Genomic DNA, 144,179 nt, shown 5'->3' with positions numbered 1-144,179 from the left:
GAGCTGCTGCTGCTGCTGCTAAGTTGCTTCAGTTGTGTCTGACTCTGTGTGATCCCAGAGACGGCAGCCCACCAGGCTCCCCCGTCCCTGGGATTCTCCAGGCAAGAACACTGGAGTGGGTTGCCATTTCCTTCTCCAATGTATGAAAGTGAAAAGTGAAAGTGAAGTCGCTCAGTGGTGTCCAACTCTTCGCGACCCCATGGACTGCAGCCTACCAGGCTCCTCCGTCCATGGGATTTGCCAGGCAAGAGTATTGGAGGCAACCCAAGCTGAAGATTCCTGCAGAGCTACAGGGAAAAGGTGATGATAGTGACTTTGACTAGGATACTTTCAGTGGAGGTGAAGAGAATAGTCTTCACCTTTAAACTAGTCTTAGTTGTACTAGTTTCTTGCATCCAAAAGCATTCCATTATAGCATCTTGCATCTTGCTCAGATGCATCATTACCGGCTTTGACTTCCCTTTAATAGCAAATGGAAAAGGAACCTTTAATCATAACTGCTGCCAGGTCTGTGTTTTACTAACTTACTCAGTTTTCTGTCATTCCTGAGGAGGGCAGGGATGTCTGTCTTATTCATTGTAACTTACATTCCCAGTGCTTAGCATTCTAGGTAGCTGAATAGTAGGTTCTCAGTAAATATTTGTTGAATGAAGATTTTAAGATATCTGGTCTTTTCCTTCTTGGAGTCAACAGAGGCTTATGATCAAAAGCCTATAATTTTTATCCAAAAGAATTGAAAGCAGGTGTTCAAACAAAACCTTCTACCTGAATGTTCATATTAGAGCTTCACAAGAGACAAAAAGTGGAAACAACCAAATGTGCACCCACTGATTCATAGATAAACTAAATGTGCTGCAATGGTTAACATTTGGTCAAAAAAGGAAATGAAGTACTGATACCTGCTACAACATGAATGAATCATGAAAACATTATGAAAAGTGGAAGAAAACAGACACAAAAGATCCCCTATTATATAATTCCATTTATGAAATGTCCAGAATAGGCAAATCCTTAAGAGACAGAAAACAGATAAGGGGTTGGGTGGGAGCAATGAGGAGTGACTGCTTGATGGGCATGAGGTTGCATTTTAGAGTGGCAAACATTTTCTAGGACTAAATAGTGATGGTTGCAAAAAATGTGAATGTATTAAATACCACTGAATTGTAAAATGGCTAAAATAATAAGTTTTATGTTTAGTTTGCCAAAATTTTTAAAGCTTATATTTTGGAGTTAAATCATGGTTTGAATCCTAGCAATGCCACTAATTGACTTTGTAACCCTGGCTATATTCCTTATTATTGTGCCTCAGTTTTCTCATCTGTAAAAAGGAGGCAATAATGGTACCTACTTCAGAGGTTTATTGAGAGAACTGGGTCCAATAATGCATATAAAGTGTTCATCATCATACTTGCCACAGATTACATCCTCAATAAAAGTCATTTGATAGTAATTATGATAACAAAAGAAAAAACCAAAAATGCATGAAATCATATAACTTAGAAAATAAAACATACAAAAAAAGCAGTGAGGTGTGAAGGCTGGTACTACCAGCCTTCTCATAGCAGTTATTTATTGGTACCAGTGGAAATGCAGTGAAGTTTAACTACACACAAAATGTAAACTGCTGTTTTTCAGTAGTTGAGTTATGTCTGACTCTTTGAAACCCCATGGACTGGAGCAAACCAGGCTTCCCTGTCCTTCACTCTCCCAGAGTTTGCTTAAACTCATGTCCATTGAGTCAGTGGTGCTATCCAACCATCTCATCCTCTGCTGTCCCCTTCTCCTGCCTTCAATCTGTCCCACATCAGAGTCTTTTCCAATGAGTCAGTCAGCTCTTCGCATCGGGTGGCCAAAGTATTAGAGCTTCAGCATCAGTCCTTCCAGTGAATATTCAGAGTTCATTTCCTTTAAGATTGACTGGTTTGATCACCTTGCTATCCAAGGAACTCTCAAGAGTCTTCTCCAGCACCACAGTTTGAAAGCTTCAATTCTTTGCTGCTCAGCCTTCTTTATGGACCAACTCTCACATCTGTATCTGACTACTGGAAAAACCATAGCTTGGACTAGATGGACCATTGTTGGCAAAGTGATGTCTCTGTATTTTAACATGCTGTCTAGGTTTGTCATAGCTTTTCTTCCAAGGAGCAAGCATCTTTTAATTTCATGGCTGCAGTCACCATCCTCAGTGACTCTGGAGCCCAAGAAAACACTGTCACTGTTTCCATTTTTTCCCCCCATCTATTTGCCATAAAGTGATGGACCAGATGCCATGATCTTAGTTTTTTGAATGTTGAGTTTTAAGCTATCTTTTTCACTCTCCTATTTCACCTTCATTAAGAGGCTCTTTTGTTCCTCTTCACTTTGTTCCAGTAGGGTGGTGTCATCTGCTTATCTGAGGTTACTGATATTTCTCCCAGCAATCTTGATTCCAGCTCGAGCTTCATCCAGCCTGGGCATTTTGTATCATGTATTCTGTATATAAATTAAATAAGGGTGACAGTATACAGCCTTGATGTATGTACTCCTTTCCCAATTTGAAACCAGTCTGTTGTTCCATGTCTGGTTCTAACTGTTGCTTCTTGACCTGCACACAGGTTTCTCAGGAGGCAGGTAAGGTGGTCTGGTATTCCCAATTTTAAAGAATTTTCCACAGTTTATTGTGATCCACACATGCAAAAGCTATAGCATAGTCAATGAAACAGATGTCTTTCTGGAATTCTCTTGCTTTTTCTATGATCCAGTGGATATTGGCAATTTGATTTCTGGTTCCCCCTTTGGTTCCTTTTCTAAATCCAGCTTTACATCTGGAAGTTCTCAGTTCACATACTGTTGAAGCCTAGCTTGAAGGATTTTGAGCATTACCTTGCTAGCATGTGAAATGAGCACAATTATGCAGTAGTTTGAACATTCTTTGGCATTGCCTTTCTTTGGGATTGGAATGAAGACTGACCTTTTCCAGTCCTGTGGCCACTACTGAGTTTTCCAAATTAGCTGGCATATTAAGTGCAGCAACACTTCAATAGCATCATCTTTTAGGATTTGAAATAGCTCAGCCAGAATTCCATCACCTCCACTAACTTTGTTCATAGTAATGCTTCCTACTGCTGCTACTACTGCTAAGTCGCTTCAGTTGTGTCCGACTCTGTGCGACCCCATAGACGGCAGCCCACCAGGCTCCCCCGTCCCTGGGATTCTCCAGGCAAGAACACTGGAGTGGGTTGCCATTTCCTTCTCCAATGCATGAGAGTGAAAAGTGAAAGTGAAGTCGCTCAGTCATGTCCGACTCTTCGAGACCCCATGGACTGCAGCCTACCAGGCTCCTCCGTCCATGGGATTTTCTACTTCACATTCCAGGATGTCTAGCTCTAGGTGAGTAATCATATCATTGTGGCTATCCAGGTCATTAAGACCTTTTCTGTACAGTTCTTGTGTGTATTCTTGCCACCTCTTCTTAATCTCTTCTGCTTGTTAAGTCCTTACTGTTTCTATCCTTTATCATGTCCATTTGCATGAAATGTTCCCTTGTTATCCCCAATTTTTTTGAAGAGATCTTTAGTCTTTCCCATTCTATTGTTTTCCTCTATTTCTTTGCATTGTTTGTTCACTTAAGAAGGCCTTCTTTTCTTTCCTTGCTATTTTCTAGAACTCTGCATTCAGTTGGGTGTTATCTTTCCCCTTCTCTCTTGTTTTTTGCTTCTCTTCTTTCTCCAGGTATCTGTGAAGCCTCCTCAGACAACCACTTTTCCTTCTTGCATTTCTTTTTCTTTGGGATGGTTTTGGTCAGGGCCTCCTGTACAATGTTACGAACCTCTGTCCATAGTTCTTCAGGCACTCTGTCTATCAGATCTAATCCCTTGAATTTATTTGTCACTTCCATTGTATAATCATAAGGGATTTGATTTAGATCATACCTGAATGACCTAATGGTTTTCTCTACTTTCTTCAATTTAAGTCTGAATTTTGCAATAAGGAATTCATGATCTGAGCCACAGTCAGCTCCAGGTCTTGTTTTTGCTGACTGTATAGAGCTTCTCCATCTTTGGCTGCAAAACATATAATCAGTCTGATTTTGGCATTGACCATCTGGTGATGTCCATGTGTAGAATCATCTCTAGTGTTCTTGGAAGAGGGTGTTTGCTATGACCAAATAAAACACACTAAAATCTTCCAGATTGACTTAAGATTCACAGAAAGATCAGAGAATTTAAAAGCATGTATCTTTATTACCTTTGACTATATGGGTGAGAGGTCTGCCTGCAATACGGGAGACCTGGGTCCTATCCCTAGATCAGGAAGATCCCCTGGAGAAAGAAATGGCATCCCACTCCAGTATTCTTACCTGGAGAATCCCATGGAGGGAGGAGCCTGGTAAGCTACTGTCCACGGGGTAGCAAAGAGTCAGACACGACTAAGCGACTTCACTTTCTTTTCACTTTTCACATGCAGAGAGAAACACTTGGGTGTGGGCCAAGAAGGAGGCACCAGTGAGGCTGTAAAGGGTGTGAGTTTTTGTGAATCATTGAAGAGTTACACTCCACACACTCTGTTTTGCCACTGGATTGTTGCTCCCTCTTTGCTTACTTTTCTCCTCTGTAAAAGTAGGATAATTAAATTGATCCTGTGTTCCTCATATGGGAGGATAAAACCAAAGAAGTAAATTTTAAAAGGTTGAAAAATTATATTATTTTATAATGGTTTCTACTTGAATAATATATGCAAGAACAAAAATATGTTTCCTGACTCTAGGAGTATCTCATCTGTCTTTTGTGTCAGTTGAGTTGATTGTGGTAATATCAGTGAAATCATAGTTTCTGCCTTAGTTGTTACCAAATATAAGTGGGTTCAAATTCAGTTTGCCACAGCAAATGAATAAAGCAAGTACACAGTTTCAAAGTTAGGGGTTGAAAGTGAAAAGTGAAAGTGAAAGTCACTCAGTCATGTCCAGCTCTTTGCGACCCCACAGACTGTACAGTCCATGGAATTCCCAGGCCAGAATACTGGAGTGGGTAACCTTTCCCTTCTTCAGGGGATCTTCCCAGCCCAGGAATCAAACCAGGGTCTCCTCCATTGCAGGCTTTTACCAACTGAGCTATTAGGGAAGCCCAAGTTAGGGGTTATAGAATCATAAATCATTAAGAATCAGGATGCTGAGGTTAGCATGTTGAAGTTCGACAGAAAACACCAAAATTCTGTAAAGCAATTATCCTTCAATTAAAAAATAAAAAGAATCAGGATGCTGCAGGAGAACGCCGAGCTAACCAAAATCTATTAATGATGACCAGAAACAGAATACCAACAAATATTTGTATTCTTAGTGTCACTGAGGTTCTTTCCAGTTTTCTTATGACAATATGTTACTGGCTACCACAGTGCTTTATATTCTCAGGCACTCATGTCAAAAGACATGTTTTTTATTCTCTGTCCTACTATTAAAACGTTGGTCTTGGTTGTAATTTTAATCAGGTCTGAATTTGGACAGGTCCAAAATAATTTGGAATTTAGAACTTCTAGGTTCCACATTTATTCAGGATCCTTACAGTTGTGAGCAACAGAAATCCTATAATTAAAACAAAGGAATTTGTTGGCTCAAGAAAAAAGTCCAAGAGTCTATCAGGCATAGCTGTGGCACTGACAAACCATACTAGGACTTGACCTCTCGTTCCGCCACTTGCCATCTCTTTGCTATATTTTCTTCTATATTTACCTCCCTTTGATCTGTTTCATTCTGTAGATAGTCCCATTAGTGGCATTTTAAAATCCTTATAGTTATAAGCCAAGCTAGAAAGGAAAGCGGAGAAGGCAATGGCACCCCATTCCAGCACTCTTGCCTGGAAAATCCCATGAATGGAGAAGCCTGGTGGGCTGCAGTCCATGGGGTCTCGAAGAGTCAGACACGACTGAACGACTTCCCTTTCACTTTTCACTTTCCTGCATTCGAGAAGGAAATGGCAACCCACTCCAGTGTTCTTGCTTGGAGAATCCCAGGGACGGGGGAGCCTGGTGGGCTGCCGTCTATGGGGTCGCACAGAGTTGGACACGACTGAAGCGACTTAGCAGCAGCAGCAGCAGCAGAAAGGAAAGGGCCTAGTTCACCAGGTCAAGCTGGAGTTAGCCCCCTCAACTGAAGCTGAGTGAACGAAGTGGATCCCCAAGGAAAATGTTTCCAATACCAGCAGATAGGAATGGATGGCTGGGCAGACAACAAACAGAATTACCCACAAGTGACGATTAGCATGAACATGTTACTGGCACCCCTCTTGCGGTATTGGATTGTTTTACTTTGTATTATAATTCTTATTCTTATTTGTCCTCCCTAAGGCAAGGAATCGTATATAATTCATTTTTCTGTCCTCTCCTTCCCTTCTTTATGGCCTCATCCTCAGTGCTTGCGAAAGTGCTTTTTATCCATGAAATATTTGTTGTGTGAGTTTGTTCTTTGCATGTATGTGCTCCTGAAAATTTTGCATGTGTTAAAAGTGAAGTAAAAATGCAACAAACTAATTAATGTGTGCAAGTTAATTAATACATTCACATGATTAAATGGATGTGACAATGTTTCTTTTATCTGTAAGATTCATTATTCCACACATTTGCTAATAATCATAGTTGAATTTTATATAGGGCTTCAGTCAGTCAGTTCAGTTGCTCAGTCATGTCCGACTCTTTGCGACCCCATGAACCGCAGCACGCCAGGCCTCCCTGTCCATCACCAACTCCCAGAGTTTCCTCAAACTCATGTCTATCAGGTTAGTGATGCCATCCAGCCATTTCATCCTCTGTCGTCCCCTTCTCCTGACCCCAATCCCTCCCAGCATCAGGGTCTTTTCCAATGAGTCAACTCTTTGCATGAGGTAGCCAAAGTATTGGAGTTTCAGCTTTAGCATCAGTCCTTCCAATGAACACCCAGGACTGATCTCCCTTAGAACAGACTGGTTGGATCTCCTTGCAGTCCAAGGGACTCTCAAGAGTCTTCTCCAACACCACAGTTCAAAAGCATCAATTCTTCGGCACTCAGCTTTCTTCACAGTTCAATTCTCACATCCATACACGACCACAGGAAAAACCATAGCCTTGCCTAGACAGACCTTTGTTGGCAAAGTAATGTCTCTGCTTTTGAATATGCTATCTAGGTTGGTCATAACTTTCCTTCCAAGGAGTAAGCGTCTTTTAATTTCATGGCTGCAGTCACCATCTGCAATGATTTTGGAGCCCAGAAAAATAAAGTCTGACACTGTTTCCACTGTTTCCCTATCTATTTGCCATGAAGTGATGGGACCAGATGCCTTGATCTTAATTTTCTGAATCTTGAGCTTTAGGCCAACCTTTTCACTCTCCTCATTCACTTTCATCAAGAGGCTTACTAAATCTTTCTAAATATTTTCTGTTTAATCCTTACAACAACCGGAAGAGGTGAACACTTCTTCTGTCTCCAGGTTACAATGCCATGTATGTATGGCATGTACATTAATTAATGCATGTATTAATTACTATTATTTATTAATGTGTTAATTAATTTCATGAGATTAATGCTTCAGTAAGTGGTAGTTCTGGGATCAGGAATGTGAGTCTATACTCCTAACCATAATGCTTTTTGCTAAACACTGAGCTAACAGCTTAGTTGTGAGTAGGACACGGTTTCACTCCTTCAAGAGCTATGCAAGCTGGGAACAGACATTGTGCATTTAAGGCACAGTTCTCAGAAGAGCCCTAAGAGGAAGCTAAGTGGGGGTCTGTAATTATATCACCAGTAGAATTTTGTGAGGGAGTGCTCACTGAAACATGAGTAGGGAAATGGTATACTTCAGTTCAACTTAGACCCCTAAAAAACATAATTTTGTGAACTGAAAGTTATACTGTGTCCAAGCTGTTTGCATTAACTAAGATGTTGAAATAAGATGCTGCTCTTCTGCTTAGATTATATTTTAGAAATATATTAAAAATAAGCTCTCATCTCACTCTCTAAGGACGATCTGTGAACCAGCAGCTGCAAGTCACTGAGGAGCTTTTTAGAAAGGCACGATCTGAGGCCCACCACAGAGCCACTGAATCTGAATCTGCACTTTACAAGGTCCCGAAGAAATGTCTGTACACAGTAGAATCTGGGAAGTGCTGAGCTAAAGTGAAAATACTTTTGTTCCCCAAACACCCCTGACTTCTTCATGCATCGGTGACCTCACATGCGCTGTTTTGTCTATCTAATCTGCCCAGGGAGACTATTCATCATTCAAGATTTAGCTTTAAATTCTCCTTTCTTTCAAGGTTATTATTTTCCCTACCAGAAAGTTTTGGCCATTCCATTTTCTGTGATTGCATAACACTTTGTACTGGTATGTCTTATAAGTTTTCTATCAGATGATCTAACAAAAGTAAACACACAGAATGATAATGCAGGATGAGAAGGTGTTATAACTGATCTCCAAAGATGGCTCTCAATGAATGACACTTTCCAGTATCATGTATTGTGCAGTTGCCTCCCTCACTGAATCTGGATTGGCTGTGACTAGTAAGAAACAGAGTAAAGTAGAAATGATACTGTGCCAATTCTGGGCTTAGCCTTTAAGAAAAGCTTTGATTTCCTTCTTGAACCTAACTTCCATGGTTTGAGGAAGCCCTAGCAGCCATGTGGAAAAGCCACATGAAGAGGAGAAGCCCTAAAATCACATGGGTATGCTAAGTAGCTTCAGTCATGTCTGACTCTTTGCGACCCTATGAACTGTAACCCAACCAGTCCATGGGATTCTCCAGGCAGGAATACTGGAGTGGGTGGCCATTTCCTCCTTCAGGGGATCTTCCTGACCTAAGGACTGGACCCATGTCTCTTCAGATCAGATCAGTAGCTCAGTAGTGTCCGACTCTTTGCGACCCCATGAATCGCAGCACACCAGGCCTCCCTGTCCCTCACCAACTCTTGGAGTTCACTCAGACTCATGTCCATCGAGGCAGTGATGCCATCCAGCCATCTCATCCTCTGTCGTCCCCTTCTCCTCTTGCCCCCAATCCCTCCCAGCACCAGAGTCTTTTCCAATGAGTCAACTCTTTGCATGAGGTGGCCAAAGCACTGGAGTTTCAGCTTTAGCATCATTCCCTCCAAAGAAATCCCAGGGCTGATCTCCTTCAGAATGGACTGGTTGGATCTCCTTGCAGTCCAAGGGACTCTCAAGAGTCTTCTCCAACACTACAGTTCAAAAGCATCAATTCTTCAGTGCTCAGCCTTCTTCACAGTCCAACTCTCACATCCATACATGACCACAGGAAAAACCATAGCCTTGACTAGATGGACCTTTGTTGGCAAAGTAATGTCTCTTCTTTTGAATATGCTATCTAGGTTGGTCATAACTTTCCTTCCAAGGAGTAAGCGTCTTTTAATTTCATGGCTTTGGATTTTTGGATTTTGGAGCCCAGAAAAATAAAGTCTGACACTGTTTCCACTGTTTCCCCATCTATTTCCCATGAAGTGATGGGACCGGATGCCATGATCTTCGTTTTCTGAATGTTAAGCTTTAAGCCAACTTTTTCACTCTCCACTTTCACTTTCATCAAGAGGCTTTTGAGTTCCTCTTCACTTTCTGCCATAAGGGTGGTGTCATCTGCATATCTGAGGTGATTGATATTTCTCCCAGCAATCTTGATTCCAGCTTGTGTTTCTCCCAGTCCAGCGTTTCTCATGATGTACTCTGCATATAAGTTAAATAAACAGGGTGACAATATACATCTCCTGTATTAGCAGGTGGGTTCTTTACCACTAGTGCCACCAGGGAAGCCCCACAAAACCACATGGGAAAGGAAGGAAACTTAGCCGTTTCTGCATACCAAAAGCTTCCAGATGACTTTAACCCCACCAGCTGCCTGAGATACATCAAGAAAGACCAGCAAGAACTGCCCAATTGAGTTCAGTCAATCCACAGAATCATAAGATAATAACATGGTGGTTGTTTTAGGTCACTGGGTTTTGAGTTTGAAGATCATCAGATTGGGGGTTCAATAACACAAAGATACTAAATTTCCTAGATGTTTCCTTAGCATAGAGAAACTATAAGAGAAAGTATAATAGAGCAAGCAGTGTGCAGCTCTTAGCACACAGTCATTGTTTGCCATTACCCCCCACTCCATTACCAGGTAACAGTTACCTCGAAACCACTAACAGTCTCTCAGCCATTGGCCAGCACCACAGCGGGTCCCTTCTCCAAGCAAGCAACTGTTGGTGGGCCCTTCACCCAACAGCTGGTAGAGTGGTGGTTGTCAGGCAGAGTGAGGTAAGAGGCGAATCCTGCCCTTCTCCCCTGGGGCCTCCAGCTCGCCCAGTCTTGGGCCACCAGGTGAGCTGGGGCCCCAGCAAACAGTCTGGGGACTGTGTTTTGCTGGGCTCTAGAGCCCTGGCCAAGGCTGCCCGCTGGCCAGGCCCAGGCCTTGACGCAGCAGTGAACCTCCCCCCATCTCTGCCTCTGCAACCTAATAGCAGTGTAAGTCTGCCTGGGTCAGTCTGAAGGACATAGCTCCCATGGTTTGAGTGGCCTGAGGAGCCTGAGGGTCAGTTGAGTTGGGCACCTGGCTCCTTCAGTGATGACAGCTGGGCAGAGTCTGGGGACCTGTCCCTGAGGTAGCCGCCAACTGAGATCTGCTTCCTCTTAGCCAGGACCTGGACCTTGGAGGATGAAACCTGAGCCTTGGGACCTTGATTTTTCTTGTCAGAACACAGAATAACATTTGTTTGGTAGAGAGTTACAAGAAGATCGTTACCTGACCGTGACCTGACTTCTAGAAGAAAGGCTCTGACACCAAGAAGTTTGCAACAACTAACCATGCTCCACCACTACCTTTCCTGGAAAAGGGCTTTGTTGAAAGTTTTCAGGGAGTTTGGGGTTTTTAAGGCATGAGTCACCCGTCTCCTTGCAAGGCCCTGCAATAAACCTTTCTCTGTTCCAAACTCCAACATTTCAGTATTGTTTCACTTCACTGTGCATTGGGCACATGGACTTGCGTTTCAGTAACAAAAGTACATAAGCATCCTGAGCAAGAAGTAACACAAAGGGCAGTTCAGCACAACAAACGTCTACATAAAAAGGCATCTCTTCTGATTGTTTCACTGGTCAACTAAATTTCAAGAGCTTCATGATGTGTAGCTTACATAAGCTCTTCAGGTAAAATGCAATATTTTAAAAAACAAGGACTAAAGATAGTGTCTATGTGGTGATCAGATCAGATCAGTCGCTCAGTCGTGTCCGCCTCTTTTCGACCCCATGAATCAGAGCATGCCAGGCCTCCCTGTCCATCACCAACTCCTGGAGTTCACTCAGACTCACGTCCATAGAGTCGGTGATGCCATCCAGCCATCTCATCCTCTGTCGTCCCCTTCTCCTCCTGCCCCCAATCCCGCCCAGCATCAGAGTCTTTTCCAATGAGTCAACTCTTCGCATGAGGTGGCCAAAGTACTGGAGTTTCAGCTTTAGCATCATTCCTTCCAAAGAAATCCCAGGGCTGATCTCCTTCAGAATAGACTGGTTGGATCTCCTTGCAGTCCAAGGGACTCTCAAGAGTCTTCTCCAACACCACAGTTCAAAAGCATCAATTCTATGTGGTGAAGACTTAAAGATAAAAATAGATTAATAAAAAAATTTACTTTTTTCTTTTTTAAAATAATTGACATTGTTTAAGCAACAGAAGCATAGTAGGTTCTACTATTTATTAAAATTTTATTTTAAATATTAATATAAGGCACTTCTCACTGAGTCTCTAATCATGGAGAAAATGTTGAGTTCTGGAGGCCCTTTTTGGATCATTTGGGTATGAGAGATTTAGTGCTCTCTTCTACACATTTAAGAATGTCAGAGAACCTCACACCTGTCAGAATGGCTATCATCAAAAAGAGCACAAACAAATACTGGTGAAGATGTGGAGAAAAGGGAGCCCTTGTACACTGTTGGTGGGAATGTAAATTGGTGTAGCTACTGTGGAAAACAGTATGGAAGTTTCTAAAAAAACTGAAAATAGAATTGCATGATCCATCAAATTCCACTCCTGGGTGTATATATATATATGTATATATATATAAAGAAAACACACTAATTCAAAAAGATACATATATCCTAATATTCATAACAGCATTGTTTATGATTGACAAAATATGAAAGCAGCCTAAGTGTCCATCAACAGAAGAATGAATAAGGAAGATATAGTATATACATATACACAATGGAATAATCAGTTCAGTTCAGTTGTTCAGTCATGTCTGACTCTTTGTGACCCCATGGACTGCAGCACGCCTGGCTTCCCTGTCTATCACCAGCTCCTGGACCTTATTCAAACTCATGTCCATCAAGTCGGGGATGCCATCCAACCATCTCATCTCCTGTTGTCCCCTTCTCCTCGCACCTTCAATCTTTCCCAACATCAAGGTCTTTTCCAATGAGTTAGTTCTTTGCATCAGGTGGCCAAAGTATTGGAGTTTCAGCTTCAGCATCGGTCCTTCCAATGAATATTCAGGACTGATTTCCTTTAGGATGGACAGGTTGGATCTCCTTGCTGTTCAAGGGACTCTCAAGAGTCTTTTCCACCATCACAGTTCAAAAGCATCAATTCTTTGGTGCTCAGCTTTGTTTATAGTCCAACTTTACATCCATACATGACTACTGGAAAGACCATCGCTTTGACTATCCGGACCTTTGTTGGCAAAGTAATGTCTCTGTTTTTAAATATGCTGACTAGTTTGGTCATGGCTTTTCTTCCAAGGAGCAAGTGTCTTTTAATTTCATGGCTGCAGTCACCATCTGCAGTGATTTGGAGCCCCAAAATATAAAGTTTGTCACTGTTTCCATTGTTTCCCCATCTATTTGCCATGAAGTAATGGGACCAGATGCCATGATCTTAGTTTTCTGAATGCTGAGTTTTAAGCCAACTTTTTCACTCTCCTCTTTCACTTTCATCAAGAGGCTCTTTAGTTCTTCTTCACTTTCTGCCATAAGGATGGTCTCATGTGCATATCTGAGGTTATTGATATTTCTCCCGACAATCTTGATTCCAGCTTGTCCTTCATCCAGCCCGGCATTTCACATGATGTGCTTTGCATATAAGTTAAATAAGTAGGGTGACAATATACAGCCTTGACGTACTCCTTTCCCATTGGAACCAGTCTGTTGTTCAATGTCCAATTCTAATTAATGGAATAATATTCAGCCATAAAATTTTGCTGTTTGCAACAACATGGATGGGCTTGGAGGGTATATTCTGCTAAGTGAAATGTTAGAGAAATATAACTACTGTATGGTATCACTTACATGTGGAATCTAAAAAATAAACTAGGAAATGTAACAATAAGGCAATAAACTCATAAACATAGAGAACAAACTAGTGGTTACTAGTGGAGAGAGGAAAGAGGTGAGGGGCAAGATATGGGTAGGGGATCAAGAGATACAATTGTGTATAAAATAAATAAACTACAAGGATGTATTGTACAACACAGAGAATATAGCCAGTATTTTATAGCAACTATAAATAAAATAGAATCTCTAAAAATTGGCTTAAAACTCAACATTCAGAAAACTAAGATCATGGCATCCGGACCCATCACTTCATGGCAAATAGATGGGGAAACAATGGGAACAGTGACAGACTTTATATTTTGGGGCTCCAAAATCACTGCAGGTGGTGACTACAGCCATGAAATTAAAAGACACTTGCTCCTTGGAAGAAAAGTTATGACCAACCTAAACAGCATATTAAAAAGCTGTCCATCTAGACAAAGCTATGGTTTTTCCAGTAGTCATGTACGGATGTGAAAGTTGGACTATAAACAAAGCTGAGCACCAAAGAATTGATGCTTTTGAACTGTGGTGTTGGAGAAGACTCTTGAGAGTCCCTTGGACAGCAAGGAGATCCAACCTGTCCATCCTAAAGGAAATCAGTCCTGAATATTCATTGGAAGGACCGATGCTGAAGCTGAAACTCCAATACTTTGGCCACCTGATGCAAAGAACTGACTCATTGGAAAAGACCTTGATGCTGGGAAAGATTGAAGGTGGGAGGAGAAGGGGATAACAGAGGTTGAGATGGTTGGATGGCATCACTGACTTGATGGACATGAGTTTGAATAAGGTCCAGGAGCTGGTGATGGACAGGGAAGCCAGGCGTGCTGCAGTCCATGGGGTCACAAAGAGTCAGACATGACTGAGCGACTGAACTGAACTGATGTTGCACACCTGTAAGTTATGAAATAGTGTATCTTAACTATATCTCAATTAAAAATTTAAAAAGAAAATAATGGCAGAATTCTCTCTTGCTTTAGGGTCTTGCTGTTTGGAGCTGTTTCTTCAATAAGACTCATTCTCTAAATTCTTTTCCATCTGTGCTCAGATGTCTGCTTATCAGAGATACCTTCCCCGGACAGTCCATTTTAAACCCCATTTCCCAATTTATCTTCCTCCACAGCATTTTTCGTGATGTATATTCATTTATTTGTTGTCTGTCTCCTTCCACTAGAATGTGAGCTCTGAGAACAGAGACATTGCTTTGTCCACTGCTGTATCCTCATTGCTGAGAACAGGGATTGGCACATAAGTGGCACTCAGTAAATATTTGTTGAATGAATGGTGGTAGAATATCTAAAAATGTACTTTCAGCTAAACAAAAATGCTAAGCAATACAATGTACTTTATTCCTTTGCTTAGCATCAAAGATGGTTTTGGCCATTGTAGAAAGTCTTTTTTAAATGGCTGGGTTTCCTAAGTCATTATATAATTATCCTCTTAAGTCTGAGTGAGCACTTAAAAGCACAGTTTCTAAATTGTTTTGCTTATATAACACTGCTGTTACTGACATTATCAATTTAGCAAGCATTGTGATGGGGGATACTATTAAAACACAGCCTAGGAGAAGTCAGCTTGTGATAGCACTGCAGCATAAAGAAGAGTAGACTTGGTGCCAGTACTCCCCTTGCCCTGTGTCAGCCAAATGGCCTTAGCAAAGCCACATAATCTCTTTGGGATTTTTTTCTTTGACTGTAAAATGAAGATAACCTGCCAAGTCTACCTAACAGAGATATTGTGAGTCAAATAAGAAAATCTGTATAAGTGCTCTGAATGCCTGAAAAGCATCATGAGAATGGAAGGTATCATCATTATGTCAAAGTAGTGATCAGTCATCAATTTTGGGGCACCTGATATAACCAAAGGACTCTGCCTCTACTATGGGAGAAATCTGTATCTATGCTCATAGAGAGGCTTTCTGTTGAGATGGAGAAATGGGGGCAGTATGTACATTGAAAATGTGCTCTAACTAATAAGGCAGTCATTTTCAAAATGTGCCTTAGATACAAACATAATTTTTAAAAGAATTGGCTGACTCAAATGGACCTTGGCACATTAACTTTTATCAAGGAGGGTGATTGAGCCATACATAGGTCTCATATAGTAGACACTTACCAGTTAGATACCACCCCTCTGTGTGCATGCATGTGTCTATATCCTTTTTGGGCTTCATTCTTTTGTTCATATTGCTTTTTAAAAAATTATATAAGGAATTTTTTTTCCTTATATAAAAATTATATAAGGAATGGGGGGCTTCCCTGGTAGCTCAGAGGGTAAAGCATCTGCCTGCAATGCCAGAGACCTGGGTTCAATCCCTGGGTGGGGAAGATCCCCTGGAGAAGGAAATGGCAACCCACTCCAGTACTCTTGCCTGGAAAACCTATGGACAGAGAAGCTTGGTAGGCTACAGTCCATGGGGTCGCAAAGAGTCAGACACGACTGAGAGACTTCACTTTCACTTTCATATAAGGAATACATGAACATTTCCACTGAAAAAGAAAAGGAATATAAAAACATACCAAGAATAACAAGAAAGTCTCCTTTCATTCCATCACCCATCATATTAGATATCTCTTAAGTCACACTTTAAATTAATATCAACAAGGGAGAATAACCAGAGACAAGAAACCTTTAAAAACCATATAGGACTACTTTGCAGTAGTAATGTTGGCCACCCAGCCATGTCCGACTCTTTGTGACCCCATGAACTTGTAGCTCACCAGGCTCCTCCATCCATGGAATTCTCTAGGCAAGAATACTGGAGTGGGTTGCTATTCCCTTCTCCAGGGGATCTTCCCCTCCCAGTGATTGAACCTGGGTCTCCTGCACTGCAGGCAGATTCTTTACTGTCTAAGCTACCAGGGAAGCCCACTTTGCAGACGTCCATGCAAATAAATTTGAGCACCTATAGCAAATGGATAATTTCCTAGGGAAACTCAGATTGGCAAAATTAAACCCATTAGAATTAGAAAGCTTAAAGAAAACAGTTTCCATAGAAGAAACAAAAAAAAAAATATCAAATAACTACCCTAAGAAAAAGCACAAGGCCTGGATAATTTCCTAGGGGAATACTACCAAACCGTCATATCAGATCAGATCAGTCGCTCAGTCGTGTCCGACTCTTTGCGACCCCATGAATCGCAGCACGCCAGGCCTCCCTGTCCATCACCAACTCCTGGAGTTCACTCAGACTCACGTCCATAGAGTCAGTGATGCCATCCAGCCATCTCATCCTCTGTCGTCCCCTTCTCCTCTTGCCCCCAGTCCCTCCCAGCATCAGGGTCTTTTCCAATGAGTCAGCTCTTCGCATGAGGTGGCCAAAGTACTGGAGTTTCAGCTTTAGCATCATTCCTTCCAAAGAAATCCCAGGGCTGATCTCCTTCAGAATGGACTGGCTGGATCTCCTTGCAGTCCAAGGGACGCTCAAGAGTCTTCTCCAACACCACAGTTCAAAAGCATCAATTCTTTGGCGCTCAGCCTTCTTTACAGCCCAACTCTCACATCCATACATGACCACAGGAAAAACCATAGCATCATATCAAAAGCATTAAAAAAGAAGGAAATCTTACTTGTTTCTTTCCATGAAGCAAGTATAACACTGCTATCTAAACTAAATAGGGTACAAAAAAAGAAGACTATTGGCCAACATCTTTCTTGAATATTGACACAAATTTCTAATCAAAATATTAGAAAAAATAATTAGCAAAAATAATTAAATGCCATGTTAAGAAAATAATGCAGGATGACCAAGTGGGTTATGTACCAGAAATGAAAATTTGGCATAATATTTAGAAATTAATTAGTGTCATACATATTAATAAAGCCAAGAAAAGGAATCAAAGAAGCTGAGCAAGTTTTTGAATAAATCAATACCTATTCATTATAAAAACACACAGGAATTAAAGAATTCTTTCTTAACATGATTATATATCCATATATGTGAAAGTGAAAGTTGCTCAGTTGTGTTTGACTCTTTGTGACCCCGTGGATTATACAGCTCCTCTGTCCATAGAATTCTCTAGGCCAGAATATTGGAGTGGGTAGCCTTTTCCTTCTCCAGGGGATCTTTCCAACCCAGCGATCAAACCCAGGTTTCCTGCATTGCACATCGTTTATTTACCAGCTGAGCCACAAGAGAAGCATATAATATATACCTTACTCTTAAAACTAGTTTCTTATTTAATCAGAAAACATTACAGGCAATTAATTCTTCTAAGACTGGAAATAAGAAAACTATGTGGATTATCCATTACTATTCAACATTGTACTAGAGGTATTCAGTTCAGTTCAGTTCAGTCCAGTCGCTTAGTCGTGTCCGACTCTTTGCGACCCCATGAATCGCAGCACGCCAGGCCTCCCTGTCCATCACCAACTCCCGGAGTTCACCCAGACTCATGTCCATCGAGTCGGTGATGCAATCCAGCCATCTCATCCTCTGTCGTTCCCTTCTCCTCCTGCCCCCAATCCCTTCAGCATCAGGGTCTTTTCCAATGAGTCAACTCTTTGCATCAGGTGGCCAAAGTATTGGAGCTTAAGCATTAGTCCTTCCAGTGAATACCCAGGACTGATCTCCTTTAGGATGGACTGGATGGATCTCCTTGCAGTCCAAGGGACTCTCAAGAGTCTTCTCCAACACCACAGTTCAAAAGCATCAATTCTTCAGCGCTCAGCTTTCTTCACAGTCCAATTCTCACATCCATACATGACCACAGGAAAAACCATTGCCTTGACTAGATGGACCTTTGTTGGCAAAGTAATGTCTCTGCTTTTGAATATGCTATCTAGGTTGGTCATAAATTTCCTTCCAAGGAGTAAGCGTCTTTTAATTTCATGGCTGCAGTCACCATCTGCAGTGATTTTGGAGCCCCCCAAAATAAAGTCTGACAGTGTTTCCACTGTTTCCCCATCTATTTCCCATGAAGTGATGCGACCAGATGCCACGATCATAGGTTTCTGAATGTTGAGCTTTAGGCCAACTTTTTCACTCTACTCTTTCACTTTCATCAAGAGGCTTTTGAGTTCCCCTTCACTTTCTGCCATAAGGGTGGTGTCATCTGCATATCTGAAGTTATTGATATTTCTCCCAGCAATCTTGATTCCAGCTTGTGCTTCTTCCAGCCCAGCATTTCTCATGATGTACTCTGCATATAAGTTAAATAAGCAGGGTGACAATATACAGCCTTGACTCCTTTTCCTATTTGGAACCAGTCTGTTGTTCCATGTCCAGTTCTAACTGTTGCTTCCTGACCTGCATATAGGTTTCTCAAGAGGCAGGTCAGGTGGTCTGGTATTCCCATCTCCTTCAGAATTTTCCACAGTTTATTGTGATCCACACAGCCAAAGGCTTTGGCATAGTCAATAAAACAGAAATAGATGTCTTTCTAGAACTCTCTTGCTTTTTTGGTGATCCAGCAGTATTAACCAATACAATTAGACAAGATAAATCAATTAGAGGCATCAGAATGGGTAAAGAAGAAGTAAAAATAATTTTATTTGTAGATGATATGATAGTATACCTGAAAGCCTCTCAAAAATCAATGATAAAGTTAATTTAAATATTAGAAGAATTCAATGAAGTAGCAGAATGTAAAATTAAAATTTTAAAAATCATTAACTTTTACAATAGAAGCAAAAGCAAAAATGAACAAATGGAATCTAATTAAACTTATAAGCTTTTGCAAGGAGAGGAAAACATAAACAAAATGAAAAGACATTGTATGAGCTGGGAGAAAATATTTGCAAATGATGCAACTAACAAGAGCTTAATTTACAAATAGCTCATATAACTCAGTAACAAAAGAAACAAACAACCCAGTCCAAAACTGGGCAGAAGACTCAAATATACATTTCTCCAAATGAAGACATACATATGGCCAATAGGCACAGGAAAAGATGCTCAATATCGATAATCATTAGAGAAATAAAAATCAAAACTACAATGAGGTACCAACCATCACACAGTGGTCAGAATGGCCATCTTTCAAAAGTCTAGGAATAATAAATGCTGGAGAGGGTGTGAAGAAGAGGGAACCCTCCTACATTGTTAGTGGGAATGTAAATTGACACAACCATTGTTGAAAACAGTATAGAGGTCCCTTAAAAAACTAAAAATAGATTGCCATATGATCCCACTCCTGGGTGTATATCCAGAGAAAACTCTAAATCAAACATGCATGCACCATGATGTTCACACAGCACTATTTACAATAGCCAAGACATGGAAGTAACCTAAATGTTCACTGACAGAGAAATGGATAAAGAAGATGTGGTACATGTATACAATTGAATATTACTCAGCCATAAAAAGAATGAAATAATGCCACTTGCAGCAAAATGGATGAACCTAGAGATTGTTATACTCACTGAAGGAAGTCAGAAACAGAGAAAGACAAATATCATTTATCATTTATACGTGAAATCTAGAAAAAGTGGTACAAATGAATTTATTTACAAAACAGAAATAGAATCACAGATGTAGGAAACAAACTTATGGTTATAGGAGGAAAAGTGAGGGGAGGGATAAATTGGGAGACTGGGATTGACACATACACAGTACTGTATACAAAATAGATAACTAATAAGGGCTTCCCTGGTGGCTCAGATGGTAAAGCGTCTGTCTACGATGTGGGAGACCTGGGTTCCATTCCTGGGTTGGGAAGATCCGCTGGAGAAGGAAATGGCAATCTACTCCAGTACTATTGCCTGGAAAATCCCATGGGCAGAGGAGCCTGGTAGGCTATAGTCCATGGGGTCGCAAAGAGTCGGACACAACTGAGCGACTTCATTTCACTTTCCTAAGGACCTACTGTATAGCACAAGGAACTCTACCCAATACTCTGTAATGACCTATATGGGAAAAGAATCTAAAGAAGAGTGGATATATATATGGCAACCCACTCCAGTACTTTTGCCTGGAAAATCCCATGGAGGGAGGAGCCTGGAAGGCTGCAGTCCATGGGGTCGCTGAGGGTGGGACATGACTGAGCGACTTCACTTTCACTTTTCACTTTCATGCATTGGAGAAGGAAATGGCAACCCACTCCAGTGTTCTTGCCTGGAGAATCCCAGGGATGGGGGAGCCTGGTGGGCTACCATCTATGGGTTCACACAGAGTCGGACACAACTAAGCACATTTAGCAGCATATATATATATATATATATATATACACACACACATATACATACAATTTATTCACTTTGCTGTACACCTGAAACTAACACAACATTGTAAATGAACTATACTTCAGTGAAAATTAAAATGAATAAAAAATAAATTATTTTTGCCTAACAACCTAGCAATAAAAAAAAAGATAACATTTAGTATTACTGGGAATGTGAAAAAAATAGTTACTCTTTTATACTACTGGTAAGAATGTAACTTATTGCATTTTAGAAAAGCAATTTGGATACATTTACCAGTTAAAATGTTCTATAGTTTTCAACCCAATAGTTTTAAACCCAGCAACATTTGTTTGCACATGACCTTCACATGGAGTTTTTGGCCCTCCGATGTTAAAAGGACACCTGGTGCATTGGACACCTGATCAGGCCCAGTTTTACAGTTGGTGGTCCAGTCTTAGCTGGCTTGACCTGGACAAGTGCTGGCTACAAGTGCCTAGGCTGTATGAAGCTTAGAGAGTATGCGATTAACAAATAATAAATAAAGGCAAGCTTGCTCAGTGAAGGCAAGTTGTAAGTGAAGGGTTTTTTTAATATGTATTATCTACTGTTCTATAAGACAAGCTCAAGGATTTCTCTTAGTCACCATTTCTGTTAACCCTATGGGGCACTGTTTCAAAAAGAGGGGACTACTATATGTGCTGGGCACAATATCAAATGCTGAGAACACAAAGATGTACATCCTTAGCTCATAGCTTTGTATCCAGTTGAGGTGAGAAAAGATAACCTGGAAGCTGACTTCTAAGAAATGAGAAAGCACTGAAGTAGAGAGAGACTTAAGGGAGAGAGACTGGAGGGGAGGGTCTTACAAGGGTATGAGAAGAAGCAAATAGGGAAGTGGTGGCAAGGAAAGGATACATTCAGGAGCATGCTGGAGATAGTATCTGTAGGATTTGTAAATCCATTGAGTTTTGAGGAAAGAGAAGTCAAAGGTGGGCTTCCCTGGTGGCTCAGATGGTAAATAATCTACCTGCAATGTGGGAAACCTGGGTTCAATGCCTGTGTTGGGAAGATCCCCTGGAGGAGGGCATGGCAACCCACTCCAGTATTCTTGCCTGGAGAATCCATAGACAGAGGAGCCTGGCGGGCTACAGTCCATGGGGTCACAAAGAGTCAGACACGACTGAGCAACTAAGCACAGAGTAGAAGGTGAAGACATTGGTTATTTTGTTTTCTCAGGGTAAAAGCAAATGAAAGATTGATTCCACTAATATGAAGTACCTAGGTTTTTGAACTGTGGTGTTGGGGAATACTCTTGAGAGTCCCTTGGACTGCAAGGAGATCCAGCCAGTCCATTCTGAAGGAGATCAGCCCTGGGATTTCTTTGGAAGAAATGATGCTAAAGCTGAAACTCCAGTACTTTGGCCACCTCATGTGAAGAGTTGACTCATTGGAAAAGACTCTGATGCTGGGAGGGATTGGAGGCAGGAGGAGAAGGGGACGACAGAAGATGAGATGGCTGGATAGCATCACTGACTCGATGGACGTGAGTCTGAGTAAACTCCGGGAGTTGGTGATGGACAGGGAGGCCTGGCGTGCTGCGATTCATGGGGTCGCAAAGAATCGGACACGACTGAGCGACTGAACTGAACTGAGAGTGGGCAAATTCATAGAGACAGAAAGTTGATTAGGGGTTAAACAGGGCCTGAGGGAGGGAAGAATAACGAGGCCTGAGGGAGAGAAGAATGGAATTCAGAGAGTTTCTGTCTGGGATGATGCAAATAATGTTGATGGTTGCACAAAATGTCAATGTATTTAATGCCCTTGAACTATACAGTTAAAAATGATTAAAATGGTAAATTTCATGTTATATATCTTTAATAACAATAAAAAAGAAAAAAAAAACATTTTTAGATAATTAGCATTTTTTTTACACAGCAGAATCATTCCTTTTTTAAAAAATTGAAGTATATCTTGGCTATTGTGTCCATCTGCTGAACAGCAAGGTTATACATATATGTATATTCTTTTATATATTCTTTTCCATTATGGTTTATCACAAAATACTGAATACATTTCCCTGTGCTATACAGTAAGACCATATTGTTTATTCATTCTATATATAAAGTTTGCAAGCAGAATCATTCTTAATTGCAGAATGCATTAACATCATAAAGAATTTCAGTTGTATGACACACTATGTTATTTCATAATTTTCTGATACACTTTATACAATTAACTCACATGTGTTCTTTGAGGAATATTATATTCAGTGCTGTGTAGATTGTAGGGAAATGACTTGCAAAGAGGGTTACTTTCATTTTTAAAAGCAATTAATTGAGTACCAAATTTCACACATCTTATCTCATTGATTCTCATGCAATCATGAGATAGACACTAGATCCACTTTTAAATGCTTTTTTAGTATGGCTGGATGGCTTCAAATAAATCAGCATTTTCAAATTTGTCATTAAAATTGAAATGCATAGCTACTAACTTTTATTTTGGCCATACCTTGGGCTTGTGGTATCTTAGTTCTCTGACCAGGAATTGAACCCAAGTATTCAGCAGTGAAAATACAGTGTCCTAACCACTGGACTGACAGGCAATTCTCACACTGACTCTTTTTTAAAATTAGTGATATTCTACTGCATTTTTATATAGTCAAAGATGCAGAGTTTTTAGAGTTTCTAACATGAAGACTATATTCCAAAGTTAAATTGGTGATGGTGTCTATTCATATCTATAAATTCTCTTTCCAAGTAGAAGAATTAGTGTTATCTAATGTCTTGATCATTGATATGTCTATTTATGGAATTTTTGGTTTTTATTGTAAAGATTTTTTTAAGCAAATGGTTTTCTCTTTTGCCTATTATTGTGAATTTTGTAAAATAATTCTACTTTTCCCTCAAGCTTACATATTGCCCATATATCCCTTTCAATTAATCTACCAAACCTGAAGAAAATTCATAGAGCCACTAATTAATAGTAAAACTTTTGCTATATAATTTTAAACTACAGATACAGAAAAAAGACAATAGCATTAGTCCTGTTAAACATCAAGCTTGCATACTATGAAAGCCACACAAGTACTGGCAGTATCGACAAAGATCATTAAAAAGAGTCAGGACTTTTATTTTTAGGAAATAATTTTTCTTACTTTGGCATGTGCACATTTGAAAACGGCTGAAAGGTTTATTTGTAACATTTATTCACTTTAGGTCTTCTAATTAGAGAATTTTGACATTTAATTCCTAAGATAAATTTAATCTGATAAGAGATCACACATTTCCAAAGAGGTACTCTGGAATGTCAGAGGTCTATGGGTACAGTTTAGCAAGGGAGCCACAAAACTTCAGGGGGTCAGCTATTATTGTTTTATTCATGTCAGCCTTAGAAAGTAAATATAACCTTTTTGAATGAGCAAGTCCAGAGAGAAAAAGCAGGTTAGTTGTCGCCAAGCCCTAGGGAGAGAAGGGGGAGTGGTAATTGTGTCATGAGAACAAGGTTTTCTTCTGGAATGCTGAAAATGTTCTGAAACTAGATAGTGGTGATTACTGTACAATATTGTGAATGTACAAAGTGCCACTGGATTGTTCACTGTCAAATGTTTAAAAAAGTAAAATGTATATGTATTTTTAACAATCAAAATGTAATCTTGTTACAAAATAGCAACTTTTATTACAGACAATTTATACAAATATAAGAAGAAAAACATCACCATCAGTCCCGCTGCTCACATAGAATCAATGTTGCCATTTTGGTGACTATCCTCCCAGTTATATCCCTGTGCATATAATTACATTTCTGCTTCAGCTAAGACTTTTTGGTTGCAAGTAACAGAAAACAGAAAACCTGGTGTCTTCTGGAAACCTTGGACAGAAATGCCGCTAGGCCTCTGGGAGCTCAAGGGTCATTGAGAAGTCAGGAAGCACACTGCTCCTTTGCCAGGTCTCCCCTCTGTGGGCTCTGTCCGTCAGACTTCATCTCTCTTAGATCATCTCTTCACTTCTCCATTTATTGACTAACTGCTGCCCCACAGCTTCTTAACATACCTGCTAACATTCTAGCCACCCACAGACTGGCTGACTCCCTCAGACCCAATTCCAAATCCTACTCATGGGTCACTCAGTTTTAGCCAGGGGAGTTGGGTCAGGCAATACAGAGAAGAACAAATTCAGATCACTTGCTTTGAAAAATTTTGAGATATCTTCAAAGGTAGAATCAGCTTTAACCATTTTCCAAGGGAGGAAAAAAATAATGGTAATAAACAGTTTATTTATAGGAGCTTTAACAGTGCATTATACATATACAGCTGAGGACAATTTTCTGTATTGTAGATCACAACAAATTGCAAACATGGGTGTGATTTTATTTAATTACTTATTTAAAAGTTGATGTTTATTATATTTTCAGGTAATTCATCAATTTTTCACTTCAAAAGCAATGCTCTGGAATTAATTTTTTCTTAATTTCTTCCCTGATTAAAGGCCAAGTAGTCTTAGGATGCATGTTCATAAGAGAGTTTCATTGATGATATGAGGGTTTCATATAAGTATTCCTTTTAACTGAAAAAGGCAATTGGGAATTTTGTTTAAAAGCAGTTTTAGTGAAGTATAATTCACCTACCACAGAATTCTCCTATTAAGTGCACAATTTGATTTAATCTTGTGATGTTGTGCATTTATCACTATAATCCAATGTTAAAGCTTCTCTTTTACCCACAGAAGAGCCTTCTGCCCAGCTGTAGTCAATCCTGTTTTCACTTCTAGCCCAAGGAAGGCACTAATCTATTTTTGTCTCCATAAATTTGTAAAAAGGGCAATTTTATTTTATACAGCAAAATATTTATGGTCTTTATGGAGCTCTCACAATGTCTTCATCTGTAAATAAAGTCTAATTTCAAGTTTGATAATTTTTTTTTATTTTAAGCAAAACATGTAACTTGTTCACCATGTTTTTTCAACTATACTTGTGAAGTTCTACAAGCAAATAAAGTATATAAGTATATATTTTTAGATGGGGATCTTACTTTTAAGTTCTTCTGAGTTTCTTCCATTAGCTGTCCCTCTCTGCCCTTATCGACTCTGTCCTTTGTCCCGCCAGTCACCATTTAGAACTCCTAGACTCCTGTTCTCCACACAAGCCTAGGAAGCCTGAGCCAGTCAGACTTCCCTTTCTGCCTTGTTCTTTACTGTTCATTGGACTACAATGCATGCCTCTGAGGATGCACCAGGCTTTTCTGAAAGCTTGAAATTGTTATGCAAGAGAGGAAAAACTCAAAAGTATACACTGAATATCATTTCCCCAAAGTTCTAGGTATGAATACTCAAGAAGTTAAAACCTCCATGAAGACTTTTCATTCCTGCATTAATCTCTTGCCTCCCTGTCATCCAGGCCATGCTTTTCTTATGCAAGTGCCTCCTGTTCATACAGGTGTCCCAATCCGTTGTTACTTTTCAAGAAAATCTAGACCCTACACATAAGGATTGGTCTTATTTTGAATCTATGTTTCTCACTTAGCAGCTTAAGCCCTTAGAGAAAATGGAAGTTGCTCGGTCGTGTCCAACTCTTTGTGACCTGATGGACTATACACTCCATGGAATTCTCCAGGCTAGAATACTGGAGTGGATAGCCTTTCCCTTCTCCAAGGGATCTTCCCAACCCAGGGATCAAACCCAGGTGTCCCGTATCGGAGGCAGATTCTTTACCAGCTGAGCCACCAGGGAAACCCAAGAATACTGGAGTGGGTAGACTATCCCATCTCCAGGGGATTGCCCTGGCCCAGGAATCGAACCAGGGTCTCCTGCATTGCAGGCAGATTCTTTACCAACTGAGCTATCAGGAAAGCCCTAAGCCCTTAAGTATGAGTTATTCAAATCTAGACTAGAATAATTACCCCAGGGAAGAGGGCCTGGAGAAGAAGAGTTGGTGGTGACTCTCCAAGTCCCACAGAACAGAGGGACGTGGAAGTGAGGGCAGACTTTGGTGCTCCAAGTTTCAAGAAGCAGGTTAGGATAGCTGTGGGTAACTTAGAATCTTGTTTTCTTGATCTCTGTTGAATAAAAGAGTTCAACATATCTTTTATTCTCTGGACTGTCTAGGCTAACTATGGAATAAAACAATATATATTCATGTTCATCATATCATCTCCCAAGGACAAATTTTAATCCCCAGAAGTAGCATAGTAAACTTGTAAAGAGAAAGAGAAGTATTTCCCTGCTTACTCATAATTTATAAGTCATTTCTTGATAAATGGAATCTGTCCTGTACATTATTTACTGGACATTATAATATAAAATATACTGGTTCTTTACCTTCATTGTGCCTTCTTTGCTCTCTGCTTTCAAATTATGACCTCTCAGGTCTTCTAGGAAAACAAAGCAATCCTATTTTTAGCCCATAAACTGTACCTTTTACAGGCTGCTCCCTTAGCTATATTAGATCTCACTGAGGCTGTCAAGTCAGTACTTATATATACGTTCTATTAAATTCTTGCCCAAGGTCATACTCTGTCCAGGGAGGAATAGGATGCCGTGATTTCATTCTTCTACTTTTAAGTACATACATTTTAATATGCTCTCAATCTATGTGATTTCCACTTGCCTTATTTACTAACTTATGGATATAGTAGTATTCTGTCAGCCCTGTTTAGTGATAGCGCCCAGTTATCACTAACACAATCTATTGATAAAATAGAGCTGAGTTTACTGCTTATGTTGGTAAGGAAGAACCACATCTCCTCAGAATTTAGGTAATTTCTCCAATGGGGGAAGGTCAGGAGAACTCATTGAGAATTTGAAGTTTGGCTTAAGAAAGGTCTTTCCGTGTAGGGACTTGATTAGAATTGGGTAAAGATCAGATAAAACTGTTCAGGATTGGTGAAAATAACAAAGAATGGGTTTTGAGGCTAGGAATTCAAGAATCTTAGGGCTCAAACAGCCTGTGGATGTCTTCCTTTGAAGAGTTTCTTTTAGGAATTTTCTGTGATGAACTTCAACATTTGCCTGGGAAAGAAACTCCCAGAAAACTAATGAAGACAGAGGAATAAAAAAGTGTTGACGGTGTCAACGTAGAGGATGAGGTAGGTGGGGAGTGACGTAGTTTCAGTTCTCAGTGTCTAGGGTAAGTCTGGTGTAGATGGTTTTGGTTCTCAGCCTCTTTCCAAACTCAAGTGAATTAAAGTGACTCTAGCTGTTGAAACAGGTACATTCCCAAATGTTTGATGGCCAAACATGAAATAACTTAATTTTTCCAAAAGAAGTGTTGCTGATTGATGGATGATTTTCCTCCTTGCGGAGAGAAGGACTCTGGCCTCTTAGAGACTGAGCTCTACTATCAGGGCCCTAAAGTTTGAGCGTCATCAGAATCACTTGGAGGGCCTGCTAAATTGTATGTTACTGGGTCTCATCCTGATTCTGTAGGTTGGGGCAGGGGATGGTGGTAAGCTGGGGGGATGGAATCCAATCACTTGCATTTCTATCAAGTTCCCAGGTGATGCTGATGTTGTTGGTCCCTGAGGCCTAGGCTTCATCTGCCGTATTCTCAGCATCATAATGGGAGATTGTGAAAGTGAAGCACATCACTTCTGATCACATTAATTCATGGCAACTTGTCACACAATTCCCACCTAGATAAAGGGGGTCTAGGAAATGCATTCCTTGGACTAAAAAAGAATCTTTGTAGAAAATGAACCTTTAGTGGTGTTAAGTAACAAAAATTCAACCAAGTAAATTTTAAAGATGTATTTGGCTTTATTGGATAATTCACGAATCAGGCAGCATTCCATCTAGCAAGTAGTGAGGAGCGCCAAAGTACTACAGAAAGAGAAAGCTTTTAAAAGGCAACACAAGAAAGTCGTACCAGAAAGATTATTTCAGACTTAGGTGACCTCCCTATGGAGGATAGAAGGGGTCTGGGAGGTGGATACCTCATCTTCCATTGGAGGATGGTGAGGGCCCACGTGACAGATCACCTTATAGGTGCTGAGCAGAAAATTCCTGGCAGACCTGTTAAGACTAAATTTCTGGGGGATGTTGATGCTCCAGTTAAGTTAGGTACTAAGCCCTGGTTTGATGGCAGGGCTTAGTATAAGTGGCCCCATTTTGGGCCCATGATTTTCTTTTTAATGGTAGATAGCTATCCATCTCCCCCAAGCCTCTAGCCACCAAATCTCCAAGAGCACCCTTCTCATTCATAGAACACACTCATTTCCTCCAAAGATCCATCCAATTTACTACAACCCGGTGGTTCACAGTCCTCTTTGCAAAGCCCAAAGTGGCTCCTTATGGTTTATCACCTATAAACCACAAAGTTGTCTGCTCTACAATACAATGGTGGATCAGGGACAGGATAAAAGACCCAATAAAACAAGCAAACCTGGAGACACATAGAAGTCCTTAGTACACAGAAATGACAAAGTCCTGCAGGGCTGGCATTGAAATGGGGAGGGCGTGAGTTCTCACGGAGTAGATTCTGGCTATGCCTTCTGGTTTCCTGTCCTGTGACCTCTTATGGTCAGGAATTCTTTGTGGCACTTAGTAGCCTTCTAATCTATTTACATTCAGGCATTTCAGTGTGACTATAACTGTACCCTAGGCAGAATTCTGAGGCCTAATCTGTTTTTCTGTTTCTTTGCCCCCTATTGCTCTCTTCACTACACTGAATCCCTATGAAACAGCAGGTGAAAACCCTGCACTCTTGATCTGATTGTTGCCTTAGCTATAAGTTTAGGTACCTAAATCTCTTTTGGTCTTGTCTCTTACTGTTTGGAACCTGCAAAAGTCAGTTTTTGCAATACCTAGAGCCTAGAGGCCCCAGTGTTTGGTTTTTCTCTATTACATTTCATTTCTGCTCTCATACTGGCCAATCTTTCTCTGAATTCCATCTTTTGCTTGTAGGAAATTGCTAAAAGCTGAAAATAAACGTCAGTATATGCTATCACACCAACTCTTACCAACTGCTTCCTCTAAAGCTTCTCAACAGACCTATAGTCTTCCTTCCAACTTACCAGTTAGACAGTTTTGCCAAATCTCTTGTGACATGGATCTCTCTCTTCAGCTTCAGATACCAGTTTCTTTGCCACCTTCACCTGATCATGAACCCAGCTTCACATATTGTTGGATTTTTGTAATATCAACATCCTACTTCTGATTCTAATTTCTATGTTAGTTAAGGTAATTCTGACTGCTGTAACAAACATTCCATGATGCTCTTAATACCTGGCAGCTCCTCTCTTTGTGGTGATGGAGGGACATTACCTCCTTTCAGGTTGTGGCCTTGCTAGTTCCTAAGGACTCAAAGCCTTTGGTTTTATTCTTTGCATCCAGCTGACAGACAGGAGAAGAGATTGTGGATTAGGCACATCTTCCTCTTAACATTGCTGGTCTGGAAATAACATACTGCTTTTGCTCATATTACATTGCTGAGAACAAGTGACATGGTGACACCCAGGTGTATGGAGTGACAAAACAGTGGTCTCTATCAATACTGTTCTTTTATAGGAAAATTCTGCAGTGTGAAAAGGAAGGACACATCTTTTGGTGGATATCTAGTTGTGTGACACAGCAGACCACCCTGTCAATCAGTACAGTTTAGTTTAGTCCCTCAGTCGTGTCCAACTCTTTGTGACCCCATGAACCTCAGCAAGCCAGGCCTCCCTATCCGTCATCAACTGTCGGAGTCTACCCAAACCCATGTCCATTGAGTTGGTGATGCCATCCAACTATCTCATCCTCTGTTGTCCCCTTCTCCTCCTTCCCTCAGTCTTTCCCAGCATCAGGGTCTTTTCAAATGAGTCAGGTCTTCACATCAGGTGGCCAAAGTATTGGAGTTTCAGCTTCAGCATCAGTCCTTCCAATGAACACCCAGGACTGATCTCCTTTAGGATGGACTGGTTGGATCTCCTTGCAGTCCAAGGGACTCTCAAGAGTCTTTTCCAACACCACAGTTCAAAAGCATCAATTCTTCAGTGCTCAGCTTTCTTTATAGTCCAACTCTCACATCCATACATGACCACAGGAAAAACCATTGCCTTGACTAGATGGACCTTTGTTGACAAAGTACTGTCTCTGCTTTTCAATATGCTGTCTAGGTTGGTCATAACTTTCCTTCCAAGGAGTAAGCGTCTTTTAATTTCATGGCGGCAGTCACCATCTGCAGTGATTTTGGAGCCCCCCAAAATAAAGTCTGACACTGTTTCCCCATCTATTTGCTATGAAATGATGGGACTGGATGCCATAATGTTAGTTTTCTGAATGTTGAGCTTTAAGCCAACTTTTTCACTCTCCACTTTCACTTTCATCAAGAGGCTTTTTAGTTCCTCTTCACTTTCTGCCATAAGGATGGTGTCATCTGCATATCTGAGGTTATTGATATTGCTTCCGGCAATCTTGATTCCAGCTTGTGCCTCCTCCAGCCCAGCATTTCTCATGATGTTCTCTGCATATAAGTTAAATAAGCAGGGTGACAATATACAGCCTTGAAGTACTCCTTTTCCTATTTGGAACCAGTCTGTTGTTCCATGTCCAGTTCTAACTGTTGCTTCATGACCTGCATACAGGTTTCTCAAGAGGCAGGTAAGGTGGTCTGGTATTTCCATTTCTTTCAGAATTTTCCACAGTTTATTGTGATCCACACAGTCACAGCTTTGGCATAGTCAATAAAGCAGAAATAGATGTTTTTCTGGAATCTCTTGCTTTTTCGATGATCCAGCGGATGTTGGCAATTTGATCTCTGGTTCCTCTGCCTTTTCTAAAACCAGCTTGAACATCTGGAAGTTCACGGTTTACGTATTGCTGAAGCCTGGCTTGGAGAATTTTAAGCATTACTTTATTAGCGTGTGAGATGACCTAACCATGTCATTAGAGCCACTCAATTGAAATCCAGCTTGGATATAGGTATTCTACCAATTAGGAATGGCTTTGGGTCATTAGTAACATATTCCTGAAATAAGAATAACTTAAAACCAAAGTTTATTTCTCTCTCAGGTAAAAGATATCTGGAACTGGGCTGTCTTGGCAGGTATGGCTGTTGCATCAAGTCAAGGCTGTTGCTTCTGCTTTTTTGCTTTACCATTCTTAACACTAAGCGTCAGTTTTTCAGAATGCCTGCTAAACTCTAGACATCACATTCACAATTCAGGTTGAAAGAGGGAAGAAGGGTGAAAAGACTAAAGAAGCTTCCTGAAATTCCATCCCTCGTAACATTGCCTAATAGTTAATTCACAATGACCACATCTAGTTTCAAGTGGTATGAAAGTTGCTCAGTAGTGTCCGACTCTTTGCGACCCCATGGACTATCATGGAATTCTCCAGGCCAGAATGCTGGAGTGGGTAGCCGTTCCCTTCTCCAGGGGATCTTCCCAATGCAGGGATCAAACCCAGGTCTCCTGCATTGCAGGAAGATTCTTTACCAGCTAAGTTACAAGAGAACCCCAAGAATACTGGAGTGGATAGCCTATCCCTTCTCCAGGGGATCTTCCTGACCATGAATTGAACCTGGGTCTCCTGCATTGCAGGTGTATTCTTTACCGGCTGAGCTACTAGGGAAGCCGCACTCTCAAGAGAGGATGGTAAATGTAGAATTTTAGCTAGGTGTAATGATGTATCAGGCTTCCCAGGTGGCACCAGTGGTAAAGAATCTGCCTGCAGTGTGGGAGACCTGGGTTCGATCCCTGGGTTGGGAAGATACCCTGGAGGTGGTCATGACAACCCACTCCAGTATTCTTTCCTGGAGAATCCCTTGGACAGAGGAGCCTGGTGGGCTACTGTCCATAGGGTCACAAAGAGTCAGACACTACTGAAATGACTTAGCATGCATGCACAGAGGATGGTGTTTCAAAAATATAGGGATTTTATTATAAAGAAAAAAGGGGACAATAAGTAGTCAGTTAGTATCATAGGATCATTCTGAATATAGAAAGGAGGAACATGAGCTTCTTGCTATGTTTCAGGGTAATAATGATTCCATACAGCACATTGGGTACTTTATTCCCTGTGATAAATCAAATGAATTTGGTAAATGCAAAAACTACTATTTTGAGAGTCTGTCCTTTTCCTAAGAACCAAATTCTAACTTATAGTCAGTTTAAGTTATCACCAATTGTTATCCCTGTATGTGTACTAAACAAATTTCATATATTGATACTTCAATGTGATATTTCCCAACCACGTTATACATATTAACTTATAAAGTTAGTCAACTAACAAATGTTAATTTAACCTATGATATGCTCTGCAATTTGAAACCTACTGGAGAAGATGAAAAATAAACAAGACATAAGTACACTGAATTCAGGATTTATCAAATGGGATGAGTGTGTGCATGCACAGTCTTGTCCAGCTGTATGTAACCCCATGGACTATCCAGCCAGGCTCCTCTGTCCATGGAATTTCCAGGCAAGAATACTGGACTGGATTGCCATTCCCTTCTCCAGGAGATCTTCCCAACCCAGGGATTGAACCTGCGTCTCTTATGTCTCATACATTGGCAGGCAGATTCTTTACCGTCTGAGCCCCCAGGGAAGCCCATCAAATGGGATTGTTGTTGTGTTGTTCAGTCACCCAGTTACATCTGACTCTTTGTGACCCCATAGACTGCAGCATGCCAGGCCTCATCATCTCCCAGAGTTTGCCCAAGTTAATTGCATCGGTGATACCATCCAGGCATCTCATCCTCTGACGCCCTCTTCTTCTTCTGCCCTCGATCTTTCCCAGCATCAGGGACTTTTCCAATGAGTCAGCTGTTCACATCAGATGACCAAAATACTGGAGCTTCAGCTTCAGTATCAGTCCTTCCAGTGAGTATGTAGGGTTGCTCTCCCTTAAGATTGACTGGTTTGATCTCCTTGCTGTCCAAGGGACTTTCAGGGGTCTTCTCCAGAACTACAGTTCAAAGGCATCTATTCTTTGGCATTCTGTTTTCTTTATGGTCCAACCCTCACAAGCATACATGACCACTGGGAAGACCATAGCCTTGGCTATACGGACTTTTGTTGGCAAAGTAACATTTCTGCTTTTCTACACACTGTCTAGCTTTGTCAACACTTTCCTGCTAAAGAAGCAATTGTCTTCTGATTTCACGGCTGCAGTCACTGTCTGCAGTGATTTTGGAGCCCAAGAGGAAATCTGTCACTTCAGTTTAGTTGCTCAGTCATGTCTGACTCTTTGCAATCCCATGGACTGGAGCGCGCCTGGCTTCCCTATCCATCACCAGCTCCTGGAGCCTACTAAAACTCACGTCCATCGAGTTGGTGATGCCATCCAACCATCTCATCCTCTGTCGTCCCCTTCTCCTCCGCCTTCAATCTTTCCCAGCATCAAGGTCTTTTCCAATGAGTTAGTTCTTCGCATCAGGTGGACAAAGTATTGGAGTTTCAGCTTCAACATCAGTCCTTCCAATGAATATTCAGGACTGATTTCCTTTAGGATGGACTGGTTGGATCTCCTTGCAGTCCAAGGGACTCTCAAGAGTCTTCTCCAACATTACAGCTTAAAAGCATCAGTTCTTTGCTGCTCAGCTTTCTTTATAGTCCAACTCTCACATCCATACACGACTACTGAAAAAACCATAGCTTTGACTATCCAGACCTATGCTGGCAAAGTTATGTCTCTGCTTTTTAATATGCTTTCTAGGTTGGTCATAGCTTTTCTTCCAAGGAGCAAGCATCTTTTAATTTTATGCTGCAGTCACCATCTGCAGTGATTTGGGAGCCCCCCAAAAATAAAGTGCACCACTGCTCCATTGTTTCTCCATCTGTTTGCCATGAAGTGATGGGACCAGATGCCATGGACACAGTTTTCTGAATGTTGAGTTTTAAGCCAACTTTTTCACTCTCCTCTTTCACTTTCATCAAGAGGTTCTTTAGTTCTTATTCATTTTATGCCATAAGGATGGTGTCATCTGCATATCTGAGGTTATTGATATTTCTCCTGGCAATCTTGATGCCAGCTGTGCTTCATCCAGCCCAGCATTTGCATGATATACTCCACATATAAGTTAAATAAGCAGTGTGACAATATACAGCCTTGACGGACTCCTTTCCTGATTTGGAACCAGTCTGTCATTTCATTTTCAATTCTGTTGCTCCTTAATCTGCATAGAGATTTTTCAGGAGGCAGGTAAGGTGGTCTGCTATTTCCATCTCTTTAAGAATTTTCCACAGTTTTTTGTGACCCACACAGTCAAAGGCTTTGGTGTAGTCAGTAAAGCAGAAGTAGATGTTTTTCTGGAACCCTCTTGCTTTTTTGAGGATTCAACAGATGTTGGCAATTTGATCTCTGGTTCCTCTGCCTTTTCTAAAACCAGCTTGAACATCTGGAAGTTCATGGTTCATGTACTGCTGAAGCCTGGCTTGGAGAATTTTGAGCATTACTTTACTAGCCAGTGAAAATGAGTCCAATTGTGCGGTAGTTTGAACATTCTTTGGCATTGCCTTTCTTTGGGATTGGAATGAAAACTGACCTTTTCCAGTCCTGTGGCCACTGCTGAATTTTCCAATTTTGCTGACATATTGAGTGCAGCACTTTCACAGCATCATCTTTTAGGATTTGAAATAGCTCAACTGCAATTCCATCTGTTCCACTAGCTTTGTTCGTAGTGATGCTTTCTAAGGCCCACTTGACTTCACATTCCAGAATGTCTGGTTCTAGGTGAGTGATCTCACCATCGTGATTATCTGGGTTGTGAAGATCTTTTTTGTATGGTTCTGTGTATTCTTGCCTCCTCTTCTTAATATCTTCTGCTCCTGTTAGGTCCATACCATTTCTGTCCTTTACTGTGCCCATCTTTGCATGAAATGTTCCCTTGGTATCTCTAATTTTCTTGAAGAGATATCTAGTCTTTCCCATTCTATTGTTTTCCTCTATTTCTTTGCATTACTCACTGAGGAAGGCTTCCTTATCACTCCTTGCTATTCTTTGGAACTCTGCATTCAGATGGGTATATCTTACCTTTTCTCCATTGCCTTTATCTTCTCTTCTTTTCTCAGCTATTTGTAAGGCCTCCTCGGACAACCATGTTGCCTTTTAGCATTTCTTTTTTTGGGATGCTCTTGATCACTGCCTCCTGTACAATGTCACGAATCTCTGTCCATAGTTCTTCAGGCACTCAATCTAATCCCTTGAATCTATTTGTCACTTCCACTGTATAATCATAAGGGATTTGATTTAGGTCATACCTGAATGGTCTAGTGGTTTTCCCTACTTTCTTCAATTTAAGTCTGTATTTGGCAATAAGGAGTTCATGATCTGAGCCACAGTCAGCTCCCGGTCTTGTTTTTGCTGACTGTATAGAGCTTCTCCATCTTTGGCTGCAAAGCATCTAATCAATCTGACTTCTTTATTGACCATCTGGTGATGTCCATGTGTAGAGTCTTCTCTTGTGTCATTGGAATCTGTCACTACTTCCACCTTTTCCCCTTCTATTTGTCATGCAGTAATGGGGCTGGATGCCATGATTTTTTTTTTAATATTTAGCTTTAAGCCAGCTCTAACCTGAGAAGATCATCATGGATGCAGACAAAGATTTAATTGTCATTAAAGCATTGAAAACTTCAATTTCAATAACAGAGGTTAGTTGGTGCAGTGGTGAAGAATCCACCTGCCAGTGCAGGAGATGCAAGAGACATGAGTTCAATCCCTGAGTAGGGAAGATCTCCTGGAGTAGGAAATGGCAACACACTCCAGAATTCCTGCCTGAAAAATTTCATGGACAGAGGAGCCTGGTGGGCCATAGTCTACGGGGTCAAAGAGTTGGACACAACTGAAGCCACTTGGCAAGCATCCACATACCACATTTCACTACTGGATTGTGCCTGCTGACTGAACGACCTGACTCAAACTGGACAATCACATTCTACCTCTTCATAATCTGAAGTTGAGATTTGTAAATGCCAATCTGTTTCTCCTGGTGACTTGAAGACAGCATAAACAACTCAAGAGGTTGGTGTATGGCTTTGTATATTTAGCAACATATGTGGAAAAGCAAATAAGTGTGTCTACAGAGAGGAAAGAATGAAGCACATCCATAGAGCCAGGAACTGAGGCTGGAAACCACATATCCCCAGCAGGTTCAGATGACGTTCCAGGTTCCAATCCTGACTTTGGACTCCATTTGACACCCCTGCTTTGTTTTAATAATTTTTTGTTTTCTAACCTGGTCTGAAGTTACTCTTATTTGTAACCAAAGTTAGATTGCCTATTTCAAACCAAAAGAGCTATTTCTAAGAAAATTAGCAGTATCATCACAATGAGATATCTGGGCATTTGTGATAGTAAATAGGTAAATAGATACTTAAAATGTTTCCTTTTTCTCTTAACTGGATGAAACTCTCATGCACAATCCTTTTGGAAAATATTTTGGGGAAAGCTGTTTTGAAGAAAGATATGTAGATATGGTCTATGTAGATAATCTCCTGTTGTTAGAGCTTAAAAACCCCACTGATATATTATGGGGAACCATTTCCTCCGAGGTTTCATTCATTTTAAGAGGACTTTTTGGAACTCAAATTTGAGTTTGTTGCCAAATAGAACACTTAGAAAATTATTTTGGAGAATTTTTACAGTAAAATATTTTCCTGTTAATGTCAAAACAAGTGATCAGGCATTTTTATACCATTTCATCTACATTTATTTGCAAAGCTGTTTTATATGCACTTTTAGCTGTGAAGACAAATCACTTAACAGAATCCATGTTATGTTCAGCCTCTCACATAGGAAGATATTGTAGCAGTCAAGCAGCTCCAAATGCTCTCGTTGATATTGTTTTCAAAGTGAAAAAAAAAATATCCTTGCTTTTGTTTTACTCAGATTTTATCTTGAAACCATTAAGTATATTTTAAAAAGAGTGTTTGAGGTATATATCTTTACCAGAAGAGGTCTACATTTTTAACAATTCGAAAGACTACTGTAATAATATAGCAAGTATCCTTAGATGAATTTTAGTACTCTGAATCTCAGTATTCTCAATTTTAGTATTTAGACTTTGACTAGGGCAGAACAAAGACATCAGAAATATGATCTGCACACTTCAGACAGCCTCCTAGTTGCAGGGAAATAGAGCCAAACAAGCAGATCTTGCATGTCCTCAGCTCTGCTCCAGGAATCACCCTCTGCCCAGTTCACAAATTCCTAGCATGCCTTTCATTCTCTTGTGGCAGAGAGCAAGTGGAGTTGCCAGGTTACTGTTGATGAAAAATAATTTTTAGAAGCAGAAAGTTAGTGTCTTGGTTCTGAATGACTCATCTCACACTCTGGGCCTTGTTAAACAGTAACTATTGGCTGGTGCTTAATCTGAAGGATCTTGCTCAACCGGTAATTTGAGAGTCCAAGTTGGATATATCACTTTTTACTTTTCACTGTTTTTCAAGTATAAAATAGATGAATTATATTTTCCTTACAATGGATTCAGAAGTATCCGGTACAGTCATTTGGGATAAAATTTTAAAAACAAAATGAGTGTTTATTAAGTAAAATGAGAGATAAACTTTCATCTTTCCATATCATCTATTTATTAAAATATCAAGTTGGTTTTAATCTCTAAAGAAAACCTAAAGGTTTTAGACTTGAGAAACAGGTCTCATAAAAGTGTGTGTGTGTGTGTGTGTGTGGCAGGGGGGCTTCCCTGGTGGTCCAGTGGTTAGGAATCTGCCTACCAATGCAGGGGATACTGGTTAGATCCCTGACCCAGGAAGATCCCATATGCCTTGGGGCAACTAAGCCCCTGCGCCAACTGCTGAGTCTGTGCTCTAGAGCCCACTCACTTCAACTAGTGAAAGCCTACATGCAGCAACAAAGACCCAGCATAACCAAAAAATAAATCTTTTAAAAAAGGAAATGTGGTAGGGGGTGGGGGCAATCTCAGAAATATGAGACCCACAGTTTTCAGCCACTTCCTTTTGTTCAGCAGATGCTAAGGGAGTATAAACCGTAGATGGTTTTCAGAGCCATCCTTACAAGGTATTTTTATCACGTTAGGTGAATTTGGATGAGCCTCAAATTTCCTCATCTGTAAAGTGGGAATAGTAATACCTACCTCACAGAATTGTTGAGAGCAGTAGAACGTGAGAGAAGCATTCATCTACCTTATTGGTAGATATATGCTATTAATACAGTAAGCCTCCAGGAAATGGTACATACATACTATTTTTTTACTAAAAAGATATTTTCACTTGCTTCAAATTTCAGAAGATACAAAATTATATGTTGTATCTTCTGAAATCTTTCCATTTGTTTCCCAGTTACACAACTCCCCTCCTTGGGGTCAACTTATGTATCAGTTTCTTGTGTACCTTGCTAGAGGTACTTTGTATATTTAAAAGCTGAAGTGTATATATTTCCCCTCACCTTTTAAAATATGTGAAAAAAAATCACACTATTCCATATTTTTTTTAAAAATCACTTAAAAATGTATCTTAGAAATTGTTTATATAAGTTGTACTTGTTTTTAAACACTTAGGGGACAGATGTGTGTATTGGGGGTGGGGGCAGACAGGGAGAGAATACTCAGCTATCTATTATGCAGGCCTGTTCTAATTACTAATCCTAACTGTTAACTACTGGATATTCATTCATTTATTCAACAAATATTTATTGAAAGTCTAAAACAAGTCAGGCTTGGCCCTGGCAATACAGCAAAGAACAAAACAAGACAGTCACTTCTTTCACATTCTAGGGAATACGAGGCTGGACATTCCATTTTGCCCCATCCCTTTCTGAGACCCAAAGTGCCCCTGACACGGGTTGGGCGGGGGGAGGTTGACTGTCAGACTTTTGATTCCTGTCAATCAAGATCCCTTGGGTGCCGAGTGGGGTCTGGAATGACCGGGGCATCCATAGCTCCACACCCTTTCAGATGGGGGATGAAGGGGCGGCCCCAGACTGGGTTTGGATCCGCGGCAGGGAGGGCAGGGAGTCCTCTGGCGTCTTTGGGGCATCCGTCTCGAGCGTGAGAATGGACACTCGCCTGCGTTCGTGTCTCTCCGAGGTGCGAGCAGCATACAGGGAACTCAGAGATGACCTCCTTAACTATCCTACTTAGCACAGATGGGAAACCGACGCCCGAGGAGGCGAAGGCTAGGACTGATGCCCACCTCAGTCTTGGGACGAGTCGGGGGCGCGGATTGGGTCCACTCAGCGAGTCCAACAGCTGGGCAGACGGGAATCATTAAGAAACTACACACTTCTTGGTATCTACTAGAAACTACAGTAGGAAGGCCTCGGTCTCTCTTGAGCGGGTGGCGGGAGCTGAGAACCGGGAGGGCGACGCGGGCCCCAGCCCTTTAAATTCGCAGCCGCGCGGGAACTACAGCCCAACAGCCACAGGCGGGTGGGGTGGGCAGACGCAAGCCCCAGCCGGCCAACGACCGCCCCTAGCCCGCCCCGTCACCGATACCTCTCCAATCAGCAACCCTCTTGTCGCTTGCCCCTGCCCGTCACCCCCACTGGTCGCCAACCTCGACTACCCGCGCAGAGGGACAGCAGGGGCGGGGCTCCCGGAGGGTGTGTCTGGGTGAGTGCCGACGTCGCGCGCTCCCCTGGAGTTTCGAACGCTGTTGGCTCCTCTGGAAGAAAAAAAAAATACAAGAGCGGCGGCCAATAGCATGGCAGAAAGGACCCGCGCGCAGGTCCGGCTCCGCCCCGGTCTGGCTAGAAAGAAGTCCAGGCCCGGCCATTGGCTCGCGCGTCCTGTCACTCGCCGCTGCGGCCAGCGGGCAGGGGCCTTGCGGTGATTGGTTCCGCCCAGGCGCGAAATGTAACGCGGGAAAAACAGGAGTAGGGACCCCGGCGGCAGGTTGTTATTTTCGGGGGCTCGGCGCCTCGCGTCCAGCTCCCCTGTCATCGCAAAGGCAAGCCGCCCGCTGCTTCCTGCAGCTGCAGCCTGCGTTGGAGAGTATAAACAGCGGAGAGCGGGTTTGACCCAAGGGTTGGGGGTCCAGCCCTGACCGTCTGGTCCGGCCGAGCCGTTCTGTTCCTTCACTGGCCGCAGCGCAGGCGAGTTCCAGGAAACGTCCGCCTGCCATGAGCCGGCGGGACTGAGAGCCGGCAAGACTGAGAGCCAGCAACTCGGAGCAGCGCCGGCGAGCGGAGCAAGGACCAGACCCGGGCTCGGGGAGTGCGGCCCACGGCCGCCAGAGCTGCGGATCCGGGCCAGGCAATGATCCGGGGTGTGGAGGCGCAGATGGCGGACAACGCCCCTCAGCCGCCGCCCGTCATCTTCTGCCAGGATTCCCCGAAGCGGGTGCTGGTGTCGGTCATCAGGACGACCCCGATCAAGCCCACATGCGGCGGCGGAGGGGAGCCAGAGCCGCCGCCTCCGCTCATCCCCACCAGCCCTGGCTTCAGCGACTTCATGGTGTACCCGTGGCGCTGGGGCGAGAACGCGCACAACGTGACGCTCAGCCCCGGAGCCTCCGGGGGCGCAGCCTCGGCTGCCTTGCCTGCCGCCGCCGCCACCGCCGAGCACCTGGGGCTTCGCGGACGGGGCGCGCCGCCGCCCACCGTCTCGGCCGCCGCCGCCTCGGGAGGTGAAGACGAGGAGGAGGCGAGCAGCCCGGACAGCGGCCACCTCAAGGTAAGTGGCGCAGGCGGGGGGGGCGCGGGGCAGTCAAGGCCCGTTAACGGCGCTGCGGGGCCGGCAGCGCCCGCGGGCTCGGCGGGCGGGGCGGGGCCGAGTTAAAAACGCGAGGTCTCTTTCGCTGCGGCGGGGGCGGGTGGTGGCGGGTGACAGGACGCTGACGTCACTGCCGCGCGCCAAAAATCTGGCCCCCCCACTAGGGGGCGGGACTGGACTTCAGTCACGTGACTTCGGCAGGGGCTTGGGGAGGCCCAGCGGAATAGAAGCCACTGGCCAGCAGGTGCAGTGGGCGGGAACGCGGCCTGGGGGTCACGGACCGGAATGGTCAGCCGGCTTTGTCAGCCGTTCGGCTCACCGCTGAGTCCTCTCTGGAGGGAGAGGGCGGGAAGGGGCCGCAGGCCTTCAGCTGTTCCTCTGGGTGCAGGAAGGGAGGGGTTGCGCCGTTTCTGCTCCATCACTGCAGACACCACGACCCTGCTAAAGATGCCTTGCGGAGACGGCCGAAGAACAAGAAGGGACTTAGGGGAATCTTACCCAGCGAGTACAACTGGCTCCCAGTTGTACTAAGTAAGCGTACAACTTTGCTATGTTATGAGAGCACAGAGTGGAATCGGACGCTGTTGTCACCGACTTCAAATTGCTTGGAGACTCGGTCTGTTTTAGAACCGGGAAGGATTCAAACCTACAATTTACGGATCAGGCAATTGATACTTAGAGGTATTGGTGAAGGGAGCTCCCCAAGGCACACAGCTAGGTAGCAGGAATGCTGATAGGATAGACGCGTTTTTGTGGCTCCAAGTTCTGAAGCAGGGCTTCCATGGTGGCTCAGTGGTAAAGAATCGGCCTGCTAAGGCAGGAGACGCGAGTTCCATTCCTGGGTGAGGAAAATCCCCTGGAGAAGGAAATGGCAACCCACTCCGGTGTTGTTGCCTGGGAAATCCCATGAACAGCGGAGCCTGGGGGGTTCAGTCCATGGGGTCATAGTAGAGTCGGACACGAGTTAGCTACTAAACAATAACAGAAAAGTATTTGTGTAATGAGTAGTGCTGATATGTCTAGCATTCAAGTTCTATTAGTTAAGTGGCTATATAAGGTAAGCAGTTTGTTAAAGATAAAACAAATCACCTTGTGGATAAGTACATCTATATTGGCAAATACTGTATAAATTGAAACAAGTTGGTCATCATTTTACACACAGTAGCAAAGATACTGAAACTCTGTTGAGCCCTGAGGAAATTGGTACACTTTGTTACTAATTGCATTGTTATTAAAGAACTGTAATTATACAGCTGTATGTCTTGACACACTTCAACTCTTAAAGCTATACTTAAGTAAAAATTTGAAAGAAGTAGTAGAAATATTTATATTAGTGCTGTATTTGTGAAGTGAGCAATCACAGTGTGCTGTCTCTAAATAGGCTTTAATAAGCTGGCTGGGTAGCCTAGGTATTTTTCCATATTAATATATTTACATGTTTACCACTTGAAAAAAACATATAGTAGGTTATATAGTTGAGCAACATAAAGACATATATGCATAATTTACTTGTAGAAGATTTTGCATCTATTATTTTATTCCTGATTATAACTGAATCTAATTTTGGATTATCCAAGGAGGTTAATGTTATCATAGATAAATGAAATTCTATAGGTATGGGGTTTTTTTGTTGTTTGGTTTGGATTTTTGGCCCCAGTCTATCTTCACATAAATCTTTAAAAAAAAGTTCTTAATAATGCATGAGTTTGAATTTTATTTTTACTTTGTCTATTATCAGAGGTAAAATATAGTACAAGTTAATGAAAAACATGTAAAAAGCTTTTATACATGTTACTTTTTTCCCTCCTCACAGTCCTTCGTACTATAACTGTTTCATAAATTGTTAGACAAGTTGATCCTTTTATCAGTGAAGAATCCAAATACAGCTCCAAAAAATTCATTCATTTAGCATCTCCATCCTGATGGGGGAAGGTCTGGAATATACTTTGCTTTAAGGCAGTTACCTAGTTTGATTTATGATCAGTACATTCTTTACTTTTAGTCTAATTCTTTTGTTTTGCTTTTCTAAAGTACTCATAGTTCTTTTATCTCCACATGCATGAGTGAATCAGAATCGGCTCACCTTTTGGGAAGATGGAAGACAAGTCTGAGATATAGTTGATGCCAATAGCATGCTTCCCTCTGGCCCCCTCCCCCCTCCCCCTTCTCTCAGTATTTGGGTAAGAGGCAATAACTGCTATGGGTTTGAGAACATTTGTGTTCATTCAGTATTTGTTACCACTGCTGGGAAGGGAGGCTTCAGCATCTCAGTCCTTGCTTGTTTGTTGCTGCCCAATTTTTGCCTCCCCTGCCTGTGGGGAAAATATCCAACTTCTGCCAGCTTATTTTGGCCCCTCATCACAAGATTGTTTAGCACTATTGGGATACAGTTATATATTACCACTGTCTCTCCCCAGGTTGTAGAATTCTGGGACGGAAGGGAGCAGGTCTAATATTCCTCTGGCAAAGGATATTCCAAGCCCCCATAGCTTGTGCCCTTTACTCAGATTGCATTCATGAAGTTATTCTTCCACTGTGGGACCTGTGTAGTTTGACTTCTCTGCACATCCTCAGATTTACCCTTCAAGACCTGCCAGCTGCCTATCCTGTTTCACCTTTCTATCACAGATCATTTTAAACGTCTAAACTGTACTTAGCCTTGTAGTAGCCCATAGCCTTGTAGTAGCCAATAGTTTTGATCACCACCATATTTAAACATAACATCGTATTAACATGTTTCATCAACACAGTAGCCACTATTTATTATTCATTGCCTTGCAGAGCAAACCACCAGACTTTGTGTTGATTGTTTTGAATTTTTTAATCAATTTACCTTGTTTATCTGATGAAAAGAATTAGAGAAGTCCCCAAAGTTAATATCATATGATAAGCAGCAGAACTGATTGGAACCTTTTAGAGCTCTTACTCTTAATCCCTACATGATACTGCTTCTGTGAGTTGACTTTAGGGTTTTTTGGTTTTTTTCCTTTAATATTAAGATTCAAGTAGGAAATTTCCTGGTAGTCCAGTGGTTAGGACTCTTCCACTGTAGGAGGCATGGGTTTGATCCCTGGTCAACTCCTGGTGGGGGAACTAAGATCCTGTGTGCTGGGTGGCTTGTCCAAAAAAGGAAAAGGAAAAATGGACTTTCTTGGTGGTCCAGTGGTTAAGAACCCGCCTGCCAAAGCAGGAAACATGGGTTCAATCTCTAGTCCAGGAAGATTTCACATGCAGCAGGGAAACTAAGCCCATGCACCACAACACTGAAGCTTACATACTCCAGAACAGCCTGTGCTCTGCAACAAGAGAAACCAGTGTAATAAGAAGCCCATGCACCATGACTAGAAGCAGCCCCTTCTTACTGCAACTAGAGAAAGCCAGGATGTAGCAATGAACACCCAGTGTACCCCCCAAAAAAAGAAGATGCAAGTAGACTTATAAAATACACTATTCAAAATGATATCTCAATTGAAGTGCTTTATGAGAGTACATGTAATCAGTCAGTTCAGTTCAGTTCAGTTCAGTCGCTCAGTCGTATCCGACTCTTTGCAAACCCATGAATCGCAGCACACCAGGCCTCCCTGTCCATCGCCAACTCCCGGAGTTTACCCAAACTCGTGTCCATCAAGTCGGTGATGCCATCCAGCCATCTCATCCTCTGTCGTCCCCTTCTCCTCCTGCCCTCAATCCCTCCCAGCATCAGGGTCTTTTCCAGTGAGTCAGCTCTTCGCATGAGGTGGCCAAAGTACTGGAGTTTCAGCTTCAGCATCAGTCCTTCCAATGAACACCCAGGACTGATCTCCTTTAGGATGGACTGGTTGGATCTCCTTGCAGTCCAAGGGACTCTCAAGAGTCTTCTCCAACACCACAGTTCAAAAGCATCAATTCTTCGGCGCTCAGCTTTCTTCACAGTCCAACTCTCACATCCATACATGACCACAGGAAAAACCATAGCCTTGACTAGACGGACCTTTGTTGGCAAAGTAATATCTCTGCTTTTGAATATGCTGTCTAGGTTGGTCATAACTTTCCTTCCAAGGAATAAGCGTCTTTGAATTTCATGACTGCAGTGATTTTGGAGCCCCAAAAAATAAAGTCTGACACTGTTTCCCCATCTATTTCCCATGAAATGATGCGACCAGATGCCATGATCTTAAGTTTTCTGAATGTTGAGCTTTAAGCCAACTTTTTCACTCTCCTTTTTCACTCTCATCAAGAGGCTCTTTAGTTCCTCTTCACTTCCTGCCATAAGGGTGGTGTCATCTGCATTATCTGAGGTTATTGATATTTCTCCTGGCAATCTTGATTCCAGCTTGTGCTTCTTCCAGCCCAGCATTTCTCAGGATGTACTCTGCATATAAGTTAAATAAGCAGGGTGACAATATACAGCCTTGATGTACTCCTTTTCCTATTTGGAACCAGTCTGTTCCATGTCCAGTTCTAACTGTTGCTTCCTGACCTGCATACAGATTTCTCAAGAGGCAGGTCAGGTGGTCTGGTAGTCCCATCTCTTTCAAAATTTTCCACAATAGATAGATACAAATTAAGACTTGTAAAGTTGTGAAGATAAGTCAAAGTAACGGATGGCGTTAGGAAGCAGATATGTGAGCCACAGGAAATTTGGATCAAATCTGAATTGGAAAAGGGAAATAAGATCTATTTACATTTTCTCATAAAAACAAGAAGGTATACACCTCTTCTACTGAAAACTGTTTTTCTTTTCCTTCCAGGTTGTTTGTGTACTTTATTCAAATTTTGCTTTGTAAAAAAATGTGTCAAGAACTTTTAGTGTTTTTAGTAATCATGCGAACATCAAGTTTGAATATAGCTTTTTTGAAAGCCTAGGGAAATGTGTACATTATTCTAAGTGTCTTGAGAAATAACTCAAACTTTATTAAATAACTTTTTAAAGTTATTGATGTTTGAAAATAAAACATTTATCGTGACATATTTTAGAAAACATTTTTAAATCACTACCTTTTGGTGGTATTGGGATTGTTTTAAAAATTAAAATTGCTGAGATATGCAAACATTTTTAGCAATATATTTATTTTACTTCTTTCTAGTAGCTTATTTTGCAGCAGTTGCCACATAATAGCAATAAGATGCAGAGAAGGCAATGGCACCCCACTCCAGTACTCTTGCCTGGAAAATCCCATGGACGGAGGAGGCTGGTAGGCTGCAGTCCATGGGGTCACTAGGAGTCGGATGTGCTTGAGTGACTTCACTTTCACTTTTCACTTTCATGCGTTGGAGAAGGAAATGGCAACCCACTCCAGTGTTCTTGCCTGGAGAATCCCAGGGATGGGGGAGCCTGGTGGGCTGCCGTCTACGGGGTCGCCAGAGTCAGACACAACTGTAGCGACTTAGCAGCAGTGGCAGCAATAAGATATGTTAGAGTTTCTAATTATTTATTATTATTATTTTTGCAGATCATCAAGTAGTCTTGACAAGGTTTGTCTCTTAAACTACAAGTATACTTAGTCACTGATGAGTTAACACTTTGTTATTGTCAAAGTGTACATGGAAACATGCTTTTGTTTTTAATTGCTAAGGCTGAAATGAAAAGTTTTTTCTTAGAGTGACATTTTTGTATATATGGTTAAAAGATGCTCTTTTTTCATTTATTTAGGGTAGCAGATGATTACTTGCCTTGCTTAATTTTCTTAGCTAAAAGAATACATTTAGTGAAGCTTTACCTGCATATCACTGAGATGTTGGATTATGTTGCATTTTTCAGCTCTATTTCTCATTTGGAAAATGAACATGTAGTTTGTAGCTGAGACAAGATCTTAGAGTTACTGGGAAGCAACCAAATAGTTAACTTAAACAAAAAATGTTCCCCCACTGTAAAACATGCTTGTTAATTTTTTTTTAACCAAAAACAGAAAATAATAATGGGTAATCTTAAAATTTTGATATTAAATAGTTTACTTATTTGATACTAAATCAATTATTTCAAATTGTAATACAGTGAATAGTATGTTTTATGTATTTAAAAAATAGTAGGGAAATGATCCTTTTTGCTGTGGCGGAGCTGAATCACTAAAGTTTTTAATTAACCTTATTTCATGTTCCATTTCTTTCTTAACAGAACCAATCACCTGTGATTTTTATGGATCATAGATGGTGTGTTTATTTTGCATTTAGAACAATTATTCATGATACCATGAAGTGAAGTGAAGGTTGCTCAGTCATGTCCAACTCTTTGAGACCCCATGGACTATAGTCCATGGAATTCTCCAGGCCAGAATACTGGAGTGGGTAGCCATTCCCTTCTCCAAGGGATCTTCCCAACCCAGGGATCAAACCCAGGTCTCCCACATTGCAGGCAGATTCTTTACCAGCTGAGCTATCAGGGAAGCCCCATGATACCATAACCAGCAATAATTTATACAGTTATTGTGGAGAATGGGTGAGATTTTTATCCCATCAACAAACATATATTAACAACATACCTGAGTCAGTTAGCTTAGGCTAAACCATGCTGCAGAATACAACCTCAAAATCTCAATCTCAACCTATGCAAAGCTTGTATTATGCAGCCTGTGAGGGTGCTCTTTATCCTGTCATTCTGGGACCTAGAAGGGAATGTTCCCTACCTGGGACATGTTAGTCTTAAGGTGGAGCAGAAAGAGAGATGGTAGAACCTTGTGATGGCTTGTAAACCTTTTGCTCAGAGGTCACACATGTAATTTCCACTCATGTTTTATTGGTCAAAGCCAAGCCATATGGCCAAGTTGGCCTCCATGGGGCTGACAGGAGGGAGGGGCAGTGAATATTTTAACATTGTTAATAATCTGCCACAGTGCTCTCTTACATTCTTTTTTTCTTTTTTCACTTTTGTGGCAAAAAAGAAAAAACAAAAAATTTACCAACTTAACCATTTTAAAGTACTAACTATATGAACATTGTCATAATAGAACTCCAGAACTTTTTTATCTTGTGAAACTGAAACTATACCCATCTAGCTCCCATTTTCTCCATTCTGGATCCTGACAACCACCATTCTGCTTCTGTTTTAAGAGTTTTGAAACTCTTTAGATACCTCATATAAGTGGAATCATGTAGTATTTATCTTTTTGTGACTTATTTCACTTGGAATAATGTCCTTAATGTTCATCCATGTTGTAGCATATGACAGACTTGCCTTTTTTAAGGCTGAATAATAAGAAAATATCACATTTCTTTTGTCTATTCATTTGTCAGTGAACATTTAGGTTGCTTCCATCTCTAAGCTGTTGGCAAAATAGGTTTTAATATCTATGAATATTTAGACATGATTTATCCTATAAGATACTCATCCATATTGAGATTATGCTTTTCTTACAAGGTGAACATTGACTGAAGGGAATCTTGCTTATTATCAAGGTTTCAGGTGATGTTTTTAAGCTTTAGGAAGACTTTAGGTTTTTATATGGAAAGCAGTAAAGACATCTTCAGTTTGGATGTAGGTGTTATTTTTTATATATAACTTGTATGTGTAAAAATGTAACTTACCTGGGAAGAAAGCTTTTTTTTTTTTTTTTTTTTCCAAGTAAATGCTTATGGTTGATTAGTTTTAGATACCTAGAAATCTTAAGACAGTACAAGGAGTTCCCATAAAGCATGTACCCAGTCTCCTCTGTTGCCATTATCTTACATCATTTTGACACATGTTGTGCTTAGTATATTTTTATTTTGCTACACCAGGTCTCATTTGTGGCATGTGCCATCTAATTCCCCGACCACGGATCAGATCTGGGCCCCCTGCATTGGGAGTGCAGAATCTCAGCCACTGGACCCCTAGGGAAGTCCCACATTCACTGTAATTAATGAACCAAATTGATACATTATTAACTAAAGGCCATAGTATGTTCTGAGCTCTTTAGTTGTTTTTTTTTATTGAGCTGACATTTGCATAGCATAAAATTGACCATCTTAAATTGTAATTCACTGACACTTGGTAGTTCACAAGGTTGTGAAACTACCACCTATATCAAGCTTCAAAACATTTTCATCACCCCCAAAGAAAGTTGCTTATTCATTATTTAGCCACTCGTTTTTCCCCTCTATAGGCAGTCTCTGAAAAACACCAACTGTTTTCTGTCTGGACATCTTATAACATAGATCATACAATATGTGGCCTTCTGTGTCTGACTTCTTTTATTTAGTATACTGTTTTCTGAGGGTCATCCACCATGTAGCATGTATGACTGTTTCTATCACTGAATAACATTCCATTGTATGTGTATATGTACATATATATATATGATATTGTATCACACTGTCAATCTCTTCCAAAATGGCTAAACCACTTTACATTCCCACCAGCAGAAGTTTCCAGTTTCTCCACATTCATGCCAAAAATCACCTTATTTCCTACTTATGTTCCTGGTTTTTTTTTGTTTTTTTTTTTTAAATATAATTGAGTTGGTGTGAAATAGTATTTCACTGTGTTTTTTTTTAAATTAATTTTTTTCTCTTCAGGCTTTACTGAAGTATAATTAACCTGAACTGTGGTTTTGATTTGTATTTCCATGACCTTGCTGGCCATATGTATCAATATAACTGCTTTGGAGAAATGTCTATTCAAGTCCTTTGCCCCTTTTTTATTTGAGTTTTCTTTTTGTTGTGTTGCAAAAGTTCTTTATATATTCTAGATACTGAAACCTATCAGATAAATGATTTGCAACTTATTGTATCCCATTCTCTAGGTTGTCTTTTCACTTTCTTGATAATGTCTTTTGACGTGCAAATGTTTTTAATTTGAAGTCCAGTTTGTGTATTCTTCTGTTGCTTATGCTATTGGTGCCACATCTAAGAATCCACTGTCAAATCTGAGGTCATGAATATTTATCCCTTTTCTTTTTTTTAAAAAGAGTTTTAAAGTTTCAGCTTTCACATTTTGGTGTGATGCGTTTTGAGTTAATTTTTGATATATTGTGTGAGGTACAATTTCATTCTTTTGCAGGAAGAAATCCAGTTATCTAAGAACTGTTGAAGAGCTGTTCTATCCCCATTGAGTGTTCTTGGAACCCTTGTTGAAAATCAGTTGGCCATAGAATAAAGGTTTATTTCTTGACTCCCAATTTCATTTCATTGGCCTATGTCTATCCTTACACCAGTACCACACTGTCTTAATTTCCATTGCTATATTGTTTTGCCTACTTAGAACCTCTTGCAGTTCCATGAGTAGAGGATTGCTTTTTCCATTTCTGCAAAGACCTTTGGGATTTTAATATGGGTTGCATTGAACCTGTGTATATGATCTCTTCTTTGACCCATTGGCTATTTAAGAGTGTTTAATTACCACATATTTTATGTGTTTTCCAGTTTTCTTTCAGTTACCAGTTTATAGTTTCATTCCATGTGTGTCAGAGAAGATGCTTTGGATGATTTCAATCTTTTAAAATTTACTGATACTTGCTTTGGGCCCAACATATGGTCTGTCTTGGGAAATGCTCCATGTGCACTTGAGAAAAATGGGTATTTTTCTGTTTTTGTGTGAAATGTTCTGCATGTGTCTTTAGGTGTAGTTGGTTCATAGTGTTATTCAAGTCTTCTGTATCTTTGTTGACCTGTCTAATTGTCCTATCCATTAATTGGAGTGAAAATCTCCAGCTTTTTTGAACTATCTCATTTTATTTTCAGTTCTGCCAGTTTTTGCTTCATATATCTTTGGAGCTCTGTTGTTAGATATGCATGTGTTTATAATTGTTCTCTTTTTCATCCTTTCACTTTTAACCTTTTTATGTTTTTTGGCTCTAAGGTGAGCTTCTTGTCGATAGCATATAGTTGGTTCATTAAAAAAAAAAAAAAAAATCCATTCTGCCAATCTGTGCTTTTTATTTGTAGTATTTAATCGATTTACATTTAAAGTGATTACTTATGAGGAAGAACTACTCCCCTTTTGTTTTCTATATGTCTTATACCTATTGTGTTTATGAATTCCTCCATTACTGCCTCCTTTTGTGATTGAGTTTTTTGTAGTTTATCGTTTTCTTTCCTTTCTTGTTTCCTTTTCTGGTATTCTTTTCCTTCCTTTCTTCTTTTTAGTGATGACCTTGGGAATTTTGCTTAACTTCTTAAAAATGTGAAAAATATCTATTTTGAATTAATATCACCTTAGTTCCAATAGTATACAAAAGTTCTGCTCCCATATATTTCTGTTTCTCTCCATTTTTGTTATTGTTGTCACAATTACACCTTATATTGTGTTCCCACTAACAAAGATTTATTATTTTTTAATACACTTGGCATTTGCCTTTTATATAGGACAGAAGAGAGACGTTATAAGCCCAAAGTACAATACTTCTAGCTTAGGTAGTTACCTGGTGTTGTTTATTTCTTTGTATGGCTTTGAGTAATTGTCTAGTGTCTTTTCATTTTTGTCTGAAGAATTAACTCCCTTCAGATTTATTGTAGGGCAGACCTGCTAGCAATGAACTCTTAGCGTTTATCTTGGAATGCTTAATGTCTTCATTTTTTAACAATAGTTTTGTTGAATATAAGATTATTGTTTGATTTTTTTTCCCTCTCAGCACTTTAAACATATCCCACTGATTTGTACAATTTCTCCTGAGAAATCAGCTGTTAATCCTATTTAGAATTTGTAGGCATGATAAAAACTGACAAAAACTGCTTCCAGAATCTTTGTCTTTTGATTGTTTGATTATGTCTCCCTTTGCATCTCTCTTTGTGTTTATTATAGAAGTTGATTGACCTTGGGGGTTTAGACTTGTGTCTTATCAACTCTGGGAAGTTTGCAGCCATTATATCTTTAAATATTCTTTCTGCCCTATTTCCTCTTGCCTCTGGATCTCTGATTGCGTGTGTGTGTTGATAAGCTTAATGCTAAGGTGTCCCCCTAAATTTGTGTGTTGAGATCCTGACCCCCAAAATGATGGTGTTAGGAGATGGGGCCTTTGGGAGGTGGTTAGGTCATGGAGGTGGAGCCCTCATAAACAGAATTAAAGCCGTTATGAAAGAAGCCCTGGAGAGCTCTCCTGCCCGCTTCTGCCATGTGAGGACACAGCAAGAAGGCACTGGCTGTGAACCAGGAAGTAGTCGCTCACCTGACCATGCCGGCACCTTAACCTTGGACTTTACAACCACAAGAACTGTGAGAAATAAATTTCTGTTGTTTATAAGTTACCCAGTGTGTAGTATTTTGTTTCAGCAGCCCAAATGGGCCCGTAAGACACTTGATGTCTTACTGGTGCCTTAGGCCCTGTTCATTCTTTGTTCCTCAGACTGGATTAAAAATAGTTGACCTATTTTTGAATTTGCAGGTTCTTTCCTCCTGCCAGTTCAAATCTGCCATTAAGACTCTGGAGTGAAATTTTTTTTTTCTTCTTCATTTCGGTTATTGTATTTTTTAGTTCTAGAATTTCTATATTTTAAACATAATTTGTTTCTTTATTGGCATTCTCTGTTTGTTGAAACAGAGTTCTCCTGGTTTTCTTTTGTCCTTTGTCCATGGTTTCTATTACCTCTTTCAACGTATTTAAGACAGTTTATTTAACTTCTTTGACTAGTAAGCCCAAGGTCTGCTTCCTCGTAGGAAAAATTAACTCTTATGCATGGGCCGTATTTTTTTTTCTTGCATGCTTTGTGAAACATTGTTGAAAACTGGGTGTTTTGCATATTATGAAGGAGTAGCTCTGGAAATGAAACTCTCTCTCCTCAGAGTTCGTTTTAGTTGTGTACTGTGGTTTGTAGTTGTTTGGTGACTTTTCTTGGTTTTTTTTTGTGTGTGTATTTTTTGTAAACTCTTTGTTGCATTTGTTCTCTGAAGTCTGTTTTCTTTAGCTTGAGATCAGCTCATATTTTGAGATTTTCTTGAGTGCTTGGAACCAAACAGGGGGCAGGGTTGTGGGGGGCTGGTGGTGGAGAAAGAAAAAGTTAAAAAGTAAAACCCTTTAACTTTGCAGAATGGTTCTGTGCTGTAGCTCTCCTTATATACTTAGCCAGACTGTTTACAATTCTGTTTTAACCTTCATTTCTTGCTTGTGCTGAGCCTAAAAATCAGTCAGAAGTGAAAGCTTTGATTCTTCTCATATCTTTTCTGAGTATGATTCCTGTGCTGGGCAAGTATGTGGCTTTCTAAATTCCTTCCTTTAGGATATGTGGGCACTTTTCAATGCCCTAACTTCCCAAAGAAATTCTCTCCCCAGCTTGTCCTCCCAGGCTTTTGGTGTGTCTGTGTGCCTTTGTTGAAATCTTTTTCCCCAGGTGGCAGTAAGTTGTTATTGGCCTTACAAGGTTTTGGAGAGATGCCCTCCATGTAGCCACTTTTCTGCCCAGAGAGAGTTCTAAGTTAGTCAGAGCTTCAGGTAGCCCCCAGGCTGGGGAAAACAGGCAAACACAATTCTTTCAGAATATAAAGTCTTCTCTCTTGAACCAGGGACTGGGATCCTACACTGAGAATGAAGACAACTATCTTCAAAGACCACTGTGAGGAGAGGGTGGGGCAAGGAGTTGTTAAATGTGCTACACAACTTTCCTACAGTTTTACATTGCTAGTTTCTTGAGTTATTGTTGGCTGAGTTGCTGTAAATTTCTAATTATTTTCTGGAGTTGTGACAAAGCTGATTTTGGCAGTTTTTGCTTGATTTTTCAGTGATTTGTGGGGGGGTGGGACCTTGAAACTACCTACTCTGCCATTTCACTGATGTCACTGAAGAAAGGTATTAAATGGTTATTTACAGGCACACCTTTGAGATTCTGTGGGTTTAGTCCTAGACTGCTGCAGTAAAGTCAATACTGCAATAAAGCAAGTCACGCAACTTTTTTGGTTTCTTAGTGAATAAAAAGTTATGTTATACTATAGTTTCTTTAGTGTGCAATAGCATTATGTCTAAAAAAAAAATGTTGTTCAGTCGCTAAGTCATGTCTGACTCTTTGCAACCCCATGGACTGCAGCACTCCAGGCCTCACTGTCCTTCAGTATCTCCCAGAGTTTTTTCCGACTCATGTCCATTGAGTCAATGACAACAGTGACAATCCAGCCATCTCATCCTCTGTTCCCCCACTTCTCCTCCTGCCTTCAGTCTTTCCCAGCATCAGGGTCTTTTCCAAGGAATCTGCTCTTTGCAGCAAATGGGCAAAGTACTGGAGCTTCAGCTCCATCATCAGTCCTTCCAATGAATATTTAGGGTTGATTTCCTTTAGAATTGACTGGTTTGATCTCCTTGCTGTCCAAAAAACACTTTGGTGCTTCGCTGGTGGTCCAGTGGTTAAGAATCCACCTGCCAATTCAGGGGACATGGGTTTGATCCGTGGTCCAGGAGGATACCACATGCTGTGGGGCAACTGAGCCTGTGTGCAACAACTACTGAGCCTGTGCTTTAGAGCCCAGGAACTGCAACAAGAGAAATTACCACAATGAGAAGCCCGCACACTGCAACTAGAGAGTAACCCCCGCTTGCCACAACTACAGAAAGCCGGCACACAGCAATGAAGACCCAGAGCAGCCAAAAAAAAAAAAATTTATTTCTAAAAAATGCTAACTACCATCTGACTACACAGAGTTGCTACAAATCCTTCAATTGTAATAAATGCAGTGTCTGCAAAGTGCTTTTCATTCCAATCCCAAAGAAAGGCAATGCCAAAGAATGCTCAAACTACCGCACAATATGGCAACCCACTCCAGTGTTCTTGCCTGGAGAATCCCAGGGACGGGGGAGCCTTGTGGGCTGCTGTCTATGGGGTCGCACAGAGTCAGACACGATTGAAGCGACTTAGCAGCAGCAGCGCACGCTACTAAAGTAATGCTCAAATTCTCCAAGCCAGGCTTCAGCAATATGTGAGCCATGAACTTCCAGATGTTCAAGCTGGTTTTAGAAAAGGCAGAGGAACCAGAGATCAAATTGCCAACATCTGCTGGATCATTGGAAAAGCAAGAGAGTTCCAGAAAAACATCTATTTCTGCTTTATTGACTATGCCAAAGCCTTTGACTGTGTGGATCACAAAAAACTGTGGAAAATTCTGAAAGAGATGGGAATACCAGACCACCTGACCTGCCTCTTGAGAAACCTATATGCAGGTCAGGAAGCAACAGTTAGAACTGGACATGGAACAACACACTGGTTCCAAATAGGAAAAGGAGTACGTCAAGGCTGTATATTGTCACCCTGCTTATTTAACTTATATGCAGAGTACATCCTGAGAAACGCTGGGCTGGAAGAAGCACAAGCTGGAATCAAGATTGCCAGGTGAAATATCAATAACCTCAGATATGCAGATGACACCACCCTTATGGCAGAAAGTGAAGAAGAACTAAAGAGCCTCTTGATGAAAGTGAAAGAGGAGAGTGAAAAAGTTGGCTTAAAGCTCAACATTCAGAAAACGAAGATCATGGCATCTGGTCCCATCACTTCATGGGAAATAGATGGGGAAACAGTGGCTGACTTTATTTTTCTGGGCTCCAAAATCACTGCAGATTGTGATTGCAGCCATGAAATTAAAAGACGCTTAGTCCTTAGAAGGAAAGTTATGACCAACCTAGACAGCATATTGAAAAGCAGAGACATTACTTTGCCAACAAAGGTCTGTCTAGTCAAGGCTGTGGTTTTTCCAGTAGTCATGAATGGATGTGAGAGTTGGACTATGAAGAAAGCTGAGCACCAAAGAATTGATGCTTTTGAACTGTGGTGTTGGAGAAGACTCTTGAGAGTCCCTTGGACTGCAAGGAGATCCAACCAGTCCATCCTAAAGGAGATCAGTCCTGGGTGTTCATTGGAAGGACTGATGCTGAAGCTGAAACTCCAATACTTTGGCCACCTGATGCGAAGAGCTGACTCATTGGAAAAGACCCTGATGCTGGGAGGGATTGAGGGCAGGAGGAGAAGGGGACGACAGAGGATGAGATGTGAGATGGCTGGATGGCATCACTGACTTGATGGACATGAGTTTGGGTAAACTCCAGGAGTTGGTGATGGACAGGGAGGCCTGGCGTGCTGCGATTCATGGGGTTGCAAAGAGTCGGACACGACGGAGCGACTGAATTGAACTGACACAAAGTATGCCTGAATTATGATACTGTATTTTAATGAGTGGAGTGAAATAAATTATATTAATGTTTTACAAATTGTTAACAGGATGGAATCCGACGTGGTAGACCCAGAGCAGATACTGTACGGGATTTAATAAATGAAGGAGAGCATTCGTCCAGCAGAATCCGTTGTAACATCTGTAATAGGGTGTTTCCACGGGAGAAATCACTCCAGGCTCACAAAAGGACTCATACAGGTAAGTTGAGCAAATTTTAGCGAATGCCAAAAGTGACACTTAAATGAAAGCTGATTTGATGTTTAGGCCTATAAATTAATTTTTTAGTTGCCTCACATTTCCTTATTGTAAGATTTTAAAAGCGGGCGCCATATAGTCAGGTTCTCCTTTGGTGGGGAGGGATAGTTCTGAACATTGATACCATGTGATTTCTAAAGTTGTCATGGTAATTAGTGTGGCTGTCACAGGAGTATTACTAAATTTGGTTCTATCCTATCCAAATTTTACTTGATATGCCTTTAAGTTGTCTGTTTGACTGTTAAAACTGATTTATAAGTCAAATCCTAAATCACTAATAGTCAAATTTTTAATAGAATGTCTAGAGTCCTCAGTGCCATCAGGATATTTGAATCTAAGGTGAAGTAATTTTTCAGAAATAAATATATTATAGGTAGTTATCCCAAGACTATCATATATCTTTATTTGTGTAAAGAAGTCATACTTGCATTTAAAATACCATACAGAGAAGAAAAAGATAATATAAAGAGGGTCTTGTTCTTGCCACAGAGAAAGTGGGTCCCTGAAGGAGCCATATATTTCTAATAATGACATCAAAAAATTTACAGATGAGGAAACTGAGGCACGAAAGCACCCAATTACCACTGACTTATAACTTCTCATACTCTTTAGTCTAGAAGTACACTGCCAATACAGTAACGTATGTGGCCCTTGAGCACTTGAACTGTGGCTCGTCCAGATTGACATGAGCAGTATGTATAAAATACACTTAGTATGAAAAAAAGAGAGTAAACAATGTCCTTAATAATTTTTGATAATGATTACAAATTGAAATGATAAAATTTTAGATGTATTGACTTAAATAAAATGTATGGTTAAGTTCATTTTACCTGTTTTTTATTACTTTGTGAATGTGGCCATTAGAAGTGGTTCTCATTCTATTTCTCTTGGTCTGTTCAGTTCAGTTCAGTTCAGTCGCTCAGTCGTGTCTGACTCTTTGAGACCCAATGAATCGCAGCATGCCAGGCCTCCCTATCCATCACCAACTCCCAGAGTTCACTCAGACTCACGTCCATCGAGTCAGTGATGCCATCCAGCCATCTCATCCTCTGTCTGCCCCTTCTCCTCCTGCCCCTAATCCCTCCCAGCATCAGAGTCTTTTCCAGTGAGTCAACTTTTCACATGAGGTGGCCATAGAATTTGTGTTTTTAACCTGTAGTCCCCTGTTTGTTCCACTATGTTTATGGTTATCACCTGTTTCTTTTTTCTTTTAGTTTTTGAAAAGATATAGTTCAATGACATGCTAGAATATAGGTGTTCTTAGCTAAATTTCTGAAAAGGGGTAAAGTTTTAATTTTGAATCATTGTAAACTAAGGTGGCCAAGAGGATTTGAATTCAGGTACCATTCAGTAAAACTATTATTTCATGCATATCTGATTCTGAGAATTTTTTTCAATCAACTTAGCCTGAAATATGGAGAAGGAAGTGGCAACCCACTCCAGTATTTTTGCCTGGAGAATCCCAGGGACATAGGAGCCTGGTGGGCTGCCGTCTATGGAGTCGCACAGAGTCGGACACGACTGAAGTGACTTAGCAGCAGCAGCAGCCTGAAATAACCCCAAATAAGCGGTTCACAGCTATAGAGTACATGTTGCCAGTGTGGAATCAGTTGCCACGATTCAAGATGACGTGGCATAATAAAAAGGTGCTTGAGTCCAGTACTGATCTACCACTGATCCATTGTGTGCCACCCAATACTTCTACGCCTATTACACTGTGTACCAGGGACCTGAGCCCAAGATCTCCATGCTATAGTTAAGTTCTAATGGTATATGCTTTCAGAGAGTAGAAAAACTTTTCTCTTACTCTAGTCTATGTTTATTAACTTGTGTCCAACTGTTACATTCATTTAGTACATTTCTAAATAAAAAATTTAGGGAAGACTCATTACTGTTCTGTGAGTCATATTGGAAGAACCAATGTATAATTGTTGACCAAAAAGAATGTTTATTCAGGAAGTAAGTTTAATTATGATTGAACAACAACCTTTTTGAGCACTTTGTTTAGCCTGACACTATGCCGTGTACAGAAATTGAAATGGAGTACAAGGTGCTATTCGTCTTTGTATAAGGAGAGTTCATGATACAGAAACAATATAGGATACTAAGTTAGTGGAGGGATATGTTGCTGAATTATTTGGAGGTGGGGGCGGTGAGGGTAGAAGAAGTTTCACTGGGAGCCTACTGGATTGGGAAGATTTGAATGGGCAGAAAAGACAGGGATTTCAAGGAGTAGAAGGTAGGGAACTGCCTCATGGCTGGAATGAATCTCCAGGAGGGAAGTTAAGATAAACCCTGCTCCCGAACCCAGTAGCTACATTGCAGGTATTAGAGGGCCATTTAAAAGTCAGCAGACCATTTTTGCTTGTTCGAGGAGAATAGTAGGGTTTGGGGTGGTTTTAGAGAGTTGTTGGATGGAAAAAGCAAGTGCTCTGTGTCATCTACTCCAAAAGTGGTACACAGAGGCAGAGACTAGCAACCAGCCAGGCTTCCTTCTAGGTGGGGGGTGACCAGTCTGACCAGAGGAGGGTGGCAGTGGAGACATTTTAAATAATCAGCAAGAGCTAGCGACTTAGACTGTGGGGGGAAATATGGGATAAGCTGAAGATGATAACTGCAAAAATTGTGAACCTCGGTACCTAAAAGCTCAAGGGCTAAAGAAAACATTGTGCTTCCAAAGTGATTAGCTGCTTCATACTATCCACGTGTGCCCTTAGCGCTTCCATTTGCAGCTCTGTAGAGGCTGTAACATGTTTTATTGTTGTTTGCAGTCATGACTTATGTAAAGGTTGATTCTCTCTCCCTGCCCCTTCCCCCTCCCCACCTTATTGTCTCATAAATATAATATCTGTTTACTTAGGTGAGAGACCTTATCTGTGTGACTATCCAGACTGTGGAAAAGCCTTTGTTCAAAGTGGACAGCTTAAAACCCATCAGCGTCTTCACACCGGAGAAAAACCTTTTGTTTGTTCAGAAAACGGTATGGTGTTAGAAGTTAAGTTTATGGAATAACCGTTTGAGTTAAAGGTTAAAATATCTTTTGCTTGAATTTTTAGGAAGTGAAATTTTTGATAGAGATTTTATCAAACCTTTTAAGTTAATATTTCCTTGCTAATATGTGATCCAGGCTCAATTGCTGGGAAATGATTGATTTTTAAGTCAAGTATTCTTTTTAGGTGAAAATCTTTATAAAGGGCAATTAAAAATCTATAACCAATTGTAGGCAGTAGAAAACTATTCAAGTAAATACAGCCTTTAGCATAGGCTTTTACTTTGGTGTTAAACTTTTTAACTGTTAAACTGAAGGAAGCACATTATTGTCTAAATTTTCAGGAGGGGCAGGGGTGGGGTGGATTTTACCAGCTCAACATTGCTACTGTTGGTAATTTCTTAACACTTTTCTTAAGTGTTTACTTACTGTTTTACCAGTTTCTTAATCTGTTTTTCTTATGTACATTTTTACACAGTTATATTTGAAATTCAGTACAGTTTTGTTCTGTTGCTCCGTGGTTTTCTTGATTAATATCAGTTGTTACAAATGTAGCACATATACATAGCGATTGCCTCAGTGTTAGATATTGAATATTTAATTTGCTTTTAAAATTTGCTTGTTATCAACAAACATGAGAGGCCTGTTTTCCTATTTAAAGCTTTATTTACCTTTGGGGATTTTTTTATGACAGATGCCAAGACCGAAATTCCTGGGTCAGAGATTTTTGAATATTTTTATGACTTGTGCTAATAAATTACTTTCCCCTGGGGTTTAATGCATTTACATTGCAATGACCAGGAAGTGAAAGAACCGTCTTCACCTTCCTCTCAGTGGCATTGATAATACCAGCTTAAGGTTTTTTTTTTCCTCAAATTACAGAATGATGAATCTCATCATCTTATTTTATTTTTTTCGGATACCAGTGAAACTGAACGTTTTCCATGTCTGCTGGATATCCAGATTCTGATGAAGTGTGTTTCCTTCTGTGTTTTGAAGGCTGCCTAAGCAGATTCACCCATGCAAACCGCCACTGTCCGAAGCACCCTTATGCCAGGCTGAAGCGAGAGGAGCCCACAGATGCTCTCAGTAAGCCCCAGGCTGTGGACAACCAGGCTGCCGCTGAGTGGTTGGCAAAGTAAGGCTCTCCCTGCAGTCTACCGCGGAACACTGCCCAGTGTGCGGGTTGAAGCTGGGGACTTACACAGTTCTATCAGTTTAAGTTGCTTTTGTACACGTTTTTTAAAAATAACTTGAAATGGCACTTTATTTCTTTAAAGCACAGAATTGTTAGGAGTTTTATTTGGATCTGTGTGCGATAGAAGACTACTGTATGATATTAGTCTGAGTGCCCAGACCACAATGTATTTAAAAGCAAGGGTTTACCCCATTTGAAAAGGATGTTTTTTATGTATTGTATTTCATTTGTCATTAGTACAATCCGTCTTCATTTTCTTTATATTGAATTTAGTGATGTATTGATTATTAGAGAGATAGAGACTAGAGGTTCTTCTAAAGTAAAATTTCCCAAAGCATCCAGTTTCTTTTTTTTTAATGGCAACAAAGGGACCAGTATAAAAACATTCCTGTAAGGATGTTTTGATTTAAGGAGTCCTCACACACCAGCAGCAGCTGATTGTGCCATTCCTTAGCTTCACTAGTCTCCTCTGCACTGAGGATAAACTCTAGAATCCCTAATTATGTTCTGTGGTTCTGCCTCCCTCTAGAACACAACTGTCTCCAGCCACTTGGGTTCCTTGTCTCTCTACAGCACTGTTCCCGTAGTTTCTAGCCTTTGTGCTCACTTCTTTCTTCATTTAGCCACTCTGTTCATTCTTCATTTCTTACTCAGATTAAACATCACTTCAGGAAGTTCTTCCCTAACCTACCCAGTAACCCTCAAAACAAATAAGGTTAAATCCACTTAACAGATGATTTTATAACACATTGTATTTTCTATCTCAAAACCTCCATCACACATTTATTTATTCAATGACTATCTTCCCTGCAGGATCATAAGCTCCACAAAGGCAGGGATTGGGTTTGTCTCAAGTATTGCACCATTTTCTTCCTCCCTCTTCCTCCTTGCTGGCCTCCACTGCCCCATTAAATCTAATTTTGCCCAAGCCAGAAACTAACTAGTTATTTTCATCTTTACCTTATTTTTCTCCCATCTACTCAGTGACCAACCTATGGATTCTACTTCCTTAACAACTCTCAGATTCAGCCACTTAAGGCTTCTCAATCTGTACTTCATGCTGCTGCCAGAGCAGTCTTTCTAAAATGCTAATATGGTTCTCAGTATGAAGTCTAAACCGTTTATTATAGCATTCAAAGCCCTTACCTAGTCCTTGCTGATCTTGCTGACTTGTATTTTGCTGTTTTCCTTTTCTAGTTGTCCTTGAAGTCATATTGAACTTCTTGCATTTCTCTTTTTATATTTCTTAGTATTTCCAAAAGTTTTCTAGTTTGAGTAGTCTGAGTTTCCTGAAATCTGGTAATTGTAAATTTTTTTTTTTGTATGTAATTTTAAAAACAGCTTTATTGAGGCATAATTGTCAAACAATAAAGTGTACACATTTAAAGCACGTAATTTGATGTGCTTTGACATATGTAGATATATGTGAAACCATCACCAAAATCAAGATAGTGAGTATACCCATCACTTCCACAAGCCTCCTCATGTCCCTTCGTAATCCACTGATGTAAGCCTGCATCTCCCTGCCACTGCCAGCCCCCCAAAATACTCATCTGCTTTCTCTCTGTACAGTTCGCTCACATTTTCTAGAGTTTTATACAAATGGAATCGCCCACTATGTACTTGGTTGGCTTCTTTCAACCAGCATAAATTATTTTGAGAGTCATGATGTCGTTGAGTGTATAAGTTCATTCCTTTTTATAGCTGTGCAGTAATCTGTTGGATGGCCGTAACTCCAATTATTTATTCATTCACCTCTTGATGGGCCTTTATGTTGGTTTTGGCTATTACAAATAAAGCTGCTGTGAACATGAATGGACATTTTTGTAGGTAATGGTACTGTGATTTAAATATGCCTTTCTTTGGTTTTCAAAAACGGTGGAATATTTGCATTTTCTCTTGTGAGTTATCAGTTGACCATGCAATAGAATAATGATGGTGCTCTTAAATTCTTGAGTAAGCTCTATGTGTTACCCTTATTAATCCATTTGTGCTCTTTTTGGTGGGTTTAAACTTTCTCATAATAGATAGATAGAGCTATCTATCCCTCTGTGGAAAGGATAAATAGGCTTCTATGATTATTCTGTTTCTATATTTTACTCTAGTCCATTTCACATATGATCTTGAAATCAGTTTAATGATGAAAACACATGACTCCAGAGCTGAGTCTGAGCTGCTATTTGTTGACTGTGGAATTCTAAGCAAGTCCTTCAGTTTCCTGAACTTGAGTTTTCCCCTCTGTTATGGAATCACAGCAGATGATGACTGCAGCCATGAAATTAAAAGACGCTTACTCCTTGGAAGGAAAGTTATGTCCAACCTAGATAGCATATTGAAAAGCAGAGACATTACTTTGCCAACAAAGGTCCGTCTAGTCAAGGCTATGGTTTTTCCAGTGGTCATGGATGGATGTGAGAGTTGGACTGTGAAGAAGGCTGAGCGCCAAAGAATTGATGCTTTTGAACTGTGGTGTTGGAGAAGACTCTTGAGAGTCCCTTGGACTGCAAGGAGATCCAACCAGTCCATTCTGAAGGAGATCAGCCCTGGGATTTCTTTGGAAGGACTGATGCTAAAGCTGAAACTCCAGTACTTTGGCCACCTCATGCGAAAAATTGACTCATTGGAAAAGACCCTGATGCCGGGAGGGATTGGGGGCAGGAGGAGAAGGGGACGACAGAGGATGAGATAGCTGGATGGCATCACTGACTTGATGGACGGGAGTCTGAGTGAACTCCGGGAGTTGGTGATGGACAGGGAAGCCTGGCGTGCTGCGATTCATGGGGTTGCAAAGAGGCGGACACGACTGAGGACTGAACTGAACTGAACTGATGGAAACGTGGAGAAGGAAATGGCAACCCACTCCAGTGTTCTTGCCTGGAGAATCCCAGGGACAGAGGAGCCTGGTGGGCGGCCGTCTATTGGGTCGCACAGAGTCGGACACGACTGACACGACTTAGCAGCAGCAGCAGCAGCATGAAACATGTAACATATTCACTTTGTAATTTTATAAACTGAAACACACAAAATAATACTGTAGTAAAGACCCCCTCCACTCCCTTTTTTTTTTTTAGAAAAGTGAACATTGGAGAGTCTTACCTATGTGTGTAAGTAATGCGGATGCATTTCATTACAGGTACTGGGAAACACGAGAGCAGCGCACTCCCACCTTGAAAGGAAAGCTGGTTCAGAAGGCTGACCAGGAGCAGCAGGACCCGCTGGAGTATCTCCAGTCTGACGAGGAAGACGACGAGAAGAGTGGTGCGCAGCGGCGGCTCCAGGAGCAGCGGGAGCGCCTGCACGGAGCCCTCGCTCTCATCGAGCTCGCCAACCTGACGGGAGCACCGCTTCGCCAGTAGCCCGAACACTGACTCGTCCACTGTACAAAAGTACTGCCCAGCATACTTAAAAAGTAGATCCTTGGGCATAAGCTAAGCACCTTATTTGCTTATCATAGGCTGCTATTCTGTAGAAATGTATGAAGAATGTCATTGCCCCAGAATATGGGGTGAGAGAGAATTGCACTTTTTTATATGGTAAAAGATTTGTTGTAAAGTTTAAAATATTTTGTAAATATGGGACTTCTAGTACAGGGTAGAAAACTACGTATTGTGGGAGGCTAGATTTTGCAAGTTTAATGCATTCATTGGAAGCAGTTCTCACAGAAAGCACTTTCTGAATAAGACACTTGTATGGGGGAAAAAAAAAAAAGCATGGTACATGTAGCCAAAGAAGGTTTAAATAGATTATTTATAAGATCATTTTTAACAATGTATATTAGTATGTTTAATAATACTGTAAACACTGAAGCAAGCAGAAAGTATAAGATGTGAGTAAGGTATGTATTTTAAAATTGCAAAATAGTGTGCCTAATAAGACTAGAGATGGAAAACTGACTTTCAGAAGACTTTCTAACTTTGGGACTTTGGAAGAAAACAGATATTTGAAGATCTTGGTAAGATGAACAGTAGTTAAATTTTTTCAAAATTGTATTGAAATCAGTCTTATTCTATCTTTCTGAGGTTTTACAACTCGCTATGATGTTTAAGTTTGAAAGCACTTGTCATCCCTAGCTTGTTAACTTGGGAACTTTTGCACATTTCATGTTTCTCATTTGCTGAAATCGAATGATTAATCTTGCAAAGTCTAGGTAACTTGGTAATCGGTATTTTAAAAATATATTATGGGCCCTGTAATGAGATTTGGCACTTGGATTTTTATTAATAAAAGGGACATCTACAGGGTTGTTTTGTAGTGAACCATTTTAGATCTTTTGTTAGCAAACACTAAATTTAAATGTACTGCTTGTTTAGAATTATTAGCAAATGGAAGCCTCCTATTTATATTTTCAGTGCATAAAGCCACCTTCTTGCTTTACTTCAGAATAACATGCCAAGCTATTTTGTGTTCACTAAATTAGCTGTCGTTAAACACTGCAGAAAATATTAGCTACTCAAATAAGTAGGCTTCCAGAATAGTTTTAACTGCAAGTGTGTTAACTTGTGTGGTGGTTTTAAATAATTTTTTCCAAAATAGATGAAATTTTTAAACACCACTTTATGTACTGAAGCATGAATAGAAAAATGAAGAGCAGAGTAGTTCACCTCCTTTATGTAGGCATAAACTTCCATCATTTTACCTTGTTTTAAGCAGAAACTAAATAACATGCATAGCATGGTAATTTTATAGGTTGCTTAATTGGAGTAAACATCACAATAAGGGAAATAAGGGCTCATCAGTGCCTTTTTTTCTTTTTTTTGTATTGAAGTAGTAGCCTACAGATGTAGTTTAAACATCTAAAATGTAGGCTTCTTTATCTCAAAATCCCAGTGTGTTGCAGTACACAGATAGTTTAAAATATGTAGCCATGGGGAAGGGGATGTATGTAAATGTACTGAAATGAGGCAAAAGTATGAAAGATAATAGTAACAAATAATGTGTATGATGAGGACATACTTTAAAAATGTAATTCCTCTGTACAGTAAATTACAAATCTTGAGGGATTTTTTTTTTTTTTTTTTTGTAATAAGAGAATTTATATTTGTAATGGTCTAAGAATTTTTTTTTTTGTAATCTGGTATATAGAATTTTAACTTGGAGCACTTATGAGCACAGACTATAGCATCTGAATTTTCTTGGTTTAGGTTTCAACATTTTTCTCTAGAATTTTTCCTCTCAAATATGACTTAAATGAACTATAAAAAGCTTCATCAGTTTTGGGAAATTTAATGAACTTACCTAAAGAAGGAAATGCAGTAGGAATTTAAAAAATACAAATACTTGCCTGTTCACACATAATAAAATTTAAGGCCTTCAAAAGTAAGAGTTTTTGTTTATTTCTCCTGTCAGCTTTTGTCAATTATAATAGTTATATTCACAAACATTTTTTATTTGTATAATTGGAAGTTTTAAGAAATTATTACAATTATTTACTATAGAAATATTTAAAATGTTCCTTTTTTTGATATAAGCTATATATTTGGAAAAATACATTGGCATCTAAAATTTGAGGTGTGTTAAAAATGTGGTTTACATTCAAATTTTTGAAGTGTTTTATGCTTCATATGGCTAAGTTGTAGTTTGGCAGAGTTAACAGCATAAGAATAAACATGCTGTAATTTTAAAAGTTGCTTTGAATAAAAACTTACTTTAATTTACAGTTTAAAGTACATGCTCATTCTTAAACCCTTTATAATTTGTTTTCCTTTTAAAAATACAGTAACCATGATATAAAAATTTAAAGATGGAAAGAAATATCACGTAGCCATATATTCTCCTGTCATTATTATTTTTGGTGCATTTTATATTTCATTCCAGTCTCAGGCATCTTTTTAGCATAGTTGGAACCATTGTGTGAATTCCTTTTCCTTACTTTAAAATTTTGGCCTTTTAGACTGTGGATATTCATTTAACTTCTTCATCTGTTTTCATTATTACAGTGTAAAAATACTGATGTGAAAAAGCATCAAACTACTGCCAGCTCTATCCCAGGTTTTATATTAGGGTAATCAGGAACTGGAGTTTTATTTCACTTATATCCAGGATGTGTTGAATCTGAAGTCAACCCTGGAGAATCCACTCAAGGCTCGTTTACTTTTCTGAGTCTAGCAAATTGCTTTAATTTTTAAATTATTTGTGGTAGATCTTTAGTTGTTTACTTGCAATGGCAAGGTTTCAGCCTGTCCAGGCTTTGTGCAAAAGAATTTCACAAGCAGCTCTTCAGTGTAAGTTGTGGTTTAAACACAAAAGGATGAGATTTTTGACAGTGACTTAAGTTCCAGGAAGTATGTACACAGAAGCAAATTAAATGCAAATATGATTAAGGCTGTCTAGAAAAGTGACTTTAAAATACTGTCTTGGACTTGTGGTCCAGTGGTTAAGACTCCAGGCTTCCAATGAAAGGGGGGGCAGGTGCTGACCCCTAGTCTAGGAACTAAGATCCCACATGCCTTGTGGTGTGGCCAAAAAAAAAACTAACCCCAAAGTGTCTTGTTGCCAAAACTTAGTTGGAGACTCTGGAACTCACTGGAAACTTAGTTGATCTTTTTGATGAACTTAACTAAAATGACTTCCAATTTCAGATTTTTAATTCAACCTGAGTATGAATTTATTTTCTATTTTAAAAGTCATGTGTATTTCTTTTCTGTTTTGGGTAATGTAGACTTCCTTTCTGGCTTTTTTAGTGCTAGTTGTTTGTTAAAAGCTGGGGTCGCAAAGAGTCGGACACCACTGAGCAACTAACACGTCACATCACATCTTCAGTTCAGTTCAGTCGCTCAGTCGTGTCCGACTCTTTGTGACCCCATGAATCGCAGCACGCCAGGCCTCCCTGTCCATCACCAACTCCTGGAGTTTACCCAAACTCATGTCCATTGAGTTGGTGATGCCATCTAACCATCTCACCCTCTGTTGTCCCTTTCTCCTCCTGCCTTCAATCTTTCCCAACATCAGGGTCTTTTCAAATGAGTCAGCTCTTCGCATCAGGTGGCCAGAATTTTGGAGTTTCGGCTTCAACATCAGTCCTTCCAATAAACACCCAGGACTGATCTCCTTTGTAATCAATACCAAAAATGTTCTTGGTCGTTCATTACCTCCAACAGAAAACCATTGCATGGCATAGCTTCAGTCTCTATTTAACCTGAAAACTAGCTTTTCTAAAAAGTTGAAATTTCAAGTTTTTAAAATTAATTATTTAGAATGAAAATATGGGACATTTAATTGAAAGAATGTTAGAGCAGGTAGACTGGTCAGAGTAGGCAGTTCTGGGAGGCCCTCCTTGAATTAACATGGATAACAAACCGATGTTTAACTATACCGTTGTAGAAAAGAAATACATAAGGGGAGAACCTGCCTTAACCCAGAGGCAAGAAAAGCCTGGAGACTTTGCACACACTATACCCGTGACCCCTCTACTCCTAGGTACTTCCCGAAGATAAATGAAAATATACTTTCACACAAAAACTTGTACACGAATGTTTGTGGAAGCCTTACTTTGGGTAATAGCCCGGAACTGGAAACAACCAAACATGGCCACCACCTACCTAGGGAATGGATAAACAAATTGTGGTACTTACTCAACAATGAAGACTCAAACATGGGTGAGTCACAAAAACACTAAACTGGGCGACAAGAGCCTTGAAACAGTACATGTGCATTTATATCAGCTTTCTGAAAAGGCAGATCTAACCTACAGTAATAGAAATCTGATTGCAATGCCAGGGGAATTGACTTCAGTGGGACACAAAGGGCACTTTTTGGGGTGATGGAAATGTTCTGTGCCTTGATTTGGGTGATCATACGGCTGTATGCATTTGTCAAAACAGCGGCTGTGGACTTGTAAAATCTGCATTTCACTGTAGGTAAATTAAACGTTCAGTTCAGTTCAGTCACTCAGTCGTGTCCGACTCTGCAACTCCATGAACCGCAGCACGCCAAGCCTCCCTGTCCATCACCAACTCCCGGAGTCCACCCAAACCCATGTCCATTGAATCTGTGATGCCATCCAACCATCTCATCCTCTGTTGTCCCCTTCTTCTGCCCTCAATCTTTCCCGGCATCAGGGTCTTTTCAAATGAGGCAGCCTTTCGCATGAGGTGGCCAAAGTATTCGAGTTTCAGCTTCAACATCAGTCCTACCAATGAAACACCCAGGACTGAAAATACTGTTTAAAAAAAGAAACCCTAAGTCTTAACGTTTTTCTCTAAGGCGGCAGTTTAGAGGAAGACAGGGTTTTTAAAAACTCTCCCAAACCCAGCCAAGAGTCAGAGGGTGGTGCCTTTGACGACGAACTTGAGCCGAACCTGCTCCTACGTGCGGGCAGTTTTGGGGCGCCTGGCGTGGGGCGTGTGGGGTTTCCTTCGCGGCCCTTCCTGTTTCGGCCTCGCCTCCTCCCGCGCTGGCTGAGGGCGGGGACTGAACTGGGGTGGCGCGGGCCCGAGGGTGGCCCAGACGGGCGGCCGCGGGACATGACGGCCGGCGGCCAGGCCGAGGGCGCGGGCGCGGACCCCGCTTCCGCGCGGCTGCCTTCCCGGGTGGCCAAGCTACTGTCGGCCCTCTTCTACGGGACCTGCTCCTTCCTCCTCGTGCTGATCAACAAGGCGCTGCTGACCACCTACCGGTGAGGCGGGAGCCTTGGGGCTGGGAGCAGTCCGCGGGGGCGCCTGGCTGCTCCGCGGGACTCCGGGACATTCCCGCTCCGGCGCCTCGCGGGGCGGGTGTTGGCCGGACTCCGGCGGTCCCGAAGCCGGGGAGAGCCGTGGGGCTGCCTGCCCTCGTGCCCTTCGGTCGCACTCGGGTCAGCGGGTGAGTGGGAACGGCGAGCGGGAAGTCTCGCTGCTAACTCCGGAGCCAACTTGGGCGGCTAGTGCACTGCGCACGGGCCACGTATTCACAGTCCGGACCTTTGCACTCTTCTGGAAACCAAACCACAAGCTAGCAAGTCAGCGCGGGCGCACCTTACCGCGACTTAATGCTGCAGGACAGGAAGCGCACCTGTGCTTTCACGAGCACCAGTGAGCTGAAACTAGCGATCCGAATGTGTCTTTCAAATGTAAGCTATTTCTACAAGTCTAGATATTCAACCATCAGAAGAGTCCTGAGTGGATGAGTTTATTCTCATTGTTTGATCATTTTCAAATTACCAGCATGTTCATGGGAAAATGGAGAAAACAAAATTTCATATTTTCTACTTTTTTTTTTTTTGATGAGTATGTAGTAAACCAGCAAATTTGTGTTTCCTTGAACCTATTTGTAAAGATAGAAAATCCTGTTTAATTCTGCTTTGGTTATATAGGCATCGAAAGCGCTGTGAATTTAGACCCAGCTCCACCAGATAATTCATTCAGTTCAGTTCAGTTCAGTCGCTCAGTCGTGTCCGACTCTTTGCAGCCCCATGAATCGCAGCACGCCAGGCCTCCCTGTCCATCACCAACTCCCGGAGTTCACTCAGACTCACGTCCATCGAGTCATTGATGCCATCCAGCCATCTCATCCTCTGTCGTCCCCTTCTCCTCCTGCCCCCAATCCCTCCCAGCCTCAGAGTCTTTTCCAATGAGTCAACTCTTCGCATGAGGTAGCCAAAGTACTTACATCTCTGTAAATTATCACCCAGAGCTCGGCATGAGCAGCCATAAGTGAGGACTTCTTGTAAACTATACTGTGCTACAAGAATGTAAAATCAGAATTTTATAAAGAGTCCAAAGGGCTTCCCTGGTAGCTCAGTAGTAAAGCATCATCCTGCTTGGGCAGGAGACAGAGGTTCCATCCCTGGGTGGGGAAGATCCCCTGGAGAAGGAAATGGCAACCCACTACAGTATTCTTGCCTGGGAAATCGGATGGACAGAGGAGCCTGACAGGTTACAGTCCATGGGGTCATGAAAAGAGTGAATACTACTTAACAACAGCAAAGAAACCTCAGAGTGTCTTCAGCCTCCTTATTTTAAACTAGCAGAAGCTGAAACCTAGGTGGGCTTGGCTGGTTCCACCTCTAACAGATATTTACTGAGCACCTACTAGGTGCCAATCCCTGGCACCGGGGAAGCAGCTCCACCCTGCAGTGGAGCCCCCTACCTTATCAGTGGCAGAGAGGAAAGTAAACAAGTGGGCTCATGAATAAGCAAGGTGATTTCAGGTTTGCTGTGAGAGTTCCTGGGGTGGAGTGGTTGGTGGAGAGCATTCCACACAGAAGAAAATGTGCTGAAGTGGGCATGAGCTTGGCCTACTGGAGGAATAGAGAGAAGGTGATCTGGCTAGAACTGAATGAGCCAGTGGTAGGAGAGAGTGTTGAGATCGGTAGGATCAGATCCTTCATTCATTCAATAATATTCAATAGACACCTATCATAAAAAGAGAATGCTGTTAATAGGCTTTTGGGGAATGGCTGACAGATATATCAGTTGAAGTTTGATGGTAAATCTCTGCTTTCTGCTCTTGACTGAGCAGTCTGCTCGCTGACCAGAACTGTCAATGAGTCCAAAAACATGTGTCTCCTTGTTGGAAGCAGGGACCATTAAACACTGGTTAAGTGCTTGGAAGATGAAGGACAGTGTTTGACTGGAAAGAATTATATGAGGCATCTCCTGCTCTAACCTTCCCATCTTTAAAATTTTGAGTCCCATGATTGAAGGAGGAAATTGTTTTTGTCTCAGCAAGGCAAAGCCCCTTATAACCTTATATGTTTCACGTTTCCGTAATGTGATACACAGTTGGAGAGCCCTGTTCAAAAAACATTGTTTAGTCTCTCATCTCAGGATGCTTTCGGAGCATGTTTTGAGGCGAAGAGAGTTGGGGTTATTGGGTTATAACAATAAGCCATAGAAATCTGATCCAGACATTAACTGTTTGAGGATAGAATGTTGTGTTGTCGGGTAGAAGGAAGAACTTTTGTAGTTACCTAGTTCACAGGATTATGGGAATGTAACTCAGGGAATGTTTTTTTCTCTTCCAATTTGAGTCGATTGTGTCCGGCTGGAGTACCAGACTGATGAGTGGTCTTAGTTATATGTTAGTCTTAGGTCATTGAGAGAGAGCCTTGGAAGGACTTGGAGTCAGACCGTGTTGGAGTGAGAGGGAAAAGAATCTGGGGGACAAGATGGGCTTTGATGGTTCAGCGCATGTAGCCCGAAGTCCTGAAGGGTGGAGAGAAAGACCAGGACTCCACTAAATGAGCCACAGAAGCTCAGGAGGCACTACAAAGAAGAACACTAGCGCTGAACCATCAAAGCCCATCTTGTCCCACAGATTCTTCTCCCTCTCACTCCAACAGGGAGGAGAACAGTAGTGGTTCTTTGGAGTCACCTTCATGAGGTTTGTGCAGGCAATCTCAGTTGTTTTTTTGTTACTATGTTAATACTGTTCTCTGACACACAAGATTTTATGAATAATGCTTAATAAAAAGTGTAAACTTAGTTGTATTTAGTTCAACAAGTATTTGCTTGGTACTTGCTGTTTGTTTACACAGTCCAGGGCTTTGAGATCATTTAACACAGCCGTTTCCAAACTTGCTTGGTAATCTGAATCCCTAGGAGAGATTTTTTTTTTAAGCTATTGAATCAGAGGCTCCAGTGGTGGGAACTGGAAGTTTATATTAAAAATCAAGAACAACTCCTAATTTTCTCCTACTCTGATGAAAACTGGCTCTCTCCTAAAGACACTGCTCCTTTCGGCTCCTGGGAAGGAGCTGGATCCTGGTCGTGCCCCACCTGTTGCCAGGAGGTGGGGTTGGGTCCTCGTAGCTCCCCACTGCCTCTGCTCTGTGGCAAGTCCAGGCTTAGCACTCCCTTTGTGTCCTCTCTATAGTGCCTCCTAAGCTTCTGTGGCTCATTCAGTGGAGTCCTGGTCTTACTCTCCACCCAGACTCGCTTAAGCCCTCGAGACTTCGTGCTATGTGTGCTGAACCATCAAAGCCCGTCGTGTCCCACGTTCCGTGTCACTTCCAGGGCCGTGTGCTCAGGGTGACCCTGCCAGCCACTGCAGTCCCTCTGCAGGATATCCATGCTTAGTGCTGCAGCCCAGGTATTTCTGCCACATCCACCCTTCAGGCGTCCCTTCTCTCCTGGTCTAGCTGGCAGGCCCCTCCCTGGAAGCCCCTAAGACTCCTTCTTAGCTCTTGCCTGGGCTGGTACTTATCTCACACAGCCTGCCTTTTGCAACTTTCCTTCAGCACTGAGCAACTCTGACTGTCCTGGGAGAAAAACTCACTTCAGGTACGGCTGGGTTGACTTTAATTTGATGATCACAAATCTCAAAACCAGCTCTTCTGCCACCTGCTAGTTTCTTCTGGAGCCTTGCTTTCCTTGTTTCAGAAATGTCTCCTTCCTGCTTTCTCTTTTACCCTGAAACCTTCCACACCCCCATCCTCCACTCTCCTCTGATACTTCATTGAGGAAAATAGAAACTGTCAGATGAGGTCCCCTTTCTGCTGGGATGGAGGGAGTGCTTTATTCCTGTGGAGGGCCCAGCTCCCCGTTTCTGGATGTCCCCTCCTCCCTGCTCCTTTCATTATCCTCCTCTATTCTTCATCAGCCACCTCTCTCTGTCAGCTTAAAACAAGTTTAGGTTTCTCAAGCAAAAATAACCATCCCTTGATCCACGTGAGTGCTCGTTTCTCTGATCCTTTCAGAGTCAGACTTTAAAAGGTTGTGTACACATACTATCTTTACTTCCTTGCATTCACTCCAAAAATAATTCAGTTTAAAAATTGGGTGTTATTTAAATATACAAATGTACAAAGAAGATGATAATAATAATTGTTCATATTCCCACTATCTAGAATCAATATTTTGAATTTTTTAAAAGAAAAGTCATTCTGTGTGATCATTATAAAGAATTCAAACAAGAGAAAAATATTAGGGTAAAATTTTAAAAATTACTATAGTTGACATTAGGCAATAACTTCAGACATCTTTTAGATAGATGGATGGATTGGAGAAAGATAGTTTGAATTACTTTTTATATAAAGTATATTTATAGATATAGCTACTTATTTGCTCATTTCTTTATAAATTACTTTCTTTAATTCAAAAAGGAGTGGCAAATGAGTGGGAGCTTTCATTTAATTATTCAGTTGTTTGAGGATCACCAAAGCCTCTCTGAGCTTTCCTGGTGGTTCAAATGGTAGAGAATCTGCCTGCAGCGCAGGAGACTTAGGATCAATCCCTGGGTCAGGAAGAGCCCCTGGAGAATGGAATAGCTACCCACTCCAGTATTCTTCCCTGGAGAATCCCATGGAGAGAGGCATGGGGTTGCAAAGAATTCGACATGACTGAGCAATTAACACTTAAGTCCCTCTACCACTTTTTATTATGAAAAGTTTCAAGCACACAGGAAAGTAGAAAGCAAAGTACACTGAACATTTGTACGTACACCACTGAAATTAAGTAAAAACATTTTGCTATATTTGAGTGCTGAAGAATTGATGCTATTGAATTGGAGTACTGGAGGAAACTCTTGAGAGTCCCTTGGACTGCAAGGACATCAAAGCAGTCAATCCTAAAGAAAATCAACCCTGAATATTCCCTGGACCGACTCTTGCTGAAGCTGAAGCTCCAATACTTTGGCTACATGATGTGAAGAGATGACTCATTGGAAAAGACCCTGATGCTGGGAAGGATAGAAGGCAAAAGGAGAAGAGAGCGGCAGAGGATGAGATGGTTAGATAGCATCACCGACTCAATGGATATGAATTTGAACAAACTGTGAGAGATTTTGGAGGAAGAGAAGCCTGATGTGCTGCAATCCATGGGGTTGCATGAACCATTGAATACATCATTCATACATCATGACACTGCACTCTCAGATATTTCAACATGCATGTGTGTGCCGTTCAGTCGTGTCTGACTCTTTGTGAACCCATGGACTGTAACCTGCCAGGCTCCTCTGTCCATGGGATCTCACAGGCAAGAATACTGGAGTGGGTTGCCATTTCCTTCTCCAGAGGATCTTCCTGACCCAGGGATGGAAACCACATCTCCTGTGTCTCCTGCATTGGCAGGTGGATTCTTTACCACTGCGCTACCTGGGATGCCCTATTTCAACATACCTCTCCTGAAATATGGATATTCTCTGACATTAGTATCATTTTTGCTCTTAGCAAACTAAACGGTAATCTCCTAAAATAATCTAATACCAAATCTATAGTCATCCCAATTGTCTCCAAGTTGTTTTTATGATTGTTTTAAACATTTGAATCAAGAACAAATTGAACTTCATGCAATGTATAGAGATACGTCTTTTTAGTATATTTTAATCTAGAAAAGTGCCCCATCCACCTCTTCCCCCTGATTATTGCCGTTGTTTAGTCGCTAAGCTGTGTTCAACTCTTTGTGACCCCAGGGACTGCAGCCTGCCAGGCTCCTCTGTCCATGGATTTCCCAGGCAAGAGTACTGGAGTGGGTTGCCATTTCCTTCTCCACTTCCCCTTGATATTGACTTTGAAATGCCTGACCCAGGTGTGTTGTAAACTGTCCCCTATTATGGATTGTTTGATTTATTTTTTGAAGTCTCACTTAACTTACTTTCTTTTTTTTTTTTTAACTGAAAGTTAGATCTAAAGGCTTGATTACATTCACATTAAACATTTTTTGGCTTTATACTAATAGTGGACCCTGTAAATTTCAGCTTGCATCATATGAGGGGTTGTAACACCATTAGTCATTCTTGCTGCGTTTGAAGGCTTAAGGTGAGGGCTGCAAGTTGCATGTATGTATGAAATTTAGTTTTAACTGAATTGAATGGAGAGAAGAGAAATTAGAGTTCAATGAAAAGAATTGTTGACTTTCAAATATGTTTCTTCAGTTTCTGACTGTATGTATGGCTTCTCTGCTATGAAGCATGACACCGGTGTACTTCTTCCTATTTCCCCTCCCCTCCATGTCTTCTTTTATAGGGTAGCATCCTGTTGTGTGAGTATAATCCCACAGTTGTTTAAATCTGGTCTATGTTAAATGAATGCAGTAGTCAGCAGCCTTTTATCTCAGTGTCTCCATTCCAGAGTCCAGTGTTTTGGTTTGACTCCTAAGTGGTGGATTTCATTGCAAGGTTTTTATGGAGAGTTCATGGCTGCTGTATTAATCGTGTTGAATATTCTTAACAACTTTTTCTGCAACAAATGTGCTTTTAGATCTGGAGAGTTTGCTTATTTTCCTCATGTCAAGGAAACAAATTTGCCTTTTTTATCTTCGAATTATTTTCTCTATTGAGAGAAAACAGCACAGAAATTAGCCCTTTCTGGTGGTATCTGTCTTCGAAATCTGTTTACCTTTAAGAATGTATCTTTTTCCTGTTCATTCACTGTGATTGCCTCGTCTTGGTAATTCATGTTTCAGCAGCAGTCGTTGACTTCCGTTGTTTCTAAATTACTCATTCGGCAGTTGTTTTCTTCCTCAGTTGGTTTCCTTAAGATCTGTGCTTCCCTTTTCATCTCACTTGTTTGCTTTGTTATCTCAATTTTGAGCTGTTGGTTTTGTTGATATCTTCTTATTAAGGTGTTCTGTAGCTGGAAACAGTTAAAAAGGTGCCTTCTCTTCTTGTGTTACATTCTCTTCTAGGCTGAGCTCTTTGTCTTCCTTCCGTAAGCCTTTTGTTGTTGTTTTACTGTTTGTTTATGTTGTAATCTTATTCTTTTGCTTGCTGTTGCAGGTTGTATTCCTGGGCAAGGAGACTCTCAGATGCGAGGAAAGTATACTGGGCAGTGCTTTTAGGACCCACTCCTGTGGGAGAGTGAGGGAAGCAGGATTAAGAAGAGAGAGAAGCTGGGCTATGCTTCATCACAACAGAGCCTTATCCCAGGGTCTCTGGAGCTGGAAGGGCTCAACAGAGTTGTCTTGAATTGGGTCGAGGGCCCTTGGCCTTTATACCTCTGCACAGACATGCAGGCTTGGAACCCAGGCTGGTCTTCAGGGAGTTGCGGGCTGTTGGCAAGGCAGCTTTCTCCTGCTGAGGATGCTCTTGGGAAACTGGGGAATGAGGGCTTCAGTCCAGAAGCAGATGTCTGGGTGACACTATTTTATTTTCATGGTGGCGCTGTTCAGTCATTCTGTTTTCCCTGACAAGGTAGGTTACTTCCTTATTCTCTTCTCATGCTATCTGAAACAGGTGTTTCCCTGTGACATGCAGTTTAGGGGATGAGGTGGTGTTGTTGGTGGTGGTTTTTTGAGTGATATTCCCTCTTTTTAATAGCTGGACAGAATGACTGGGAGCCAGTGAAGGGCTGGACAGTGAGTGAGACTGGCGAAGTGATGTGCTGCCTTGTTAACTACGGTATTAGGTAGGGAGTAAGCTTCTGTATCCAGTTGCCTGGTGCCATTTGTTAAAAGACCGACTGTCTTTTCCCTACTCCTCTGTGTGGTCATCGTTGTCATGAGTCAGGTTTCCATGTAGGCGTGTATCTGTCCTCATCTCTGTTTTCTTGCATTGTCTGGTTAGAATATCATTGTGCAAATACCACACTCTCTCATTTGGTGTGACTTTAAAATCAATCCTGGGAAATTCCCTGGTGGTCCAGTGGCTAGGGCTCTGCCATTCCACTGCAGGGTATGGGTTCAATCCCTGGTCTGGGAACTAGGATTCCAGCATGCTACAGCCAAAAAAAAGAGAAAGAAAGAGAATACTGGCATCCAGCAGAATCAGTCCTCCGATGTTTTTTCTTCATGATTATCTTAGATCATGTTTGCTTTTGCCTTGAAATTCAGTTTCAGGGTCAATACAAAATACCCGTTCTTGTTTGTAAAGAGAGATTTGAGTTTATAGATCAGTTTGTGGATAATTGTTCACTACAATATTGATTCTAATCCATGAACTTTATTTAGAACTTCTTTCATTTTTTAAAATATAGATTTATAGTTTTCTATGTAGAGGTAGTTCTTGGAAATATTTTATTAGATTTGTACCTGGGTATATTATTTTGAAGAAAGGAAACCAGTATAATGAATCTCCATGTAGCGGTCATCCAGTTTCAACAAGTTTATTACATTTATATCACTCTTCTTCTCAATTCCAACATCTCCCCCCAGATTATTATGAATTTCTAAAGGATAAGGTGGACTATTTTGTTTTAAAAACACCACAATATCATTTCATGCTTAAAAAAGTAAAAATAATTTTTTATTACCATAAAATACCCAGTTAGTTATTTGATGTTTTTGCATGCTATTGAAAGTGAAAACCTTTAAAATTATTATGTTCTTTGTGTCTTTATGATATATAGACCTAGAAGTGATTTTTTTTCACATGTTCATCTATCCATTAACTTTGCTAAAGTTATTTATTAATTCTAGTCATTTATCCCCAGATTAATTGGGCTTTCTACATATACAACTGTGTTGTTTGTTAATATGACAGTCTGCCTCAAGGGGCAATAGAAGTTTGCCAAGTTTAGCAATGATCAGTTTAAAAAATGGAAAAGAAATGAACAATGAACAAATTAGATATTTTCACTAAGACAGAAAAAATAGCCTAAGACCTTTTAATAAACTTTTAATAAGTTTAATAAGCTTTTAATAACATAACCTTTTAATAACTCCTGTCATTCTGTGTTGTACATTGTTTTCAAATTTTTTCATCAGTTGCTAAAATTATTTGTCATTCTCTATTTTTTGTAGTTTCCCATCACCAATTGTTCTTGGAGTTGGACAGGTAAGTGAAAAAAGATAAATTAACCTCTTAATTATTTGTTAGTACATATGATGAAATTTAAGTGCTTTTGTTGAAGACTGTGGTTTACGAATTTGTTCAGTTGGCAGAGGAGTGTGGTACTTTGGGTGAAACGACGTGAAGTGTTGATACATTTTATTTCGTTTTACAATTTAGGAATAGTTGTATTTGTAGGAAAAATAACTAATTCTAATTTCTTTAATAGAATTTAATTACTCTGAAGTAAGGGGGTAGCAGACTGAAAGCCTCCAAGATCTGCTGGGTTACAGATGAGTGTGCATAGTTGAAGTCACTGTGCTTGTTTAAGAAAAGGATTGGGGGGATGAGGTGAGGCTCACTAGGAATCAGGGAAATTTTATGTTCACAGCAAACCTCCCAATTTGTAAATGGTGGCAACAGATTCATATTTTTTCATTAAACTCTCTATGGGCCAAACTAAACAGGTTTGCAGTTTCCTTCCTGAACTTCGTGATGTTTGTTCTCAAGTGTAAGGGTAAGCTTGGATAAACTTTCAAACTTACCCACATTTGGCTGTTTCTGAAATTTTCCATTAATATTGTTTTGTGACTTGCTTACATTTTTTGGGGGGGGTCATATGCTAGTAATTTCTAGTAGACCATGTTAACAGGTACTGAAGGTGTTTTTTTGTTGTTGTTTTTCTTTAGTTTACAGGGAGAAAAAATATAAAAATTATGTCTGTTAACTAAATTTTAAATTGTGAATCTGGAATTTATACAAATAAACATTATTCTAGTTAAACGTTTTGCTAATAAGATACTCTTTGCACATCATTTTAGGGTGAAAAAATAACAAGGAAACAGTGTTTCCTTAAGGTAATAAAAATATATCTTTATGGTTCAGTGTGAAAATGTGTTTAAAGAAGTACTTTAAAAAATCAATAGTGTGTGGTAATATGCCCTATGTAATGCCCAAGGCAAATAAATTCACTGTCTTGTACTCAATTAAGGAAAAAACCTTTCTGATTTGCAGTTTGTAAGGGAAGAAGCCAGTAGACCAAACTTTAAAAATTTAAGTTGCAGAATAGTTTACATAGTGTTGGTATATTTCTGTTAAGAATTATAAGGTAAGTCATAAATACAAACTACAATTATTATTCAGAGTGGTCCGAGTTATATAAATCTATCATAAGTATCTGTACACTCAGGCTTGAGGTTTAGGACAATAATCATGTTGAGGGAGTCCTTATGTTTTTGCATCCTAATATGGAGAAAAGTGAATAAATTCTAAAATTTGCATAGAAAGATGATATTAAAACTATTTATTTCATAATAGTAATCGGGAGTATTCCTGATATACCTGGTGTAACCCAGCTGAAGAGCATTTGAATGAGGTATTTTTTGTAACACTGGCTAGGTGGAGAGAAAATGTCTTCTGTGTTATAGAAATTGTGTACTTTACAAAATATGTTTATGTGTGGAATTTGCCTCCCTTCTCCCCCTCCTTTCACCCCAACACTTACTTTATGGGGGAAGGTGACCATATGCTCAGTACATTGGAGGTGTGGTTCAGGATCAATAAGCAGCCTCACTGACTGTGGTCATACTGGTCTGTTTGGGGCACACCATTGTTTTTTCCCTCTGTTCTTGTTCCTTGAACCGCTTGAGATCACGAGTGTATGTGTGAGTCTATTTAATGTTATACTTTTTGCCTATAGTTCTAATGCAATCTATGCAGTGGCAAAAAAGTTAATATTTTAAGGAATAATAATTTTTTTGGAACCTAGATAATAGATTTTCTGATACATATGTTTTTGGTGAATCTCTTTTCTTCTGATGATGTATTTGTACCTCAAATAGTCTTTCTAGATATTTTGCTGAAATTTTTCTCTTCCATTTTCTTTAGATGGCAGTTACCATAATGATACTATATGTGTCCAAGCTAAATAAAATAATTCACTTTCCTGATTTTGACAAGAAAATTCCTACAAAGGTATGTGATGGAAAGTACATATAGCTATGTTGAAGATGTGAAAATTATATAAAATTACAAATTGATCTTAGAGTACAGGTCCATTGCCATATACCTTGTGCTTCCTGCTGGCTAGAACTTTTTAATAAAGATTTTGTATCATTCAGTGGTCCACTAATGTAACATAATAGTAAAAGTGTGTGCTTAGCAATGGATATTAAGTAAATACTATGTGTCTTCTGAATTAGCAAAACTCTAACAGAAGTTGTCAAGCTTGTTTGGTAAAGGACCAGATAGCAAATAATTAGACTCTGTGGGCCACACTATCTCTCTTGCAGCTATTCAGCTCTGTTCTTTGAAAGCAGCTATAGATGATGTGTGTAAAAATGAATCGATGTAGTTGTATTCTAATAAAACTTTATTTGCATGAATAGAAGATGAATTAGATTTATCTCTTGGGCCTTCCCAGTTTGCTGATCTCTGCTTTAAATTTTCATTTTTAGCTTGGGTAGATAAAACCTGTGAGTGGAATAAAGAGTAAATACACTTTGATATACATAGTTTGTTTTGTTTTTTTTTTTCCCCATGGTAGAACTACAAACACGAGACCTGCCATTTCTTCCTGGGTATGTGGAATGGAACTAATTTTATTGAACAGTTGCTAGGTGCCAGGTATGAGGCTAGACATTTAATTCCTAGAACAATCCCCTGCGACTGGTGGTATTAAATGGATCATGGTGACATTTTTGGATTTAGGGAGGTTAAATCAGATTGCAGTTCCTTGAAAGTAAAGAGCTCACATGGTTTGTTCACGCCATGTCTCTAAGGCCTGGAAAAACATTGGCTTCTAGCTCTGGATTATTCATCAGACTGACTAAACATGCTTACAGCATCAATAATCAGGGATATCCACAAACAGAGAAAAACAAACCACTGAAGTGTAGGAAAGGTATTAACCCAGTCATCATAAGAAAAATCAGAATATTGTTAGGCTTGCCTACACTTAGTTTATGATATAGTTTTAAATACTTTAAACAATTGTGAAATATCTAGACATAGGAAAAAAAGACATCATCCATGAATGTGTAGTTGAATGAATAATTACCTTGTAATCCTTACCTAGGTCATAAGATGGGGTCACAGAATCCTTACCTGTTATTCTGACTTTTGTCGTAATGATTTTCTTGAGTTCTTTGTAAGTTTTCTAAGTTTGTATGTATACTACTTGAATTTAGTTTTGCCTGTTTTTGGAGGTTATATAAAGGGAATTAAACTATATGTATTTTTGTATTTTGCTTTCACTTTATTATGATGGTTAAGATTCATCTACACTGTTGTGTGTAGCTGTATTCTTTTATTTTCATTGTATAAATATAATTTATCTGTTTTACTGTTTATGGTAATTGGATTTGTTTCTGGTTTGGGCACTAGGAAAATAAAAAGTACTGTTCTGAATGTACTGAGAGTTGGATCTTGATGCAGGTATTAGTCAGATAAGGCTCCCATAACAAAATACCATAGACTAAGTGGCTTAAAAAAAAAAGGAATTTATCTTCTCACACTTCTGGAGACAGGAAGTCCAAGATGAAGGTGCTGATAGGGTTGGTTTCTGGTGAGAGCTCTCTCCTTGGCATATAGACAGCTGCCTTCTCACTGTGACCTCATGTGGCCTTTATGCAGTGCCTATGCACTCCTGGTGTGTCTTCCTCTTCTTTTAAGGACACAGGTCCTATTGGATTAAGACCCCACATTACTAGCTCACTTAACCTCAATTACCTCCTTCCAGGCCCTATCTTACCTGCAGTCACCTGGGGTCTAGGGCTTCAAGATGTGAGTTTAGAGTAGACACAGTTCAGTCCAAAACAGCACATGTGCATGTCGTTTCTTTGGGAGGCTTGTCACAAAGTGGAACTGCTGACTCCTGCTGCTGCTGCTGCTAAGTCGCTTCAGTCGTGTCTGACTCTGTGCGACCCCATAGACGGCAGCCCACCAAGCCCCGCTGTCCCTGGGATTCTCCAGGCAAGAACACTGGAGTGGGTTGCCATTTCCTTCTCCAATGCATGAAAGTGAAAAGTGAAAGTGAAGTCGCTCAGTCGTGTCCGACCCTTAGCGACCCCATGGACTGCAGCCCACCAGGCTCCTCTGTCCGTGGGATTTTCCAGGCAATAGTACTGGAGTAGGGTGCCATTGCCTTCTCCGCTGCTGACTCCTTGAGTGAATGTATTGTCACCTTGAAAAGATAATGGCAAACTGTACTCCCAAGTGATTGTACCAATTCACACTCCTGACAAAAGTGTATGAAAGTTCCTATTGCTCCTCATTCTTGCCAGTGCTGGGTATGTAATGACATCTTCTTGGCTTTTATTTGCATTTCCCTGGTTATTAATTAATGAGGTTGAGTGCCTTTTCATTTTTTAGTGCCCATTTGGATACCCTCTTCTGTGAAGTACTTGTTAAGACTTGTGCCCATTTTTCTGTTGGTTTTATGTCTTTTTCTTACTGATCTGTGTAGGAGTTTAAAAACTATATTAAAAATATATTAATGATAGTCTTCTTGTTAGTTATTATAGCATTACAAATATATTTTCCCCTTCTGTGTCATGTCTTTATTTTCTTGATTATGTATTTATCTTGTATTTCTTTATCATGAAAAAGAATCTTAATTTTAAAACAGTTATATTTCATCAGTCTTTTCCTTAATAATCACTATTTTTCTTACTTAGGAAATACTTCCCCATCCTGAGATTATAAAGATATTTTTCCAGATAAAAAGTATATTGTTTTTCAGAATTAGGTTTTTAATCTGTTTGGAGTTGATTTTTGTGAATGGTGTGAGGCAATGGTCCAGTTTCATTTATTTTTTTCCAGTTGGGTACTCAATTGTCACAGAATCAGCTGAGAAGTTTATCCTTAATGTTGTGCCACTTATATCATGATGCTGTTGTTTCTGGACTCTCCATGCTTTTTCATTTGTCTGTGTTTCTGCATTATTACCTCACAGTCATAATTACTATTGCTTTATGCAAAGTCCCTTGTAGCTCAGCTGGTAAAGAATCTGCCTGCAATGCGGAAGACCTGGGTGTGATCCCTGGGTTGGGAAGATCCCCTGGAGAAGGGAAAGGCTACCCACTGTAGTATTTTGGCCTGGAGAATTGCAGGGACTATACAGTCCATAGGGTCGCAAAGAGTTGGACACAACTGAGCGACTTTCACTGTGCAAAGTCTTGCTGTCTGATAGAGCAAGTCTTTACCTCCCGAACTCTTGGTTCTTCACATTTTTAGATGAATATTAGAAGCACATTGTCAAGTTTCAGGAAAAATAACCTTTTTGGATTTTGATTGGGATTGCATTGAGGCTCTAAAGCAATTTGGAGTGAATTGACATCTTTAAAGTGTTGAATCTTATAATCTACGTACATGGTGTACATAAAGTGAAAGTGTTGGTCACTAGTTGTGTCCATCTCTTTGTGACCACACAGATTGAAGCCCGCCAGGCTCCTCTGTCCATGGAATTCTCCAGGCAAGAATACTGGACTGGGTTGCCATTCCCTTCTCTAGGGGATCTTCTTGATCCAGGGATCAAACCTAAGTTTCCTACATTGCAGGCAGATTCTTTACCATCTGAGCCACCAGGGAAGCACATACTCCCTTTTAAATTGCCCTCAGTAAAGTTTTATAATTTTCTCTCTATATATGCGTGTGTTAGTTGCTCAGTTGTGTCTGACTCTGCAACCGCATGAACTGTAGCCCTCCAGGCTCCTCTGTCCATGGAATTCTCCAGGCAAGAATACTGGAGTAGGTTGCCATAGAGTTCTAATATTTTTTGTTAGAAGTAGATTTTGTTGTTATTGTTGCAAATATCATTTAAACAGGGAAATTTCCTGGTGTCCAGTGTTAGGACTCTGCAGTTCCATTGCAGATGGCACAGGTTTGATCCCTGGTCAGGGAACTAAGATCCTGCATGCTGCAAGGCATGGGCAAAAAAAGATTATTTGGAAAGTTAGAGGTATGTTGACTTAATATTGTTCACAAACCTTAAATTTCTGAATTGTAGTTTATTCAGCAGGAATTTTTAGGACTTCAAGCCTAGGAGGCAGCATCTCAAGTAATTGTGAGAGAACTACTCCGAGGAGTTGAGGCAGGGAGCTAGTACATATAGGAGTTTTGCAAAAAAGTGAAGATAGTCTGAACTTCAAACAATTACTGTTAATTAAAGAAAACCAAATATGTTAACTTAAGATATATAGCAGTTTTCTGTTTACAAGAAGATGCCAAATCTGGGCTTGGAAATCATTCCTTTGATATGCACCTCAGCTATCTGGGCCAGTATCCTGTTTTCATATCCTAAATTTCCTTAAGTCTCATGTGGGAGCAACTGCAGTCTGATGGCTCCTATATGGCAGGTTTTCTTTCCTTCCTGAGTTCCCTTAGGCCTCACCAGCTCACTGTAGGCTGTGGCTGCGCAGGTGGCGGCTGCAATAGCTGATGACCTTTGTTTAGTGACATAGCATGAAATAGCCCATTTCTCAGGTACACGTGTTCATCTTTCTTTTGTATATAGTTTTTGTATCTGCAACGTTCTTTCATTTCTTTTACTTGCTTTCCTGTATAGCATAGGACCTACAATTCAGTGTTAGAAATGTAAATACTGGGCATTTTTGTCTGATCTCAAAGGGAAAGCTTTTAATATTTTGCCATTAAGTATGTTGTTTGCTGGAAGTTTATCTGAGATGCCTTTTATCTGTGTTCTAGTTACCTTTTGCTGTTAGGACATAGACCCTACCTCTGGATGGAAAGTGAAAGTGAAAGTGAAAGTGGCTCAGCCATGTTTGACTCCTGGTGGCTCCATGGACTATACAGTCCGTGGAATTCTCCAGGCCAGAATACTGGAGTGGGTAGCCTTTCCCTTCTCCAAGGGATCTTCCCAACCCAGGGATCGAACCCAAGTCTCCCACATTGCAGGCAGTTTCTTTACCAGCTGAGCCACAAGGGAAGCCCATCTCTGGATGGAAGGGAGTATCAAAGTCACAGTTTAAGAGTATGTGAGAATGGAGATACTGTTACAGCCATTATCTCTGATTACGGATTTGTGTATTTCTCTTGGTATTTGTTAGATTTTTTTTGTTTTGTTTTCTGTATTTTGAGACTGTATGATTAGGTGCCTAGGTCTTTTTTTTTTTTTTTGTCCCACTACACAGCATGTGGGCATCTTAGTTCCCTGACCAAGGATCGAACCCATGCCCCCTGCAGTGGAAGCACAGAGCTCTAACCAGTGGACTGCCAGGGAATTCCCATGGGTGCCTAAAATTTTAAGTTAGTTAAACCTTCCTGGTGCATTAAAGTGTTTAATTGTACGAGGTGGAACTCTTGTTTCAGTTCGTTTAGTGTTTCCCTGGAATCCAAAACAGGCATGCCTAACTCACCAGATTATAATGGTGAATGTATTCTCCCTGTCAACAACGCAAGGACTTTTACTCCATTTCCCTTTCCTCCCAACTTATATGCTCTTGCCACTAAGTGCTTTAACACTCTAAATCTCGTAATACATTTTAATTTTCTTTTAAGAAAATGTCCATTTATATTTACTGCTTCCTTTGTTTTCCTTTCCTTTGTGGATCTCACACTTGCCATTTTCCTCCTGACTGAAACTACCTTCTTTAGAATTTACTGATGGTCTGCTTCAATTCTCTTCATTTTTGTCTGAAAAAGGGAAAAAAAATTCCTTTGTTTTTGAAATATATTCTTGTTTTAATTCTGCTTTCGCAGAGCTTCAGAGATGTAATTCTGCTATCTCTGGCTTCCGTTGTTTCTCTCTGGGTTTCTGTTCTCCCTTTATTTTTGACCTAGGAGTTCCTCACTATCTTCCTAGCCCTTTCATGCCTTATGAAGGTTTTAAATTATTTTACCTAGCGTTTTTAATTGTTTTCAGCAGCGGTATTTTTTTTTTCCCCCCAGTGGTACAGCTCTATTTTATTTAGAAGATAGCAGGAGAATCCCTCCTCGAAGCATGAGGGCATGCCAACCCAAAGACATGAAGAGAAGAGAGTGGAGGAGCGCGCCAGCGCGCGGGAGAGAGAGAGAGAAAGAGTGCACGCACACGGGGGAGATAGAGAGAGCGCGCGCTTTGGCTCCTCCTTTTGTATGTTTTTTCCAGCCCCCTGGGCCTACCCTATGCAAATTGGGCTAGCCAGGAGTGTTGTTTGTTCTACCTGAGGTCTTCACTCTGGTCCTCGGACCTTCCTTTGACCTTCCTTTATTCTATTTTTGCAGCCTTTTCCCTTCCTCGTCTTTTAGCCACCACCATTTTGGACTTCTGTTTCCTATTCTAACTACCTAACATTCCCCCCTCAAGAGATGAGAAGTCCAATTCTTTGAGAATAGGGGTGTCGAAGTCTTTCTGGCTACTTCCTGCTGAATTGGGACAGCGAGGGGTGTTGGGCCTCCCCCTCTTGCTAGTCTCAGGCCTCAGAGTCTTCATAGTGGTGTCCACCTAAGAGTGAGCGGTATTTTCCATGGTTGGCTGTAGTTTTGTATCTTTGTTGAACTGGCACTGCATGTTGTAGCTTGTTGACCTGCCACATCCAGTTGCACCCTTGGCTCCAGCCCCATGATGGTTATCTGTGACAGGCAGGCTGGCTGGAGCGGGCCGCTTCAGTCCTTAACCAGAGGTCTTCTGGAATCTGAGGTTGAGCTGCATGAGCTTTCTGCTGAGTTCGTTTTTTGCTGTCCTGGTCTCCAGCATGATGGGCCTCTTGGCACTTCTCTTGCGCTGGGTTTTCTTTGCTTTCTGCTTCAACCATGGGAGGTTTCGCTGAATTGGGCTCCTGCTGTGCTTGGCCTCTTCCTCAAGTCATGGCACCATAGATGTTAGGTGAGTGTATGCTCCTCGGTTCTGTCTCGTCACAACAAAGGTTCGGAGTGATGGACATTAAAGCCCTCAGCGTGCCACAGCTCTCAGGTCTTAGAAAAACCATGTTAAAGCTCTTAGACAAATCAGTGTTACAGCTCTATTTTATTTAAAAGATAGCAGGAGAATCCATCCTCGAAGCGTGAGGGCATGCCAACCCAAAGACATGAAGAGAAGAGTGTGGAGGAACACGCCAGCGCACTGGAGAGAGAGAGAGAAAGAGCTCACTCACTCGGGGGAGAGAGGTCAGCAGCGGTATTAACACAAATAATTTTGCCCATGGTTTACCAGAAACTAGAAGTCAGTACTGCCTTTATTTTGAATTCTATATGGTAGTAGGGGCAACTGATTCTCTTCGATACCTAAGAACCTCTGAAATTGTAATATCACCAGCTATATGACTGAGTCAGTTGTACACTGTTAACCAGAATATTGTTGACCAGAAAAAAACACACAACCTGAAAGTGTGGTGGATTCATTTTGATGTTTGGCAAAACTAATACAATATTGTAAAGTTTAAAAATAAAATAAAACGAAAATGAAAAAAAAAAAAGAAAATTATGTTTTATTGTGAAGACAAAACGAGGACTTAAGCCCAGGAGGCAGTCTCTCAGCTAAGATAGCTCTGAGAGAGTGCGCCAAAGAGGTAAGGGAGGAGCCAGCATATGTAAAAATTTTTGCAACAAAGATCAGGTAGTTGGAACTTCAAAAGATTACTGTTAATTAAAACTGTGTAGTCAAGGTTATGGTTTTTCCGGTTGTCATGTATGATGTGAGAGTTGGACGATGAAGAAGGCTGCTGCTAAGTCACTTCAGTCGTGTCCGACTCTGTGTGACCCCATAGACGGCAGCCCACCAGGCTCCCCGGTCCCTGGGATTCTCCAGGCAAGAACACTGGAGTGGGTTGCCATTTCCTTCTCCAATGCATGAAAGTGAAAAGTGAAAGTGAAGTCACTCAGTTGTGTCCGACTCTTAGCGACCCCATGGACTGCAGCCTACCAGGCTCCTCCATCCATGGGATTTTCCAGGCAAGAGTACTGGAGTGGGGTGCCACTGCCTTCTCCGATAAAGAAGGCTGAGTGCCGAAAAATAAATGCTTTCTAATCGTGGTTGTGTTAAGGAGTCCAAGCTCGCTTTACATGTCACACGGTAGGCCAATAAATCCAAGAAATGAAGCTTTGAGACAAGGAAGGGACTTTATTTGGGGAGCCAGCTGACCAAGAACAGAGGCTAGGCCTCAAAATAACTGTCTTGTTGAGGCCTGAATGCCAGGTTCTTTTATGGATCAGAGATGGTGGGGAGGTAAGGAAACAAAGTAAAAAGACCATTTAATTCTTGCAAATATCTCCTAGAGTGGCAAGCCTTAGGCAGGGGCATGTGTTAGTTTCACTTCCTTATACCCTTCACAAATCAAATCCCTTATACAGTGGAAGTGACAAATAGATTCAAGGATTAGAGCTGATAGACAAAGTGCCTGGAGAACTATGGACAGAGGTTCATGACATTGTACAGGAGACAGGGATCAAGACCATCCTCAAGAAAAAGAAATGCAAAAAGGCAGATTGGTTGTCTGAGGAGGCCTTACAAATAGCTGAGAAGAGAGAAGTGAAAGGCAAAGGAGAAAAGGAAAGATATAACCATTTGAATGCAGAGTTCCAAAAAATAGTAAGCAGAGATAAGAAAGCCTGCAAAGAAATAGAGGAAAACAATAGAATGGGAAAGACTAGAGATCTCTTTGAGAAAATTAGAGATACCAAGGGAATATTTCATGCAAAGATGAGCATAGTAAAGGACAGAAATGGTAGGGACCTAACAGAAGCAGAAGATATTAAGAAGAGGTGGCAACAGTACATGGAAGAACTGTACAAAAAAGATCTTCATGATCCAGATAACCACGATGGTGTGATCACTCATCTAGAGACAGATATCCTGGAATGCGAAGTCAAGTGGGCCTTACGAAGCATCACTACAAACAAAGATAATGGAGGTGATGGAATTTCAGTTGAGCTATTTCAAATCCTACAAGTTGATGCTATGAAAGTGCTGCACTCAATATGCCAGCAAATTTGGAAAACTCAGCAGTGGCCACAGGACTGGAAAAGGTCAGTTTTCATTCCAATCCCAAAGAAAGGCAATGCCAAAGAATACTCAAACTACCACACAATTGCACTCATCTCACATGCTAGCAAAGTAATGCTCAAAATTCTCCAAGCTGGGCTTCATCAGTATGTGAACTGTGAACTTCCAGATGTTCAAGCTGGATTTAGAAAAGGCAGAGGAACCAGAGATCAAATTGCCAACATCCGTTGGATCATTGAAAAAGCAAGAGAGTTCCAGAGAAACATCTGCTTCTGCTTTATTGACTATGCCAAAGCCTTTGACTGTGTGGATCACAACAAACTGTGGAAAATTCTTAAAGAGATGGGAATAGCAGACCATCTTACCTGCCTCCTGAGAAATCTGTATGCAGGTCAAGAAGCAACAGTTAGAACTGGACATGGTTAGACTGGTTCCAGATCCGGAAAGGAGTACGTCAAGGCTGTATATTGTCAGCCTGCTTATTTAACTTATATGAAAAGTACATCATGTGACATGCCAGGCTGGATGAAGCACAAGCTGGAATCAAGATTGCTGGGAGAAATATCAACAGCCTAAGATATGCAGATGCTACCACTGTAATGGCAGAAAGTGAAGAGAAACTAAAGAGCCCCTTGATGAAAGTGAAAGAGGAGAGTGAAAAAGTTGGCTTGAAACTCAACATTCAAAAACTTAATGTAGGTATTCCGCCCCGCCCGCGCGGCGGTCGGTGCCCTGTCACTGCCTGCTCCGTCCATGGCTAGGGCCCTTGGGTTGTAAATTGACGACCAAAGCTCCCGACGCGGCCCTGGTCCTGATGGCGGCGGCGGCGGCGGCGGCCCTGGCAGCCACCGAGCCACCTCCAGCGATGCCGCAGGCGGCAGGAGCCGGAGGGCCCGCCGCCCGCCGAGACTTCTACTGGCTGCGCTCCTTCCTGGCTGGAGGTATTGCTGGATGCTGTGCCAAAACAACAGTTGCTCCCTTGGATCGAGTAAAGGTTTTGTTACAAGCTCACAACCACCATTACAGACATTTGGCTAATTACTACAAAACTGGGAGTTTCTGGTCATGTGCATAGATTAATGGCTGGATCCATGGCAGGTATGACAGCAGTTATCTGTACTTACCCTCTTGACATGGTTAGAGTACGCCTAGCATTCCAGGTGAAAGGGGAACACACTTATACAGGAATTATTCATGCATTCAAAACGATTTATGCAAAGGAAGGTGGTTTCCTTGGATTTTACAGAGGCTTGATGCCTACTATATTAGGAATGGCTCCATATGCAGGTGTTTCATTTTTTACTTTTGGTACCTTAAAGAGTGTTGGGCTTTCCTATGCTCCCACCCTTCTTGGCAGACCTTCATCAGACAATCCTAATGTCTTAGTTTTGAAAACTCACATAAACTTACTTTGTGGAGGTGTTGCTGGAGCAATAGCACAGACAATATCCTACCCATTTGATGTAACACGTCGGCGAATGCAGTTAGGAACTGTTCTTCCAGAATTTGAAAAGTGCCTTACCATGCGAGAGACTATGAAGTATGTCTATGGACACCATGGAATTCGAAAAGGATTATATCGTGGTTTATCTCTTAATTACATTCGCTGCGTTCCTTCTCAGGCAGTGGCTTTTACAACATATGAACTTATGAAGCAGTTTTTTCACCTCAATTAAAAAAATCATGATTTCTTTTCCTTTATAAACTCTCAGAGGGAAAAATAAAATGTTAATTTAATTTGGGGGAGAACATTACTTGAAGGGGGATATTTACCCTGTCACAGGAACCACTGGTATTTTAGTACTTGATTTTTCTATTCATCACAAATCAAAAGTGCTTACTATACTTTTTGATGCCAGTAGTTATATTTTAGAACATTGCAAAAAAAAAAAATTCCTAAGCTGATGCTGGTTAATCAGTAAGGTTATTGGAAACCATTTTAAAGTGTTATTTGAAAGTAGAACTAACTTGAAATGAATTCAAGAGGTTGCCATTAGTTTTATTATGCTATTCCAAGCTTTTAATTATAATCATGATTTTCAAAGACTGTAACATTGGTTTTTGTTATTATAATAAACAGGCTTGGTTATATTATAGCAGAATGATGAGAACTGACATTTTAAGTTATATGAAACATAGGTTAGAAGCCAGCATTGAAGTATTATTCATATGTCTCTTCTCATAATTCTGCTCCACTGGATAGAAGGACAAACACTTTTTCTCTTCATTTTTGATAAATATTGTATTTAAAAAGTAGCCATGTAGACACTCATCAGTAAGTCACGAATTTTCAGGTCTTGCTCAAATGTCATTACCAGTTTCTGAGTGATTTAAGTATGTTTTTAAATTTCACTGTATTTCCAAGGGCAGTAATAGTAAATATTGAGTATCTTTGCTCTCAAAACAAATTAGCATTATAGATTTGTTTTTGTTAGATGATTTGGTGTATGTTAGAAAATTTATTTAAGTGGACTGTGAAATATCCATTAATATAGATGTGAATGTTGAAGAATGTTTCCGAGGTATTATGTTATGACACATCAACTAGTTCTTCCACATAAAATAATTTTAGTGCAATATAAACTTAAGTAGAAATGTAAAACATGATCTGAATTGCTATCCTTTATAGTATAATGGTTTAAAATGTAAGAATTCCATTTATTAGGTTCAGAGTACTTTTTTATGTTTTATTGTAAGCATGACAAAAAATGAGAGGGGAACAGTTATAGTTCTATCCTCCAAAATAGCAATTTGTAGAATTAATATGATTTTTAAGGCATTAGAAAACTAAGTTGAAAGTGTTATTTCTGTTTCAGTTTTTTTTTTTTTTTTTTGCATAAAGATTTCTTGTCATATCTTGGTTAAATTATATGAACTGGTTTCATTTTCAAAGTCTTTATTTTACAATAATGTTTATCTTTGTATGATTTATAAGCATACCCACAGGTGTACATGTGTTCCTAAAACTATTTTGTATATTTTCATTTGTGGGCTACACTGTAGCTAAATACTGTTATCAAATCTCAAGATAATTTAAATGTATAAAATAAGTATCTCAGTTATGTTATCAATAAAGGAGGACTGCAAATATTTTTTTAAATAAAAATTTGCATTCTAAAAAAAAAAAAAAAAAAAAAAAAAAAAAAAAAAAAAAAACTTAATGTAATGGCATCCGGTCCCATCACTTCATGGCAAATAGATGGGGAAACAGTAGAAACAGTGACAGACTTAATTTGGGGGGGGCTCCAAAAATCACTGCAGATGGTGACTGCAAGCATGAAATTAAAAGATGCTTGCTTCTTAGAAGAACAGGCTACATTGTTTAACCTTGGTAGATATTTACTTATTGTAGGCCTTTAAGACAAAGTAATGCGGCCAGCATACACAGCTTTTTGAAAGCGTCACTATTTGACACATCAGTGAGATATGAACCTTTGTCTTCGTCCAGAAAAGTGCTTATATGTCTAGATAGCAGAAATTTGTACACTTTTTCAATGGCTTTCTGAGCCTCATCCATGATCTATATTTGTAGAGTTTATAAACTATAAGCACCCATCCTCAACTCATCAACCTACCTAGGGGTCTCCGCCCAAGAGAGGTGCTTGTTCAGAGCTTTGTTTTCAGGAAACAGTCTACTAATATGGGCAAGGCCAAAATTTCTGTTTCTATCCACCTTCCCCACCACCACCAGGATTGGGGATATCACTGCATACCTATTTTTTGATCACATGGAGAAACTTGTATGTGTTCTGGATTCTGGAAAATTCAGTCATTGCAAGCAAAGGAACTCTGAATGATTTGCTTTCTGATGGGGAGTGAATGTCACCATCTTTATTGATGAAGGAAAATGTTATTGGAGTTCTAACCAAATATTCTTTCTTTCTTTTTTTTTATTGAAGCTGTTTCCTCTGCCTCTCCTCTACGTTGGAAACCACATAAGTGGATTAGCAAGCACAAGTAAATTAAGGTAGAGTGCAGAATAACGGTTGCTTGGCAGTTCTTCACTAGTTTTCTTTTAGTGTCACAGAGATAAACTTTGATTTTTTCAAGATATTGCTTGGGCTATATATGGAAGATAATAATATTTCATAATTTTAAGGAAATAAGGTAGTTTTGAGTTTGATAATGCTTTAGAAATGTTAAAAAGCTGATATAGTTTTCTTTATGTCCAAGTCTGAAGATAGAATGTGAGATATGTAGGAATCAAGATAGAGAACATATGATTTTCCAGGAAGATTCATTTATACGAATGTGGTTCTGTGTAACTTTTGATTCCATCACAGTTTTATAAAAGCAGGAACACTGTCATTTTTCATGTAGTTCAAGTTTGGTACAAGGAAAAAATAATGACAGATATTATTTTCAAGTATGTGATACATATTTCTGAAGTTTGCATCTGCATTTATTTTATGGTCCTTTGACTACTTTGTTAATAGTCCCTATAAAAATGAAAATGGAAGTGTACGATGAACAAGTCATCCTATAAATTGGAAAATGTGGTGTGAAATATGTAGCCTAATGAATACACATGCGGGTCACGAAACTTATGAAAAAGATGTGAATAATGAGAAAATCAAGTTTATGTAAAGGGTGACAGAAGTAGAGTAAAGTCTGTTCGTATAGGAAGAGTAGAAAAGAGGCAGGTAGGAAGTAAGCTAGAAGGAGAAAGTACATAGAACCTGTTGCCTTTCACTCTTGTTTGGAAAGGGTGGATCGTGGTGGTTGTGAAAAACAAAATGTGCAATCCTGTTTCTGATTATACCTTTTAGTTTTTCTTTCTGGGATCAGGTCAACCAATTTTCCTTAATTTCCAAATTTGTATTAAAGCTTCCTGTGGCAGGTGCTATTGCTGTATTGCCATGTAACCTCTTGGCCTGTCTCTGAGCCCACTTGCAGCGTGGGAGTGCCTTCAGTTCCCCTGATAGCTGCCCAGCTCTTGCACTGGGGGTCTGGGTAGATGAGGGATTCTTTTTTTTAGTGATCTTAGAAACATCTTTATTAGAAGTGTTCTTCAATACTTTTCTGCATGCGTAGCAGAAGAGGAAGATGAAGGCCTTTAGCAAGTAAGACTGAGGAGAAGGGAAGGAAATTGCTTGCTTATACATGGTGTCATGTGGTATGTTTCTGTCTCTCCTGTTTTCAGTAAACTGGAAGTTGGTTCTAGAGGCTTAATCAAATTCAGATTCAGTTTTTCAGGCAAGATCAGTTTATTAGTGATGTTGGGTTCTTTCTTCTGCATCACCTCATAGGGCACATAATGTTTTATCCCACTTCTAATGATATTTAATTGATCAAAAATTCAGTCTTTAATGATTTTAAGGGGTCAGTCTGGTCCCTTCATTAGAACGTTCCTCATCAATTTTTTACTTAATGAGGTTAGCACACACTGATGATCACTGTGTAGATCCATTATTTCATTACAAATTGAAAAATGATGATTTTCTAAACTATATCTCCCCTTCTGCAATTATTATCTAAACTTCCTCAGTGAATACAAATTTTCATTCACCATTTCATACAGGAAAGGCAGGACAAAAGCTTTATTTTTAAGCATCCAGAGTAATAAGCCAGTGTTGTGTTACCGTCAGTAGTGAGCTGCAGTTTTTGTTTGTTTTGTTTTTTACCAGCATTATTAACTCATGAATTGTTATTTACAAGTCCCATATCAGATACGCACTTTGCAAATATTTTCTCTCCGTCTATAGCTTGCCTTTTTCATTCTCTTAACACTGTTTCTCAGAGCAGAAGTTTACATTTTAATGACATTCCACTATTGTTTTTTTCTTTCATGGATTATGCCTTTGATATTTTATCTAAAAATTCATTACCAAACCAGGGTCCTCTAGATTTTCTCCTACATTATCTTCCAGAGGTTTTATGTTTTACATTTAGGTGTATGGTCCATTTTGAAGTTAAGTTTTATGATAGGTATAAAGCCTGTGTCTAGATTCAGTTGTTTTTTTTTTTAACATGTAGATGTCCGGTTGTTTGAAAACCATTTCTTGAAAGGCTAGTCTTTCTCCCTTGAACTGTATTTACTGCTTCGTCAGAGATCAGTTGACTCTATTTGTGTGGGTTTATTTCTGGGCTCTCTATTCTGTTCCATTGAGCTATTTGTTTCGTTTACCTAATGTTTTAGTTCATTATACGCATCTTCTTTTGATGCTTAAATTGTATCATCTCAGGTCAGTGGGAGCTCTTTGAGTAGATGCCTATGTTCTAGGGCTCCAGTAGTCTTTGATTACTTCCTTGCTTCCTGGCACATGATGTCCAGGTTTATCAAACTTTTTCTGCCATTTCTCCAAGGGTCCCCTGGTTATTTTTGTTGTCAGATTGAGGCCATAGTATGAGTGCTGGATATATTTGGAAGGAAGGGCTAACACAGTATCCTGATGAATAACATACAGTGTATGAGAAAAAGAAAGACCAAGATGCCTTCATGGTTTGGGGCCCGATGAAGTGCTATCAACTGGGTCCATACCTGGGAGTGGGGTTGCTGAGTCATATGTGTTTAACATTTTGAGGAACTGCCAAATTATTTTCCAAAGTGGCTGTACCATTTACTTTCCCACCAGCAGTGTATGAGGGTTACAATTTCTCTACGTTCTTGCCAAATTTGTTATTGTCTGTCTTTCTGATTATGGCTGTCGCAGTGGTTGTGACGTGGTATCTCACTGTGGTTTTGATTTGCATTTCCCTGATGACTAATGATACTGACCAGCTTTTCATGTGCTGATCAGCCATTTATCTGGCTTCTTTGGAGGAATGTCTATTCAAGTCCTTTGCCTATTTTTAATAGGGTTATTTATCTTTTTATTATTGAGTTTTAAGTCTTTATATAGTCTAGATACAGGTGCTTTATTATATACATGATTGCAAAATTTTCTCCTATTCTGTGGATTGTCTTTTTACTCTCTTGATGGTATACTTCGAAGCACAAAAGTTTTAAGGTTTTAAAAATTTAGTGAATAATTAAAGTTAAACATACCTAGTATACGCATTTTAGCCATTTTTAAGTGGACAGTTTATTACATATATTCACAGTCTTGAGCAACCATCACCACTACCTATTTCCAGAAAGTTTTCATCATCCCCAACAGAAATTCTGTACCATTAAACAATAATGCCCCATTCGCCCTCCCCCCCAGCCCTGGTAAACTCTGTTTTACTGTCTCTATGAATTTGCCTGTTCTAGATATTTCATACAAATGGAATCATACAGTATTTGTCCTTTTATTATGTCCAGTTTATTTCAGTTAGTGTAATGTTTTTAAGTTTCATCCATGTTGTAGCATGTATCAAAATTTCATTCCTTAGTAAGATTGTATAAGATTCTACTGTTTGGATCTATCATATGTTCTTTATCTATTTATACATTTTGGTAAAGTCTGATATTTCTATTTTTTGTTATTGTTGCTGTGCTTTTGGTATTGTGTCTAAGAAAACTTTGCCTGATCCAGTGTCATGAAGATATAATCCTATTCTTTCATGTAAGAGTTTTATAGTTTTCCTATATTTAGGTCTTTGATATATTTTGAGATAATTTTTTATATATAGAGTGAGGTAGGGGTCCAAAATCATTCTTTTGCCTATGAATGTTGAGTTGTTTCAGCGTTATTTATTGAAAGACTGTTATTTCCCCATTGTATGGTCTTGGTACCCTTGTTAAAAGTTAATTTAACATTTCTAATTAATTAGAAAGATTTATTTCTTGATTCTAAATCTTAATGTTTTGATTAAATGGTTAACTTTAAACCAGTACTAGATAATACTGAAAATTGTAGCTTTGTAGTAAGTTTTGAAATTGGGCTCACCAACTTTGTTCTTCTTTTTCCAGATTGTTTTGGTTTGTTGGTTTTCTTGCATTTCCACACTGATTTTAGAATTAGTCTGTCCGTTGCTGGATGAAAAGGTGGTTGAAATTTTGATAGGGATTATGTTGCATCTATAGATTTATTTGAGAAGTACTTCCATTTTAACAACATTAAGTCTCTGATCCATAGCATGGAGTGTCTTTCCATTTAATCTTCTTTCATCCTTTAACAATATTTGGTAGTTTGTAGTGTATTCCAGTTCTTATACTGCTTTTGTTAAGTTACTCTTAAGAATTTTGTTCTTTATGATGCTATCATAAATGGAGTTGTTAATTTCCTTTTTGGATTGCTCATTTCCTTTTTGGGTTGCTCATTGCTAGTATATAGAAGTGCAATTGATTTTTGTATATTCTTTTTGTTTCATGCATACTTATTTCATTTGTTCTAATAATTTTATGGTGGATTTCTTAGGATTTTCTAGATATATATTATCTGAAAATAGAAACAACTTTCTTTTCTTTTTTTCCAAACTATATGCTTTTTTTTTTTTTTGGACTAATTGCCCTAACTAGAAATTCAAGTGCAATATGAAATAGATGTAGTGGTGAGACCAAACATCCTAGTCTCATTCCTGATCTTAGGGGAAGAACATTCAGCTTTTTACTATTAAGTGTCCATATCTGCTTTTATTTTATTATTATTGTTTTTTCTTTTGGGCCACAGTGTACAGCTTATGGGATATTAGTTCCCCAACTAGGGCTTGAACCTATGTCTTTGGCACTGAGAGTGCAGAGTCCTAACCACTGGACCACCAGGGATTTCCCTTGCTGCTTTTAAAAGGCATCTAAAAGTATTTTTTTTTTTAATTTAATTGAAAATAATGACTTTTTAAAATCTTGCTTTGCAAAAGGCCATTCAAACCAGTCTCATAAGACATCTTTAAGTGTGGACATAAAGTTCCTGAAAATTCTTTCTGCACTGCTCTCTGGTTGTCGTGGGAAACCCTCCACAGGTCTGGTCAGGAGGAGCTGCCCCCTCTCCCTTAAGGTTCTGACTTTCCTTCTTTAGCTCACATCTTCTGAGAGTCACACTGGAAACAGATGGAGGTGGGTTTTTCCAGCCCAGGCAGTCTGTGGCTATGCATTGAGCTGTGTCCTGGAATCTCTGGGTTTTGAGTGAAAGGCTCATAAGTATTTTTAAAAGGCAGTGAATATGGCCTTTTACATTAAATTTTTGGGGAAAATTACCCATAATTTTATCCTCTTGCATACTATTTTAAATATTCACTTTCAGTCTCTTTCTGTACATAGAATGTATCTTATTACAGTTGTAGACTCTACATAGTTTCGTTACCTCCTTGATTTATTTAACGTTTGTAAATAAAGTTTTATATTATAGGATTAGTGCATAATGTTCCCTCAAGTGGATTTAACCAGAATTTATTTGATCATTGCCTTGTCTGATATTTAGACTGTTTCTGATATTTTCGCCAGATACACTACTGCAGTGAACATCTTTGTGCACATGAATTTTTTCTTTTCTTTGGGTTATTATCTTAGGGTAAGTTTCCTAACAAGAAGTGATTAGATCTGCGGTTAGGACCATTTAATGACTGTCCATAGCTAGTCCTAACTTGTTTTGTCAAAGGGTGTATAGGTTCACATTGCATATAATCTTTTAACACAATCTTTGTAGTTTCAACACTTTGTAGTAGTTGGATAGTATGATGTTTTGAATCGTTAATAAGTAAAAGTGGCATGAAATTATTAAATTTCCATTTCTTTTTATTATTTTATATGACTTAGTAACATATGTGATAATTAAAGTTGACTCCTTATATTTAATTTAGAAAATTAATGGGCTTAATTGAAAATGTAAAACATTAAAAAAATACTTGGTGTCTGATTTTATTATACTTGATTCTTTTCTGACAGCTTGCCGATGTTCACTGTGCTCAGGAAATTTACCATTCCACTTACTTTACTGCTGGAAACCATCATACTCGGGTGATTTTTGTTTTTCCTCTCTTCCTTTGGTGTCCTCTCCCCACACGCCCACATTATTTTTACCTAGCCAATTCTCAACATCTAGTCATCTTTACAAATAATTGGTTTGAAGTGCTTGTTGTAATAACTTAAGGGCCGATGGTTTATTCATTTAAAAGCAGACTCCTATGTCCATGATTTCTTAACATGTTAGGAGTGTTTTTTTAAAAAATAGTTATAATTTTACAATTAGACAAATAACATGCACGTGTGGTAGAAAATTCTAAAAAAAACCAACCACTGCAAAACAGATGTAGATCTGTTTTCTGAGCTGAATGGAATATACACTGATCCTGGAATGGCAAGGAAAAGTTGTCCACATGTATAGGATGTGTGCTGTACTATAGTAGGTGTACAGGAGATGAGGGAAATTCATTCTGATGCAGTAATTATGATGTAACATCAGAATAAATTAATTCTTATAATGTTGGCTTAAAAATTTCATGTAAAGATATTCAGGTGGACTCTAAAATGGATTCTTGATTTTGCTGTGGAGATTACTTAACAATGAAATTAGGATGATGGTCCAGTGTTCTAAGTTTTACTATTGAATTTTATCTTAATCTTTGGATGCTCGATAAAAATACAAACCAACTAGACCTACCAGCAGGAGCTCTTCTGCTTTTTTTTTTTTTTTTTTAAGGATAATTGCTTGACAGAATTTTTTTTTTTGCTTTACAAAAAAAATTGCTTTACAAAATTTGCTATTTTCTGTCAAACCTTAACATGAATCAGCCATAGATATACATATATCCCCTCCCTTTTGAACCTCCCTCCCATTTCCTGCCCCAACCCACTCCTCTAGGTTGATACAGAGCCCCTGTTTGAGTTTTCTGAGCCATACAGCAAATTCCTATTGGCTATCTGTTTTACATATAGTAATATAAGTCTCCATGTTACTCTTTCCATACATCTCACTCTCACCTCCCCTCTCTCCATGTCCATAAGTCTGTTCACTATGTCTGTTTCTCCACTGCTGGCCTGTAAATAAATTCTTCAGTACCATTTTTTCTAGATTCTGTATATATGCATTAGAATACGATATTTATTTCTTTTTCTGACTTACTTCACCTCTTACGCATTTTGTCCCAGCATCTCTCTAGTGAGAACAGAGAAATACATGTGTACTTAGATTAAGACAAATACTTAAGAAATAGAGTAAATTTGGTTTGATTTACTAATCCATTTAATGTGCTTTTAGTGCTCTTTTTACATAAAGCATTGTCCATTAGAGTTTATGATAGCTATAAAACTGTTAACAATGTCTATTCTCAGTTTATTTAAAAGTATAATTTATATTTTCCCTCTCCTCCTCCTTTTCTTTATCTATCTACCTATCTCTCCATCCACTATTTATTTATTACAGGAAACAATATTCCTTGAACATCATTATCAGTGTCTTTGCCATCATTCTTGGTGCTTTCATAGCAGCTGGGTAAGACTTTGGACTATTTCTGCTCAATAACTCCTTTGTGTCTTTGACAACAGGCCTGGCCCTGTCCTCGTTTTTCATTTTCCATCTGGTTGCAGTTGAATTGAACAGCTAAGAGACAAATCTGTTGATGTTAGTGGAACCTCCATATATTACTGTGAAAGTCAAACTGAGTTCCAAGTTGGCCAGAACATTTCCAAGAAATATGTATAGAGAGCATTACAAGATATTAATACAGCTTTTCTTCATAAAAGGAATGAACTGTGTACTTTTATTACTGAATGTTTGTCTTCAATATACAAATTTTACCAAGAGTTTTGAGAAGTTCTTAGGCTAAGAATATAACAGATTTATAAAGCCCTTATATGCTGATTTGTTTTATCATCCAGTAATGCCTTAGCAGCCAATATTTCCAAGGGTGGAATACTCTCATTAAATGTATTTGTATGTTTGGGACCAGAGCCAATACCAGTGTATGACTGCTATCTTATTCATTAATAAGCCTGACCAGGAATAAGGGCTTCAAGTTTGCATCTGAAAGCAGGCACTCAGACTCCTTTTATAGCACAGTGTTTAAAGTATGTGTGCAGTTACTTTTCTTGGGTTGAAAACTTAACCCTGCTGTCTGTTAGCTGTTTCTTAGCCTCTCTGTGCCTGTTTCCTCATTTATGATACATTTAGCCATTTGTATCTGAGGCTTTTGCATCTGTGGATTTAACTAGGTATGGATCAAAAATATATTTTTTTAATTCTAGAAAATCCCCAAAAGCAAAACTTGAATTTGCTGTGCACTGGTAACTGTTGACATGGTATTTACATTGTATTAAGTATTACAAGTAATCTAGAGATGATTTAAAGTATATGGGAGGGTGTACATAGATTAGGGCTTCCCTGGTGGCTCAAATCGTAAAAGAATTCACTTGCAATGCAGGGGACCTAGGTTTGATCCCTGGGTCAGGAAGATCCCCTGGAGAAAGGAATGGCTACCCACTCTAGTATTCTTGCCTGGAGATTTCCATGGACAGAGGAGCCTGGTGGGCTACAGTCCATGGAGTCACAGAGTCAGACACGACTGAGTGACTAACAACAACAGCAACAACAAAAACAGCATAGGTTACATACAAACTTTGCACATCGATTTATATAAGGGACCTGAGCATGCACAGATTTGGGTATCTGCATGTGGAGGGGTTAGAGGTGTGGGGTCCTAGAACCAATCCCCTGTGGATATGGAGGTACAACAGTAATAGAAGAGAAAAACCTACATGAAGTGAAGGGGAGAAAGAAAAGTTTGGAGAAATTTCAGTTAAACTAGTTTCATTAACTCATTTAGAAACAAGAGTTCTGGATCATCAATTGCAAATTAATGGTATAGGCTACAGAGCCAGGATGTCTGGAACCTTATTCTAGTCTCCTCACTTACCAGCTGTGTAACTAAGAACAAGCTACTCAACCTCCCTGTGTCTCAGTTATTTTGACTGTTAAGTGAAGATTAGAATAGCATCCACCTAATATGGTCACTTGTGAGAATTAAATGAGATAATAGTGAGCCAGGATTCACTCTAATTTATGGCTGAGTCCAACAGAAATGTGTTGCAGCATTTACTGTATGCCAAGCATCATTCTATGTGCTAAAGAATCTAGCAGTTAATAAAACAGACAAGAATTCTTGCCTTCATGGAGTTTCCATTCTAGTAGACGGTGACAGATATTGGCAATAATAATGATGTTTATTATTGTTATATTGCAAATAGAAGGGGAAAAAGTGGAAACAGTGACATTTTTTCTTTTCTTGGGCTCCAAAATCACTGTGGATTGTTACTGCAGCAATGAAATTGAAAGACGCTTGCTGCTTGGAAGAAAAGCTATGACAAACCTGATAGCATATTAAAAAGCAGAGACATCACTTTGCCAACAAAGGTCCATAGAGTCAAAGCTGACTTTTCCAGTAGTCATGTACCAGTGTGAGAGTTGGACCATAAAGAAAGCTGAGTGCCAAAAAATTGATGCTTTCAAACTGTGGTGCTGGGGAACACTCTTAAGAGTCCCTTAGACTGCATGGACATCAAACCAGTCAATCCTAAAGGAAATCAACCCTGAATATTCATTGAAAAGACTAATGCTGAAGCTGAAGCTCCAATACTTTGGCCACATGATGCAAAGAAATGACGCATTGGAAAATATCCTGATGCTAGGAAAAATTGAAGGCAAAAGGAGAAAGGGATGGCAGAGGATGATAGTTAGATAGCATCACCAACTCAGTGGACATGAATTTGAACAAATGCTGGGAGACAGTGAAGGACAAGGAAGCCTTGTGTGCTGCAGTCCATGCAGTTGCAAAGAGTCAGACATGACTTAGAAACTGAACAACAAATTATTGTTATAAATGTGTTTAGTCCCTTACCTAGGCCAGGGTTTATTATTTGAATTTTTATCTATAATTTCCTCTTCTCCAATTCTAGCTATGTCTGAGCTGGCCTGTTTGGTTTCAGTGCTAGTCCAAACATTAAGCATCCACAATTAGAGCCTAAGTTTTGGTCATGAAGACTTTTGTTCAAACAGAATAAGATACATAAAGTAGCTAAAAATGGGATTTGTTCTGTTGAAAGTGCCTTCCTCCTACAGCGCTCTGAGGTCTCCTCTGGGCCTCCTCTCTTTTCTAGGTTTCTTGGAGCTCAGTTTGAAAACCACTGACTTAGAGTCATTGAAGACTTTTTAAAAAATTAGTTTATAAAAATGTAAGTCTTTGATGAGGAATGGCAGTTCAGGTACTGTGTGTGTGAAGGCACATTTCCAGAAGCAGTTAGTAGGAATTCAGCTCATATCTAACATATGTGATAACTCTAATGAGCTGAAAGGGTAAAGAGTGCTTCCTGAAACATCTGACTTCTACCCAAGAGCCAGCTTGGAGTAGTAATTCTTGACTTTTTCTTTCCTCAGCACCCACAGAATGGATAACCTTCTTATGGGTAATGGGTGCAGTCTTAGCTGCAGGCCAGTTGTAACCCCACCTTTCTTTGCTGTCACTCAAATTAATTCATCAAATGCAAGTATAGATGAGCCAGTTTGGGCTGCTATAACAAATAGACCCCACATCTTGGTTGTTTAACATACCAAATATATTTCCCCCCCATTCCATGTACATACCAACATCAGTTAATGCTGTGGGGGTGCTCTGCCCATTATAGCTACTCAGGGACCCAGGCTGATGGAACCTCTGCCTCAAAGGGGGTTTCCTTTCTCATCAAGAAAGGAAGAAGACATGTGGGGAATTGTATACTGGCTCTCCAAAGTTTTCCCCAGAAGTGACATGTGTTACCAAAGCAAGTTACATGGCCAATAACAGTTGAAATAGAATGTCTGTGAACAGCCCTAAATGACAAGGGTTAACCATGAATCCGCCCCCATCTATAACACAAGTAAATTCTTCTCAAACTTCTGTGCTTTCACAACTGGCCTAAACAGATGATGTTGGGAATTCTTGGTCCCCCTCAAGTAGGAGATGTGAAAACTCAAGAATTCCCCTAAGGCTCTCTGAGGAAGTAAGTAAAATACTTCCTTTCCATTCCTTTGGAATCTTCAGGTTTTTGCCCATTCAACTCTTGGCCATCCTAAGGATGGCAGATTCTTTTTTTTTTTTTTTTTTTTTTGGTTATACAAAATCCTTATTTTATTTGCATTGTTTTACATTTTCCAGATAATTCAGTTTAGACTCTCAGGAGCTTCCATAGAATCTTGTAACATATGCCAGTCCTCTGTAATAAGCCCATCTTCTGTGCAGGTTCTTCTTTACACTGTGCTGAATGGGGTAGGCACGATTTGGAAAACTCTCCTTTGAGAGATTCTATTTTTGTGACTGAACCCCAGAATTCTGATTTACAATGATTTTAAATTATAATGTCACAAATATATTTGTAGGTAAGTAATACCAGTGGAAGCTTCAGGCAAAGTCTGGTTTAATTTGCATTCCAATCTTGATGCAGTTTTTGCATATTTCCCTCTTTTGGGGTAGAAATAATCTTATTTTGATACTGAAGGGGACGAGGATATGCTACCCCAAAATGTGCCACTTTGACATAAATGGTATTTTGAGTTGAAGGCAATTGAGAATTAACAAGTGTGGGAAGAGTTCTCTGCCCTCCCCTTTTCTGCATAAAAGTAGACCATAAATTTCCCTTTGTGAAGGTGTCCCTGGTCCTTAGTCAGAATAGGAAAGCAGTTCTTATCACCAGACACAGAGAGTCAGCATCAAGATGAGTCAGCGTAAGCAAACCTTATTAAAATAACCCTTATCTTCCATAAGTTTCCTCCATATATTTCCCAGTGCCTTTTCCACAATTTATTTATTCCTTGAAGCCCACACCCTCTGCTCTGTTTATGTAGTATATAAGCTCCATAGTCTAACCACCTCTTTGAGTTTCATTTCTTTTCTGTGAACTCCTGTGCATGTAAAATATTTAATACGATTTGTATTTTTTTCTCCTGTTGTCAGTTAAGTTTGCAGGCCCCCAGATACTGACCCAAAGATGGTAAAGGAATCCTCCTTGACAATATATAATTCATATTATTCATACTTATGAATTATGACATGGGTGTGGTACTGTTTGCAAGGTCAAATGCAGGTGATGAATCATATCTGGGCGTAGCTGTTGTTTACTCTCCTCCCTTTGCCATATTCCCCTCAAACATGTTTATAGTAGTGTTGTTTATTTAAAATGGAAATTGAAGAGAAGGCTTCAAAGAATGGGAAGCGAGAGGCCTTAGAGGAGTTGCAGAGAAGGACATGGACCCTGCCTTGCCTTTTCGATGGATAGTGAGGATACCGGTAGTAAAGTGATGTTAGGGGACCAGATGGAAGTGTCAGCTCCTCCTTTGACCTCTTTGGCCTGTCCCTGCCCAGCTGTCCCCAGAGGGCTGTACTCTGGGGATGGCCCTGTGTACCACAATAAGAAAAGCCACAGGTGGGTTGAACAAATCACTCCCCTTAGAAAAACAAGGCTCATGCTGATTTATTAGCAAAAGAAGGGCTTCCTAGTCAAAGGAAGATGGTTAATGTCCGTCTGGTTTTAAGCTGTTATGATTGAGATGAAGCTTCCTGGTGGCCTGATTTTGTTCTTGTCTGGAGGCAGGGGAGAAGAATTAGCCATTCCCCGCCACACAGGGGGAAAGTATGCCAGAGAAAAGGCAGTTTTACTAGCACTACAAATGGATTTGATCAGGGAAAGAGAAAACAGAAGGCCTCTGAGGCCAAGCTGTGAGTTTCTTTCTTTTTTTTTTTTTGAGTTTCTGATAATCATATTCCTTTGTATTCTCCCTCCCAGTTCTGACCTTGCTTTTAACTTGGAAGGCTATATTTTTGTATTCCTGAATGATATCTTCACGGCTGCGAATGGCGTTTACACCAAACAGAAAATGGACCCAAAGGTACCAGACTTTCGCTTCTTTGGCTTTTAGGCTTTGTCATCTGACCCCTGAAATAACATGAAAAAACAAACTTGTAAAGCGGGCATGTAATTTAATTTACATGTTATGATCTACAGATTACTAATTTCTTTTAAATTATACTGTGCATAGGTTCTTGTTATTCCTTGTCATGCAAAATTTGGGGTGAAAATTAGCCAGGAATGGAAAAATAGGCACTATTTTGGGTGCAAAGAAAGAATGCTACATAGAAAGGGGATCATTTTGAATGGCAAAGTAAAACTAGAAGTTTTTTACCATCACCATCAGTGATCAAGTAAAGTCAGGAGTTTTCTGAAAGCAGCTCTAATATGAGAGTCTGGAGATGTGGGTTACAGATACAAGTATTGCTGAAAAAAGTGAAAGTGAAGGTCACTCAGCAGTGTCCGACTCTTTATGACCCTATGGACTATAGTCCACTGGGCTCTTCTGCTCATGGAATTCTCCAGGCAAGAATACTGGAGTGGACTGCCATTCCTTCTCCAGGGGATCTTCCTGACCCATGAGTCGAACCCATGTCTCCTGCATTCTTTGTCATCTGAGCCACCAGGCTGACAGGTTAATGTGACTTCACTTCTCCAAACCTGTTTCCTCCTCTGTGGAGTTAGATGACTGGAATGGACCAAAGATAAGGCCCTTTCATGAGGGGCGGATGGGCAGATGAGCTTTCCTCCCATGTGGCTGCCCCTGGGTTGGAGCTCCAAGCCCTTACCCCCACCCCAGCTGTGCAGGAAGCTCTGGAGGATGGGCCAGGCATATATTCCTTTGTTCCAAGTTCTTTGTGTTGAGTGAGGATGTTTGCTCTGATGGACAGGCTTATTCCTATGAGCTGTTTTTTTATCTGCACTGTATTTTTCTGTATTATCATTTATTTTTTAATGGCAGTTTTGCATAACTGGGTTTGTTGCCTTTTGAGAATCACAATATGTCACCCTGTATGGAAAGTGGTGGATGTAGTCTCTTTAATGAAAATTAAATTTATGCAAGATTGGAAACAAGATACCTGGTGTTTTAACCCTGCTGTTCCTTAATAGAAGGAGCAGATGTTTTTAAGAAGTTTTGTTTATATTAGCATTTTTAATGCTATTGACTTTGTTCCAGACTTCCTGTTTTGAATAGCATGCTTAAAAAAAAAAGAGGAACAATTAGCATGGAGAATCCCAGGGACGGGGGAGCCTGGTGGGCTGCTGTCTCTGGGGTCGCACAGAGTCGGACACGACTGAAGCGACTTAGCAGCAGCAGCATGTTAAAGATTGGTGGAACCTCGGAGTCCATCCAGCTCCATCCATTTTATATCTCATTTTTTGGGTAAAACAAATTTTTTTTAAAAATCACAGTATACTTGAAGCATTTTATTTTATGCCAGAAATTTGCTGAAAATATTCAAATACAGAACTGGTCAGAATGTGTATTCTAACTCTGCATAAGTACATGGTTGTATAAATAGCTCCAGGCGAATAAATGGCTCCAGGAAATCTGACACTTTATATTTCTAAAACTGAGTGGAGTTTTCTTGGCTTTTGCAGGAGTTAGGGAAATATGGAGTGCTTTTCTACAATGCCTGCTTCATGATTATCCCAACTCTTATCATTAGTGTCTCCACTGGAGACCTTCGACAGGTAAGCTGATGACAGTCATTCATTCTACTTAGCAGTCTTCACAATTTTAACATTTAACCTGCAGTACTCATTAAAATAAAAAGTGTATAAAGGAAAAAAGTGTCTAAAGGTACCTAGGATTTCCAAAAGCAAGATGTTTGATATCCTCAGTAATACCTTTAAGCACTTTCCTTTCTTTGCATTTGTCTTTAAACCCCTGGGAAGTAGCGGGAAGTAGTCAAAAAAACTCTGGCCTTGAAGCTTTTAGCAAGACAACAATAACGAAAATCTGGAGTTTGAGTCTCCCTTTCCCCTTTGTTGGTGTGAGGACCCTGGGAAAGTTAATTAACATTGAAGAGGATTTTGATAGTTTAAAAAATGGATTTGCTTATTTATTACCTTTATTATGGACATTTGGAAACATACGCACAAAGTAAAGAATGATTTGATGAGCTCACATGTATCCATCACACAACTTCAGCATATTTTGGCATTTCACCATTCTTATTTCATCTGTCCTCATCTGCTTTCACTCCCCCTTCTTCCCCTGGAGTATTTTAAAGCTAATCCCAGACGTCATGGCATCTGCCTCTAAATATTCCAGGATCTGGAATTTTGAAGTCTTGTTCTTTTGGTATTTGGCCTGTTCACTTATCTGCTGCATACCTGTCAGAGACAGGTAAATTAGCAGAAGGATATGAGGTTCAGCTGGGGTGCGGGGGTGTCTCGTAGGAAGGGTGAATGTTCACCCCATAACATCCACAATGGCCACCTTGAAACATTGCTGGCTCAGAAAGTTGCCAGACGCACCACTTGAAGTTCATGTGAGAAATGAGATGTGTTGGGCAAAACCCTTGTCCAGTGTGGCCTCTGGCCTCTCCCACAGATGCCCACCCCACCCCCCGCACCAGTAGCCAGGCATTAACCCTCATTAATCCTGTTGTTGCTAGGCTGGGGTGGTGTTTACAGCCCCCTTACCCCTGCCACCACGGCAGACGTTTCCCTACCATATGACAGTATTTCTGCATTTAACAGCGTGGTTGTGTGGTGCACACTGGTTGAGCATCAGTGCCCCTTGTTGCCCGCTGGGGGTTTGAATAACTTCAGAAGGCTGCAGACTCCTGGGGACTCCTGTGGTGAATATCAGGGCTTCTTGTTCCTTCTCAGAACTATACTTTCTCCCTTTTCTGATTCCTTTCTCAGAACAAGGGAATAGTGGACTGGCTTAGTAGCATTGTCCCCAGGGGTAAACATCCATTTCCATGTGTTTATGTTGAAGACTACCAAGAAACACCAGTTTTAATATAGAAGTCTTAGTTTGTGAACCTGGGCCTCACTGTTAATTCAGAATATTGGAAGTTAAAGCAAGCACCCCAAGTGTCTTTATTAATAATGAACAAGGGCAGAATATCTAAAAACACAATACTTATTTTTTAGTTACCATCAATTAAATCAATTTAGTGCCAGCAGCCTTACATAAACAAGATGAAATTATGAGCCCTCAATGACGTAGTCCTATTGGCTTGCCTCATTTCATTATTATAAAAATGAGTTTTTCTTTTGAGTCTCTGGAATTTATCTCTTCTGAGATTCTGATGCTTTATAGCTTTTCAGATATATATTTATTTCTAAAGTATAAATCTAGAAACTCTTAGAACACTTGATTGAAACTAAAAGTTTGTTTCACAATAGAAACAATGTTATGAATGGCATAGTGACCAGAAACTGAATTTTAGGTACCTTTTGAAAATAGACTACATGTATTATGTTAATAATTTGTAACAGTATTTCAATAGGAATATGTATTTCTACATTCAAGTTATTGACTTACAAACTTATAGCATGGTGCTTTCAGAAGTTGCCACCTGCTGTAATTATTATTATGCAGAATTATTATATTTTCTCATGTAATAATAAAAATAGCTAATAATTATTGAGGAATTATTCTATCAGACATTGTTTGAAACAGTGTACATGACCTATTTCATTACATTCCCACAATAGCCTGAGGAGAAGGTATTATTAATTATTCCCATTTTATATACAAGGAATCTAGGGCACAATATTTAAATAACTTTCCAAGGAAAGTAGGTGATGGATCCAAGAGGCTGTCTTGCTCTAGAAACACACTCTCTGCTGTAATCTCGTTTTTAAATTTGTATATTGAAAGTGTTTGTTTCTTTCCTTCATATATGAAAAAGCATGACCTATCACTATAGCTTAGAAAGTATAAGAGACCTTAGATTTTCTTCAGCTTACTCAATTCTAGTGTTCTAGGAGAATATTGTATTCCTATTCTGACTTTCAGCTTACTCAATTCTAGTGTTCTGCGAGAATATTGTATTCCTATTCTGACTTTCAGCTTACTCAAATCTAGTGTTCTGGGAGAATATTGTATTCCTATTCTGACTTTCAGCTTACTCAATTCTAGTGTTCTGGGAGAATATTGTATTCCTATTCTGACTTTCAGTTTACTCAATTCTAGTGTTCTAGGAGAATATTGTATTTCTATTCTGACTTTCCATGCTGGAGTATCTCAGTATTTACCCTATCTAACCTCTTCCATTTGATCAGTTTCTTAAGATTTTAAACAGAAGTTCCTATAGTTACCTTAGAGCCCAAGCAATGATAACTATTCTCTGAAATTCCAGATGGATCAGAGCTAAATATATAGATTTATTTAAACATCTATAAGAAAAATTATTATCAGAAAATATATATTTTTTTTCTGTAAGAGAAGGCCTCTATAAGATGACAAAAATACAAAAGTCATTAAGTTAAAAATTTGACTAACTTAACTTGTTATATGGTAAGAGATGCCAAAAGAGATGAGATACTGTAATTAGCAATTTTAAAAAACTCTGTAGGAAAAATAGTAAGATTCTCATTTCTTTCACTTCATTGTTCTGCCCTGTGTTCACTGAATCATCATGGATTTCTTCCAGCTGGTCACTTTTAACCATGGCTGAATCCATTTTAGACTGTGAACAAAATATAAAAAGTAGTGAACTTATGTAATTAGGTGTGTTAGTCTGCAATATAAAATTGTGTTTTATTACCAAGTTTGGTTTGATTGTATTGAAAGTTGATTGATGAATTTGAGTGAAAGGTTAACTTCTCTTGTTAATGGAAGGAGTACTTTGATGAGTCATTTTTCCCAGTTGACTGGAAGGGTCAGAGATTCTGTTGAGACTCATGTGTGTGACTCACTGTACTCCTGGACCCTGGACTTCCACAGTCTGCAGATCTGGTAATAGCACCTTGATTCTGTTTGTGATTAACAAAGTCAGTAATGCCAGCTCCTCTTGTTAACAAATTAGGCTCCTGGAAAATAATGTGTAAACTTTCTTTAGTTAATCAAATCACTGCAATAAGTTCAAAGTACAGTTAATGTATTGCAGTTGATGAATAGAAATAAATAATAGGACTTTTTTCTGATTTAAAAAAATAATGAAAAATGAAAAAGATTCACACTCCAACATACTTTCACAGAAATAGTTAAGTTTAAAGCAGGAAGTGCTTTATTGTTACTCATTTTAAATTATTTTCTGTTTTCAAATAAGTATCATTCTATGTGATTTTTTAAAATGCCACCAACACAGCTCATCATTATTAAAGGAACAGAATAAAACTAAAATCTATCAAAATTGAAGTTGGCAATGAATCCAAATATTTTTTATGAAAATTACCACATAGCACTCAATGGTTTATGTGGTATCAACAACATACAGTTTTTATTTACTGTTTTCATAAATACTCCCAGTTCATTGAGTAGATAAGAATTTCCTATCTTTGGTTTGAAGTTTGGGGCATATGGCTTTCTCTTATTCCCAATTTTATTTAACTTTTCAGACACAGAGTGTTTTCTGTAAGTTTCTGTTTTGTTTTGATCTTTTGACAACCTTGGCATAAAATGTCCTGGATGTTTTCTGACCCTTTGATTGGCTTGGGGCTTGCCTGCAAGACAGATTTATATTTACTATATTTTTTGTTTCAAAAGTAAGTGTTAAAAAGAAAAGTTTTATTATGAAAACGTGCAAACCTATTCAGAAGGAAAGAGAATAGTATGCAGGTCCCATGTACCCATCAACCAGGTTTGGTGGTTATCAACATTTAATGTGTATTTTTTCCATAAGAAAGGTGGGCAAAGTATTACTGATGAAACAGGTACAGTAAAGTGTGACAAGGTTGTACTAGTCAGAGAAGAGAATTCCACTTTAATTGGTTTAAAAATTTGAATTATAAGCTTAAGGAGGATTTAGTATTAAATCTATAAAGTTACTAAAACTTGGCTAACAAAGTATTGTTAAATAGAAAGTGAATAGAAGTCATATTTAATCATGTTATTTAGCACATTCTTACATATAGTCTTGAGTCACTGTAAAATCATTTTTGGATTCAGGCAAGGGAAAAATCATGAATAAAATACTCCTTTTTATTGTTACCTATCTTTTCAAAAGCGTTAATTTTATTTTCTCACCTAGGGACTAAGAGGAGAAGGCAATGGCACCCCACTCCAGTACTCTTGCCTGGAAAATCCCATGGATGGAGGAGCCTGGTGGGCTGCAGTCCATGGGGTCGCTAAGAGTCGGACACGACTGAGCGACTTCACTTTCACTTTTCACTTTCCTGCACTGGAGAAGGAAATGGCAACCCACTCCAGTGTTCTTGCCTGGAGAATCCCAGGGACAGGGTAGCCTGGTGGGCTGCCGTCTATGGGACTGCACAGAGTCAGACACGACTGAAGCGACTTAGCAGTAGCAGGGACTAAGAGAAGAAGCTGAGCATTAAACTTCTCTACCAGCTCCTTTACCCCAGTTACTTGATTGGTTTGTAAATAGGAAACAATAGTTTATTTGTTCATGATACTTTTAAGCATCTATAAATTCTTTTTTTTTTTTTGGCTGCTCTTAGTTCCCTGACCAGGGATGGAACTTGGGCCCCGGCAGTGAAAGTGCTGAGTCCTGGCTACTGGACCATCAGGGAATTCTCCTTCCACCCTTTTCCTTTTGTGCAAATTCTTAAAAATAGTTTGTGAACTGAAAAGTTTTCTTAGTCTTGCCAATATCATTAATTTTATAATAAACTTTCTTTTAAGATTATTAAAAAGTGAACACAACCTTGATTTTATGACTAGAAATTAGTAAAAATTTAAAAATAGCCACAGCAATAATAGCTGTCATTTTGTTCTTGCCACCTGCCAGGTTCTAAACAGTTTCATTAAATTCTCACATTGACCTTTGAGGCAGTTTTTAAAATAATAATTCCCATTTTGTGAAATGAGCCTCAGGTTCAGAGAAGAAAAGTAATTTGCCCCATGTCTCACAGCTGATATTACCCAGGAGTTTTGAAACTGTATTTTTCTGTTTGTGAAAGTGGAATTTGTACAAGAGTGTGCAGATTGATAAAACCAGTATTATTATTCTAACCATTAGTTTTCTTTGCTTTTTTTAACCATAGGCTACTGAGTTCAATCAATGGAAGAATGTTCTGTTTATCATACAGTTTCTTCTTTCCTGTTTTTTGGGGTAAGAAGCCACAGATAAGAAGCTTTGGTCTGTTGTATCTCTTGATAAGTCAAATCAAAATATACATTCTCTCTGCTTTGTCAAAATCCCTTAGTCTGTGCTTCTCCAGCTTTTTCTGAGATGTAGCCCCGTAGCAGCCCTGGAGAAGGAAATGGCAACCCACTCCAGTACTCTTGCCTGGAAAATCCCATGGATTGAGGAGCCTGGCAGGCTACAGTCCACGGGGTCACAAAGAGTTGGACATGACTGAGCGATTTCACAAAGCTCTGTAGCAGAGGAGTGGATCGGGACCCATGACCTCCAAAATATGATGTTGCCTATGGATTTCTGCAAGTTAGTTTGAAATAAAGTCAGCTGCCCTATCACATTCAAATGTGTTTTTTGTCTTTGTCCCAGTGTCCCAAGTTTCCCAAGATTCTCACCTCACATAAATATGTGGAAATAACCATTTTCTATAGTGCCGTACCTGTTATATTCAGGGTGTTTTCTGAGGAGATTTGCCCAGGCCATTGTCCAATAATTTTAGACTTTTGTTCTTAAAATTTTCCTCAGGTGTATCATTCTGTTGAGGGGCCTTGCAGCTTGTGTCTTTTTATATGTTCCCCAAACTTGAAAATTTCCTTTCATAAGTAGATAATACATACAACTAGTAAATAATTCAAAAGCTGCAAAAGGATGCACGGGGGAACATAAGCTACCCTCTGTTCTTCCCTGCCTTGTGGCACTCACTGAAGTTTTCCTCTTTAGAAGTTTTGAAGAGACTTCCTCTCCACTGCTTGAAGTCTTTGAAGTATCCTTCCTGGGCTGGGCTCCATGTGCACGCAAGCACCTGTGTCTTACCCCATGAGAAAGGGTTTTTGAATGACTGTCTTGGAATTACTTGTCAAAAGATTTTTCCTGTGAAGAAAGATCAATTTCCCCTTATTATTATTATTTTTTTGATTACTAGTACTACAATTTTCATTGTTGTGTAGATGGACTGAGACAACTCATGATCTCTTTGGTCAACAGTCTTCAATTCTTAAACTTGATCTTCCTTGCAGTAATGTAGTCCCATACAGTGAAAGTGTTTATGTATATTCTCCAGCTCAGTAATTCTTTCTTTAGCTGTGTCTGATTTAATGTTTAACCTATTTCTTGGAGTTTTAAAAAAATTTATAGTTTATTGAGGTATAGTTGATGTACAATAATACATAATGGCAACCCATTATATATTAGAATACTTCAGTATTCTAATAAGTATGTATAAGAATACTCCAGTATTCTTGCCAAGAGAATCCCATGGGCAGAGGAGCCTGGTGGGCTATATAGTCCATGAGGTTGCAAAGAGTCAGACATGACTTAGTGACTAAACAAGAGCAATTATATATGTTTCAGGTATACAGCATAGTGATTCACAGTTTTTAAAGGTTATAGTCCTTTATAGTTATTATGAAGTATTGGATATATTCCCTGTGTTGCACTATATATCCCTATAGATTATTTTATACGTAGCAGCTTGTTCGCCTTAATCCCCTATTCCTTTCTCGCTCCTCCCCACTGGAGTTTTTGATTTTAACAATTTTATTTGTAAAAGTTCCACAGTTTTTTTAAAACTTAATCTGTTCATTCATGACATTCTTTTGTTGGTTATCTTTGTGACTGTATCTTTTATTTCTTTAAATATTACACACATAGCTATTCTGTATCTGATGATCCCAATATCTGCAGTTCTTGAGAATCTAAATATATAGGTTGTTCACTCAATATGTGTTTGTGAGTGTCATTATGGTTTATTTTCTTGTGTATTTGGTGACCTGTGATTTGCAAGCATGTGATTCAATCTTAATCGTTAGGATTAATCTTAATTAATCATAATTTTGTGGACCAAAATTAGGAATGTGAGAAACTTTCCTGTATGGACAAATTGTTTTTAGTCTTGATGGTCGCCAGGTGTGCTCCTGACTTGGACCACTCTGGCCTTTGTGAGGGTCTGGGCTCAGTGGGCTGGTATCTCTTCTCATTTGAGGTTTGGCCCAGGGCTCAGGCCCAGAGAGTGTTGTTTTGCAATGGCCTCTGCCCTGACGTACTCTGATCCTGTACCGTTTCTCCTGTTTTCAAAGGAGGGATTTTGGGCAACCTCTTGCGCCTCTTTCAAAACCAGTAATCTCTCAAATAATGTGTTCTTTCCAGGCGTTGATTGTTTGACAATGGTGAGTACTAAGTGCTCCCAGAACTTAGGCTGCCATTGTTGAATGCCTAACCATAGTAAGATATTTATATCCCAGTTGCTGACTGAGAACAAATAATTTTGAAAAAAATCTACTAACCTGTGTTTGTGAGTTACTCTTTGTCAATTACCTTCCCCCCATTCCAGATAATAAAAAATTCAACTTATATCACACAGACTCAGACTAGTACCTTTCCTTGCCTAAGCCTGTGTTCACCTATATGTAAACAGCAGAGTCAAGTTTTAGTTCTATCTTATGTCATTAGAAACTTGATGAGATACTGCTTTTTTTTTTTTTTCACTTGCACTTTACATTTTTTTTTTCACTTGCTCTTATAGCCATGACATTCAGAAAATCAAGAAACAAACCCTTTGATGTCATCTGTCTGCAGTGAGTGGTGGGGTAGGCAGTGCCTAGATGTGAGTTGGCAGCTTCTGGGGCTTCTTTGTCAGAATCTTGACCCCATCTGTCTACAACTCGATACATTTTTTTTCCAGTTAACAGTGTGCTTCCTAGAAAACAAAGACGCTTTTGATAAATGTTCTTAATTGTTATTTTATGAGTAGTCATTTTGCAAGTAAAATCTAATGAAGACTTTACCATCTGAGCCACCAGGGAAGCTCAATAAAGGCATAGTAATTAAAAATGAATCAGTAAGTGATAAAAACAATATTTCAGATTCTACAACTTTAAAGATGAAAATTAGTTAAGTCCCAGTTTTTTGGAGAAGGAAATGGCAACCCACTGCAGTATTCTTGCCTGGGAAATCCAATGGACAGAAGAGCCTGGCAGGCTACAGTCCATGGGGTTGCAAAAGAGTCAGACAAGATTTGGTGACTAAGCAACAGTTTTTAAAGGGGGTCTTTTGAGGACATTAATTCATGGCATCAATCTAACAGTTCAGTGCCTCTCCCCTGGAATCAGATGGATTTGAATCCTGGCTTTGCCGCTTTTTAGTTCTGAGTCCGTGGACTACTTATTTACTCTCTTTGAGCCTCAATTTCCTTATCTTTAAAACAGGAACAATGAGGTTACATAGCTGATTTATAGTTCTGTGAATTGTGGATTGCTCAAACTCATATCCATTGAGTTGGTGCTGCCATCCAACCATCTCATCCTCTGTTGGCTCCTTCTCCTCCTGCCCTCAGTCTTTCCCAGCACCAAGTTCTTTTCCAGTGAGTCAGCTCTTCACATCAGGTGGCCAAAGTATTGGAGCTTCAGCTTTAGCGTTAGTCCTTCCAGTGAATATTCAAGATTGATTTCCTTTAGGATTGATTGGTTTGATCTCGTAGTCCAGGGAACTCTCAAGAGTCTTCTTTAGCACCACAGTTTGAAAGCATCAGTTCTTTGATGTTCAGCTTTCTTTATGGTCCAACTTTCACATCTGTATATGACTACTGAAAAAAACTATGCTTTGACTATATGGACCTTTGTCAGCAAAGTGATGTCTCTGCTTTTTAATATCCTGTCTGGGTTTATCATAGCTTTTCTTCCAAGGAGTAAGCATGTTTTAATTCTGTGTCTACAGTCACAATCTGCAGTGACTTTGAACCCCAAGAAAATAAAACCTGTCATGTTTCCATTTTTTCCCCATCTATTTTCCATGAAGTGATGGGAACGGAGGCCATGATCTTCATTTTTTGAATGTGGAGTTTTAAGCCAGCTTTTTCACTCTCCTTTTCCACGTTTATCAAGAGGCTCTTTAGTTCCTCTTCGCTTAGATACCATTAGAGTGGTATCATCTGCGTATCTAAGGTTATTGATATTTCTCCTGGCATCCTGATTCCAGCTTGTGATTCATCCAGCATTTTGTACTCTGCATTTTGTTGTTGTCTCTTCAGTCACTCAGCTGTGTCCAACTCTTTGTGACCCCATGGACTGCAGCATGCCAGGCTTCCCTGTCCATCACCAACTTGTGGACCTTGCTCAAACTCATATCTGTTGAGTCAGTGATGCCATGGAACCATCTTGGCCTCTGTCATTCCCCTTCTCCTCCTGCCTTCAAGATTTCCCAGCATCAGTGTCTTTTCTAATGAGTTAGCTCTTCACATCAGGCGACCAAAGATTTGGAGCTTCAGCTTCAGTATCAGTCCTTCTAGTGAATATACGATTTCCTTTAGGATTGACTGGTTTGATCTCCTTGCAGTCCAAGGGACTCTCAAGAGTCTTCTCCAACATCACAGTTCAAAAGCATCAATTCTTTGGTCCTCAGCCTTCTTTATGGTCCAACTCTCATATTCATACATGACTACTTGAAAAACCACAGCTTTGACTATACGGATCTTTGTTGGCAAAGAATATCTCTGCCTTTTAATATGCTGTTTAAGTTTGTCATAGCTTTTCTTCCAAGGAGCAGGCATCTTTTAATTTCATGGCTGCAGTCACCTGCAGTGATTTTGTAACCCAAGAAAATAAAGTCTGTCACTGTTTCCATTGTTTCCCCATCTATTTGCCATGAAGTGATGGGACCAGATGCCATGATCTTAGTTTTTTGAGTCTTGAGTTTTAAGTCAGCTTTTCTACCCTTCTCTTTCACTTTCATCAAGAGGCTCTTTAGTTCCTCTTCGCTTTCTGCCATAAGGGTGGTGTCATCTGCATATCTGAGGTTATTGATGTTTCTCCCAGCAATTCTGATTCTAGCTTGTGCCTCATCCATCCTGGCATTTCATAGAAGTTAAATAAGCAGAGTTACAATATACAGCTTTGATGTACTCCTTTCCCAATTTGAAACCAGTCTGTTGTTCCATGTCTGGTTCTAACTGTTGCTTCTTGACCTGCATACAGGTTTCTCAGGAGGCAGGTAAGGTGATCTGGTATTCTCATCTCTTTAAGAATTTTCCATGGTTTGTTGTAATCCACACAATCAAAGGCTTTAACATAGAAAGCGAGGCAGAAGTAGATGTTTTTCTGGAATTCGCTTCCTTTTCCTATGATCCAACAGATGTTGGCAATTTGATCTCTGGTTCCTCTGCCTTTTCTAAATCCAGCTTGAGCATTTGGAAGTTCTTAGTTCACATACTGTTGAAGCCTAGCTTGAAGGATTTTTAGCATTACCTTGCTAGCAGGCGAGAATAGTGCAATTGTGCGATAGTTTGAACATTCTTTGGCAGTACCTTTCTTTGGGATTGGAGTGAAAATGGATGTTTTCCAGTTGTATGACTACTACCGAGTTTTCCAAATTTGCTGGCATATTGGGTGCAGCATTTTAACAGCATCATCTTTTAGAGTTGAAATAACTCAGCTGGAATTCCATCACCTTCATTGGCTTTGTTAGTAGTAATGCTTCCTAAGGCCCACTTGACTTCACACTCCAGGATGTTGGCTCTAGGTGAGTGCCAACTGGATAACCACACCATCATGGTTATCCAGGTCATTAGGACCTTTTTGTACAGTTCTTCTGTGTATTCTTGCCACCTCTTCTTAATCTCTTCTGCTTCTGTTAGGTCCATACCAGTTCTGTCCTGTGTTTTCCCCATCTTTGCATCTATCTCCTATTTTCTTGAGAAGATCTCTAGTCTTCTCCATTCTATTTTTTCCCTCTATTTCTTTGCATTGTTCACTTATGAAGGCTTTCTTATCTCTCCTTGCTATTCTTTGGAATTCTGTATTCAGTTGGGTATATCTCTCCATTTCTCCTTTCCCTTTCACTTTTCTTCTTTTCCCCGGTATTTGTAAGATCTCTTCAGACAGTCATTTTGCTTTATTGCATTTCTTTTTCTTGGGGATGGTTTTGGTCACCGCCTCCTGTACAACATTGTGAACCTCCATCCATAGTTCTTCAGGTACTCTATCAGATCTAATCAAGCCACTAGGCAATTCAGGTATGACCTAAATCAAATCACTTATGATTCAGTTCAGTTCAGTCGCTCAATCGTGTCCGACTCTGGGACCCCATGAATCACAGCACGCCAGGCCTCCCTGTCCATCACCAACTCCTGGAGTCCACCCAAACCCATGTCTACCGAGTCGGTGATGCCATCCAACCATCTCATCCTCTGTCGTACCCTTCTCCTCCTGCCCTCAATCTTTCCCAGCATCAGGGTCTTTTCACATGAGTCAGCTCTTCACATCAGGTGGCCAAAGTATTGAAGTTTCAGCTTCAACATCAGTCCTTCCAATGAACACCCAGGACTGATCTCCTTTAGAATGGACTGGTTGGATCTCCTTGCAGTCCAAGGGACTCTCAAGAGTCTTCTCCAACATCACAGCTCAAAAGCATCAATTCTTTGGTGCTCAGCCTTCTTTATAGTCCAACTCTCACATCCATACATGACTACTGGAAAAACCATAGCCTTGACTAGACGGACCTTTGTTGGCAAAGTAATATCTCTGCTTTTGAATATGCTGTCTAGGTTGGTCATAACTTTCCTTCCAAGGAGTACATTTCTTTTAATTTCATGGCTGCAATCACCATCTGCAGTGACTTTGGAGCCCAGAAAAATAAAGTCAGCCACTGTTTCCACTGTTTCCCCGTCTATTTGCCATGAAGTGATGGGACCGGATGCCATGATCTTAGTTTTCTGAATGTTGAGCTTTAAGCCAGGTTTTTCACTCTTCTCTTTCACTTTCATCAAGAGGCTCTTTAGTTCTTCTTCACTTTCTGCCATAAGGGTGGTGTCATCTGCATATCTGAGGTTATTGATATTTCTCCCAGCAATCTTGATTCCAGCTTGTGCTTCTTCCAGCCCAGCGTTTCTCATGATGTACTCTGCATAGAAGTTAAATAAACAGGGTGACAATGTACAGCCTTGATGTACTCCTTTTCTTATTTGGAACCAGTCTGTTCCATGTCCAGTTCTAACTGTTGCTTCCTGACCTGCATACAGATTTCTCAAGAGGCAGGTTAGGTGGTCTGGTATTCCCATCTCTTTCAGAATTTCCCACAGTTTATTGTGATCCACACAGTCAAAGACTTTGGCATAGTCAATAAAGCAGAGATAGATGTTTTTCTGAAACTCTCTTGGTTTTTCGATGATCCAGTGGATGTTGGCAATTTGATCTCTGGTTCCTTTGCCTTTTTATTATTTCTTCTATTATGTGTACTTCATCTTCAGTCAGTTTTAAGTCTGAAACTGATTTAGAAGAAATCTTCTATTTTTTCATGGTGCATTTTTCAGAATGCTGCTTTCTTACTCAGAAGACACTGTGATCAGATCATTTCCTTCTTGGCAGTAATACAAACCTTTGTAAGCTTCTGAGCACATCCTTGGTTTTCAGAGCAGCTGGGACTGGGCTCGGACTGTCCCTTCGCTTTGGTTCAAGCTCAAGGAGCCACAGGATTAATGTGTGTGCGTTCCAACCCTGACTCCAGAGAACTCTCTGTCAGTTTCTCTCTTATTTTCACTTTCAAGTTTGCGTTTCCAACTTGCTTTTTCTGACCACCCAACCTCTATCCAGATTTGAAAATGTAATTTAACAACTCTTTAGCACTTTGAAAATGTACATTAAGAAGCCAACAGAATGGTGAAAAGGGCAGATTTTTCTTTTGAGCTAGGGTTAAGGATTCAGCTTTAAGGAATGCTATTTGTAATCAAGAATTTGTAAATAAAGCTTATGATGAAATTGCATCAGGCAGGTGAACCGGATTGTGGCAGCCATGATAATTTAACACAGGCAAAGGTAAAATAAGACTGAAATTTAAGTAGACAAACTAGATTTTAAAAAGCTAGCTCTGCCGGTCTTTTTAATCTTGCCCAGAAGTGACAGGTTCCAGTTCATTCACACCAGCAGCTGGCACCAGCTCCCAGGCCCTGGAGGCAATTATTTGACTCTGTTTCTGCTCCAATAACAGCCTCTTTGATGGGCTTCCCTGGTGGCTGAGTCAGTAAAGGCTTAAATGTCCCTGTGTCCGCCTGCAACACAGGAGACACAGGTTTGATCCCTGGGTTGGGAAGATCCCCTGGAGGAGGGCATGGCAACCCACTCCAGTATTCTTGCCTGGAGAATCTCATGGACAGAGGAGCCTGGCAGGCTATAGTCCGTAGGCTCGCACAGAGTTGGACACGACTGAAGAACTGAGCATGCACACAGCAGCCTCTTTGATCTCACTGAAGCAGTAATATGTTCCTTGATAGAAATACAAGTGTATCTGTTTTCCCTTCTGACAGTATAAAAAATGTTCTGTTCTTTGAAACTTCACCGATACTGCCAAGATGTAGGGTCCAAGACAAAACAATTCTGCTGGTTGCTTGGGCACTGGAGTGACAGAACCTTCAAAGAGTTTAGATATTCCCATCATTGCCCAACAAAGCACATCCTAGTGTGAACTCAATGCTCCAGGAAAATGGGCCATATTTATCCCATGGCTTTGGCTTCCTTGGCACACCACTGTGGTCTGGGGTAAGAGTGAGTTCTTACTAGAGTTGGGCAAGATGAGAGTACTTGAAGTTCTTTGAAATCTGGAGTAAGAGAGTAATGTGCTTGGGTATCATTGTGATTGGTGGAAGGAGTGTGGAAGTGGCCTTTTATTATTCGAACATTTGTGTTGGATTTCTATATATGCTTGTAAGTGGAATAGTAATCAACAACAAGATGTAAACAAGGCCATTTAGGTTCTGCTTGTGACTGCCAGGAGTGTGCCATCCAACTTTGGGTTAATCAGTTATTTTTTGTGTTATTTTTCAGAAACAGGAAGAAACCTTTGAGCAGGGGTTCTGGTCCAGGGGTTTCCACATGAGCACCTCCATCCCTCGGGGCCCTATAAACACCAGCTGGTATCTGTTGTCTGAATAAATGTATCTTGTATCTGTGCCATCATTTTTCAGATGTACACAGATGATAAGTATGATTTTAAAAGAATGGAATGGCAGAAAGCTGAGAATTCAGCAGTGCTTTTAAATGTCTTTTCATTTTATTAATTCATAGATGCTAAAATCAAAACTATCATGTGAAGATTGACATTTTTGGTTTTAAAAGTGGTTTCCTTTGCACTGAGTTAATGGAAGGTCTTTTAGTTCAGAATCTTGGTCTTAGCCAAAGGACTGTATAGGTCCTTTGCATATAGAAAACTATTATATTTCTTAGAAAATTTTAATATACTCCTTTGGGCCTAGTCATTTTATATAATAGTTACTCTCTCTGCCAACATTTGTTGGATCATAGAAAAAGCAAGAGAATTCTAGAAAAACATCTGCTTCATTGACTATCCTAAAGCCTTTCACTGTGTTGATCACAACAAACTGTGGAAAACTCTTAAAGAGATGGAAATACCAGACCACCTTATCTGTCTCCTGATAAACCTATATGCAGGTCAAGAAGGAACAGTTATAATTGGACATGGAACAACAGACTGGTTCCAAATTGGGAAAGGAGTACATCAAGGCTGAATATTGTCACCCTGCTCATTAAACTTCTATGCAGAGTACATCATGTGAAATGCTGGGCTGCATGAATCAGAAGTGGGAATCAAGATTGCCGGGAGAAAGATCAACAACCTCAGATATGCAGATGATACTGCTCTAATGGCAGAAAGCGAAGAGGAACTCTTTAAAGAGCCTCTTGATGAAGATGAAAGAGGAGAGTGAAAAGCGCTCTTAAAACTCAACATTCACTTTCAGCTGCTGAAGAGCTGGGCAGATGGCTCGAGAAGGACGTCGGATGTCATTGTCCTCCCAGCTTTTCGATCTTCCCCCGAAGCCCCTCAATAAAATGGTTTGATCCCCCCCCCCACCAAAAAAAAACTCAACATTCAGAAAACTAAGATCATGGCATCTGCTCCCATAACTTCATGGCAAATAGATGGAGAAACAGTGGAAACAGAGACAGACTTTGTTTCCATGGGCTCCAAAATCACTGTGGATGGTGACTGCAGCCATGAAATTAAAAGACGCTTGCTCCATGGAAGAAAAGTTACGACAAACCTAGACAGTGTATTAGAAAGCAGAGATATCACTTTGGTGACAAAGGTCTGTCTAGTCAAAGCTGTGGTTTTTCCAGTAGTCATATATGGATGTGAGAGTTGGACCATAAAGAAGGCTGAGCGCTGAAGAACTGATGCTTTTGAACTGTGGTGCTGGAGAAAACTCTTGAGAGTCCCTTGAACTGCAAGGAGATCAAACCAGTCAATCCTAAAGGAAATAAACCCTGAATATTCACTGGAAGGACTGATACTGAAGCTGAAGCTCCATTACTTTGGCCACCAGATATGAAGCTAGAAAAAGACCCTGATACTGGGAAAGATTGAGGGCAGGAGGAGAAAGGGGCGACAGGATGAGATGGTTAGATGGCATCACGGACTCAATGGACATGAGTTTGAGCAAACTTCGAGAGATAGTGAAAGACAGGGAAGCCTGGCGTGCTGCACTCCATGGGGTCACAAGGAATCAGGCAGGACTTAACGACTGAACAACAACAACAAAAGAAATGCAGCCTGTCTGTCTGCAGAAAGTGGCTGTTCCTGTATCAGACGCCATCTGGCACTTAGGAGAACTGCTGCTAATTCGGATTCCCCCAGGAGGCTGGAGACAGGGACTCCTCCCCTCACTCAGCCCAGCTGGTGGGTGAGTGTCCTAGTGGCCCACATTCATGGTAGATGGAAATTGGCCAAGGTGGTTTCACTAAAATTTGGAATGAAGAAAACGTTGCATGTTCGGAACCCTGGATTAGGAAATTTAAAGAAAACTGGAACATAAAGAACATCATGGTTGTCTTGGGTATAACGCTGCGGTCCAGGTTAGGAAGCCTACAGGAAGCTTTACTGTGTCCTGGAAACTGGGTTGGGCCCCTCCCAGGAGTTGTGATTTCTGCTATTTTATTAGACTCTTAGCTCCTCCAGGGCAGATGCTGTGGCTTATGTGCTCTTACTACCCAGGCCCAGAAAAGCAGGCAACAATCAACATTGGGTTGATTTTTTAATCTTTTTATTATGCATGCTTTGGATTATTTATAGCTGCCTGGGTCTATAAATTAATGTTGAATTTATTAAAACTGTAAAAAAAACTTGGATTTTCTTAAGCCAATTTATAAATATTCTTGCTTTATTTATAAAATTAGTAACTTTTGTATTAATATAAGAATACTTTCATTATTTGGTTAATGGTTTAAGTGAAGTTTAAGTGATTGAAATCTCCTAAACAGCTTACTGTAAATCAGTCTCATAACTTAGTGAATTAAAAAAAAATTAAACATCTTAAATGTGATTTACAAATGTAATTTACCTGATTTTTTCCTAGCAATTCCAAGGTGTTATGAGACCCTAGAGAAGCTGATGGGCCAGGTTGTTTTATAAACCTAGAAACTCTTTGAAATCTAGTAAACCAAACTTGGCAATGTGGTATATCACCTTTTAAACATCAGAATACTGTGTACAGACTTAGATTTTTGTATTCTTTTCAAGTGAAAATTGCAAATTTAATATAGATTTCAGATACAAACAACCAAAGTCAAGATGCTGGATTCTCTCACTTGTAAAATTGTTGTAATTACCTTAATAACAAAGACATACATTATTCTGAAGACTACAAAATTTATTTGTAATTGAGTTTATTCCTTAACTTAGTATAAAAACTTGATATATATTATCTCTAATATTTTTTCTCTATCATTCCTGGTAATGAACATATTCAGGCCAAAAACAGTTATTGTGTTACATATTAGTGATCTAGATTCTATTGTTAACAATCAGAAATTTGGACCTGGACCTGAAACTGGTGGGTACATTGCCCCAGGGGGAGTCTCCCTAATGCCTGGGGCCTGAGCCCTTTCTTAGAGTACAGTTCCCAAGCTAGGATTTAGCTTTAAAATCCAACACATCTTATGTTCTCTGTATCTTTCCAGTTTCATTCTTAACCAGTTTTGATGGTAACCTCTTTCAACATTTAATCTCTGATTCCAGTGGATGAAATTTTGCACCCCACTTAGGTTACACCTAATTTTCTTTACTACTTGAATGAAATGAATGTATTTCTTTACTTTTGATTGGATTCTTCATTCTTTTCTGTGTATGTGAATATATATTTTCTTCTCTGATGCCTGATCATGATTCTGTAATCATTTTGTTGACCAGTGTCGGACATACTGGTCAATGCTGAATACCTGTTAAATTAACTTTGGTAGTAGAGTACAGGAGTATTATAGGCATGTGGAACCCATTATCTAAATCTTCTTAGTCCAAAGCTAGCAATCGTTCAGCAGCTTTCCCTAACACCAGTGTTTCTCAAAACTAGCTGCACGTTTTAATCATCCACAGATCTTTGATACAGCACGTGTCTGGGGCCCCACCTCAAACCAGATGAAAGAGACTGTCTGTCAGGTATCATGGTGTTAAAAGTGTATCAAGCGATTCTGATCCACAGAGAGTATTGAAAACCATTGTTGTAACATAGCTGTTAAGTGAAAGAGTTCAGATCATTTAAAAAAATCTTATTGTCTTTATGCCCTTTTGTGGAAACACTGACGGGAAATGCACAGATAAAATGAAAGGGACACCTAAGGTAGAAAGTTTGGCTAATGCACGACTAGACCATTTTCCTATAAAAAGTTGAAGTTAATGAGGAGATGTTTTGAAATGTAGGTTTTAAAATCTTCATAGTATGTTTTTCTTTTTTATTTATTTAAAACAGCTGACTCTCCACTCAGGTGTCTGCTTCCTTGTCCCAGGTTTCTGCTGATGTACTCCACAGTTTTGTGCAGCTATTACAATTCAGCCCTGACGACGGCGGTGGTTGGAGCCATCAAAGTAAGTGGCTGAAGCCTTGAAATAAACAACCGAATTGGGGGATTGACTGTTTGATTTTATTGTTGTTATTATCCGTGGTATAGTAAGAATGGAGGCCTGTGATATTTTCAGCTATGGCTGGGTAATTCCTTCTTACATTTTCTAATCTTTTAATTCACAAGACAGAGGGAAGGCCTGCTAATTTAAAGGTTGTTGTTCTGTTGCTCAGTTGGGTCTGACTCTTTGCAACGCCATGGACTACAGCACACCAGGCTTCCCTGTCCTTCACTATCTCCTGGAGTTTGCTCAAACTCATGTCCATTGAGTTGATGATGCTATCCAACCATCTCATCCTCTATAACTTTTAAATTGGGAATGAAGGAAGGGATGGTATGGGAAAACCAAGTAAAATAGCTGAAAAAATTACAAATTTCTGCGACAAGATACAGAGTGATCTACATTTTGATTTTCTGGGAGAATACTGCTGACTAAGGGAATCCTTATGAAGAACTGTTTTCAGTCTAGATCTGCACACAGTTATAAGGTGATTAACTCTGGGATTGGTGTACATGCTGTGTGTGTACAGCATTTGAGTACACACACTAATGAATCGGAGGGTGAGGTATTCTAAATTCTGTTCTGCCGTTGCTTTGTGTTTCTGTTCACATGAGCTTCTATGATGAATGAGTGCTTCATCAGTAGACTTATCTTTTGGCTACCCAAAGACCATTGAGAATATACTGGACCAAGTACTGCTTAGAATTTGTCAGCTGTCTTAATCAGTTTACGTTTAGGACTAATATGATTAAAATTCCCTACCCAGTGATGATAAAGAGATGAGATCTGAAAAGCTGATTACAACCCAACCCTTACATCTTTTTTCTGGTATAGTATGTGGAAGAAGGCATGGATGATGCAGTTCTGTGATTATAGTGTTATAGTTTACTTCATTTTTTTTATAAAGCCATATGTTATAGTTTTTATTCACATATTCAATATTCCATGAATTCCTATTATATGCAAATCTCTTTCAAAAGTAACTAAAATATTTTGTTTCAGATTTCACCATATATATGTGTTTTCCCCCCAAATCCTTTACTTCTAAGATCACTAATCCTCTCTTTTTGCAGAATGTATCCGTGGCCTACATTGGAATGTTAGTAGGTGGAGACTACATTTTCTCTGTGTTAAACTTTGTAGGGTTAAATATTTGGTAAGTGGGATTTTTTAATGAATTCATTTTAGTAACATGAATTTTAAAAGCCTGATTAATATGTTATAAGTGAAAGAGCAGGAGGTGTTTTGATGTTACAATCCCTAGGATAAATTTTACTTGAAATATTCAGTTCATCTCTTTATGCCATACTTGCTCACGTGGTTCATGGGGATGTGTGTAATGAAAATTCAGAGTCGAGAGCTGAATCTAATTCATGTGTCTTCCTCACAGAAAAGACCCTACATGTGGCCTTCCTTTTGTGAATGCGCCTCACTAAATCTGTGCTCCATCAAAGCACATGTGTTAAAGATGTTGGGAGATACTTTTGAAAGGCATTTTGGGGTCTCAGGGGTAGGACACCATTTTAGGATAATCAGTTCAGTTCAGTTCAGTTCAGTCGATCAGTCATGTCCAACTCTTTGCGACCCCATGAATCGCAGCATGCCAGGCCTCCCTGTCCATCACCAACTCCCGGAGTTCACTCAGACTCACATCCATCGAGTCAGTGATGCCATCCAGCCATCTCATCCTCTGTTGTCCCCTTTTCCTCCTGCCTCCAAACCCTCCCAGCATCAGAGTCTTTTCCAATGAGTCAGCTCTTCGCATGAGGTGGCCAAAGTACTGGAGTTTCAGCTTTAGCATCATTCCTTCCAAAGAAATCCCAGGGCTGATCTCCTTCAGAATGGACTGGTTGGATCTCCTTGCAGTCCAAGGGACTCTCAAGAGTCTTCTCCAACACCACAGTTCAAAAGCATCAATTCTTCAGCGCTCAGCCTTCTTCACAGTCCAACTCTCATATCCATACATGACCACAGGAAAAACCATAGACTTGACTAGACAGACCTTTGTTGGCAAAGTAATGTCTCTGCTTTTGAATATGCTATCTAGGTTGGTCATAACTTTCCTTCCAAGGAGTAAGCGTGTTTTAATTTCATGGCTGCAGTCACCATCTGCAGTGATTTTGGAGCCCAAAATAATAAAATCTGACACTGTTTCCACTGTTTCTCCATCTATTTCCCATGAAGTGATGGGACCAGATGCCATGATCTTCGTTTTCTGAATGTTGAGCTTTAAGCCAACTTTTTCACTCTCCACTTTCACTTTCATCAAGAGGCTTTTGAGTTCCTCTTCACTTTCTGCCATAAGGGTGGTGTCATCTGCATATCTGAGGTTATTGATATTTCTCCCAGCAATCTTGATTCCAGCTTGTGCTTCTTCCAGTCCAGCATTTCTCATGATGTACTCTGCATAGAAGTTAAATAAGCAGGGTGACAATATACAGCCTTGACGTACTCCTTTTCCTATTTGGAACCAGTCTGTTGATCCTGGTCCAGTTCTAACTGTTGCTTCCTGACCTGCATACAAATTTCTCAAGAGGCAGGTCAGGTGGTCTGGTATTCCCATCTCTTTCAGAATTTTCCACAGTTTATTGTGATCCACACAGTCCAAGGCTTTGGCATAGTCAATAAAGCAGAAATGTTTTTCTGGAACTCTCTTGCTTTTTCCATGATCCAGCGGATGTTGGCAATTTGATCTCTGGTTCCTCTGCCTTTTCTAAAATCAGCTTGAACATCAGGAAGTTCACGGTTCACATATTGCTGAAGCCTGGCTTGGAGAATTTTGAGCATTACTTTACTAGCGTGTGAGATGAGTGCAATTGTGCGGTAGTTTGAGCATTCTTTGGCATTGCCTTTCTTTGGAATTGGAATGAAAACTGACCTTTTCCAGTCCTGTGGCTAATGCTGAGTTTTCCAAATTTGCTGGCATATTGAGTGCAGCACTTTTCACAGCATCATCTTTCAGGATTTGAAATAACTCAACTGGAATTCCATCACCTCCACTAGCTTTGTTCGTAGTGATACTTTCTAAGGCCCACTTGACTTCACATTCCAGGATCTGGCTCTAGGTCAGTGATCACACCATCTGTGATTTATGGGTCGTGAAGATCTTTTTTGTACAGTTCTTCTGTGTATTCTTGCCATCTCTTCTTAATATCTTCTGCTTCTGTTAGGATAATAGTATATTGTTTATTCCAATAATAACCAGGTGCTTATTTCTCTCCAAGTTTATGTATTAGATCTGACCTGCTCTTTTTCTACTGCCAAAGATTTGTAAATAAGAGGGTTAATTCTCATCAATTAATCCACATATTTGAGGAAGTAAAACAGGGGGTTTGATAATTTCCTTCACATCAGGCCAGTTCAGTTCAGTTCAGTCGCTCAGTCGTGTCCGACTCTGCGACCCCATGAATCGCAGCATGCCAGGCCTCCCCGTCCATCACCAACTCCCAGAGTTCACTCAGATTCACGTCCATCGAGTCAGTGATGCCATCCAGCCATCTCATCCTGTGTTGTCCCCTTCTCCTCCTGCCCCCAATCCCTCCCAGCATCAGAGTCTTTTCCAATGAGTCAACTCTTCGCATGAGGTGGCCAAAGTACTGGAGTTTCAGCTTTAGCACCATTCCTTCCAAAGAAATCCCAGGGCTGATCTCCTTCAGAATGGACTGGTTGGATCTCCTTGCAGTCCAAGGGACTCTCAAGAGTCTTCTCCAACACCTCAGTTCAAAAGCATCAATTCTTCAGCACTCAGCTTTCTTCACAGTCCAACTCTCGCATCCATACATGACCACTGGAAAAACCATAGACTTGACTAGACAGACCTTTGTTGGCAAAGTAAGGTCTCTGCATTAGGCCAACTGCATTGTAAATCAATTATACTTCAACAAAATTTGAAAAAAGAAATAAGTAGCCAAAGTATAAAAAAAATTAGGCTGAGTATATTTATCAAGAGTATAACTTTTGATGGTACCACCTATGGAATTTATTTTTACTGTTGTTTTTTTTCTTCTTCTTTCAGCATGGCAGGAGGCTTGAGATATTCCTTTTTAACTCTAGGCAGCCAATTAAAGCCTAAACAACCTGTGGATGAAGAAAACATCTCTCAAGATTTGAAGGTCTAGAACCTGGGGCAGAATTGCAGACTCGCTTGCAGACTGTGGGGAGGGGGGGATATTCCCAGCTGTTTTGGCTGTGGCACTTGCCCTTCTGGTTAAGGCACAACAGGAATGTCTGCAAAATGCAAAGCGAATCTACCTCATGTGCTGCACGAGGAGCCATCATCAACCCTGAGAAACGTACCCAGGCAAAGCCTTACCAGCTGAAAGTGAATCTTTTCAAACAGTTGGTGAAAGGGATCGTTTCCAAGGCACTTGCAGGGCCCACACACCTGTGTGCTCTTCCAGGTATCCAAAGTGCTTCAGAGGCGGTCAAAGGCCGATGCTGGTGAGCGTGCTTATCAGCACCTTGGCCTTAATTTCAAAGATCGCAGCCAAAGCAAGGTGCCAATGAGAACATTTTTTTGGTTTAAGCAGACATGTCTTCATTTTAGTAAAATCAACCACTTAAATGCCAGTAAAGTTGTTAGCTTTGATTTGATCTTATATGTTGATATCTTCACAATCACCAAAGTAAAATAAAAAATAATTTATATGCATGCCTCATACTGTTATGTTATTGTAGGCAGGCAGTAAACAGTAAGTCATTTTATTCAGTCTGCCTTGAAGGGTAATAAATGACTCATGTTGGGAAAAATTACAAAATAACTCAATGGAAAAACAATACTCAGTGTGCTCCGTCAACATTTAAGTAGGTTATATTATTTAAGTAGGTTGTATTATTTAAGTAGGTTATATTTCTCTCCTGTTCTCCTCCCAGGTTTGTCCAGGGGACTCTGAAATTCAGATCACATCAACTTTAACCAAGGTATATTTTTTTTTCCTGGGCTTGCCTGACTTCCCAGACCAATGGTGTGTGGGAAGCAACCTCGGATTGGATGACAGTTCTTATCCTCTCCTCCCAGGTGTCTCAGTGGTAAAGAATTCACCTGCCAATGCAGGAGGCACAGGAGATGTGGGTTCGATCCCTGGGTTAGAAGGATCCTCTGAGGAGGAAATGGTAACCCACTCCAGTATTCCTGCCTGTGAAATCCCATGGACAGAGGAGTCCACTGGGTTGCAGAGTCTGACATGACTGAGCATGCACGCACTGTACGGCACCATTTAGAAATGGACTGTCCTCACAGGGGTTGTGGCGCAAGGTAAGGCCCCACTCTGGGAATCAGGGGCCCTTCTTTCCAGTCTTGTCTTCACTGCTGACTCCCTGAGGGCTCCACAAGTCACCTTGCCATGGTTGCCTCCATTTTTTAATCTGTACAATGGAATGATATTCCCAAATCCCTGCCAGCTCTGACTTTCTAAGTTTATAGAAGCTGAACCAGATGGACAGGACAGCAAACCGGGTGGACAGGGCAGCAAATGAAGGAATGATTGTGTTGACATGTTTAATTAAAAAAATTAATTGTAAAATACACATAACATACAGTTATCAGCGTAACCATTTCTAAGTGTACAGTTTAGTAGTGTTAAGTATATTGACAGTGTTGTGTAGCCAATCTCCAGAACCTTCTCATCTTGCAAAACCAAAACTCTATACCCATTAGACAATGACTCCCCATTCCTCCCTTTCCCCAGCCCTTGGCAACCACCATTCTGTTTTCTGTCTCTATGAATTTGACTACTATAGATACCGCATAAAAGTAGAATCACACAGTATTTATCTCTCAGCTAGCTTATTTCACTTAGGATAATGTCCTCAAGGTTCATCCATGTTGCAGCATATGTCAGAATTTCCTTTCTTCTTAAGACTGAATAATGTTCCATCATATGGATATACCACGTTTTGTTTATCTATTCATCTGTCAGTGGACTCTTGGGCTGCTTCTGCCTCTTGGCTATTTGTGTATAATGCTGCTATTAACGTGGGTGTACAAATATTTCTTTGAGACCCTGCATTCAGCTCTTTTGGATGGTAAAAGGAAACCTGTTTCTTCTACACATAAAACACTTCTGACACCAAATGTGTAGGGACTTTCCCTCACATTAAGCAATTCTTCAACTCTCTGGATGCCAACTAGGGGTCCTACAGTTAAATTCTGACTCCACCCAGATTTCGCACAGACCCCACAGGTTAAGGGCCCAGTCCCCCAAGATTTCCCCCTGCTTCAGATGCCAGTCCCAAGTCCCAGGTTGTGACTAGTGCTTCTGACCAATTGACCAGAAAGCTGGAGTCTTCATACCCGCTTCCTTGGGTTCAGTAATTTGCTGGAATGGCTCACAGAGCTCAGGGAAGTGCTTTACTCTCTATTACCAGTTTATTATAAAGCATTTGACTCAGGAATAGCCAAAGGGAAGAAGTACATAGGACAAGGTATATTGGAAATGGTTTGGAGCTTTCATAACCCCTCTGGCACATCAATGTGTTCATCGAGTGGAAGCTCTCCAAACCTCATCATTTTTTACAGTAACACATGGACCACAGAGACCATTTTGTATTCCCACCAACAGTGAGGGGGTTCCTATTTATCCACATCCTCACTTGTTATTTGCTCTTTTTGGTAGCAGTAGTAGGAAGTGGGGAGAAGGCAATGGCACCCCACTCCAGTACGCTTGCCTGAAAAATCCATGGACGGAGGAGCCTGGTAGGCTGTAGTCCATGGGGTCATTAAGAGTCAGACATGACTGAACGACTTCACTTTCACTTTTCTCTCTCATGCATTGGAGAAGGAAATGGCAACCCACTCCAGTGTTCTTGCCTGGAGAATTCCAGGGACGGGGGAGCCTGGTGGGCTTCCATCTATGGGATCGCACAGAGTTGGACACGACTGAAGCGACTTAGCAGCAGCAGCAGCAGCAGCAGTAGGAGGTGGTGGTGGTTTAGTCTCTAAGTCGTGTCTGACTCTTGTGAATCCATGGACTGTAGCCTGCCGGGCTCCTCTGTTCAGTGGGTGTGAAGTGATATTGTAGTTTTGATTTGCATTTCTCTGGTGATTAGTGATGTTGAGTGTCTTCTCGTGTGCTTGTTGGCCATTTGTACATATTCTTTGGAGAAATGTCTGTTCAAATCCTTTGCCCATTTTGAATTGGGTTGTTTGGGTTTTGTTTTTTTGTTTTTGAATTATAGGAGTTCCTTATTGTTTCAATTTACTTTTTAAAGGCTTCTAGAATATTACCTTGGGGCTCCCAAACTGTGTAATCACCTTTTCTTGCATCATCATCAAATGAAATCCAGGGACCAAAAGTGCTAAGACTTGAAAAATGTTAACTTCAACTCATTTTTTTTTTTCCCAATGTTAAGCTTAAACAAGATTTGTTTTCTTCCAAAATTGTTTTTTCTAATTTTCATTTTTAGAATTCTTAAAGGAAGATGCTTTTGTGTTTTTCTAGTCTTACTATGGTTGGTCTTTTGTTTCAATAGCCAGGATGCCTCAGGATGGGTTCCTTTTATTTATTTATTTAATTGAAGGATAATTGCTTTACAGAATTTTGTTATCTTCTGTCAAACATCAAAATGAAGCAGCCATAGGTATACATATTCTCCTTCCTCTTGAACATCCCTCCCGGAATGGGGTTCTTATTTAAATATTTTTCTTTTACAATCACCTCAAATACTTGGTCTTACATGACCTGCCCACCCCCCCCTCCCCCCCGCCCTTTTTAAAATCAGTGTGGAAAGCTTTCCTTCCCTTGTTTCCATATGTGGCCAGCAGAGGGCACCCTAAGAGCAGTCCAGCAGTCCTGTGTGTTGTGTCTGGCTTCCTCCTGTCCGACTCGGTGTGATCGCATGGACTGTGGCCCGCCAGGCTCCTCTGTCCATGGGATTCTCCAGGCAAGAATACTGGAGTGGGTTGCCATTTCCTTCTCTAGGAGATATTCCTGACCCAGGGATTGAACCTGGGTCTTCGACAATGCAGGCAGATTTTTGTAGCTGGGTCGAAACTTGTAATTTTTGCTCTCCTCTACAGAACTAGGGTGGGGTTGATGGGAATGCCAGTCTGGGTTTTGAATTAAGTTTAGCTGAGAACGTTGGATGCAGAGAGGTGGTGCAAAAGGGATCCACGAACTTCAGAGAGGCTGAAGAAGAATAGCCGAGTGCATCAGGTCTCCAGATTTCTTTTTTCTTAAAAAAAAAAAGTAATAAAAACCATTCTGGTGGAAGAAGGAAAATTAGTTTAATATACTTGCTACTTTGCTTACTTCTGGCTATTTTACTGCTAATAGCAGTGACGTTTGTTAACTTGTACTTTTTCCTGTTGTTTTAGTATTTTTAAAATATATTCCATATATAAGTAAAAGTACAGGGGCACTAGGAGTTAGTGAAAGCTGAGTTTGCCTAAAGAATAAAACCTAGTTTAGAGAAGAGTTATATATTATATGTGTATAATTGTTAGTATATGTTTATATATTTTACATATTTTTTTATTTATATATATTTTCTGTGCTCTCGGGAAAATGGCAAAGGTACATATGTCAATACTTTCAGAGACTTTAGTGGGTTTTTTCCTTTTGCATGATCACTTCAGCTTTGCAGTCTTGTTGAGTCATGTTTACGACTTGTGAGTACTTTTTGTTTTCTGTGAATGGGTGTGTGTGCTTGTGCATATATTTTGAGGACTGGGACTTGTCAAGGGTCAGTGGTTTAGCTGATCAGTAGCTGCCACTCTGTACTTTGGGAAACTGAGGGTGCCCAGCAACTCAGGATCTCTAAGTTCCCTTTCTGTCACTAGATACTGAAGCATGTGGTAAAACAAAACATGTCCCTTTAGGAGGAAGCCATCCCTGGGACCTCCCAGGGTCAGGGAACACCATCTGTGTGTCTCTGATTCTCACCTCCATTCCAGGCTGAGGTCTCCCATGATAAGCCTCAGAACCTTTTCTCTGCAATGTGTGGTTCCTGGATCAGAATATCAGCATTACCTGAGGCTTGTTAGAAATGCAGACTATCAGGTGCACACACACATTGAATAGGAATCTGCATTTTAACCCTGGTAATCTGAGGAGCACTGCTGCTGCTGCTGCTAAGTCGCTTCAGTCGTGTCCGACTCTGTGGGACCCCATAGACGGCAGCCCACCAGGCTCCCCCGTCCCTGGAATTCTCCAGGCAAGAACACTGGAGTGGGTTGCCATTTCCTTCTCCAATGCATGAAAGTGAAAAGTGAAAGGGAAGTCGCTCAGTCGTGTCCGACTCTAGCGACCCCATGGACTGCAGCCTACCAGGCTCCTCCGTCCATGGGGTTTTCCAGGCAAAAGTACTGGAGTGGGGTGCCACACTACCCCAGACTTTTGGTCCAGATCATCTTTTTAGTATCAAGGGTTCGTAACCTGAGGTTCACAGAATTTAGAGGGCTGGTGAACTTGAATGGAGAAAGAAAACATCTTCATTTTCTCTAATGAAAATGTAGCATTTCTTTTCATTTGAATGTAGGCAAGACCATAGTTAATACTGGCTGTACTTGTGACTTAGTTATCATAGAAGTTGAAATATTTTTGTATCACCTTAGAGTTTTTGTAGAAAATCATTGGTGCATTGCTCAGTATTCTTATAGTTATTAGTGCCTCCACTAGTTCTTATTGTTTAATATGTTCATAAGAATACATCAGATTTAGATGTATTTTAATATGTATTCATGTGTATTTAATGTTATAGTACATCATATTTAGAATATTTAGAAAATATTGCTGTAACTTTATGACAATTGGTTTTCATTATAATTTTATGTGTTTTATTTCATGCATTTAAAAACATTATTTGGAGAAAGAGGCTGTAGCCATCTATAGACTGCCATTGTAATTCATGGCACTGAAAAAAGTAAGGATCCCTGCTTTAGAGGAAAATAAAAAATTCAAGATTAATATGTTTCCTCAAGAAGTTGTCCCATTTTTGGCCTCAGGAGGCTTGCTCCTGGATGAGCCCAAGGGTAATTTTTATATCTGCTACCTGGTGGGAAGGCATCTTCCTCCAGCCAGTGTGGTCAGCTGCCTGCAGTCAGAGGGAGAGAGAGAGGCAAAAGGAAAGGAAGGGGAGGAAAAAGCGGGGAAAGGGTAAGGAAGGGAGAGACCAGGAGACAGGACAGCTAGGCTTCACTGCCACATCCTTCTCACTCACAGCTCAGAGCAGAGATGTGCCTCGTAACTGTGTCACAGTACTTGAACCTTGTTCTTCAAATTCTGCTTACTTGAAGTGTGACATTCTGTCTAGGGAAGGTGGGACAGCAGCGTGAGATGCTCTGTGGGCCCACTCTCCAGGGATACAAGGGGAAGTAGAGAAGACTGTAAAACCATTTAAGATCCCTGGAAATTGTCCAAAGGGAGATTAGAGATTGCATTATTTAGTCTCAGTTCAATTCAGTTCAGTCGCCCAGTCATGTCTGACTCTTTGAGACCCAATAGACTGCAGCACGCCAGGCTTCCCTGTCCATCACCAATTGCCAGAGCTTGCTCAAACTCATGTCCATCGAGTCGGTGATGCCATCCAACCATTTCATCCTCTGTCATCCCCTTCTCCTCTGGCCTTCAATCTTTCCCAGCATCAGGGTCTTTTCCAATGAGTCAGTTCTTTGCATCAGGTGGCCACAGTATTGGAGTTTCAGCTTCAGCATCAGTCCTTCCAATGACTATTTAGGACTGATTTCCTTTAGGATTATTTAGTCTATGCTTTGTTAAAATGCTTTTTGAGTTAGTGGCTTTATTTTCTAGCTGTCATTCAAATAAATTTTTTTTTATAAAAATTGAGAAATTTCACATTAGAAACTGGATTTCTTGCAATAGTTGAAAAAAAAATCACAACTTGCCAGGTGGGCCAGAATCTCCACAGGGTAACAGCTGGAGCTGAGGTCGGGAGTAGTTGTTATTTTGTCATATTCTCCACCATTTTCTGTGTCTCCAGTCGTGTGACTGAGTGTCTGCCTTTCATTAGTGTGCTTGTAGTGTTGTTTTCCTTGAAACAAAGTCGAAGGACTTTTATGGTGGTCAGAGGCTAAGACTGAGCTCCCAGTGCAGGGGGCCCAGGTTCAATTCCTGGTTAGGGAACTATTGATAGATCTCGCATGTCACACCTAAAGATCCAGCACAGCCAAATAAATAAAAATAAATGTTAAAAAAAACCCAAACAACAGAGTTGAGAGGATAGGAGGGAAATAAAAGCTGAATCAAGAGAGCCAAAGGTTCAAGAGTGTATTTGTAGAAATAGAAATTACACCTACTATGTGCTTGTTTTGAAACAATACAGATTAAGGTGCCTGGCCTACTTCACTAATTTATATTACTTGTCTGCCTTGGGGCTCCCCAGGTGGTGCTAGTGGTAAAGAACCTACCTGCCAATATAGACGATATGAGACGTGGGTTTGATCCCTGGATTGGGAAGATCTCCTGGAGGAGGGCATGGCAACCCACTCCAGTATTCTTGCCTGGAGAATCCCCATGGACAGAAGAGCCTGGAGGGTGTAGTCCACAGTACTGTAGAGTTGGACATGACTAAAGTGACTTAACATGTACACTAATCTGCCTTGATTGTAGGCATTTCAGTTTTTGATTCCAGTTTCAGAGGCCCAGTTCTCAAACTATTCTGTCTCCATCCTATGTAGAGTTACTAGACATGTATCATAAGAACACTTTTTTGTTACCATTTATTGAATTTGGGCTTCCCTGGTGGCAACAGTAAAGAATCTGCCTGCAGAAATGGAGACCTGGGTTCAATCCCTGGGTTGGGAAGATCCCCTGGAGGAGGAAATGGCAACCCACTCCAGTATTCTTTCCTGGGAAATCCCATGGACAGAGGAGCCTGGTGGGCTGCAGTCCATGCGGTCACTAAGAGTTGGAAACGACTGAGCACGCAATATATTTACAGACAAACAATATATGGGTGGTTGCCAAAGGGGCGGGGCAGCAGTGGGTGAACTGGATGTAGGGTGATCAGGTCAAAAGGTAAAAACATCTAGCTATAAACAAGTTATGGGAATATAATAAACAGCCTGGTGACTATAGTTAATAATACTGTATTGCATATTTGAAAGTTGCTAAGAGAGTAGATCTCACCATAAATATTTAAAAAAAGTTTTGTAACATGTATGGTGATAGATATTAACTAGACTTACGGTGGTGGTTATTTTGCAACATGTACAAATATTAAACCATTATGTTGTATACCTGAAACTAATATAATGTCATATGTCAATTATACCTCAATAAAAAACTCAAACATTTAAAAAATTTGCTGATATAAGTATACTTAACCATACTTATCTATACTTAACTATAACTATACTTATACTTCTCCAGCTTTCCCAGAGAAGGCAATGGCACCCCACTCCAGTACTCTTGCCTGGAAAATCCCATGGACGGAGGAGCCTGGTAGGCTGCAGTCCATGGGGTCGCTAAGAGTCAGACACGACTGAGCGACTTCACTTTCACTTTTCACTTTCATGCATTGGAGAAGGAAATGGCAACTCACTCCAGCGTTCTTGCCTGGGGAATTCCAGGGACGGGGGAGCCTGGTTGGCTGCCGTCTATGGGGTCACACAGAGTTGGACACGACTGAAGTGACTTAGCAGCAGCAACGATAGCTTTCCAGCTTATACAGTTGTTTTTAAAATAAAAAATATATAATAAAAAATTTTAAAAGACATAAAAGTATTTAAAGATTTATATTGGAGTTAATATTTATTGCTATAATAATATAATCCATTCAGTTGCATTTCTTCAGTGGGAAGAAAACAATAGCTAACAGACTGGGAAAAATAACATATCTCCACACAGAATTTTCAAATGCATTGAGGTCCTCTTGTGAATAGTACAGTACAAATTTATTTTAAATCTTTTCTGGATTCATATTCAGATATTGACAGATAATTTCTCAGTCTATTAAACAGCATTGAATATATCTTTTGATGTTGAAAAGTAAAGGTAGAAGAATCCCCTGGTTGTTCAGTGGTTAGGACTCCATGCTTTCACTGCAAGGGACTCAGGATCAATCCCTGGTCAGGGAGGAACTAAGGTCCTATATGCCACATGGTGTGACAAAATAAAAAAAGTAAAGGTGGGATCTTAGGTTTAAAAGCAAGCACACAAGTGAATTACTAATACTTCCATTTCTGGGGCTTCCCTGGTGGCTCAGAGGGTAAAGAGTCTGCCTACAATGTGGGAGACTAGGGTTTGATCCCTGGGTCAGGAAGATCCCCTGGAGAAGGAAATGGCAACCCAATCCAATATTCTTGCCTGGAGAATCCCATGGACAGAGGAGCCTGGTGGGCTACAGTCCATAGAGTCACAAAGAGTCAGACACGACTGAGAGACTTCACTTACACTTTGCATTTCTGGTAATATGGAATGCTAAGTTATCCACTCTTTAGAGAATAAGATAAAGTTAGTTTAAAATTAAGATATAGGGACTTCCCTGGCAGAGACGCCATGCTCCCAAAGCAGGGGACAGGGATTTGATCCTGCTGGATCATAGAAAAAGCAAGGGATTTAAAAAAAAATCTGCTTTATTGACTATGCTAAAGCCTTTGACTGTGTGGATCACAATAAACTGTGGAATATTCTTAATGAGATGGAAATACCAGACCACATTACCTGCCTCCTGAGAAACCTGTATGCAGGACAAGAAGCAACAGTTAGGACTGTACATGGAACAACCAGCTGGTTAAAAATTGGGAAAGGAGTATGTCAAGAATGTATATTGTCACCCTACTTATTTAACTTCTATGCAGAGTGCATCATGCAAAATGCCAGGCTGGAAGAATCACAATGTGGTATCAAGATTGCTGGGAGAAATATCAACAACCTCAGATATGCAGATGATACCACTTTAATGGCAGAAAGTGAAGATGAACTAAAGAGCCTCTTGAAGAAGGTGAAAGAAGAGAGTGGAAAAAACTGGCTTAAAATTCAGCATTCAAAAAGGAAGATCATGGCATCAGGCCCTATCACTTCATGGCAAATAGATGGGGAAAATGTGGAAACAGTGTCAGATTTCATTTTCTTGGGCTCTAAAATCACTGTGGATGGTTACTGCAGCCATGAAATTAAAAGGCACTTGCTCCTTGGAAGAACAGTTATGACAGACTTAGTCTATAAAAAAGCAGATACATCACTTTGCTAAGCTCAATATAGTCAAAGCTATGGTTTTTCCAGTAGTCATGTACAGATATGAGAGTTGGGCCATAAAGAAGGCTGAGTACTAAAGAATTGATGCTTTTGAACTGTGGTGCTGGAGAAGACTCTTGAGAGTCCCTTGGACTGCAAGGAGATCAAACCAGTCAATCCTGAAGGAAATCAACCCTGAATATTCATTGAAAGTACTAATGCTGAAGCTGAAGCTCCAATACTTTGGCCACTTGATGAGAAGAGCCGACTCATAGGAAAAGACCCTGATACTGGGAGCGATTGAGGGCAAGAGGAGAAGGGGATGACAGAGGATGAGATGGTTGGATGGCATCACAGATTCAATGGACATGAGTTTGAGCAAACTCAGGGAGATAGTGAAGGACAGGGAAGCCTGGCATGCTGCAGTTCATGGGGTCACAAAGAGTCGGACACCACTTAGCAACTGAACAGCAATGAACAGCAGGGAACTGGATCCCACGTACCCTACCTAAAGATCCTGCATGTCACAACCGAGACACTGCACAGCCAAACAAATTAAAATTAACAAATCTGAAGTATAATGTACTTTCATGAATTATACAAACCTTAAGTGTATAATACATGAGTTTTGATAAAGGCATACTTTCATAAACAGACATACTTATCAAAATATAGAACATCCTCATCACCATAGAAAGGTTCCTTATTACCCAGTCAATCACTGCATGTCTACCAAGAAATCAATGTTCTGATTTATTTTACTGAAGATTAGGTTTGCCCTAAATGGCAAATAGATGGGGAAACAGTGGAAACAGTGGCTGACTTTATTTTCTAGTGCTCCAAAATCACTGCAGATGGTGACTGCAGCCATGAAATTAAAAGACATGTACTCCTTGGAAGGAAAGTTATGACCAACCTAGACAGCATATTCAAAAGCAGAGACACTACTATGCCAACAAAGGTCTGTCTAGTCAAGGCTATGGTTTTTCCTGTGGTCATGTATGGATGTGAGAGTTGGACTGTGAAGAAGGCTGAGCGCCGAAGAATTGATGCTTTTGAGCTGTGGTGTTGGAGAAGACTCTTGAGAGTCCCTTGGACTGCAAGGAGGTCCAACCAGTCCATCCTAAAGGTGATCAGTCCTGAGTGTTCGTTGGAAGGACTGATGTTGAAGCTGAAACTCCAATACTTTGGCCACTGATACAAAGAGCTGACTCATTTGAAAAGACCCTAATGCTGGGAAAGATTGAAGGCAGGAGGAGAAGGAGACAAGAGGGGATGAGACGGTTGGATGGCATCACTGACTCAATGGACATGAGTTTGGGTAAACTCTGGGAGTTGGTGATGGACAGGGAAATCTGGTGTGCTGTGGTCCATGGGGTTACAAAGAGTCAAACACAACTGAGCGACTGAACAGAACTGAACTGAAATGGCATAATATAGTAAATACATGTTGTGGGTAGCTTCTGAAATGGATCACAATGCCTGCCTCCTCATATTCACTTCCTTGTATAATCTCCTCCCTTTGAATATGGGCTGGACCTAGAATGTGAACTAATTTCTCATTATAGAATACAGCAAAAGTAATGGGTGGTTCCTTCCAAGATTAGGTTGCAAAAGAGTGTGGCTTCTTTCTTTCATCTAACTCCTCATTTGCTTGATCTGATGAAGCAAGGTGCCATTTTGCAAGTTGCTTTCCAAAGAGACTTGTGTGTCAAGGAACATCTAGTTGTATGTGTGTGTGTGTGGGGGGGGCGGTGGTTACAGGGGGGTAGGGGTGAAAGTGAAAGTCTCTCAGTTGTGTCCAACTCTTTGTGGCCCCATGGTCTATAGAGTCCATGGAATTCTCCAGGCCAGAATACTGGAGTGGGTAGCCTTTCTCTTCTCCAGAGGTCTTCCCAACTCAGGGATTGAACCTAGGTCTCCCGCATTGCAGGTGCATTCTTTACCAGCTCAGCCACCAGGGAAGCCCAAGAATACTGGAATGGGTACCCTATCCCTTCTCCAGCAGATCTTCCCACCCCTGGAATCGAACTGGGGTCTCCTGCATTGCAGGCTTATTCTTTACCAACCTTTGTGAAAGCCGCTCTCCATTTCTGGATGACATTTGATGACACACATCATTAGAAAAAATTAGTTTTGTCCTCTTTTACTGAAAACTTGGCAACAAAGTCACATTCTCTTCAGGTCTCTCTGGTGTAAAACTTCTTATAATTCTTTCCCCTAATGCATACCACAGCTTACTTACACAGATGCTTCAGGTGGAAGGCCATGCCCTTATAAATATCTTACAGCCTTCTTCAGGCCTCTTTCTTTCTCTGAATTTCTCCAGTTTCCCACCCCCTTGGCTCTCACCTCCACATCACATTGAGTTCAACCATTGTGTCTTCTGGGACAGGTAAACACCAAAAAATATCGATAAATGGGTCAGTTGTGAAGGAATCCATTCCCTTTTTGCCTTGTTCGTTCTTTTGCATTTCTTCGTCACTTAACGCCACAGGCTTCCAGTTGAGATCCAGCCCTCCTCCCTGAGGCTCTGCAGCTTGCCCCCAACCTGTACCAGTGTCTGTCACCTGTCTACCAAAGACTTCTTTAAAGGACAAACTTCATTGCACCCACACAAAATAAGGCTTATTTTTCCTTAAAGAGTGAATATTTATTGAGTGGGCTTCCCTGGTGGCTCAGACGGTAAAGAATCTGCCTGCAATGCAGGACACCCAGGTTTGATCCCTGAGTTGGGAAGATCCTCTGGAGAATAAAATGGTAACCCACTCCAGTGTTCTTGCCTGGAGAGTCCCATGGACAGAGGAGCCTTGCGAACTATAGTCCTTGGGCTCAAAAAGAGTCAGACACAACTGAGTGACTGACAACAACATTTATTGAGTCAGTTCAGTTCAGTTGCTCAGTCGTGTCCGACTCTTTGCGACCCCATGAATCGCAGCACGCCAGGCCTCCCTGTCTGTCACTAACCCCCGGAGTCCACCCAAACCCATGTCCATTGAGTCGGCGATGCCATCCACCATCTTATCCTCTGTCATCCCCTTTACCTCCTGCCCTCAATCTTTCCCAGCATCAGGGGCTTTTCCAGTGAGTCAGCTCTTTGCATCAGGTGGCCAAAGTATTGGAGTTTCAGCTTCAACATCAGTCCTTCCAATGAGCACCCAGGACTGATCTCCTTTAGGATGGACTGGTTGGATCTCCTTGCAGTCCAAGGGACTCTCAAGAGTCTTCTCCAACACCACAGCTCAAAAGCATCAATTTTTTGGCACTCAGCTTTCTTTATGATCCAAATGTCACATCCATACATGACCACTGGAAAAACCATTGCCCGACTAGATGGACCTTTGTTGACAAAGTAATGTCTCTGCTTTTGAATATGCTGTCTAGGTTGGTCATAACTTTCCTTCCAAGGAGTAAATGTCTTTTAATTTCATGACTGCAATCACCATCTGCAGTGATTTTGGAGCCCAGGAAAATAAAGTCAGCCACTGTTTCCACTGTTTCCCCATCTATTTGCCAGAAGTGACAGGACCGGATGCCATGATCTTAGTTTTCTGAATGTTGAGCTTTAAGCCAACTTTTTCACTCTCCTCTTTCACTTTCATCAAGAGGCTTTTTAGTTCTTCTTCACTTTCTGCCATAAGGGTGGTGTCATCTGCATATCTGAGATTATTGATATTTCTCCTGGCAATCTTGATTCCAGCCTGTGCTTCTTCCAGCCCAGCATTTCTCATGATGTACTCTTCACATAAGTTAAATAAGCAGGGTGACAATATACAACCTTGACTACTTGCTTTTTTTTTTAACTATATAATTATATTTTATTTAATTTTCAAGTTTGAAATCATCATGAATATTCAGGTTTTTCACTGTACATTTTAGTATACTATAATTATTACAAGCAAAAGATTATGTGTGAAATGCATATAAGTTATAAAACATTGTATTATATTGTGTAAACACTCATGTACATACTACTAAGTTCAAGAATCACATGATACCAGTAGCTTATACCTGCCTATAGGGCCTCTCCATCATATCATTTCTCCCCAGATGAAACCACTTTATTGAATTTTGTGTTTATCATTCCATTGTTTGTAATAACAATTTTATCACATTTTAACATAAGCAATATATTTCTTTATATTGCTTTTTTGAGTTTATAAAATATCAGACTTAACG

General features: G+C 40.2%; 3 protein-coding genes across 5 annotated transcripts; all 3 read left to right on the top strand.

Moving 5' to 3' along the window:
* Nucleotides 1–38,874: 38,874 nt before the first annotated feature.
* Nucleotides 38,875–66,162, top strand: ZNF367 (zinc finger protein 367). The gene is made up of 5 exons (XM_055579012.1): nt 38,875–40,988; nt 56,112–56,262; nt 59,180–59,299; nt 60,308–60,446; nt 63,640–66,162. The coding sequence occupies exons 1-5, from the start codon at nt 40,572–40,574 to the stop codon at nt 63,860–63,862; spliced, it is 1,050 nt and encodes a 349-aa protein (XP_055434987.1). The 5' UTR covers nt 38,875–40,571; the 3' UTR covers nt 63,863–66,162.
* Nucleotides 66,163–68,859: 2,697 nt separating this feature from the next.
* On the top strand, nt 68,860–131,210 carry SLC35D2 (solute carrier family 35 member D2). 3 transcript variants are annotated; one of them, XM_055579009.1, is made up of 14 exons: nt 68,860–69,120; nt 78,101–78,134; nt 80,016–80,102; nt 92,967–93,034; nt 98,816–98,887; nt 100,293–100,361; nt 105,680–105,782; nt 107,345–107,437; nt 112,877–112,944; nt 125,751–125,829; nt 126,939–127,021; nt 129,881–129,977; nt 130,738–130,785; nt 130,883–131,018. In XM_055579009.1, the coding sequence occupies exons 1-14, from the start codon at nt 68,969–68,971 to the stop codon at nt 130,895–130,897; spliced, it is 1,068 nt and encodes a 355-aa protein (XP_055434984.1). In that variant the 5' UTR covers nt 68,860–68,968; the 3' UTR covers nt 130,898–131,018. The 3 variants fall into 3 exon arrangements, with proteins under 3 accessions (XP_055434984.1, XP_055434983.1, XP_055434985.1); XM_055579008.1 differs by having other exon boundaries at nt 130,738–131,210; XM_055579010.1 differs by lacking the exons at nt 68,860–69,120; nt 78,101–78,134; nt 80,016–80,102 and adding an exon at nt 86,285–87,233 and having other exon boundaries at nt 130,738–131,210.
* LOC129650481 (solute carrier family 25 member 16-like) lies at nt 89,767–92,173 on the top strand. Its single transcript, XM_055579011.1, is given in 2 exon segments — nt 89,767–90,099; nt 90,101–92,173. Coding segments are annotated over 2 exon segments (861 nt in total). The 5' UTR covers nt 89,767–89,881; the 3' UTR covers nt 90,744–92,173.
* Nucleotides 131,211–144,179: the final 12,969 nt, after the last annotated feature.

Source organism: Bubalus kerabau, chromosome 4 (genome assembly GCF_029407905.1).
Source record: "Bubalus kerabau isolate K-KA32 ecotype Philippines breed swamp buffalo chromosome 4, PCC_UOA_SB_1v2, whole genome shotgun sequence".
Taxonomy (NCBI): domain Eukaryota; kingdom Metazoa; phylum Chordata; class Mammalia; order Artiodactyla; family Bovidae; genus Bubalus; species Bubalus kerabau.
This window is presented reverse-complemented; position numbering and strand designations above follow the sequence as displayed.

Excerpts from the sequence above, each read along its gene's own strand:
- ZNF367 (XM_055579012.1), top strand. The coding sequence starts at position 40,572 with ATGATCCGGGGTGTGGAGGCGCAGATGGCGGACAACGCCCCTCAGCCG. Across the intron at positions 40,989-56,111 it reads CGGACAGCGGCCACCTCAAG|GATGGAATCCGACGTGGTAG; the intron begins GTAAGTGGCGCA and ends AATTGTTAACAG. Across the intron at positions 56,263-59,179 it reads TCACAAAAGGACTCATACAG|GTGAGAGACCTTATCTGTGT; the intron begins GTAAGTTGAGCA and ends CTGTTTACTTAG.
- SLC35D2 (XM_055579008.1), top strand. The coding sequence starts at position 68,969 with ATGACGGCCGGCGGCCAGGCCGAGGGCGCGGGCGCGGACCCCGCTTCC. Across the intron at positions 107,438-112,876 it reads CCACTGGAGACCTTCGACAG|GCTACTGAGTTCAATCAATG; the intron begins GTAAGCTGATGA and ends TTTTAACCATAG. Across the intron at positions 112,945-125,750 it reads CTTCTTTCCTGTTTTTTGGG|GTTTCTGCTGATGTACTCCA; the intron begins GTAAGAAGCCAC and ends TCCTTGTCCCAG.